The sequence below is a fragment of the Eriocheir sinensis genome, chromosome 34 (assembly GCF_024679095.1).
Source record: "Eriocheir sinensis breed Jianghai 21 chromosome 34, ASM2467909v1, whole genome shotgun sequence".
In the NCBI taxonomy this organism is placed as follows: domain Eukaryota; kingdom Metazoa; phylum Arthropoda; class Malacostraca; order Decapoda; family Varunidae; genus Eriocheir; species Eriocheir sinensis.
The window spans coordinates 15,687,876-15,829,972 of NC_066542.1; the positions used below are offsets into that span (position 1 = coordinate 15,687,876).

General features: G+C 42.3%; 7 protein-coding genes across 22 annotated transcripts in view; 3 read left to right on the forward strand and 4 right to left on the reverse strand.

The window, feature by feature from the left end:
- LOC127007146 (uncharacterized) overlaps window positions 1–47,883 on the forward strand; it is an 89,866-nt gene extending 41,983 nt beyond the window's left edge. For 2 of the 4 annotated variants that reach the window (XM_050877819.1, XM_050877818.1), the window contains exons 2-12: window positions 1–417; window positions 23,560–23,726; window positions 26,710–26,958; window positions 33,211–33,414; window positions 41,398–41,615; window positions 43,649–43,786; window positions 44,440–44,638; window positions 44,864–44,974; window positions 45,233–45,347; window positions 45,842–45,998; window positions 47,032–47,883. The exon at window positions 1–417 is cut by the window's left edge and continues 263 nt beyond it. In XM_050877819.1, the coding sequence (XP_050733776.1) occupies window positions 354–417; window positions 23,560–23,726; window positions 26,710–26,958; window positions 33,211–33,414; window positions 41,398–41,615; window positions 43,649–43,786; window positions 44,440–44,638; window positions 44,864–44,974; window positions 45,233–45,347; window positions 45,842–45,998; window positions 47,032–47,116 (1,707 nt within the window). In that variant the 5' untranslated portion in view covers window positions 1–353 and the 3' untranslated portion in view covers window positions 47,117–47,883. The remainder of the gene's footprint in view (window positions 418–23,559; window positions 23,727–26,709; window positions 26,959–33,210; window positions 33,415–41,397; window positions 41,616–43,648; window positions 43,787–44,439; window positions 44,639–44,863; window positions 44,975–45,232; window positions 45,348–45,841; window positions 45,999–47,031) is intronic. The other 2 variants (XM_050877821.1, XM_050877820.1) reach the window with 2 other exon arrangements.
- Window positions 47,884–54,785: 6,902 nt separating this feature from the next.
- On the forward strand, window positions 54,786–58,511 carry LOC127007151 (methionyl-tRNA formyltransferase, mitochondrial-like). The gene is made up of 5 exons (XM_050877833.1): window positions 54,786–55,254; window positions 56,106–56,300; window positions 57,099–57,221; window positions 57,421–57,599; window positions 57,984–58,511. Exons 1-5 carry the CDS (start codon window positions 55,031–55,033, stop codon window positions 58,505–58,507), a joined length of 1,245 nt encoding a protein of 414 aa, XP_050733790.1. The 5' UTR covers window positions 54,786–55,030; the 3' UTR covers window positions 58,508–58,511.
- A 55-nt stretch (window positions 58,512–58,566) lies between these two features.
- LOC127007149 (leucine-rich repeat-containing protein 47-like) lies at window positions 58,567–65,354 on the reverse strand. The gene is made up of 6 exons (XM_050877829.1): window positions 64,627–65,354; window positions 61,080–61,258; window positions 60,669–60,839; window positions 60,080–60,312; window positions 59,720–59,822; window positions 58,567–59,177 (listed from the first exon to the last, which is right to left on the reverse strand). Exons 1-6 carry the CDS (start codon window positions 65,243–65,245, stop codon window positions 58,914–58,916), a joined length of 1,569 nt encoding a protein of 522 aa, XP_050733786.1. The 5' UTR covers window positions 65,246–65,354; the 3' UTR covers window positions 58,567–58,913.
- A 730-nt stretch (window positions 65,355–66,084) lies between these two features.
- LOC127007148 (tRNA-dihydrouridine(47) synthase [NAD(P)(+)]-like) lies at window positions 66,085–78,535 on the reverse strand. 6 transcript variants are annotated; one of them, XM_050877825.1, is made up of 15 exons: window positions 78,371–78,482; window positions 77,932–78,120; window positions 76,308–76,658; window positions 75,841–75,968; window positions 74,971–75,199; window positions 74,505–74,601; window positions 73,544–74,014; window positions 73,032–73,226; window positions 71,782–71,898; window positions 71,036–71,212; window positions 70,197–70,356; window positions 69,118–69,269; window positions 68,594–68,772; window positions 67,828–67,919; window positions 66,085–67,374 (listed from the first exon to the last, which is right to left on the reverse strand). In XM_050877825.1, the coding sequence occupies exons 3-14, from the start codon at window positions 76,352–76,354 to the stop codon at window positions 67,850–67,852; spliced, it is 2,022 nt and encodes a 673-aa protein (XP_050733782.1). In that variant the 5' UTR covers window positions 76,355–76,658; window positions 77,932–78,120; window positions 78,371–78,482; the 3' UTR covers window positions 66,085–67,374; window positions 67,828–67,849. The 6 variants fall into 6 exon arrangements, with proteins under 6 accessions (XP_050733782.1, XP_050733784.1, XP_050733780.1 ...); XM_050877827.1 differs by having other exon boundaries at window positions 76,308–76,552; window positions 77,932–78,264; window positions 78,371–78,479; XM_050877823.1 differs by having other exon boundaries at window positions 77,932–78,264; window positions 78,371–78,479.
- A 1,245-nt stretch (window positions 78,536–79,780) lies between these two features.
- Window positions 79,781–89,454, reverse strand: LOC127007150 (uncharacterized). 3 transcript variants are annotated; one of them, XM_050877830.1, is made up of 11 exons: window positions 89,321–89,454; window positions 88,679–88,750; window positions 87,832–88,003; window positions 86,005–86,199; window positions 85,488–85,602; window positions 85,020–85,089; window positions 84,585–84,714; window positions 83,299–83,464; window positions 82,264–82,392; window positions 81,660–81,808; window positions 79,781–80,529 (listed from the first exon to the last, which is right to left on the reverse strand). In XM_050877830.1, the coding sequence occupies exons 2-11, from the start codon at window positions 88,740–88,742 to the stop codon at window positions 80,361–80,363; spliced, it is 1,359 nt and encodes a 452-aa protein (XP_050733787.1). In that variant the 5' UTR covers window positions 88,743–88,750; window positions 89,321–89,454; the 3' UTR covers window positions 79,781–80,360. The 3 variants fall into 3 exon arrangements, with proteins under 3 accessions (XP_050733787.1, XP_050733789.1, XP_050733788.1); XM_050877832.1 differs by having other exon boundaries at window positions 83,299–83,425; window positions 89,321–89,453; XM_050877831.1 differs by having other exon boundaries at window positions 89,306–89,414.
- A 1,772-nt stretch (window positions 89,455–91,226) lies between these two features.
- Window positions 91,227–105,171, reverse strand: LOC127007152 (uncharacterized). Its single transcript, XM_050877834.1, has 7 exons — window positions 104,973–105,171; window positions 94,404–94,475; window positions 93,887–94,058; window positions 93,327–93,521; window positions 92,840–92,954; window positions 92,593–92,662; window positions 91,227–92,063 (listed from the first exon to the last, which is right to left on the reverse strand). Exons 1-7 carry the CDS (start codon window positions 105,034–105,036, stop codon window positions 91,936–91,938), a joined length of 816 nt encoding a protein of 271 aa, XP_050733791.1. The 5' UTR covers window positions 105,037–105,171; the 3' UTR covers window positions 91,227–91,935.
- Window positions 105,172–132,038: 26,867 nt separating this feature from the next.
- LOC127007153 (glutamate-gated chloride channel-like) overlaps window positions 132,039–142,097 on the forward strand; it is a 53,391-nt gene continuing 43,332 nt past the window's right edge. For all 6 annotated transcript variants that reach the window (XM_050877837.1, XM_050877838.1, XM_050877840.1 and 3 more), the window contains exons 1-2: window positions 132,039–132,694; window positions 136,241–136,345. In XM_050877837.1, coding sequence (XP_050733794.1) covers window positions 136,242–136,345 — 104 coding nt within the window. In that variant the 5' untranslated portion in view covers window positions 132,039–132,694; window position 136,241. The remainder of the gene's footprint in view (window positions 132,695–136,240; window positions 136,346–142,097) is intronic.

Sequence of the window (142,097 nt, forward strand, 5' to 3'; positions counted from 1 at the left end):
GAGAGAGAGAGAGAGAGAGAGAGAGAGAGAAATGCTGAAAACTCACTGAGCTGAAACGAAAACAAAGACAATTCCAACAACAGCAACAACAAAAAACAAAAACACGCGACAGTAAAAAAAAAAAAAAACACCAGGAAGAAGAAGAAACACGCAAGAGACTGAAAAAAAGGCAAAAAAATAAGGAAACAGACACGAAAAGGAGAAAAAAACGGTGAATGTAAGATAGAGCGAGCGAGAGAGAGAGAGAGAGAGAGAGAGAGAGAGAGAGAGAGAGAGAGAGAGAGAGAGCGGGGTAGTCAGCAGGGATCAGCAGTCAAGCAGGCAAAGTGTGGTGCTGTCGGGGAGCGCTAAGGATGAGTGTGGCCAGAGTGCTGAGTCCCCTCCGTCTCGCTGCGCCCGAGAAAAACGGCCAACCCAGTGAGTATACACCCTATGCTCACTCCTCCCTTGCTCTGGTCCTCTTAGTTTAGCATCTCCGTGGGCTATCCTGTATTAGTTTAGCATTCTCGTGGGCTATCATGTATTAGTTTAGCATTCTCATGGGCTATCCTGTGGTCCTTTAGCATTCTCATGGGCTATCCTGTGTTAGTTTAGCATTCTCGTGGGCTATCCTGTGTTCCTTTAGCATTCTCATGGGCTATCCTGTGTTAGTTTAGCATTCTCGTGGGCTATCCTGTGTTCCTTTAGCATTCTCATGGGCTATCCTGTGTTAGTTTAGCATTCTCGTGGGCTATCCTGTGTTCCTTTAGCATTCTCATGGGCTATCCTGTGTTAGTTTAGCATTCTCATGGGCTATCCTGTGTTCCTTTAGCATTCTCATGGCTAGTTCGTGTTAGTTTAGCATTCTCGTGGGCTATCCTGTGTTCCTTTAGCATTCTCATGGGCTATCCTGTGTTAGTTTAGCATTCTCGTGGGCTATCCTGTGTTAGTTTAGCATTCTCATGGCTAGTTCGTGTTAGTTTAGCATTCTCGTGGGCTGTTTTACGTTTCTTCTGGCTATTTTTTGTTTCATTGGCAATTTATAAATGTTTGGTTGGCATTCTTATTATGGTCCACTTAGTTTAGCATTCCCGTGGGCTATCCTGTGTTAGTTTAGCATTCTCGTGGGCTGTTTTGTGGTGGTTTAGCCTTTTCGTTTACTCCCTTTGTTTGGTTCTCTTAGTTTAGCATTCCCGTGGGCAATCCTGTGTTAGTTTGGCATTCTCGTGGGCTAGATCGTGTACCTTTATCATTTTCGTGGGCTGCTTCGTGTTCCTTTAGCATTTTCGTGGGCTGCTTCGTGTTCCTTTAGCATTTTCGTGGGCTGCTTCGTGTTCCTTTAGCATTTTCGTGGGCTGCTTCGTGTTCCTTGAGCATTTTCGTGGGCTGCTTTGTTTCGTTGGCTATTTTATCTTTGTTTAGCATTCTCGTGGGCAAGTTCGTATAAGTTTAGCATTCTCGTGGGCAAGTTCGTGTTAGTTTAGCATTCTGGTTGGCTGTTTTCTGTCTCCTCGGCTATTTATGTTTGGTTAGCATACTTGTCTGTTGGCTGTTTTGTGATGGTTAAGCCTTTTCGTTGGGTAGTTTAGTTTAGTTTTGCATTCCCGGTCATTCGTTGAGTTTTGGCCAGAATATTCTTGTTTTTTGTTTCTGTTAAATTAATTAGCGTATATTATTTCTCTGCCCGCTCTTGTTTACTTGCTTATTTACTCCTGATTCTGTTTGTTGTTAGCTTTTTTTTTTTACAACAGGGGAGGAAGCAAGAACAGGAACATTTTTTTTACAAGGGAGGCACCAAGAACAGGAACATTTTTTTACAAGGGAGGGACCAAGAACAGGAACATTTTTTTACAAGGGAGGCACCAAGAACAGGAACATTTTTTTTACAAGGGAGGCACCAAGAACAGGAACATTTTTTTTACAAGGGAGGGACCAAGAACAGGAACATTTTTTTTTACAAGGGTTTACCATTTGGGGTTTGCTTTATTTTTTTGTTTGTTTACTACTGCCGCTTGATGAGTTACCGTTTACTTATTTATCTTGCTCTTTTTTATGCATTAGTTCGCTGTTTGCTGATGTTGCTACTTCTACTGTTTACTTATTAATCTTCGCCCAAAACTGATCTCTCTTTTGACCTCTCGTTCTTTCCAGTTTTGATCGGAGCAGTGCCTAGAGGGCTTTTCTGTTGTTGTTGTTGTTATTGTTTTTGCCCATGAGCTTCCTCCCTTGCTGTAAAAAAAGTAATTGCCCTTTTGTTTCTGTTACTGTATACTATCCTACTGTTTATTTCTCTTTGGGGTTAACGTATATACTGTTTGCTGTTAGTCAGGCTCTCTCTTTCTCTCTATTGGTGGAACTATCAATGCTTTTATGTGTTTAAGGTTCCCTCTGTCTGTTTGTATTTGCTGTTAAGTCATTGTTGTTTGTGTTACGTGACGATGCAGTTCACTATTGCATTTTTTTATTTGTGTTATTCTGTGTTATTCGTTCTCTCTTTCGGTGGAAGTATCAATGCTTTTGTGTTTCTGGTTCCCTCTGTTTGCCTGTTTTGTTGGTCAGTCCTTGTTGCTTGTCTGTACGTGACGATGAAGTTTACTATTATATATTTTTTTATTTGTGTTGTTCTGTGTTAGTCGTTCTCTCTTTCGGTGGAATTATCAATGATTTTGTGTTTCTGGTTCCCTCTGTTTGCCTGTTTTGTTGGTCAGTCCTTGTTGCTTGTCTGTACGTGACGATGAAGTTTACTATTATATTTTTTTTTATTTGTGTTATTCTGTGTTAGTCGTTCTCTCTTTCGGTGGAATTATCAATGATTTTATGCTTCTGGCTCCCTCTGTTCGCCTGTTGCTTGTTGGTCAGTCATTGCTTGTCTGTACGTGACGATGAAGTTTACTATTATATTTTTTTTATTTGTGTTATTCTGTGTTAGTCGTTCTCTCTTTCGGTGGAATTATCAATGATTTTATGCTTCTGGTTCCCTTTGTTCGCCTGTTGCTTGTTGGTCAGTCATTGTTGTTTGTCTGTACGTGACGATGCAACTTACTATTCCTTTATTTTTTTCATTGATAACTTTGTTTGGTTCTATGCAGCGTACATGTTTTGGCTCCTGTTTGCTGTTATTACTATCTGTTGGTGTTCCTTCAATGACCAATTACTTTCACTTTCCTTTGTCTATGTGTAGCTCTCAACATGTCTTTATCTATCTATCTATCTATCTATTTATCTATTTATCTATCTATCTACTTATCTACCTACCTGCCTACCTACTTAAAACCTACCAACCTATCTATTTATCTATTTATGTGCATATCTCTCTGTCTATTTAACTATCTATCGGTCTATCTATCTTTCTATCAACCTATCTATCTTTCTATATTTATCTAGCTGCCTATGTATCTACCAATCAATTTACCTATTTATATATGTATGTTATGTATGTATGTATCTATCTACATATGTCTGTAAGTCTATTTATCTATTTATATATCTATTTATCTATCTGTCTACCTATTTCTCTCTCTCTCTCTCTCTCTCTCTCTCTCTCTCTCTCTCTCTCTCTCTCTCTCTCTCTCTCTCTCTCTCTCTCTCCCTATCAATCTATCTATCTATCAGCTGCCTACGTCCGGCAGTTTGTATTGCTTCCCTTCGTGTCTTCTATTTTCCTTATTTTTCGTCAGTCTCTCTTTTTACTTCATTTATTTTTGACAGGACGGATAATCCCCTTAATCCCTGACCCCCAAATATTGTGTTCGATTCTTTCTGTTGCTCTTTTTTATCACTTTGTTCGGCTTCTCTTTCCCTATTTTTTGTTGTTGTTGTTGTTGTTGTTTTCCCCTCTTTGCTCTGCGATAATCCGAATTTTTTTTTTTGGCCACATATATTTGTTTTCTTTCTTTTACATTTGTGATCCTGTAATCTTCCTCTCTTCCTTTCATCTCCGCTTTCCATTGGTTTGTTTGTATTTTCATTTGTTTCGGTTCGGTTCGGTTCGGTTCTCACTGTCTCGTTTTTTTATATATATTTTCCCTTATCGCATTTCCACATTCTCTCTCTCTCTCTCTCTCTCTCTCTCTCTCTCTCTCTCTCTCTCTCTCTCTCTCTCTCTCTCTCTCTCTCTCTCTCTCTCTCTCTCTCTCTCTCTCTCTGTCTGTCTGTCTGTCTGTCTATCTATCTGTCTGTCTCTGTCTCTCTCTCTCTCTCTCTCTCTCTCTCTCTCTCTCTCTCTCTCTCTCTCTCTCTCTCTCTCTCTCTCTCTCTCTCTCTCTCTCTTTATATCCTTACTTTACATAATCTTGAATCATTGGCATCCAGAACGTCACTTATCCCTTTTATTTATTTTATCTTTTACTTTATTATCCCTCGCCTTCGCCAAACGAGGAGGTCGCTGATGTTTTAGTCCTTTTCCGTCTGCTTGTTTGTCTCTTCCTTTGCCTGTTTGTTACCTAAATACCTTAAATAAACGGTCTGACACATACCTACGAAAAACAGATGGGAGTATCCGTTAGTGAATATCTCAAGGCGATCAACTATTCGGAAAACTCAGATATAAAAAGAACTGAATGAAGGCGAATAAATGAAATAAATGAATAAAGATATGGGTAAATGAAAAACAAACTGATCGAATTACTTTTAAAACGAACATATTATTTTTCGCGGTATTTCGTTTCGTGTCAAATTCGTTGTTCACTTGTTTTCCTCGCTTCCTATGTAGCTATGTTCGTTTTCATGGTTGTATTTTGTGTTCCATATTGAATTCGTTATTGTCTTTCGTTTCCATCGATGTATTTCGCTTTCAGTATTACATTTGTTCGTCTGTAGTTTTCCAGTGTGTCGTCGTTTCTCGCTTATTTACTCGATGACAAGAATGACTGACCTATTTCTAACATCGGTAATTTCTTCTGATTTCATCGTTGTATTTTGTTTTCCATATTGCATTCGTTCGTTTTTTTTATTTTATTTCCTAGGTTGTCTTCGTTACTCTCTTATTTACTGGACGACAGGAATGACTAATCTATTTCTAAACATCGGTAATTTCTTCTGTTTTCATCGTTGTATTTTGTTTTCCATTTTGCATACGTTGTCTTTTTTTTCAAACTGTCTTCGTGTATCTCTCTCATTCACTCGATGACAGGAATGACTAACCGATTTCAAACATCCTAAGAATTTTACTAACCTATTTGAAACATCCTAATACTTTTACTAACTTATTTCAAACATTTTAAGACTTTTACTAACCTCTTTCAAACATCCGAAGACTTTACTAACCTATTTCAAACATTTTAAGACTTTTACTAACCCATTTCAGACATCCTAATACTCTTACTAACCTATTTCAAACATTCTAAGACATATACTAACCTATCTCAAGCATCCTAAGACTTTTACTAACCTATTTCAAACATCTGAAGACTTTACTAACTTATTTCAAACATTCTAAGACTTTTACTAACCTATTTCAAACATCTGAAGACTTTACTAACCTATTTCAAACATTCTAAGACTTTTACTAACCTATTTCAAACATCCGAAACCTTTTTCTGACCTATTTCATACATTTTAAGACGTTTACTAACCTATTTCAGACATCCTAAGACATTTACTAACCTATTTCAAACATCCTAAAACTTTTACTAACCTATTTCAAACATCCTAAGACTTTTACTAAACTATTTCAAACATTTTAAGACTTTTACTAACGTATTTCAAACATTCTAAGACTTTTACTAACCTATCTCAAACATTTTAAGAATTTTACTAACCTATTTTAAACATCCTAAGACTTTTACTAACCTATTTCAAACATTCAAAGACTTTTACTAACCTATTTCAAACATTCAAAGACATTTACTAATCTATTTCAGGCATCCTAAGATTTTACTAACCTACTTCAAACATTTTAAGACTTTTATTAACCAATTTCAAACATTTTAAGACTTTTACTTATCCATTTCAAACATCCGAAGACTTCTACTAACCTATTTCAAACATCCGAAGACTTTACTAACCTATTTGAGACATCATAAGACTTTTACTTACCTATTTGAGACATCCTAAGACTTTTCCTAACCCATTTCAAACAACCTAAGACTTTTACTAACCTATTTCAAACATTCTAAGACTTTCCTAACCTTTTACAAACGTCCTGAGCCTTTTATCAACCTATTTCAAACCTAAGACTTTTAACCGTTTACGACATTCAACCTAACCGAGCCTAACCTTAAACTTTTAGCTAACCTCAAACCCTTCACGTCTTAGCTGACCTCAAATTATTAACGTCTTTTACCTAACTAACCCCCTACGCAGCTGACCTCAAAACCTCAAACCAAAGAATAAACCCCTTTTGTCCAAGCACCCTTAAAAAAGAGCCGTTCGTCATTTGTTTCCCAGCCGTTGCCATCCTGTTTCTTCTCCCTATCTGTGTTTGTTTATTCACCCCTTCACGTTCGCTTTTCCCTCCATGCAGGTTTTATAACAGGGCGTAAAGGGGTGGACAGCTTATGAATTAAAAACTAGTATTCAGAGAGGGGGAAACAGCGCACGAGGGGGAAAGTGATTACTGGAAGCCGTGTTGTGTGAGATGAAAGGGAAAGGGAAAGTGAAGAAGAAACTTGGAATCATGTAGCATGGGAGATGATACAGATAGAGGGGAAAAAATGAGACTATGAGGAAAAGGAGAAAAAAGGGAGATGTTTACTGGCGGGCGTGTTGTGAGATGAAAGGGGAAAAAGAGGGAGATGGATACAAAAAAAACTTGGGATCATGAAGAATGGGAGATGATACAGAAAGAGGGGAAAAATTTAGACTATGAGGAAAAGGAGAAAAAAGGGAGATGTTTACTGGCGGGCGTGTTGTGAGATGAAAGGGGAAAAAGAGGGAGATGGATACAAAAAAACTTGGGATCATGAAGAATGAGAGATGATACAGAAAGAGGGGGAAAAAAAATAGACTATGAGGAAAAGGAGAAAAAAGGGAGATGCTTAATGGCGGGCGTGTTGTGAGGAAAAGGGGAAAAGAAGATCAAAATAAGGGGAACAGGGAAAAAAAACTTTGGATTATGAAGAATGGGAAATGATACAGAAAGAGGGGAAAATTGGGATTATGAGAAAAAGAAAAAAAAAGGAAAATGGATGTCCGGATGCTGTGTTATATGAAATGAAAGAGGAAAAAGAGGGAGGTCGGAATAAAGGAAAGTGGGAAAAATGGGATGATGAGGTAAAGGGAAACGAGGGAGATGATGCAGGAAAAGGGAAAAAGAATAGAAATTATGAGGAAAAGAAAAAAAGAAGGATATGGTTACTGGATGCCGTATTGAGTATTGAAAGGGGAAAAGAGAGAGAGAGAGATCGAAATAAGGGTAATTGAAAAAAATAGGATTATGAGAAAAAGGGGAAATAAGGGAGATGATACAGAAAAAAAGGGAAAAATCGAGATTATGAGGAAAAAAAATAGGAACATGGTTACTAACAGGCGTTTTGTGAAAGGAAAGGGGAAAAAAAAGGAGATGGAAATAAGGAATAGAAAAAAAAACTTGCGATTATGTGGAATAAGGGGAAACATGGGAGACGATACAGAAGGAGGGGGAAAAAATTAGAATTATGAGAAATAGGAAAAAAAAGAGGAAAATGGTTACTGGCAGGCGTGTTGTATGAGGAAAAGGGAAAAAGAGGATGATAAAGAAAGAAGGGGGAAAGTTGAGATTATGGTAAAAAGGAAAAAAAAGGAAGATGGGTTTTGGCAGGCGCTTTGTGTGAGGAAGAGGGAAAATGGGAGAGATGATAAAGAAAAGTGGGAAACAAAATTGTGATTATGAGGAAAAGGGGAAAAAAAGAGCAGAGGGAAATGGTAAAGAAGAAAAAGAAAGGGGAAAAAATTGGGTTTATGAAGAAAAAGAAAAAGAGAGACGACAGAGGGGAAAAAAATGGGAATGAGAAGGGAAAAAGAGAAAGAGAAAAAAGAAAGAAATTTGGGCATATGAGGAAGGAGAAAAAAAAGAAAGATGGCAAAGAAATAAAAGAAAAGAAACTTGGGATTATGAGAAATGGGTAAAGATGGTGAAAGAGAGAGTAAAAGAGATGCAAAGGAGATGGAAGAAGAGATGATAAAGACGGTTCAAAGAAAAGGTACATAAATAATATAAACGGGGAAACAATACGAGAGATTATAATTATTAGTTTTATCGCCGATTTCATTAACGCTGTGTGCTAAAGGGAATGGGGTGTTGGGATGAGCCTGTTAATTAAAAGGGATCCGGGAGTGTTTATATTATGGAGGGTTACGTGTGAAAGGGTTTTGATTCCTTATTGAAGCTATGGAGACCTGGGTTAGTTATTACAATGTTAGCATTTTTGTTACCCGATGAAAATCTATACAGAATAATAATAAAAAATTAAAAAAAATCCTACGGCTGAAAGTTCGTACCATTATTCTTACCATTAAACAGAAACTTAATATTTTTCATTCCTGAGAAATAGCAAAATATATAGTGATGAAAGGTGGTGAAGGAAACACGGGCTAGGGAACGAGTGTTTACTCCTGACTAGTTTCGCTTTAGTGGGCTTCTTCAGAGGAATGATTATTATTCTTATTCCTCTGAAGAAGCCCACTAAGGCGAAACTAGTCAGGAGTAAATACTCGTTCCCAAGCTCGTGTTTCCTTCACCACCTTTCATCACTTGTCATAACGTCTACACAAAATATATAGTGTTAACTCATTGCATGCAACTTGCCCCATACGCGGGTCATGTTGTTGCAGACCACGGGATAAGTTGTTACAAATATGAAATGGAAAAGCTTTATTACGAACACCAGTCAGCAATTCAAAGTAGGTAATACAATGAATTATTAAGTAAAGAAACATACTTTCCGATCAAGTGATAACAGGAAAACTTATAAACAGAATAAAACTTGCTCAAGATTAATAATGATCTGTAACAAGTGCTGATCCTTCCTCCTTCACGTTAGCTAACCTCAAACTCTTCACGTCTTAGCTGACCTCAAATCATCAACGTCATTCACCCAACTAACCCCCTCTCTCTCTCTTTTATCCACCACTTGTATCACAGAGTGGTATACACAACAATCATCCCCAATTGTACATTCTTTGCATTCTACACCTTGTAATAACTAGCCCCGACCCGACCTTTTTACTTTCCGACGCAATTTAGGTCATGCAATCAAACTCTTGAAAACAATGTCTACACGTAAATCAAGCATGAAGACAGCAATCTCAAATAATCAAGTGAGGTTAACTGTGTTATGCTTTCTTCAAGGTGCATGAAGATCTACTTAAAAGCGAGAATAATTACTAAAGAGGTCTAAAATCGGTTTTCTTGCCCTAGCTGCAGAGGCTTGTCCGAGGTGGCCTGCAGCTTATGTACTATGTAGCCAATGGTGCCGCATGCGTGCAGCTAGCCTTGGTCTCCCCTATACTTCCCAGAAAGGCTATTACAGTGTCAGTGTTTGATGTGTAACGAAGGAATTGCAAGTAAAAAAATATCGTTGAATGTATATGTATGTATAGTGACCGCAGTGACGACGATGATGAAGCCGAGGAAGAAGAGGATGAGGATAGGGATAAAGAAAAGGAAGAGATTATATAAACATGTCACTACTTACACATAATCCACTTTACGTAACACTTCACTTCAATACCTTAGGCTCAGAGGATGATAAAGAGGAGGGAGGATAATTTATAATGTCATACCCAAGGCAGGATCACTATTACGAAACACTCCTCTTCAATACCTTACGCCCATGAATGGGATTCGAACCCTGGATTGGCAGATCAAAGAGTCGTGAATTTTGTATCGCTGAGCCACCCAGAGCACAGAGCCACCAAGAACATTCCTCTCCTTCCCTTCCCTTCGTTTCCAATACCCTCCGCCAATGGACGAGATTTGAACTCAGGATTAGCAGATCAGAAGTTGCGACCCTTTGTATTGTTGAGCCACCCAGCGGACAGAGCCTCCAAGACCCTTCCTATCTTTCCCTTCCCTCCCCTCTCCTCCCCTCACCTTCCTCCCCTTCCCTCCCCTCCCTCCCTTTCCAATCCCTTACGCAAATGGACGAGTTCCGAACCCAGGATTAGCAGTTCAAAAGTCGTGAGCTTTGTATCGCGCTGAACCACCCAGAGCTCAGAGCCTCCAAGACCGTTCCTCCCCTCCCCATCCCTTCACTTCACTCCCCTTCCTCCCCTCCCTTCCTTTCCAATCCCTTACGCCAATGGACGAGTTTCAAACTTAGGATTAGCAGGTCAGAAGTCATGATCTCTGTATTGTGTAAGACCTTTCCGATCTTTTCCTCCCCTCCCCTCCCTTCCTTTTCAATCTCTTACGCCAATGGACGAGGTTTGAACTTAGGATGAGCAGGTTAGAAGTTGTGACCTTTGTATTATTGAGCCACTCAGCGCCCAGAGCCCCTGAGATCCTTCCTCCCCTTCCCGCCCCTTTCTCCCGTGCCCTCCCATTCCCTTCCCACAGTCTGTCAACAGTTCCCTTGTATTCCCTCTCGACTGTGCCAACTTTTCCAATCATAACTTGCGGCCATTACTCTCATCCGGAACCTCCTGCGCTCACACACACACACACACACACACACACACACACACACACACACACAAACACACACTACACGCACACACGCACCCACACACACCTCCTCTTCCCTTTGAATCGGGGCCTCCGCTCTCATAATATTGCTTTAAAGGGGAGAGAAGAGAAGAGAGGCAACAGGATGGGGCGACCGGCCGGCGTTTGGAAGACAGGGACGAGAAAGCTTGGAAGATCAGGCGACAAAGAGTGTGTGTTGACTCATGACGAGGTTGCCTGCTTCTTTTTTTTTATTTTTTTACAGCAGAGGAGACAGTGCAAGGGCGTAAAACATAGAAAGCAATAATGAAAAAAAAAGAAAGCCCGCTACTTACTGCTACTACTGCCTTAATCTTTTCCTCAGTGATCTGCGGAACACCTTTAAGCACTTTATGTATGTACGCGCGTTCAGTTCAATAGTAAAGCAACATAATAACGGTCAAGGCAATTTTCAAAGCAGTGAATCATTGTCACTCCCTCTGCTTGTTTTTGAAGGAGCACCGCCTGGCAGGCTTTTTCGTGTTTCCTTTGTTTAGTATACCTTTGAGTAGTTTTCTTTACTGTATAAAAACCAACTCATATGGAGTATGCATCTCACGTGTGGGGCGGCTCCACTCACACAGCTCTCCTGGACAGAGTGGAGTCTAAGCTTCTTCGTCTCATCAGCTCTCCTCCTCTTACTGATAGTCTTCTACCTCTTAAATTCCGCCGCCATGTTGCCTCTCTTTCTATCTTCTGTCGATATTTTCACGCTGACTGCTCTTCTGAACTTGCTAACTGCATGCCTGCCCCCCTCGAGCGGCCCCGCTGCACTCGACTGTCCACTCTTGCTCATCCCTATACTGTCCAAACGCCTTATGCAAGAGTTAACCAGCATCTTAACTCTTTCATCCCTTACACTGGTAAACTCTGGAACAGCCTTCCTTCGTCTGTACTTCCTCCTGCCTATGACTTACCTCCTTCAAGAAGAGTGTATCAAGACACATCTCCACCCAAAATTGATCTCTCTTTTGGTTACTCTATACTATCTTCTGTTGTGGGAGCGGCGAGTAGCGGGCTTTTTTTGTACACTCTTTTCGTTGCCCTTGTGCCGACTTTTTTGTTGTAAAAAAAAAAAACTATTTCTGCCGGAAGGACGACTCGGCTTGAGAGAAAATAAAAATCTCCGGCCGATGTCTGTACTGCATCACATCGCATGGCAGACTTAAACTGCTTTGTATATTTCGAGTTACTGCTAATAGTGACCCCCAGGAATTCAGCCCCAACGCAAATTGATGATGATGAACACGATAAACAGAATGAGTTCCAGCACAGGTCTTTGCAGTATTCCGCTAGTGACGAAGAGCCACTTGAAAGCTTGTCCAATGAGTAAAATTCGTTTTCTCCTGGTAAGCCAATCTCTTATCCACGAAGGAGGAGGAGGAGGAGGAGGAGGGGTAAGAGCTGCAGTAGAGTGGGATTTGAAGTGGAGTGAAGTGAATGAAAAGGATGCAGAAGAAAGAAGGAAAAGGAGAGTGACTGAAGAAAAACCGAAACTGGCAAGGAGGACAAGAAGACAGTAAGGAGCGGGAGAAGAAAAAGAAGGATGCTTGGAACTTTTTACTTTTTATTTCCTTTTTATCTTTTACTTTATCTTCAACTTTCTTTACTTCTAAACTATACTTCTTCTTTACGTTCTTTTCCTCTTCTTCCAGCCATCCCTTTGCTCTTCTCCCTTCACCTCTTCACTGCACGAATACGAAGATTAGGAAGAAGCGAAAAGAGGATCAAGAGAAGAAGTAGAGGCAGAGAGATATAGAAAACGAGAAACAAAAGACGGGAGAAGATAAGGAAAGCGAGAGCCAAGAATCCCAAGAAAGATCAGAGGAGTGGGATCGTAATCTCTTTACTTAGGTTCGAAGGGTATAAGTGTTCGTCTCTCGATCTTTCTTAACCCTAGAACGCTAACCATGGGTATGAGGTACCCGGAGCGAATGACGTCAATGCAAATGTGTACGGTTCCCGTGCTCTGAGGGTGCCCACCTCCTCAGTAGCTTCATGTGCCCGCTTGACAGTGTAAGGGAAGGTCACGTCGTCTCGCTCTCTCTGCTCACCTCTGTTGTAGGCTTACGTTTGGGTACGTCATACCCATGGTTAGTGATACAGGATGTTGTCCACATCCCCATGATAGTGAATACGCACATTTTTAGTGATCACCTGTGCAGTGGGTCACAGGACCTGGGAGGCCGTACGAGAAGTTTGGAAAGGCTTTTTTTTTTTATGAATTTTTTTAAATTTTTGAAAATTTTTCCTATTTTTAGTAACATTTTTCAGTACCTGATTTTCATATTAAAAGAATACTTTTTCAGTTCTTCTTATTGTTAAGTCAAGGTAAAAAGCTTGAAGTCCCTTCATGTAATTTTATTTCATTAAAGCTTTACATTTAATATTTTTCCTTTTTTTTTCAAAATCGGGTATGATATACCCATGGTTAGTGGTGGTGTGACTTTTTTTGAAGGTTAGTGTTCTAGGGTTAAGGTGGATTCTCGACTTGATCCGACTTGAACCCTGAAATAGTTTGTCTCTTCCTCCCGCTAAATCGGAGTTGTGAAATGGAGAAGTTATTGACGTTCTGTTGCTTTTTTTTATGACTTGCTGACGTTTCTCTCTCTCTCTCTCTCTCTCTCTCTCTCTCTCTCTCTCTCTCTCTCTCTCTCTCTCTCTCTCTCTCTCTCTCTCTCTCTCTCTCTCTCTCTCTCTCTCTCTCTCTCTCTCTCTCTCTGTCTCTGTCTCTGTCTCTCTCTCTCTCTATCTCTCTCTCTCTCTCTCTCTCTCTCTCTCTCTCTCTCTCTCTCTCTCTCTCTCTGTCTCTGTCTCTGTTCTCTGTCTCTCTCTGTTCTCTATCTATGTTCTCTCTCTCTCTCTCTCTCTCTCTCTCTCTCTCTCTCTCTCTCTCTCTCTCTCTCTCTCTCTCTCTCTCTCTCTCTCTCTCTCTCTCTCTCTCTCTCTCTCTCTCTTTTGTCTCTCTCTCTCTCTCTCTCTCTCTCTCTCTCTCTCTCTCTCTCTCTCTCTCTCTCTCTCTCTCTCTCTCTCTCTCTCTCTCTCTCTCTCTCTCTCTCTCTCTCTCTCTCTCTCTCTCTCTCTCTCTCTCTCTCTCTTCTGTCTGTTATTTATCGTTGTTTATCGCGTATTTATTTTCTTCCTTACATTTTAGAGCCATCAGTTTGTTTGTTTGTTCGTTTTTTTATTCCAGCGTATATTTTACCGAACCTGCTACATGTTTTTTCTTTCCCTTGCAATTAATGTCCATCAATCAGTGTTCTTTTCTTTTAAACATTTATATTTATTTTACGCATCGCTGTTTTTTTGTTTGTTTCTTGCACCTTTTTACGTATAATTGCTTCTAACGATGAGCAATATGTGTTGGAATTAGCTGAGCATTTAGTCTCCCATTCAGTTTTATTTCATTTATTGCTTCCTCTAACACGTAATACCACCAAGGCAGTTTTGTACAGAGCGCTTTCTTCAACACAGCACTATCTCCACCCGAAATTGACCTCTCTTTTGGCCACTCTTTACTTTTAGCGATTAGCGGGGCTTTTTTTCTATACTTTCTTTGTTGTTGTTGCCCTTGAGCTGCTTCCTTTCCTGAATAAAAGAAAATCGTATAATAACATCAGCCGACCGATTGTGTTTGCTTTTTTTTTGTATGTGTGTATTGTTTTCTGGTGTTGATTATCTTCCCTTCAGTATAATAACAACAATAAACAGGCAGCTTTAATATCAATAGCACCATCAGAATGTGCTTATTGTTGCCTGATTATAGACGCTTTGAACTCCATAAAAAAGAAACAAAAGTCGATCGTGTGGGTTGACTGTACTCGTGTTTTTGGCATCTATTATCACTAAGCTTTAATATTAACAGCACCCGGAGAATGTCTATTATTGCCTGTTTATAGACGCTTTGAACTCCATAAAAAAGAAACAAAAGTCGATCGTGTGGGTTGACTGTACTCGTGTTTTTGCCATCTATTATGACTAAGCTTTAATATTAACAGCACCCGCAGAGTGTCTATTATTGCCTGTTTATGGACGCTTTGAACATCATAATAAAGTAACAAAAGCCGATCGTGTGGGTTGTTTGTATCTACTTGCGTGTTTTTGGCGACTGTTTTCCTCATTCTCGTAACAAAAATTTACTAGGCTTTAATATCAACACCAATACTAGAGGCTCTTTATTGCCTGTTTATAGACGCGGTGAACGTAAACAGAAAGTAACAAAAGACGATCGTATATGTGTGTGGCGTTTCTCTCCTCATGTTTCTGGTATTTATATTTCTGGTATTTATATTCTTGATCCCAATAACACACACAAAAAAAAAATCACGGAGCTTTCATGTCAATAGCAAAAGAAAGTAACAAAAGATGATCGTATGTGTGTTGCGTTTCTTTCCTCATGTTTCTGGTATTTATATTTTTTATCCTAGCAACACACACAAAAAATGTCAACAGCAAAAGAAAGTAACAAAAGACGATCGTATGTGTGTTACGTTTTTCTCCTCATGTTTCTGGTATTTATATATTTGATCCTTGGAACACGTATACAGACAACAATCGCGGAGTTTTTGTGTCAACAGCAACATAAAGTAACACAAGCTGATCATGTGTGTGTTGTGTCTTTGGGTCTGTGTTTCTAGTGTTTATATATTCTTGATCTTAGTAACACAAACATAAATATCACGGTCTCTGTTTCTAGCGAGCGAAGGAGCGGCATAGGCATAGTCGTATATATATATATATATATATATATATATATATATATATATATATATATATATATATATATATATATATATATATATATATATATATATTTGACAAGGCTTTCGTAGGAGTTGTGGGCATTTCCAGGGGTAGTTTTAAGACCCTGGTGGACTTTCCTAGGAGTTATGGCATTTCCAGGGATAGTTTTAAGATCCAGATAGACTTTCGTAGGAGTTATGGGCCTTTCCAGGGGTAGTTTTATGACCCTGGTGGACTTTCGTAGGATTATGGGCCTTTCCAGGGGTAGTTTTATGAACCTGGTGGACTTTCGTAGGAGTTATAGGCATTTACAGGGGTAGTTTTATGACCCAGGTGGGCTTTCGTAGGAGTTATGGGCATTTCCAGCGGTAGTTTTATGAACGTGGGCATTCGTAGGAGTTATGGGGATTTCCAGGGGTAGTTTTAAGACCCTGATAGGCTTTCGTAGGAGTTATGGGCCTTTCTGTGGGTAGTTTTATGATCCTGGTGGCTGTTTGACCCCTATTCTGTACCATGAACGTAAAAGAACACTCATGAGTAACCGGGCGATCTCCTGTTTGGCCTTTAGAGATAGCTGATGTAAGAAGCAAGTGTTTGAGAGTACCGACCCAGCTCAATGATTTCCTCCCAAGGGCCTCGTGACCTTATGCAACACACGGCCGTAACGCGCAACACTGTCCTGCAACTGCCGTGTAATTACAACGGGAACACACGGCGTAATTAATCCTCACATACATCCTCCTCCTCCTCCTCCTCCTCCTCCTCCTCCTGCTGGTGTTAGGGCGACTCCGGCTTGATTACAACACTACAACCACGGCTTAGAACAGGTGCAGCTTAATTAATTCTCGTATATCACCTGTCTGGTATGCAAGCCTTCTCACGCTCGCTAATGATGGGGAGTATTAATGTTATTACTATTATAACTATTAACATTATTATTATTATTATTATTATTATTATTATTATTATTATTATTATTATTATTATTATTATTATTATTGTTATTATTATTATTATTATTATTATTATTATTATTATTAGTAGTAGTAGTAGTAGTAGTAGTAGTAGTAGTAGTAGTAGTAGTAGTAGTAGTAGTAGCAGTAGTAGTAAGAAAAGGAGGAGGAAAAGGAGGAGGAAAAGGAGGAGGAAGAGGAGGAGGATGACCAGGAGTAATAAGAGAAGGAGGAAGAGGAGAAGGAGGAGGAGGAGGAGGAAAAGGAGGAGGAGGAGGAGGAGGAGGAGGAGGAGGAGGAGAAGTAGCAGTAGTATACTTATGAGAGCTAATGATACCTACTAATTACCATCAATTAATCTTACCTGATCCATAAGCTCCACTTCTCCCATCTCGAAGCCATCACCCACTTGTAATGTCCTCTTAAGTACCCGCCAGGTGGTTACTGTTTTCCTGAAGGAGAAAGATGAAACAGCTTATCTATCAGAAACTTAACCTAACCTAACCTAACGTATCGTAACCTAACCTGACCTAACCTGACCTAACCTAACCTAACCTAATCTAACGTAACCTAACCTAACCTAACGTAACCTGACCTAACCTAACCTGATCTAACGTAACCTAACCTAACCTAACGTAACCAATGATTCGATACACATGTAGGGAATGGGAACGGGCTGCTGCATAAGGTTAACCAATGACACGACTGGGAGGGTATGAAGGGAGTGCATCCATCATATTAATAACCGAGGTAAAGGGGGAAAAAAAAGGGAAGGGGATTTTCCATCAGTCCATCCAATAACATGATGCAGAAGGAAAGGTTATTGGTGGAGTCTCGTGTGTGGCATCCCTCTCCACCCTTCTCATCTATCAAAATTAACCTCTGAAGTCCACCCTGTGTCCACCCTACCTTATCCACCCATCTCTGCAGGCCACCAAACATCCACTCTTCTCTTCTCTCCATCCACTTCCATCCACCCTCCTCCTCTATCTACCTCTGCACTCCACCCTGCATCCAACCTTCTCTCTTCATCCACCTCTGCACTTCACCCTACATCCACCCTTCTCCTCTCTTCATCCACCACTGCACTTCATCCACCCTCCTCCTCTATCCACCTCTGCACTCTCTCCTTCCCCTCTTTTCATCTCTCTTCATCCACCTCTGCACTTCACCCTACATCCACCCTTCTCCTCTCTTCATCTACCACTGCACTTCATCCACCCTCCTCCTCTATCCACCTCTGCACTCTCTCCTTCCCCTCTCTTCATCCACCTCTATACTCCAGCCTACATCCGCCCTGCTCCTCTATCCACCTCTGCAGCCTCTTCCCCTTAACGAAACTATTCTTTTAATTCTGTAAGCGTGTTTTGTTTTTTCCATATCGCTTTCATTTCGTAATTGTTCCGTATTTATCTTTCCAAGTGCAATATCTAGTTCTGGGTAATATTTTTCGTTGACTGCGCTCGTCAATACTCTACGTTATTTTCTCTCCACCCGAGCTTATATGTTTGATTAATTGCCATAATCGCCTGCGTTCTTTTCTCTCTCTCTCCTCCGGTGCACTTTTTTATGCCTTCCATTCATCCCTTACTGACAGACGCCCACGCCGAGCTAATCTGAGCTCTCTATGTTTGTTTTCATACGATTCGAAGTAAAAATCTCTTTCTTTCTTCATATTTTTTTTCTTTCCTTTGTTCTCTCTCTCTCTCTCTCTCTCTCTCTCTCTCTCTCTCTCTCTCTCTCTCTCTCTCTCTCTCTCTCTCTCTCTCTCTCTCTCTCTCTCTCTCTCTCTCTCTCTCTCTCTCTCTTGCCCTATCTATCTCTATCTCTGTTATTTCTGTCTTGCTGGGTCTCTGTCTCTAGTATACACACACACACACACACACACACACACACACGTACATACACAAAAAAAGGCTTATATTCTTTTTGATGGGATTAGTCTCTCTCTCTCTCTCTCTCTCTCTCTCTCTCTCTCTCTCTCTCTCTCTCTCTCTCTCAGAACACATTTGTGGCGCGGGGGACTAAAATAACGCGAGCCGAGTGTAGGTTGAACTTTTTTTTCTTCTGTTCGTTGGCAGTAAAATTAAGAGCCAAAAATAACCGGCGTGATGCAAGGCTAATGAGTTTTTGCAATCGTCACGCACTTAAAATGAAGAGCAGACAGACGAACACACGTACACACACATAAAAAGGGTGGTGTGACGCAAGTTCTGAGTTGGGGATAGCAAAATATCCTCATCGACTCAAAATGAAGATGAAACACACACACTCACGCACATGCATACTAAAAAAAAAAGACTGTGAATGGACCGTATTGGCTATATAGGCAGCGCCACACGTGGCCACTCAGTGAACTGTCAAAGCAGTACATTCCATAGAACTCAAGTTATGTACTAGAGTGCGTCTGAGGCTGCCTCCAGGATACAATTAAAATAAGGCCTTGGTGCCACCACCGCTCCAAGCAAATGACTACACAAACTTTACTCCTACCAGATTTCCTGACTCTACTATTTGACATGGAAAAAAACTGAATCGGGTAGGAGTGAAGTGTGTGCAATCATCGGTTTGGGGCGAAGGCGGCATCATGGCTGAGACAGCCTCAGACGCACTCTAGTCTATAACTTGAACTCTGGAAAATACAGCTTAGAGTTGATTGGCCACATGTGGCGCTGCCTGTTATAGCCAATACGGTCCATTGTGTGCTCGTTGAATAGAGGAAACTATAAAAAGGTGGTAATTCCCTATTGTGGTGTTATGTGATGGCTAGAGCAACGCATTATGAGCCTTTTTACTTTATTTTCATGTTTAAACCAAAAAGAAACGCAATCCTGAAAGACACGGAGAGTTATGATATTTAGTACACTGAATTCTTGATAACATTGAAGATGCAAGATTAATAAAACACATACTAATAAAAATTTTCTTACATTACCTTAGAATTATGGAAACGGGAGTCGATGAATATAAATCTTTCAAAACATAAAATCAATATCATTCACAGTCACAAATATTTAGTACACTGTGAATTCTTGATAATACTGAAGATGCAAGATTAATAAAACACATATTAATAAAAAATTTCTTACATTACCTTAGAATTATGGAAACGGGAGTCGATGAATATAAATCTTTCACAACATAAAATCAATATAATTCACAGTCACAGATATTTAGTACACTATGAATTCTTGATAATACTGAAGATGCAAGATGAAAATAACTCATACTTATTACATTATTCTTACATCACCGTATAATTAAGGAAACGGGAGTCATTGAATACAAATCTTTCGCATCACAAAATTAAAATCATTCACAATCACAGATATTTAGTACACTGTGAATTCTTGATAATATTGAAGATGCAAGATTAAAATAACTCATACTAATTATATTTTTCTTATATTACCGTAGAATTAAGGGAACGGGGGTCAGTGAATACAAGTCTTTCGCAACACAAAATTAAAATCATTCACAGTCACAGATATTTAGTACACTGTGAATTCTTGATAATATTGAAGATGCAAGATTAAAATAACTCATACTAATTATATTTTTCTTATATTACCGTAGAATTAAGGAAACGGGGGTCAGTGAATACAAGTCTTTCGCAACACAAAATTAAAATCATTCAGTCACAGATATTTAGTACACTGAATTTTTGGTGATACTGAAGATGTGAGATTAAAATAACTCATACTAATTATATTTTTCTTATATTACCGTAGAATTAAGGAAACGGGGTCAGTGAATACAAGTCTTTCGCAACACAAAATTAAAATCATTCACAGTCACAGATATTTAGTACACTGTCAATTCTTGGTGATACTGAAGATGTGAAATTAAAATAACTCATACTAATTATATTTTTCTTATATTACCGTAGAATTAAGGAAACGAGGGTCAGTGAATACAAGTCTTTCGCAACACAAAATTAAAATCATTCAGTCACAGATATTTAGCACACTGTGAATTCTTGATGATATTGAAGATACAAGACTAATATAACTCGTACTCATTAAAATATTCTTACATCGCCGTAGAATTAAAGAAACGGGAGGGAGTTAATAAAACCAAAACAATACATAAGTCAACGTCCGCCCCACCCTCAAAAAACTAGCAGAGTCCAAAGTTGCAAAAAAGAAAGGCAGAAACGACAATAAACTCCACAATCTTGTCCGGGAGAAAGGAAAGACTATTTTATGTTCCCGTCCATTACGTCCACATTGGGGAGTAACGAGACAATTAGGAAACAAAAGAGCAGCGGATGGCCGGCACGGAGTCACTCGCTGGGAAGACGCTATAAGGGAAAACTGAGGAAGGTAAGGGAAACTATTTATCTCCGTGTGCCTGCAGCCGTCGAGTTAAAATTCACATAGATAACAAAAGGCATTGTCGGCGATTATTTTTATGATTTTACTCGATAATTAAGGTGAAATGGTTTACTTGATGATTTCACTTGATATTTTTGCCTAGGTGAAACGTTACTTTAGGAGAAGGGAAAAATATTGAAATTATTACGAGATTGTGAAAGTGAAGGGAGTTTTTTTTTTCTTATTCGAGTTAAAATTCACATAGGTAAGAAAATGCCTTGATGGGGAGAATTTCGGGACATTACTTGAGAATTCAGGTGAAACGTAACCAGCAAAATGGATGCATGTTGAATTTATTACGAGATTCTGATGTGGAAGAAAATTGAAGTAATTATATTATTTTCTTATTCGAGTACACATTCACAAAGGTAAGAAAAGGCCTTGATGATAATTACTCCCGTGCATTACTTGATATTTTTTTTGTGAAACGTAAGTTGAGCAGAATGGAGGCGTGTTGATTTTTTTTACGAGATTATGATGGGGAAGAAAAAGAAGTTATTTTGTTTATGCTCGTTGTCGTATTAATACCTCAAATGAACGCGTAAATATTAATGGTATAACGAAATTCACATCGAAGAAAGGAATATATTACAATTATTTAAATCCTTAACAAAAATTATTGCACGTTGACAAAAACCAAAAAGCCAAGTTACACAATACATTTTATTTGAAACTGATCTATCTATCTGTCTATTAATCTATCTATCTACCTATCTATCTATCTACATACATATAACTAAATTCTTAATCCTTGGCTGCGGATTTCCTAAAGGAAGACATCACCAAGCTACAGGAATGGAACAAAAAGTGTGTGCCACAATTCAATGAAGAAAATATAAAGTCCTGCACCTTGAAAGGGGATATCCGGCACACCAATACGACATGGGAAACACTCCACTATCCACCACAGAGGCAGAGAAAGACCTGGGACTATGTGACCAGGCTACCACTGAGGGGCAAATCCATGACAATCGCAGCGGACGGGTTAAAGCAAATCCCGACCATTACCCAACTAATCAAATGAAGCCTTAGGAGAAACAAAAGACCGAACCAAATTTCAACTCTCAGGAAGCAGAATGTGAATGGCAAAAGGTAAAAAGGGGAATCAAAGACCTTATAAAAAACTAATATATATTCGGGATACAAAGAAAGCCTGCAGAGATAGATCACGACTGTTTTGGGGATCCAGTCAATAAGATGTAAATACGGCGCCGAGTCGAGAGTTGCGAAAGAAATTTGCGATCCATCTCGAGAGCTTCCCAAACTTTCGAATGGAAATGAAGGATAAGGAGGAGAAGAAGCTGGATAATGAGGGGGAAGAATCGCTCTCGCTCTTCACTTCACTTCACTTCACTCCACTTCACTTCTCTTCTCTTCTCTTCTCTTCTCTTCTCTCTCTCTCTCTCTCTCTCTCTCTCTCTCTCTCTCTCTCTCTCTCTCTCTCTCTCTCTCTCTCTCTCTCTCTCTCTCTCTCTCTCTCTCTCTCTCTCTCTTTGTTCCATGGCTATTATTTCAGGGATTATAAATTCGACGTTCTAAGAATAGAACAGAAGCGAAAAATGACAGGAAAGAAAGAAAGAAAAAAAAATGAAAGAGAATGAAAAGAAGAAAAATACAAAGGAGCTGAAATTTGAAACTTACACAATGTTTTATCGCGCTGAAGCAAGTCGGTAAGAGATATTAAACCCAAACCATATTATTCGACGGTAAAAATGCATATACTTGTAGCCTGCTGGTGATGGTGGTGGTGATGATGATAGTGGGGGAAATAGTGACCAAGGTAGTAGAAATAAAAGTAGTAGTAGTAGTAGTAGTAGTAGTAGTTGGGTTAGTGAAATATTAGTGAGTGAAAATGGCAATAACAATAATAATAATAATAATAATAATAATAATAATAATAATAATAATAATAATAATGACATCGTAACAACAAAAATAACGACAACAACAATTAGCATAACAATGTAAGTATATATGATCAAAGAAAGTGAAGAAAAATGCATGACCGTGTGTGTGTGTGTGTGTGAGTGAGCATAATAAGCTCATTACCGACACGAAAAGTCAGCCATACGTGTTCAGGACCTGATGAGCGTGTATTCTTTTGTCTACGTGTGTGTGCGTGGCGTGTAGACGTGTGTGTGTGTGTGTGTGTGTGTGTGTGTGTGTGTGTGTGTGTATCGACGTGTGCACCTAGCTATCATTATTCTTGTCTATTCATTTGTAAACGTACGTGTGTGTATGTGTGTGTGTGTGTGTGTGTGTGTGTGTGTGTGTGTGTGTGTGTGTGTGTGTGTGTGTGAGTTTGCGTGTGGCTCTGTAATGCGGGTGTGTGTACGTGTGTGTGTGTGTGTTGTGCTAGGATAATGGAGACGGACAACGGGAACACAAAGCACAAATAGGAAGAAACAAAATCCCAGGAAGTAAAATAAAAGATACGGCTAACAATATTCCCTTTGATTAAATTCACGACTATAAACCTGCTTGTCTTGACGCCTGTATGTTTGTGACTATCAATCTCTGTATCTGTATATGTATATGTGTGTCTACGTGTCTGTCTGTGTCTGTGTATCTCTTGGCCTCTGACCTAACCCCAAAACAATCTCAAAACTCTTCTATCGTTGAATTAAAACGTCTATAAGCTTCTTGTATTGAGGTTACTATGCCACTTAACTATCAACCTATGTATCTAATATCTATATGTGTGTCTATGTATCTCTATAGCCATAATTTAACCCCAGAACACTTTAAATACTCCTTAAACCTATTTGTATTGATGCCTCGTGTGTCTATCTACCTCTATATCTGTGTACCTGTATGTATCTATGAATCTCTATGCGTGTTTGTATCTGTACGTGTCTATTAACCTCCGTGCGTGTCTCTGTAGGCCCCCGGACCAGCGTGACGGAGGGGTTGGCCACACCATTGCGCTCTGTCCTGACGTGCGTGGGGTGTGGACGTCGCTACGATGATGGCTCGCACCGACCCAAGTTTCTCTCCTGCTTCCACACCGCCTGCCTCTCCTGCTTGCGGAAGGGCTTCAACGGCGGCAAGGTGAGGCAGGGGAAGGGTGCAAGGAGGCATGGGTAAGCAGGGGAGAGCAGGGGATTGAATAGGGAGGCAGGAAAAGGGAGGAAATGTGAGGAACGTAATGGTGAGAAGGTTGAGTGGAGAAGGAGAGAGAGAGAGAGAGAGAGAGAGAGAGAGAGAGAGAGAGAGAGAGAGAGAGAGAGAGAGAGAGAGAGAGAGAGAGAGAGAGAGAGATAGAGAGAGAGAGAGAGAGAGAGAGAGAGAGAGAGAGAGAGAGAGAGAGAGAATTACATAGAAAACATAGAATTACATAGAAAATCAGACCACACAGACCCCAAGGTCCAGACTAGGTGGTCTGTCCTTAAAAATAAGTGATTCTACATTGATCAGATGGCGAGAGAGAGAGAGAGAGAGAGAGAGAGAGAGAGAGAGAGAGAGAGAGAGAGAGAGAGAGAGAGAGAGAGAGAGAGAGAGAGAGAGAGAGAATGACATTTTTGAAAGTGGGCAAAGTTCTAAAAGTTAGGAAGAAAAGTAAGGAAAGAAAGGAAGGAAGAAAGGAGGAGGAGGAGGAGGAGTAGAAGGAGGAGGAAGAGGAGGAGGAGGAAAAAGAAGAAAATTAAGTAAAAAAAAAGGTACAGGATGAGGGAGGAGAGATGAGAGGAGAGAGAGAGAGAGAGAGAGAGAGAGAGAGAGAGAGAGAGAGAGGGGCAGAAAGGCGGTAGCGTGTAGGAGGAGGAGGAGGAGGAGGAGGAGGAGGAGGAGGAGGAAGAGAGAGAGAGAGAGAGAGAGAGAGAGAGTCTTCTTAATGAAAGGTGAACAAAGGTGGGGTGGGAGGAAAGTGCGGAGAGAAAGAGAAGAGAGAGAAGAAGCGAGGGAGAATAGTGGGGAAGAAAATGGAAGAAGACGAAGAAAGAGAGAGGGGAAGAGGGGAGCGTGACGGAGGAGAAATGAAAGAAAATTAGAGGGAGAAAATATTGAGAGAGAGCGAACGAAGGAGAGGTGAGGAGAGAGGGAGGGAGATAAAGAGCAGAATGTGATTAAAAGAGGAAATTGAAAGGCGGCGGCGTAGAAGGAAAGGAGAAAAGAGGAAAAGAGGGAACGCGAAAAGAATTAAAAGTTACCGAGAGAGAGAGAGAGAGAGAGAGAGAGAGAGAGAGAGAGAGAGAGTATATAATTTTACATCCTACATCATTAAAATTCCGACATAACATCGCAATTTCGACATGGTAGTACTGGCTTCATTTATTGTTATTATTATTATTATCATTATCATTTTCTTGTCATTTTCATTCTCAATTCTTCCTTTCATTTATTAATTTCTCTTCCTTGTTCCGCCCTTTATCTTTCTCCTTTTTTTTTACTTTTCCTTCTTCCTTCCTTCCATTCTTGATCCTCTCCGTCGTTTTCTTTCCATATTACCTCCTATATTTCCTCTTTCCTTCCACTCCCAGTCATGTAACTCTCTTCCATCAATTATTTTTCCCGCCTAATAACTTTGTCTCTTCCTCTCTTCCTGTCTCCATTCCTTCCTTCCTCACTCTATTACTTTTCTCTTTCCTTTAATCCTGTCACCGCTCTCGTTTTCCTTTCTCCGCCCCGCTGGTACAATTATATTTCTTCATTTTCTCCTCCTTTCCTTTCATCCTCTCTTTTTCCTTTCCTCCGGTCCTCTGTTTCTTTTATCTACCTTCATTTATTCATTCGTTTCATCCTTTTCTTCTTTCGTTTCTTTGTCTCTCTGTTTGTCTTTCCTTGCTTCATTTTCTCCTTCTTCCTTCCATCTTTCATTTCTTTTATCTTCCTCTGTTCCTTCGTTTTTCTTTTTCCTTCCTTAATTTTCTTCTCCATTCTTTCAGTCTTTTCTTGTTTCCTTTCTCTGTCCCTCTTTTTCTCTTCCCTTCCCTCATTTTCTCCTCTATTCCTTCCATCTTTCCCCTTTCCCTCCCTCCGCCTCTCTTTTTCTCTTCTCTTCCCCCATTTTCTCCTCTATTCTTTCAATCTTTTTTCTCCTTCCTCATATACGTCTGTTTCTCTTTCCTACCTTTATTTTCTCCTCCACTCTTTCCTTTCCTTCTTCTTTACTTCTCTTTCTCCCTTTCTGTTTTTCTTTCCTTCAGTCATTTTCTCTCCTTTCCTTCCATCCTTTCTTTTCCCCTTCCTCCGTCTCCATGTTTATCTTTCATTCCTTCATTTTCTCTTCCTTCCCTCCATCCTTCCTTATTTTCCTTCCTCCGTTCCTGTTTTTCTTTCCTTCTTTCATTTTCTCCTCCATTCTTTCAATCTTTTCTTTTTTTCCTTGTTCATATATGTCTCTGTTTCTATTTCCTACATTCATTTTCACCTCCATTTATTTTCCTCTTCTTCATTTCTCCACCCATCTGTTACTTTCCCTTTCCTTTATTTTCTCCTCCATTCCTTTCCCTCTTCTTCATTTCTCCATCCATCCGTCACTCTCCCTTTCCTTTATTTTCTCCTCCATTATTTTCCCTCTTCTTCATTTCTCCGCCCATCTGTTACTCTCACTTTTCTTTATTTTCTCCCCAATTCTTTCCATTCTCTCTTCCTCCTTTCTCCGCCCCTTTGTCTCTGTTCCCTTTCTTCCTTTTCTCCTGCCCTCCTTTCGTCCGTCATTACTCGCTTTCCATTACAGGTAAAATGTCCCACCTGGCCTTGCGTGACACAGGTGATAGCCCCCGCCCCCCTCTCCCTATCTCTCTCTTTTTCCTTCTCTCTCTCTCTCTCTCTCTCTCTCTCTCTCTCTCTCTCTCTCTCTCTCTCTCTCTCTCTCTACTACCTCATCTTTACTTTACGCGCACACACACACACACACACACACACACACACACACACACACACACACACACACACACACACACACACTATCACAATCACCCTTTCCTTTCCTTTGCTATCACAATCACTCTTTCCTTTACTTTATCACTGTCATCACCACCCTGTCCTTCCCTCTCCTCACCCTCCTTTATCACCCTGCCCTTCTTCCTTACAGGTCCAATGCCCAACGTGCTCTTGCGTGACCGAGGTGAAGGCCCCGGACAGCCTGCCGGACAACACCCAGCTGTGCACCATCCTACTCAACATGTCCTCCCTTAACCTGCACGAGGCCGGGACCTCCACGTCGGCCAGGGACACGTGCCACGCCCACGCTGCTCGTATCAACTTCTGGTGTGACACGTGCCGTATGCCGCTCTGCCGGGACTGTACCGTGCTGGCCCACCGCGAAGTACATGGACACAAGGTACGTGAAGGAGGAATGGGAGAGACAGTAGAAGTGAATGCAAGATACAGAGATGCAGACCAGTATGTATAGCGTGGAATATGCATTGATTGGCCCATAGAATTTCGTCCCTTTCCCTCTCACCCTCTCTTTTATCTACAACATTTTCTGCAGTGCGGGGGATGAACTTTGCGTAACAGTAGCACGATAACGTTGGTAGCCGCAACACCTCAAGCCCGCGCAGATTTTTTTTTTTTTTCATAGCAAGGGAGACAAAAGAAAACAGAACAAGAGGCCAGAAGAGATTCATTTCGGGTGGAGTGATTGAATGAAGTTAGCATGGGAAGGAGAAGGAACAGAAAGAAAACAAATATCGCTGCATAAAAAGAAGTGCAGAGAGTAGACAGAGCAGTTACAGTCAGGCAGATCTTGAGAAACTGACTTTACTTTCTTAACCAGAGCCTTTGTCCATCTTCTTACTGACGTCATGCTCAAGTAGATACACATTTGGACTCAGCACCTACCCCGCGTGAAGCCCCAGTCCTCTCTCTGTATCTTAACTGAGTGTCTTTTTGAACCTCTCTCAAAGTCCATCGCTAACGTTGCTTTCCTTGGTTTCAATCTCGCTGCTCTTCTGAACTTGCCAACTGTTTCTCTTTCACTTTTTTTTCCTCAAATATATCCTGTCCAATGAACGAACGCTTTACGGTGCGACTAGATGAAAGTAACTCTTCATCTTAAAGGCTGAAATGCGAACGAGTCTGCTTCGAACAATGGCCCCGAAAACATCACCCGCGGCACACGAACTTCAAAGGCTGGAGAAGGTTAATTGTATTACCTGATGAAATATTGAGTTTACCTTCCAGTGACAGGTAAATAGACGGGAGGGAAAGTAAACAAGGAAGGAAGGAAGGAAGGAAAAAGGATAAATATATAAACAAGATAGGGCAACAGGTAAGCGAAGCAGGAAGAAATAGTGATAACAGAATGCCTTACCAGCCAACGTTAGTAAACAGACAACAGACGAGTAAACAAAGAAGGAAGGGAAAGGATAAACAGGAGATGACACGGGAAACAAATGAAAAACGGCATCACAAGTAAATAAGAAAGAAAGGAAAAGGAATAAACAATAAAATCTTTCCAGTCGTTGCCACACAAAACAGACAAAAAGACAAACAAGAAAGGAAGGGAAAAGGATAAACAGGAGATGAAAGAGAGAAATAGAATGAATAATGACAACACAAGTAAATTAGGGAGGAAGAAAAAATGACTAAACAAAATGACTTTCCCTTCATCGCCACACAAAACAGAGAATAGACAAAAACACAAGGAAGGAAAGAAAAAGGGAAAAACAGAGAATGACTGAGAAACAAAATGAATAACGGAAGCACAAATAAATACGGGAAAAAGGAAAAGAATAAATATTAAAACCTGTCCACCCGTTGCCACACAAACAGACAATACAAAAATAAACAAACATAAAAGAAAAAAGGATAAATAGGAGATGACTCAGAAAAACAAATGAATACTGGCAGCACAAATAAACACGAAAGAGGAGAAAAGTGATCAATATATTACCTTTCCATTCCTCGTCACACAAACAGACAAGAGATAAATAAAGAAGGAAAAGGATAAACAGGAGATGACAGAGAAATAGATTTTTTTCTTTTTTTCTTTTTCTTCGGCCTGTTGCACTGGTAATCTATCTTGGTTGGGCCTACTGGTCAGTCTCAATCTGTTTGTGGTGCAGGCAAGTGTTTATAGAGTTGCCATCTTGTTTGGCTTATGATGCCTCCCGGAACTCATCTTTGCTTCACTCTAGAGAGGTTCGCTTGAGTCCGGTTTGATAGGTAGTCTTCAGGACAGCATGTGGGTAATTTTAACCCACTCGGCGATGATTGAAAATTGTCAGCGTGTAGCGTCTCCCAGGACACCGCGTTCCGCACACTGACCACTCAGCCAACGCCTCTTAACATAATAACAACACAAGTAAATAAGAGACGAAGAAAATACAACTAAACATAATACCTTTCCCTCCATCGTCACACAAACAGACAATAGACCAATAAACAAGAAAGGAAGGAGAAAGGACAAGCAGGAAATGAGAGAGGAAAACAAATGAATACTGGCAGCACAAGTTAATACGAAAAAAAGGAAAATAAAATAAATATAAGATAAGTATAAGATAAATGTAATATAATACTTCTCCACACATCACCACTCAGAACAGACAAGATACAACTTAACAAAGAAGGGAGGAAAGAAAAAGGATAAACAGGAGATGACAGAAAGAAATAAAAATAACAATGGCAAGACAGGTAAATATGAGAGAGAGGAAGAGTGATGAATACAATGCCTCCCACCCATCGCCATTCAGAACAGACAAAAGACAACAAAGAAGGAAGGAAAGAAAAAAATAAACACGAGGTGACAGAGAAACAAATAAATACAAGCGCACAAATAAATAGGAACGAAAGGAAGAGGGATGAATATAATACCTCTCCACCCATCGTCACACAATACAGAGGGACGGAAGGAAGGAAGAAGGATAAACAGGAGATGACAGAGAGAAACAAATGAATAATGACGAGGCGCACTGAACCGACGGAGATCCCACTTCAGGTAATACGAGCCATTTCCCGCGACGAGACTGCCGGCGCTGCGGAGGTGTCTCGTTTAAATAATATTCCCTCCATAACTACTTCAAACTGAGCCCTCGAGAGATGGATGTGCGGACTCTTCAATAACAAATGCTCGTCCATACGGCTGAGGATAATATATATGAGGTTCCCCGGTAACTCCACGCATAAATAGTTGTACATGGGAGCCCCGCGGTGCGTTTGAGGATGCTGCGTTTAAGAAATATACCCCGATGTCAGTTCTCTTCTATAATAAATCCTCGTTAATATGGCTGCGGATAATGAAGATAAGCTCCCCGGTAACTGCACGCATAAATAGATGTACATGGGAGCCCTGAGGTGTGTTTGAAGATGCTGCGTTACGTTGGTGTTTTAAGAAATATACCCCGATGTCAGTTCTCTTCTGAAACATATGTTCGTCGATGTGTGTGTGTGTGTGTGTGTGTGTGTGTGTGTGTGTGTGTGTGTGTGTGTGTGTGTGTGAGCCCTAGAATGTTTGAGTATGGGAATAAGTCTGATGGGAAAGGCGTTTGTTTTGATTTCACTTCTCCCCATTCTGATTACAGTAATATCGTAACGCAGCGGAGTCTTCAGCAAACAGTCAGCAATTACAGCTTTTTATAACGCTGCAGATTTTCTCTTTCTTAGTTCCCCCGAGAAGGTAAATAATGACGACGAAATTAAATCTTCAAATTACCTGAGTGATTAATATTAATAACGTGTGAGGGAAGGAACGTGAGAGAGAGAGAGAGAGAGAGAGAGAGAGTCGATTGATCTTTGTTTCCTTCATGCATCAGTTCATTCGTCGACCTTTTTATATTCATCTCTCGCTAATAAAACAAAAATGAAGTAAAGAAAAAGTAAGTCGTTATCTGTTATCTGTCTCTCTATTCCTTGATCAGGTGACCTTCCTGCATTTTAATTTCCTCTCTCTCTCTCACACACACACACACACACACACACACACACACACACACACGATTCCACGTAAACACCCTCTCCCTCTCTCTCTCTCTCTCTTTCTCTTTGACCTACATTTCGACTTCTTTATAATTTATTTCCTTTGTCCTTCCCTTTCTTTTATATTTTCCCATCTCCCTTTTCTTTCTCTATGCCTCCCTCGTTCTCTCGTGTTTTCAAGCGGAGTCTCCAGTTCTCGGAAAGGGGGGAAAAACATTAAAACAGATCAAAGGCGTTTTTCAGGTCATTTACTTCTTTTCAATATGAGAACTCGGAGTCCGTGTAATGGAATGATATTGGTATTGACGTTAATGTTGTATAGAGGGTTCATTATTAGTTTTTTTTAACGTACCCTACCCTTCTGTACTCTATGCTATGCTACGCTACACAATACTAACATGCCCTACCCTGCCTTACCTTATCCTGACCTAACCTAACCTAACCTAACCTACCCTACTATACTTTACCCTACCCTAACCTAATCTAACTTAACCTACTCTACCCTACCTTACCTAACCTAACCTAACCGAACCTAACCTAGCCCACCATAATGTGCCTGCCCTACCCTGCCTTACCTTACCCTAACCTAACCTAACCTAACCTACCCTACCCTATCCTAACGTACCTGCCCTATCCTGCCCTACCTTGCCGTACCCAAACCTAACCTTAAAATATTGTGGTATTATTCTTTCCGAGGCCTTTGTGAACATCAGTTTCCATTCCTCATTTCAACATCTTAAGTGATAGAAGATAAAATGTTCTCACGAGTAGATGTTTGTTTTTATCCTCTTCAAATCACTCTCACAAAAGAATGGTAGAAGATGTATTGTGCTGAAGATAGATACATATTCTCCTTCTCTATCTCTAGCTATCTTTTTTTTTTACAGTGGAGGAAGCAGTTCAAGGGCAAAAAAAAAAATAATGAAAAAAAAAGCCCGCTACTCACTGCTCAAACAATCTATCTTTCTTTCTCACTCACAAGAGGGATAGAAGATATATTGTGCTTAGGATGAGATGCTTGTTCTTATTCCTTTCCCCCACTCTTGTTCTCACTCTTTCTCTCTCTGGGTTCTCTTTCAGGATCTTCAAAATATCATAATTCTTTTTCCTAAATTCCCGAAGGATGAAGGAAGGAAGGGCGTTGCTTAGAGGCGTTTACTGATGGGCAAACCACTGGAAAATGTCCCTACCCTCTTCTTCTTCTTCTTCCTCCTCTCTCTACTCCTCCTCCTCTTCCTCCTCCTCCTCCTCTTCACACCGTTTTGAGACCACCTTTCAGATAATTCAAAAGAGAGGGGAGAGCGTCTCGTTGTCAGAGGAACCGCTTTCATTACTCCGCCTGTTAGCACACAAACAAACTTCCGCAGAGAACAATTAAATGTGATGGTGGTGATGAAATAATAATAATGAAGAGGAGGGGGAAGAGGAAAGAGGACGATGGGAGGAGGACGGACTAGAAGGAGGAGGAGAAAGAGGAGGAGGAGGAGGAAAATGATGTTACTGATGAGGATGATTGATGGAGACAGCGATAAGGAAACAATGAAATCTCTCTCTCTCTCTCTTTCCCCCCTCTCTCTCTCTCGCTCCTTCTCCCTTTGTCTCTTTGCACTAACAATTCACATACTACTACTACTACTACTACTACACCTTACATATCCTACCACAGTATACGTTCATTCCCAAATATATGTTTTGAGGGTTTTTTTTTCATCTGCGGCTTGCCATAATAAAGGTAAAAGGATATCACAAGAAACCATAATAAGACCATCCTTTTTCATTCAGTCTCATCTCCACACACACACACACACACACACCTCGTCTTCCACTCACTGGCCACCATGTTTTTACCTTTCCCGCGTCCCTCCCTTGCTCTCTCACGCCTCTTACACCTGTCTCTCCATCTCGCCTTATCTCGTCTTTTATTTCCTCATTCTTCCCAGCCTCTGCGTCTCTTGCCCTCGTCACTCCACCTCGTCTCATCCTGTCTCTTTATTTTCTCGTGTTTTTCCGCCATCTCGCCTCCTGCTCTTGTCTTTCCATCTTGTCTCATATGCTCCGTGCGTTCTTGTTGTTGATGTTGTTCCTTTCCACCTTTTCATCTTTCTTGCTGTTGTTGTTGTTGATTATCTTCTTTTCTCTTGGTCAGGTGTGTGTTTGTGTGTGTGTGTGGGGGGGGGGGGGGGGCGTGTTCGTGTATGTGCCTGTGTGGTTCTAAGGCTCACCTGTCAGATTTTTTTTTCGTCAGGTGCGTGATCTGGAGTTAAGTTCTCTGCATAATGATACGCTACACACTCGTAATGGAATAATAATGCAGTGGTTTCCTAACTCTTGCTGCTGATGCTACACTCACTATACTACTCCTGCTATCACTATTACTACTACTATTAATATTTCGCATCATACTCCTTCTCCTTCTCCTCTTCTTTCTTTTCCTCCTCCTACTATTACTACTACTTTTGCAACTGAGACCCCTACTACTACTACTACTACTACTACTACTTCCCCTACTGCTACACCAAACATTAACTCTTACCTAACCTTCCCCCAAAAAACACCTTTCTTTACCTTTCTGCCTTACCCCAAACTCACAAACACACGTAATCACCCTCCCTCATTTCCACCTTCCCTTCCTCACTCACACACATGCTTCATTCTCCCTCTCTCTCCCTCCCAGGTGCGTGACCATGACCAGGCGGTGGCGGTGCTGCGGGCGGAGGTGCGGTCCTCGGTGGGGGAGGCACGCACGCTGCTGCAGGAGACTCGCCGCCTGCGTCACGACCAGCGCAAGTACCTCCTCCGCCAGTTGGACGCCGCGCGGGCCTACGAGAAGCAGCTCAAGTCGGAACTCAAGTCTTTGGATAATGATAAGAAGGAGGATGTGAGTGTTGGGGGTGATGGTGATAGTTGTTGTTGATGTTGATGCTTTCTGTAGTTGTTTTTGTTGCTATTGCTGTTGTTTTTCTTGTACATGATGGTTGTATTTGTAGATGTATCACTTGTTTTCTTTATTTTCTTCTTATTATCATTATTTTTTTCTTTTTTCTTCTTAATTCTTTTCTTCTTTTTCTTCCTTTTATTTTTGTATTTTTCCTTCTCTTTTTCTCCTATCTACTTCTTCTTATTATTATTCTTTCTCCTTCTTCTTTTTCTAATTCTGCTGCGGCTTTTTTTTCCCTTTTTCTCCCTTTTCAACTTCATTCTCGTTTTCTGTCACTTTCTTCGTTTATACTCAACTCTTACCATCTTATCAGCCATATTACCAAAGTTTCAGTGGTATAAATATGTTGTCCATCACCCTCACTCTTTTCATCCCTACTCTGTCTGTCTGTCTCTGCATATACTTATCTGTCATCTGTCTCCTCTCTCTCTCTCTCTCTCTCTCTCTCTCTCTCTCTCTCTCTCTCTCTCTCTCTCTCTCTCTCTCTCTCTCTCTCTCTCTCTCTCTCTCTCTCTCTCTCTCTCTCTCTCTCTCTCTCTCTCTCTCTCTCTCTCTTCAAAGGTTCAATCTCAGGTGTTTGATTCTTGGAAATGTTTTCTTTCTTGATTAATTTCTTCTCGAGTAATGAAAAAGGGAGGAGGAGGAGGGGAAGGAGGAGGAGGAGGAGGAGGAGGAATATTTAAGAGGATATTCAATCTCGTTTTCCTCTGCCTAGTTTCATTTCTTCATTCTTTTCTTATCTTATTTCTTATATTTTCACTTTCCTTATATTTTGTGAACCTTTCCTCCTTTCTTCTACCTTTTTCCTCCTATCTTTTGCTCTATCTGTTCCTCCTAATATTCCCTTTTCTCTTCTTTTCTATATTCTTTCCTTTCTACCGGTCATTCTATCTATTTTTTCTTTTGCTCTATCTGTTCCTCCTAATATTCCCTTATCTCTTCTTTTCTATATTCTTTCCTTTCTACCGGTCATTCTATCTATTTTTTCTTTTGCTCTATCTGTTCCTCCTAATATTCCTTTTTCTCTTCTTTTCTATATTCTTTCCTTTCTACCAGTCATTCTATCTATTTTTTTTTACAGCAAAGGAGACAGCACAAGGGCACACAAAAAAAGGAAACAACAATAAAAAAAAAAGCCCGCTACTCGTTGCTCCTGCTTTTTCCTGTTATTTAATCTTCCACCTTTCCTCATTCCTAAGCCCTTCTTTAATATAATCTTTCCTCTAATATACTTTTATCTTTTATTTTGGACATGTGATCTCTGTTTACTTTTATTCCTGTTGCTGCTGCTTTTATATACATTTTTTTTACAGCACGGGAGGCAGCTCAAGGGCAATAAAACAACAGCAACAAAAGAGGCCCTCTCGACGCTGCTCCAACAAAAGAAAACAGAAAGAGAGGCAAGAAGAGAAGTCCATTTGGGGTGGAGAGGTGTCTTGATACTCTCCCCTTGAAAAGTTTAAAACGAAGGCACAGTGAGAGAAGGGGAGTTGATGAGACGAAGAGCTTTTGACTCCACTTTGTCTAGCAGGGCTGTGTGTGTGGAGCGCCCCCACACATGAGATACATACTCCATACGAGGGTGGACAAAGCCATTGCTAAATCTTCGACATTCTCCTCTTTCTACTTCATTTCTTTCCCCTTTCCCTCTTTCCTTTCCTTCTTTCCACGGTTGGAGAGATGAAAGGAAAAGTCACAAGGAAAAAAAGACGAGAAAACTGGGAAACGGAAGGAATAGGGAACGGAGACAAAAAAAAGAGGGAGAAAGGAAGGAAAAGGGGAGAATGAGATCATACTGTTGAGGAATAACAGGAAAGTAAGAGGAAAAGCTAGTACAGGTAGATTCTTCCCCACCTGTCCCTCAGTTATTGATCTTAGGAGAGGCTCAGTTCGTCCGAGAGAGAGAGAGAGAGAGAGAGAGAGAGAGAGAGAGAGAGAGAGAGAGAGAGAGAGAGAGAGAGAGAGAGAGAAAGGGGTTAAGAAGATGGAGTGGAAGTATATCCTAAACCTATCAATTTTCCTCTTCCTTTTCCTCTTTCCCTTCCTCCTCCTCCTCATTTTTCTCCTTCTCTTCTTCCCCTTTCTCCTTCATTTCTTCATGTTATCAGCTCCCATTTTGCACTCCCTTCTCCCCCTCCTTATTTTTCCATTCATTCTCCTTCCTATCATCTCTCCCTCTTCTCTCACTGTCATCATTAATACCTATCTCTTTCGTCCATGCACTTCTTTACTTCTATACTTTTTCAATCAGTATCGTCATTCAAGAGAGTTCTGTATCAACCTGTATTCTGCGGCGGTGGTTGTTGTGTTGTCCCAGGCTGTAATGGGTACCCTACTTATTCATCAAGCCCCCTCGAGCAAGCGTGACCGTAATAACAGGCTTCCCACAACTGACCTTCCCTCTGTTTACCCGGGTTTGCTTGCCTCATCCGACTATATATACACACGTGGTCACACAAACACTGCTGCCGCCCTCTGCTGTGTGTGCGTGTCTGTTTATTGTGCTTTCCTTTGTGTTATGCTGCCCTCTAGCGTCCACGTATTACACTACACTACACTGCATTACATTACTCTACATTACATTACATGAGTGGTTCCTAACTTTTTCAAAGCCACGGACCAGTCGAGCAAGTGAAAAAAATCTGCGGATGAGTAGGTATCATAGGCATAGATCCAAGCATACACTAACATTTATTTATATAGTCCAAATACATATTTTATTTTTTTAGCAATTCAAAATTCAATGGGATAATACCATGTAATGTAATGTTTCACATTATACAAAGTAAAGTGAGGGAAAAATACTAACTACAGCACTTAGTACTACAGTAGACATGGAAAAGACCAGCTGTCATGGTGATAGATTCATGTACCTATTGCAAGGTCTATCAATACACCAAAACGTTATATCTCATGTTTTACAAATGAAATTAGAAGTCCATATATAAGCATATTAAATCTTGAGCAAAATAAAAAGTCACTAGTAAAGCAATTTGGCGGACCAGCAAATCATAAACCACGGACCGGCAACGGTCCGCGGACCATAGGTTGGGAACCACTGCACTACCCTATCCTACCCTTCCCTACCCTACCTTACCCGAACCTAACCTAACCTAACCTACCCTACCTTACCCTACCCTAGTAAACTAACCTGACTTAACCTAACCAACCCTTCCCTCCCTTCCCTTCCCCTCCCCTGCACTCCCCTTCCCTCCCTTCCCCTCCCCTGCCATTCTCTCCCTTACACTCTACTACAACACTACACTGAACTGCACTAAACTATACTTCACTACTCTGCACGGCACAACACTAACTTTTAAAAATGTGCTGCTAACTATACGTACACTGATGCTTTCTTGTTGCCTCTAGTGTTGCATATCAATGTCTTCCCTTCCGTTCATCAATATTCATCTCATATTGAATTTTATCAGTGTATTCCGCATTGATCACCCTTTTCCTTCCTTCCCAATGTGGCGGAGAGGAGCACCGAGGCCATGAGCAGCCAACCAGGTGTTCAGTATTATCTCAGCGAAGGCTTTTACTATAGAACTACAGGAGAGTACCGAAACGCCTCTCCTCCCGAAATTGACCTCTCTTTTGGCCATTCTCTAAACTTTTTTTATTATAGGGGCGGAGATTAGCGTTTTTTTTCTCGTTATTTTTTGTTGCCGTTGAGCTGGTTCCTTTACTGTAAAAATAAGAAACAATACTATACCATGACCTCTGATGCTGCAATATTAGTTAACTCCAGCATCCTCCTTCAGTCTCTTTTTTTTTCTATCCCGTATAATTATCTATCTTCTCTCCCTCATTTATTTCTCATTTTCTGCCTCTCCCTACCTTCCTATAATTATCTATCTTCTCTCCCTCATTTATTTCTCATTTTCTTCCTTTCCCTACCTTCCTATAATTATCTATCTTCTCTCCCTCATTTATTTCTCATTTCCTACCTTTCCCTACCTTCGTATAATCATCTATCTTTTCCTCATTTATTTCTCATTCCCTCCCTGTCTTCATTCATCTTCCCTCTTCCCCTGTTCATTATTAATCCCTTAGTCACTCCCTACCTTCGTTTTTATTTCCCTTCTCCCCTCTGTATCATCTATCACTCATTCCCTTCCTTCAATGACCTCTCTTCCTCTTTCCCTCTCACACAAATCAACTAAGCAACCATTTAACATTATTCTGTATCCTTAAACGTCTCGCCACCTTAGTTCCCCTGTTTGAAATGCCTCTCGTTGAAGTTCCTGGGCTTCTCATGGACTGTTTTGTGATGTCAGTGATAAGTTTTACACGACTTCTGCGCCATGGCCGAGAAAATCATCCATGAAAGCCCGGTTAATCTTCTCTGTGGCCTTGGGAAATAGTCTTAATGTGAGCCTGAGACATTTAAAAATATGGACCAGTATCTTCAAGCTTCCCCTCCTTTCATTCTTCATCAAACTGTTTATCCCGTCCTATTACCGCAGTTATCTTTTTCATATTAATATCCATGAACATCCGTCCTTAATTTCCATAGTTTTTAGAAATGTGAGAAATGTTAAATTAGTGGAAATGGATTGAAGATGGATTGAAAGTGGAAAATATAGCTGGTTATCAATAGAGCTATTTGGAGTGAAGGTAAAAAATAAAATGTAGAATATGAGGGTTATGAAGGACCTAGTAAGATGGACTGAAGATAATGACGAGATGAATGAAGACAGGCAGACAGGCAGGCAGGCAAGCAGGAAGGAAGAAAGGAAGGAAAGAAGGAAGGAAATGAAAAAGGAGGGAATGAAGGAAAGAAGGAAGGAAGGAACGATGGAAGCAAACAAGGAAGCACAGAAAACGAAAAAAAGAAGAAGCTGGGGAAACTGTAGTAGGTCGAGAAATAGGAGGAGGAGGAGGAAGGAAGAGCAGAACGCAACGAAGCAGCAGCAGCAGGAACAAGAGGAGGAGGAGGAGGAAGAGGAAGAGTAGGACGAAAAGCAGAAGCAGCAGGAGGCGGGCAGAGTAGAAGGAGGAGGAGGCGGTATAAAAAATAGAAGCGAGGTGTTTGCAGACTCTCACTCCCGAACCCTTTAGGTCCTCATTAGCGAGCAGGACGCCGTGAAGCCCTGATCCATTTGCTTTTCATCCCCCAACCCTTTCGTTCACGCTCCCGGCTATTCATTTATCCAGACTCCCCCTCACTCATTTACGCTTCCGTCTACGTTTATGTTTTACGAAGGGTGGTTTTCGTGGTACACTTTGCCGGTCTGTCCATGCATCAGTCAGTTACTTAAGTTGGTTAGCTAGCCGGTCAGTCAGTCAGTCAAGGTATGTAGTGTAGAGGGAGGGAGGAGAAAGAGAAGGAGGTGGAGAAAGATGATAAATGAAAAGAAAGAATGAATGAAGGAAGGAAGGAAGAATGGGTGGATGGATGAATGGGTGGAAGAAAGAAAGAAAGAAAGAAAGAAAGAAAGAAAGGAAGTCAAGTTAGTCAGTCTTTCAGTCAGTCAGTCCTTCGTATCCTATATTCCTTTAGACCGGTTCGTACCCACTTCCTTCTTAGGGTTACATCGCTCTACTGTTGCTGGATTCCCGTTTAGGTAAAGTTGAGGGCATACGCTAAAGCCGTCCATTCCCTCATTAGCTTTTCCACTTCCCCTTTATCTTCCCTCCCAAGAGTCGCGGGCTGGAAAAGATACAGTCTGTTGGAGTAAACGAGACAGCCCGTGAGAAGAAAAACTCTGTCCTTTCTTTCCTCGTCAATTCATGAAACGACTCTCATTAACCTCTCTCGCCCATTTCTCTTCCTTCTAATAAAAAGTCGTGTGTCGGAAAAAAATAGAAGAGGCAGGTCGTGAAAATAGATGTCTAACTCTGTCCTTTCTTTCCTCGTCAATTCATGAAACGACTCTCATTAACCTCTCTCGCCCATTTCTCTTCCTTCTAATAAAAAGTCGTGTGTCGGAAAAAAATATATAACCCGTTGGACGTAGAAGACGCAGGTCGTGAAAATAGATGTCTAACTCTGAAAGTCGTGTGTCGGAAAAAAAAAATATAACCCGTTGGACGTAGAACAGGCAGGTCGTGAAAATAGATGTCTAACTCTGTCCTTTCCTCGTCAACTCATGCAAAGACCCTTATGTTGGTATTCTAAGACGCTTTCACTTCTCACATCAGCTATTTTTAAAGGTCAAAAAAGGGATCAATAGGGTTCTAATAAGTATTTCTTTAGATTCATGCTACAGAAGAAGGGTCAACCTACCACCGGAGACATTAAACTACCGCTGGAAATGCCCAAAACTCATAGGAAAGCCTTGTCAAATATGTGAACTTGGGCGACGAAATGTTTTAAAATCCGACCCTTATTATCTCAGTAACCTATAACTTTGCCATTTCTCTTCCCTCTTAGAATCGTGGGTTGCAAAAAAAGGAGTCACCAGTTGAAATTAAACGAGACAGCCAGTGAAAAAAAATGTCCCAAGCTCAGTTCTTTTCTCTTCACCTTATTAGGAGTCCCCCCCCCCCCCCCATTATCTCATTAACCTCTCTCTCCCATTTCTCTTCGCTCCTTAAAGTCGTGAGTTGGGGAAAAAAAATCACCTATTGGATGTGGAAGAGGCAGCCCATGAAAAACAGGTCGAGCTCAGTTCTTTCCTAAACAACTCATTAAGACACCCATTACCTTATTAGCTTCTCGCTCTACCTTTCCTCTTTCTCTCAAAGATGAAAAAAAAACACCTGTTGAACGTAGAAGAGGCAGCCGTGTAAAAAAGGTCTCATTAGGAGCCACCCATTACCTTATTAGCTTCTCGCTCTACCTTTCCTCTTTCTCTCAAAGTTGAAAAAAAAAACCACTTGTTGGACGTAGAGGAGACAGCCCGTGAAAAACATGGCGAGTTCTGTTCTTACCTCAACAATTCATTAAGAGACATCCATTACCTTATTAACTTCTCGCTCTACCTTTCTTCTTTCTCTCAAAGATGAAAAAACCCCACCTGTTGAACGTAGAAGAGGCAGCCGTGTAAAAAAGGTCTCATTAGGAGCCACCCATTACCTTATTAACTTCTCTCTCTCTACCTTTTCTCTTTCCTCTTAAAGATGAAAAAACCCACCTGTTGGACGTAGAAGAGGCAGCCGTGAAAACATGTCGAGTTCTGTTCTTACCTCAATAATTCAGTACCCCATCATTGAGCCACCCATTACCTTATTAATTTCTCTCTCTCTACCTTTTCTCTTCCCTCTCAAAGATGAAAAAAAAACACCTGTTGGACGTAGAAGAGACAGGCCGTGAAAAATATGTCGAGTTCTGTTCTTTTCCTCAACAACTCACTAACAGCCACCCATTACCTTATTGTCTTTTCGCTCAACCTTTTCTCTTTCCTCTCGAAATTGAAAAAAAACACTTGTTGGACGTAGAAGCAGCTCTTAAAAAAACATCAAAGTTCTGCTCTCTCATCAACTCATTACTAATCTCTCACTCATTAACTCATCTTCCTCATCAACTCAACCCAATACCTCATAAGCGTCTCCCCTCCCCATTGTTCTTTTCTCTCAGAGCCGTGAGTTGGGGAAAAAAATCATATGTTTGGCGTAAAAAAGACAGCCCGTGAAAAAGTGCCCAAGTTCCGCCCTTCCCTCAAATCATTACTCATCTCTCCCTCATCAACTCCTAGGGACATATTTTTAAACATTTCTGCGCCCAAGAACACGTAATTTACTAGTCTTTCGTGGGAGTTTAGGGCATTTCCAGGGGTACTTTTATGACCCTGGTGGTAGTCTGAGCCTTCTTCTGTACCGTGAACCTAAAAGAACACTAATTAGAACTTGATTAACCTCCTTTTTGGCCTCCGGAAGTAGTTGGAGTGAGGGGCGGGAGCATCTGACAATACCAACCTTACTCATCAACTCAGCCCCTCCTTAACGCCTCCCTTTCCCATTTCTCTTTCCCCTCAGAGTCGTGGGTTGGACCGCATCGAGACGGACTCCGCCCAAGAGACATCGCTGGTGGGCCTTCACGAAATGTCGCAGCGGGCAGGGTCGGTGGTGACTCGTTTAGCGCATGAGCTCGCCACCGCCAAAGCTGTCCTCGCCGACTCGTTCCTGTCCCTGGGCAAGCTGCATCGCTCCCAGGACGACCTTGACACCATCGATATGAAGTCTTCGGCCAGCGGGTAGGGTGCTGGGAGGAAGGGTGGCTCGGGAATATGCTCTTTCATCGACTTCTTTTATTTACTCGACTTCTTGCTACTTGGGTTTTGGGGTCGATATCTGGGGTCTTATTTATTTTCCAGCTTCTTTTTCGTCTTCAAATATTTCTCCTCTTTTGGTATTATTCTTGTTCTTCATTTTATTATTTCCTCTTTCTTCTTTTTTTCCTTTTGTCTATTTTTCCTTCGTCTCCCCTTTTGCATTCTCTACTACCATCGCCTCCTCTTCCTCCTCCTCCTCCTCCTCCTCTCTCAAACTCCACAGTCACCTCCTCCTCCTTCTTCTTCTCCTCCTGCTCTTACTCCTCCTCCTCCAATTATTATTCTTTGCTTTCTTTTCCATGTTTAGTCTTTTAGCTGCAATTTTGATAGTCTCATATTTTTGACCTTTTTGCTCTCCATATATTTCTTCCTTTTCATTGTCGTGTTATTTGGGTTGCAATTCCAAGCTTTCACGGCCTGAATTTATTTTATTTTCTGTCAGTAGTTTTACCTCATCGACTTACTGATATTTTTTTCTTACTCTTTTTTTTTCAATTCGTTGATCTTGGACTTCACTTCCTGTCTTTCGCTTTATTTTCTCTTTCTTTCTTCATCTTTTTGGGGGTATATTTTATTTTCTTCGTATTATTCTTATTCTCCATTTTATTATTTACTTTTTTTTCTTCTTTTATTCCTTTATTAGTCTCTTCCTCCTTCTCCCCTTTCGCATTCTCTACTACCATCGTCTCCTCTTTCACCTCCTTCTCCTCCTCTCTCAAACTCCCCAATCACCTCCTCCTCCTCCTTCTCCTCCTCCTCTTCTCTCACCACCAAACCACCACCTCCTCCATCACGCTGTGTCCACATTCTGCATCTCCACCACCATCCTCCTCCTCCTCCTCCTCCTCCTCCTCCTCCATCATCTCACGCCATTTTCTTTTCCATTTCCCAATATTTACCTCACCTCCAGCACATCTCATTAGCCCCTTCACGCCTCCCCGCGACTGGCTCATTACCCCCCATCCCCCCATCCTCCTCCCTCAAATAACCTTCTTCTTCTTTCTCCTCTTGGTTTGTCTCCTCTTCCTCCTTCTTCTTCCTCCTGGTTATTCTCCTCATGATTCCTAGTTTTTATGTTCCTCTTCCTCCCTCTACTTGTTTTCTTTTTTTTTTCTTTTCTCCTCATCGTCTTCATCTTATTCCTCTTTGTCCTGGTTATTCTTATGTTCTTCCTTCTCCTCCTCCTCCTCCTCCTCCTGCTGCTCGTTCTCATCTTCCTCATGTTTGTTCCTGTCCTCTTCCTCCTCCTCGTCATCATGTCATAACCCTCCTCCTCCTCTTCCTCTTTCTGATCATTTTGGTGTATCCTCCTCCTTCTCCTCCTCTTCCTCCTCTTCTCCATTTCCTCTTTCTTCTCTCCATCCTCACTTGCCTCATCTCTCTCTCTCTCTCTCTCTCTCTCTCTCTCTCTCTCTCTCTCTCTCTCTCTCTCTCTCTCTCTCTCTCTCTCTCTCTCTCTCTCTCTCTCTCTCTCTCTCTCAGCGTCTCCCCGGTAAATTATTTTTTTCCAGGATGTTGTTGACACATGTTTTGAGAAGCGCGACTGATTTGCCTCAGAGACACACACATAAGAGAATAAATACAAATCCTGATGATGGAGGCGCTGGAGAGGCGTGTGGAGGACGTCTGTCTGTGTGTGCGTGTGTGTGTGTGTGTGTGTGTGTGTGTGTGTGTGTGTGTGTGTGTGTGTGTGTGTGTGTAAAAGCGTTCGTGCATGTATTATTTTTTTTAGTATGGAAAAGCCTTTAGTGTCTATGCTGATGCTTATATGTATGTATGTACGAATGTATGTATATATGTATGTATGTATATATGTATGTATTGGCATGTGTGGGGTTCTGAGACTGTGTGTGTGTGTTTGCGTGTGTGTGTGTGTGTGTGTGTGTGTGTGTGTGTGTGTACTGCGGGCGGGCGCGGCGGAGGGCGTGGGTAACCTGCTGGTGTTGGTGGTGCAGCAGCGGCGGCGGCTCGTGTGAGGGCTCGCCGGCGCGGGGCAGCGTGGAGGCGGCTGTGGCTGTGGCGGCGGCGGCGGCGGCGAGGATTGCCGCGGAGGCCGAGGCGGGGCCGAGTGGAAGGAGCACGCCGGAGACACGGTAGGTGGCGCCCCTCACGCCCTTCGCCCTGTACGCCCGCCGGAGCACCCTACCACCCCGTGTGTCGCCCCCTGGGTAGTCCACGCCTGCTCGGGTAGCTGTACGCCCACCCGGGTAGTGTCACGCCTGCCGCCTCCACCACCACCACCATCACCATGCCACCTGGAAGCCCTGTACGGGTCGTTCCCACGCACGACCCCACCAGTAGTCGTTGTGTAGCCTCGCCGCTCACCGCCACCACCACCACCACCACGCTGCTCACGTGCCTTGTGCGAGTGTGTGGCCGTGTGTCCATCCCCGTAAGAGTGTGCGAGTGTATCCCTCACGCTGCCGCCGCCACTCAGTGTTGCTCGTAGGTTGAGCCCTTCACTCCCCACCCTCACCCCGCTGTGTGCGCCGCGCCTCACGCCTGTTGGCATCACTGTAGCCTTTTTGTGTGTGTCGGTGTGGGTGGGCCCTGGGGCTGTTGGGCGTGATGGCGCCCTCTGTTGGGCGGGAAGTAGCGCTCTCTTGTGAAATGCTCTTGTAACAGTTGTAGTGCTAGGTTCCACTAGGTTCGGGCGCTCTCCTCTGACAGGGTCGCAGTGCTCTTCTCTAGCAGGATTCCCGGCAGGGTGCAGCCGAGTAGGTAATGTTCCCCTCGCCGTACACAGGTCGCCGAGCAGCCCCGCGCGAGCCTGCGTGGATCGCCGCAGCCAGAGTCTTGCCGGTCACTACAACAGCCGACGGCTGGCACACAACGGCCGGGCGGGCAAGTTGGCGCTGCGGCCTGCCCTCAGCCTGGAGTCTGCGGCACCAACCATCCAGCCGCTTCCCCGCGTCTACCTCGACCTCAGCATCGAGGGCATACAGGTGAGTGTGGCGCCGGGCACACACCTGAGGCACGCGCTAAACCGTGCATGTACTGAGTGTGCCGGCGGCAGCTTGGCTGGCACCTCGTAATCTTACGCCTCCTACACCGAACAGGTTCATGTTGTTTATCAACTGTCCTGACTCCTTTGCCTCTCAGAGCCTAACTTCATCAACGCGAGCTCCTAACATGTCACCAACGCTTAACTCTCCCTCGGTTCCTTGCAGCAAACAGCGCGGCTGGTAATTGAGCTGCGACCCGACATGGCACCGCGGCTGTGCGAGAACTTCACGCTGCTGTGCACAGGCGCGCGGGGCTTCGGGTACCGCGGCAGCCAGGTGAGGAGATTACCCTGCTGACAAGCTCGCCCTTCCTTTCTTATTATACCCTTGCTTTATTTTTCGCGGATTGGGTTTGCACTAACTGTTCGTCCTGGATAATGGCTGATGGGGATGAATTCTAACACTAGCTAATGTATAAGCCTCTCCTCTGATTGCCTTACTAGTGATTTCTTTCCCTGACACGAATACTGATTTAATGGTGCCTACGAAATGGGGAACGCACCCTAACGTACCTTTCCCCCTATAATTTTGCAGGTGTTCCGCTGCCTGCCTGGCTGGTGGCTGCAGGGCGGCGACTTCCAGACCAACGACGGCGAGGGGGGCCGCGCCGCGCTGGGCGACGACGAGCTCATCAGCGCTGAGACCACGGGTGAGGGCCGATTCCTCTCTCCCTCTCCTACCCTCCCTCGAATCTCACATGTTTATTTTCCCTTCCCACTCTCTTTCTTTCTATATCTTCCTCTCCTTTTCTTCTTTCCATATTTTCCTTTCCCCATTCAGCTTCTTTTCCTCTTTCCTTCTGTCTCCTTTCTATATTTTCCTAATAGGATTCTTTTCCTCTTTCCTTGTTTCTTCTTCCCATATCTTCCTCTCCTTCATTTTTTCTTCTTTTCTTTTCCCTCTATATCTCCCTGAGTCTCCCGTCCTTCGTCCCTATACCTAGTACTTTTCCTTCATGCCTCCTTCCCTTCCTACCTACCTAATGTTTCTTCCTTATGTCTTCCTCCTACCCCATCAAAATTAATTAATGCTTCTCCTTCGTGCCTCCCTCCCTCCCTATTTACCCCAAGGCCCCTCCTACTGGCCTTGACCTACTTAATGCATCTCCCTCATCCCTTCCGTCCTTCCTTCCTCCGTCCCCAGATCTCGAGCCGCGTCCCGGGGCTGTGGAGATGCTGTGTATGTCCACCAACGAGCAGGGGCGCCTCATGGTCGGCTCGCAGTTCTTCATCCACGTCAAGAAGTACAGCTACACACACGTCTTCGCCTACGTCATTGATGGCCTCGACCTCGTGGATAAGTGAGTGTGACCTGATATTCCGGTTATTTTGACCTGTGACCTTTGCACCTCTCTTGGCCTGTATTTACTTCACCAATCACTCGCCTTGACTTGATCGAGTGGTTTTAACCCGGTAGCTGCGGGGATCAAGTTTCTTAAAGGCCCTTCCCTCTTAGCAAGAAAAATGAGAAAAAATCATCACTCACGCAAACCATTTCATAATGTATATCAACGCATTTGTGATCAGTTTATGCATCATCTATTTTTTGGGGTTTATATCATGGCAAAAATTTGGCCCGTCACTGGTACGCTGTAAAGCCACAAATTTGACCCGTCGCTGCTACCGGGTTAACATGACATCCCTTTTGCCTGACCTGTGAACTCTTAGCTTGACCTGATCTCCGTAACTCCCTAGTCCTGACCTGAAAAGACTAAAACACACACACTCGTCTTGGGCCTTGACCTTGTTGATAGGTGAGTGACCTAATATGACGGTTTTAACATATCCACTGTGTTTGACCTGTGAACGCTTAGCTTGACCTGACCTCTGTAACTCTTTTGACCTAAAATGATGAAGCCACATACTCATCTTGACCTCGTGGATAAGTGAGTGACCTGTTCTGACCTAACGTCCATATTACTTGACCTGTGATATCTTAGCTTGACATGGCCTCCCTCTTGTTTCTTTTAAGGGAAGGAACTAGCAGGCTTTTTTATATGCTTAGTTTATGGTCTGTCTGCTTTTAACAGTAGGAATAAAAACTGAAGCATTGTCTATCATCTCTGCAGTAAAAACACACAAAAAAACTATCCGACCATTTTACATTATGAAGGAAAATGTCTTATCTCCTTTGCCACAAGAAAGAAAACGGCCTGGTACCTTCACTGCACGGATAAAAAAAGTCTTTCTCCTTTACCGCAAGAATAAAAACGACCTGGTACCTTCACTGCACGGATAAAAATAGTCTTTCTCCTCTACCGCAAGAATAAAAACGACCTATCCCCTTTATCGTAGAACCACAGATAAAAACGCCTCTTCTTCTCTCCCCCTCAGGATGACCCAGCTCGGGGACTCCACACACGTCTATCGGCCCTCCAAGACCATCACAATAGCCGACAGTGGTCTGCTAGCGGCCTAGGGAAGGGAGGGGCCACGCACACCGCCCCCGCCCTACTACCAGTGTTCTCCTCCCCGGCCCCCACAATAACTATGCCCAAGGAAACAGACCGCCCCCCCCTCCCCTCCCCTCCCCTCCCCTACTTTCCCCAGTTCCCAATCCTCCTTTCCTTAGTCATGAATATCTAAGTAGTTAGTTTCCATCTCTCTCTCACTATCCAATTCCCTCCTCCTCCTCCTCCTCCTCTTGTACCTAAGGAAAGTCCCCTCCCTTTTCCCCCTTTCCCTTCCTGTACATTCCTTACCGACCGTTACCTAATATTAAACTAGCCTACCTTTCCTTACCCTCCCTTCCCTTTCCTTACATCCACCAATACGTGAGGAAATTAGTCTTCCTCTTAGTTTCCTTCTTTTCCCTCTATTCCATTCCTCTCCCATCCCTTTCTCTTTCTCCTTCTCCTTTCCCTTCCCTTCCCTTCCTTGCCCATCAGTGCCCAAGGAAGCAACCCTCTTTCTCCTTCTCCTTTCCTTCCATCCCCCCTCCCTCCCTTCCTTCTCCAAATTTCCCTCTTATTTCTGTTTTTTTTTCCTTCCTTGCCCACTAATGCCACCCTTTCTTTCCTTACCCTTTCCTCCCTTACCCACCTACCCTCTTTCTCCTCCTCCCTTCCTTCCATCCCCACTCCCTTCCTTCTCCTAATCTCCCTTTCATTTCTGTTTTCTTTCCTTCCTTGCCCACTAATGCCACCCTTTCTTTCCTTACCCTTTCCTTCCTTACCCACCTACACTCTTTCCTCCCCCTCCCTTCCTTCCATCCCCCCTCCCTTCCTTCTCCTAATCTCCCTTTCATTTCTGTTTTCTTTCCTTCCTTGCCCACTAATGCCACCCTTTCTTTCCTTACCCACAAATACCTCCCTCTCCTCCCTACATTATTTTCAAAGCTCCCTTCCTTACCCAAAATATGTTGAAATTTTGTTGTTGTTTGTTTATATCTCATTTCGTTCCTCATTTTCCCTTCAAAAACGAATTCAGGTTATTTATTTTTTTATCTTCATTCAGTTGAAAATTAAAAAAAAGGTAACATTATGGTATATGAAAACCACGCATGTATGATTTCTCTTCCTCCTTCCTCGTAAAAGTCTCTCTCTCTCTCTCTCTCTCTCTCTCTCTCTCTCTCTCTCTCTCTCTCTCTCTCTCTCTCTCTCTCTGCATCTTCTCTTATTTTTTTCTTTTTTTTTGTCTTTTGTCTTCTATAAATATTCCTCCTCCTCTTCTTACTTTAGTTTCCTCACTCAAAGGAAGCGAAAAATAAATACAAAATCCACTTATTTCGCTCGCTGATTCTTCCATCTATTTTTCCATCTCGTCAAATGTCCCTCTTTTATTTCCCATTTTCCTTTCCTCTTTCAGTCCCAAAACATGTCCTCCTTTGGCTCTCTTTTTCTTTCATCTCGTCGAATTTCCCTTTTTTTTTACGTGTTTTTCCTATCCCTTTCTTCTTTTTTAGTCCATTTCTATTCGTATACGCCGCCTCCCTTCCGCCTTCCATTCACTCCGTTTCCTTCTCATTTTTCATTTCGTTTTTATTTCCTCTTATTCCTCGTTCTTTACTTTTGTTCGTCCTCAGTTCCGTTTCCTGTCCATTCATTCCCTTCCTTCCTGTACCTTTCCTTTCGTCCTTTGCTTCCTCTTCCTCCTCCTCCTCCTCCTCCTCCTCCTCCTCCTTCCTTCTCCCGATTCTGGTTCTTTTTCTGTATCGCCACCACCATCACCTCCTCCTCCTCCTCCTCCTCCTCTTTAGACCCATAATACTGAGGCAGAATTTTACTTTTATTTTCTTTCGTGGAGTTGTTCTTCTAATTTTGTTTTATCCTTTTCTTCTTTCTTCCTTCCTCCCTTCCCTCATAATGTTCTTTGATTATTTTATTTATTTCTCCTCTTTCTGTTCTTCCTCTTTAACTTTCTCCCCGTCTTTCATTCTCTCTTTCTTTGTCTGTAATTTTTTTTGCTTCCTTTTTTCCATCTTTCTATCTTCATTCATCCCTTCATATTCCTTCCTTTCTTCCTTTCAGTTTTCTTATTTTTCTCCTCTTCAATTTGTCTCTCTATCTATCTATCTACTCTTCCTCCCTTTCTCTATCAACACTATCAACAGTTTTCCTCCCTCTCTCTTCTCTCTCTCCTCTTTCTCTCTCTCTATCTCTCTATTTCTCTCTCTCTCTCTCTCTCTCTCTCTCTCTCTCTCTCTCTCTCTCTCTCTCTCTCTCTCTCTCTCTCTCTCTCTCTCTCTCTCTCTCTCTCTCTCTCTCTCTCTCTTTTGCTCCTTTCTTTCTTTCCCTCCTCCCTTAACATCCACCTCCTCTTTTTTTCTTCGCCTTTCCTTTGCTCTTTCGTACTCATTATCTCATTTCTTCAACCTTCTTCTTCTCCTCCTCCTCCTCCTCCTCTTCCTCTCCTTCTCCCTCAGTCCTTGCTTTGTTTTCCTTTTCAAGATCACGACTTTTACTTCCATATCAATTCTCTTAATGGTTCGTTGATAGCTGGTGCCTTTTCCTTTTTCTTCTCTTTCTCTTCCTCCTTCTATCATTTCTTCGTCCCTTGATTCCTTTGTTTTGTGGTTCTTTTCTGTTCTTCCTTTTTTGGCCATATGAAGGGATAAACAAAACCAAATGATAAACAAGAGTTTCCTTAATCAAATTTCTCCTCTTTTTCTCCATTTATCACCTCCATTTTCTGTTATATTTTCACTTATTTTCCTTCTCATTACTTCTTGTTCTTTATTTTTTTTCTGTCTGCAATCTTTATCCCTTCTATGTCCATTTCTTCTTTTTGTCTTCCTTCTCTCCCAGTCCTTCTCTTTTCCCTTTCTCCTTAAATACTGTTTCTTGTTTTCTATCCTCCTCCCATTCGCTTCTCCCGTCTATTTTTTTTTCCTATCCTCCTTCTACCCATTTTGCTTTACCTTTCACCCCTTTCCTTGCCACCCCCTTTCTTGTCTTCCTTCTCTTTCTCCTTCCTTCCTTTCCCTTCTCCCTTGACACCCATCATTTAAATCCCTCTTCTTTTTTCCTCTTTCGTTTACATTATCTCACTTTTTATACCCTCCTCCTCTCCTCCTCCTCTCTTCCTCCTCCTCCTCTCCATTACTGTTTGTGTCTAGCTACTAAACGCCCCCTAGAGGGAAGAATTAATACATTAAGACGTACTTTTGAACCCGGGATCCCCTTCGAACTCCCCCCCTCCCCCCACTCCCCTTTGTATTTGCAACCCAACCCCCAACCTCCCAACCTGGCGTCACCCCCCCCCCCCTTTCCATCCCCTCCCTGACCTCCTGTTTTGTGTACCTGGTCTCTCTTCTCGTCCTCCTCTTCGTCCTTCTCCTCCTTTTTCGCTTCAGTCATAACAGTGTTTGTTAAGAATGTCATAGCAACGCGCTCCTTGCTTATTCGCTCGTCCTCCTCCTCCTCCTCCTCCTCCTCCTTTTCCCTCTCCATTCACTCGTTCAGACGCTTCTCGTAGTTAATCGTTCGCATCGTTTCCTCTGGCCCTTTCCTTGCTTATTCGCTCGTCTTCCTCCTCCTCCTCCTTTTCCCTCTCCATTCGCTCGTTCAGACGCTTCTCGTAGTTAATCGTTCGCATCGTTCCCTTTGGCCTCTTTCCTTTGCTCCCTTTAATTCCCTTCCTCCTCCTCCGCCTCCTCCTCCAATGACCCATCAGCGCATACTCTTTAAAAGGTACAAATGGGGACCGCTACAGTACTGCCGCCATAACAACGCCTCCTCCTCCTCCTTCTCCCCTTCCTCGTCCCCCTTCTTGTCCTCCCTCTCCTCCCTTCCCTTCCTCTCCTTTCATACACTTCCACGTAAACAGCAGGCTTCTCCTTGGTTTCCCCTTCCTGTTTATTTGTCTGCCCGTCCGTCTGTCTATCTGTCTGTGCTCATGTTTCCAGTGTAGGTTGGTTGCGTCTGTCTGTCCTTTTGCTGTCTATTTTCGTCTGTCTATGTCTGTTTCGCATCCGGTCTCCGTCATCTTCGCAATTCGTGTGTCCTTGTGTCTGTCGCCTGCCTGCCTGCCGTCCCCGCCTTGTCCTCCACCTCCCCCCCAAGCCACCGTGCCCTTGCTGCCTCCGTTGCTCTCCCATCCCTTCGTCCCTCCGTCCCATCGTAGCTCCGCCATCGAGAATAAAGGCAGTGAGGGGGTCAAGTTTGTCTCTGGTAGGGGTAGGAAACCGGCCATATAGAGAGGACCGGCAGGAGTAAATAGATATGTGCAGGAAAGTAGGGAAGTCACGGCCCTAATTATGTACTCCTGCCGAAGCGTGGGGTTGGGTTTCATTGGAGGGGATCTGATCTCCTCATTTTGTATTCTGATCCTGTTCCCTAGCCCCCTTGATCCTCTTTGTGACTCACTGCTTTTCGTGGACAATCTCGTGCTCTCAATAGAGTTTAAGTCAGTGGAATAGAAGAGTATTAGTCAGTCTTGAGCAATATTTACACTAGGAGGATATCGAGGAAGAATCTACTCCTCATGTACAGTGTTTTTTCTCCAGTGGTCAAAAGTCCTTCTATAAACTCGCTGATCCCTTTTGTAAACCGGGACTCTTCTTGTACTTATACGACTTATTTGGAATGATGACGTATTTTGCAACCCCTTTACCCCAAACCTGAATATAGATGCAAATAAAAAGAATACACATTTTGAACAAGGGAATAAATATCAAGTAAACATTGATAATAAGAGGACGGGCTGGGCTGAAACCTTTGGCGTAAAACCATTTCAAATAAAAGTACAACAATCAAACCACTCAGACGGAGGCAAATGGGAACCGCAAGGCTTATAAAATGGACATACTATAGGAGTCACATGGAACGATCTTGCTGGTGGACAACGAACGGATCAAAAGACTTAACACACTGGACACAACACAAGGAACCCACGCTCATTCCTCTCCCTCTCGCTGCCTGGAATCACTCGTTATACTGCCATCGCTTCCCTCTCCTTTCTTTCCCTCCTCCACCTCTAGTCAGGTCCCGGCGCCGTTCCATCCCTCCCTTTCTCCCTCCCTCCCAGTAGAACAATCATGGATCCCAGGGTGTTCGGGGCTCAGTAGTCGGGCCTCGCTAGCGCTCATCACGCCGAGTTGTTCCATATGCAAGTTGTAGGTTGTGTTGTACATATTATACAGTGTTGTTGTACGGGGGAACGACGCAGCACCTCCCGCCGAGACGCTCTTCAACCTCTATGTCTGAAGCGGTCCTCTTACTCCTCCTCCTTCTCCTCCTCGTTCTCGTCCTTGTTTTTCTCTTCTTTTTCAATTTCTTTCTCTCCTCCTCTTCATTATTTTCCTGTCTCTTCCTCGTCTCCTTTTTCTTCTTCTTTGTCTTCGTTTTCTTTTTCTCCACCTCCTTCTCCTCCTGCTTTTTCGTTTTCTTCCTCCTCTCCTTTTTCTTTTTCGTCTTATTTTTCCACCTCCTCCTCCTCCTCCTCGACGCAATAGGGAGGAGTCAGGTATCACAGAAAGTTGGTAACAGTTTGTCAAGATTATTAAGAATCGAATTACTGCAGAAGTGAGGAGGAAGTTTTGCTACTACTACTACTACTACTACTACTACTACTACTACTACTACTACTATTACAACTACTATTACTTTAACTATTTCGCCTTTTTCTCTCTCCCTCTCACTTTCTTCCAATTCTCATATATTTTCGCTTGATTTCCTTTTCTCCACCCGTCACCACCACCTCGTCATCATCGTCCTCATTCCTTTCCTCGTCTGTTGTTAGAGGAAACGAGTGATGATGATGATGATGATGACGGGGAGGAAGAGGAGGAGGAGGAGGAGTGGAGGTGATGTTGGTGGTGTTTCATTTATTTTCCTATCGTCTCTCTTTCAAGTTTCATCCTGTCGTTTTATGAGGTGCAGCGCTCTCTCTCTCTCTCTCTCTCTCTCTCTCTCTCTCTCTCTCTCTCTCTCTCTCTCTCTCTCTCTCTCTAATCAAAAGTTCATGTCTAGTTGCCACTTCGAGTCGCTCCGAGGTTGAAGTTAAGTAAATTGTAGTGTCTTCGGACGGACAGTGTTTTGTTCTCTCTTAAAACGGAGTAAAACAACTCGTATCTCCATCACTGGTTTGGTATTCCTTCTACACACACACACACACACACACACACACACACGAGAATAATAAAACCTGATTCCCCCACGTACATTTTTTCATAAAGTATCACACGCGTTTTAATCCCTACGACGTATTCTTAAGTATCGGTGATCTGAACGAGAGAGAGAGAGAGAGAGAGAGAGAGAGAGAGAGAATATATATCGTGCCAAAAGTATGTTTCTGAAAATTCCTACGCATTTTTATCCTACACACACACACACACACACACACACACACACACACACACACACAATAAAATACATATATACACACAGAAAAAAAAGAATAAACCGTAAATGCATGAGAGAAACAGCAAAAAAGAATGCGTAAACGGAAACAATAGGTATTTAACACTCACCCCCTCATACTTGTCGCCTCCTCGGTCACACACACGCGGCCGACACCTTCCGTTCTCAGCTTCAGACTTCGTAACTCTCCAACACTCTTCTTGTTGTCACTCTTTTGCCACCCCTTCCTTGGACCTCTTACTGGTGATGAGTTTGTAGCAGCTGTCCACCGTCAACTGAGTAACAAAAAGGGTGTTCCTGGTAGAAGAGAAAATAAAAGAATGTAGCTATTGGTAAGTTTGAGCGTCAAGAGGAATAAAATAACCTGTTAGATAGATAGATAGATAGAGAGAGAGAGAGAGAGAGAGAGAGTAGGTAGATAATGAAGGGCGCTATTTGGAAGCCCTAGATCTGCTGTGTTTCGGAGGTGAGTTGATAAAGATTATAGTATGCCAAACATCAGAGGTCATATGACACGATGATGAGGTAAGTATATTGGCGAGGCAAAGGAAATGGCAAGACGATGTACGTAAAGACACAATAACAGGTAGAAGCTATAATGAAAAACTTAGATGGAAAGGAAATCTATACACTCAACAACCCCATTGAAAAGTTACCCACTGAAAAAAGTTACCCATTGAAAAGTTACCCACTGAAAAAAGTTACCCATAGAAAAGTTACGACGCGCACTTCCTAAGTCAAGTAAAGCAATAAGAGACTATTGTCCAGATCCAAATCCAGATCCAGATGAAGGTCAACGCTGGCGGTGATGCTCCGTGGACTTGAAAATGTCATGTAGCTAATCAGTGTCGCCAATATCGCTACTCCACATATAGCGACTCCACCAGCAGATCCTTGTCCACCTCAGCAAAGAAGCCTGTTACATTTATTATAATAATTCAAATAAGTCGCATTCCAGTGGGCACCCTCACACACTAATAACATCATGTAGGCCCTTATCATAAATAAGATCGCCGAATTGACGGTCGGGAATATCGCCTTTGCAACGGCACTCGCAGTGACGTAACTAAGAGTGCGTAGTGAAGTATATAAGTGTAAAGAAGTACCAAGGAGGATCTAAGAAATGATACAAAACGGAACAGTTCAAAAGAAGAAAAAGGTCTTGGTGGTCGGTCTTGGTCTTGGTCGCGGGTGCCAAGACCGAGATATAAACACGGCAAATGATAGAATTATAGAAGCCATGAAGAGTTTTCTGGAAAAGATGTGGTGTGCAAGAAATAGGGAATTGGAAGATTTGTAATGGATACTGCTTGTGTTGTTTTATTTTTACAGGGTGTGCCGATACGAAGGCCTGACTCTCCAACGGCTCACCTGTACAGCAAGAGCAAGAGCAAGAGCGAATGTAAACAAACAAAATCCCGGCTTCAAGGCGTCCACCTCCCATACCATCTTGCAAATGTATTGTGTCAGACTTCAATCCACTGTATAAGGGCCTGGATGTATCGGAGCAGCCCAACAGAAGCGGTGCCAGGATGAGATGGTCATTACTTCAGGCGGTCTCCAAGCGGCAGTGTGCCTCGCGTTGGAAGACGTCCTGTTACCTACACAGCCCTAAGAAATATTACTCGGAAAAGAGGTTACCAGAGGATTCTGCCGATTACCATAAGAGATCTCCGCCATGGAATATCATGTTCTTTGGCACTGATGACTTCTCTCTCAGGAGTCTGAAGGCACTGCACACCGCGCAACGGACAGGGTGGGTGACCCCGTCAAGCAAGGCTAACCAAGAGGTTGTTTTGAATATAGCAAGTGGCTTTGGTAAAGACTTTGAATGCATAAAGGTAAGGTAAGGTTAGGGGTATACGCTGTAGCAGTGCGCGGCCTTGGTGCTCATCTCCACAACATTAGCCCTTGAGCCTGTGGTGGGAGGGAGCCCATTCCTCCAGGACACAAGGCCAGTGTGACATCCGGGTTACCACAGTTTACCTTCCCCAGGTTTCCCCAGGTACCCATTCATCAACCAGCCCAAGAGGGAGGATGAACAGCTGGGTGAGCTGCACGCCGACTGCCCAGACCGGGATTCGAACCCGGGTCCACGGAATAGAAGCCAGGCACGCTGACCACTAGACCACGGAGTTTGAACCTTATTTACTTTGGAAACTACTGGGTAGCTTTACGTTAAGCCAATTTTTGGTAAATTTCCAGAATCACACCTATCTCATCGGTTCATGAAATTTTTCATATACAAGTCTTGATGTATTTTCAATAGTTAATTCTTCCTGTTGCAAACCACTAGTTTCCTGAATCCCCCTCTTTACCATAACTAGTGATATGTAATAGAAAAAGAAAGCATATTGATATGAAACTATAATTTGCCATGAAATAAGATTTTGTCCTCAATAGACTTATTCTCATTAATGGCAGATTACTGGGTGAAGCTGGTCACTACCTAACATGTACGCTGCCAGGCTGTGGCATTTACCATTGTCTTTCTTTACATTCACACTCGAGATTTTGACGACACCTTATGGATAGCTTTGAAATTGGTTATGTATGAAATCTAAGCTGATATAACTGTCTGCGCACTAATTCACATTAACATTGCAGGGACTTGATAAGAAGACTGGATGTTGTTTCAGTGTTGCTGAAGAAGTCCACTCCAGCAGTGAGGCGATATTGTCAAAAAGAGGGACTGGAGGTGATTGACTGGCCTGTGGTTGTGCCCCAAGGAGTGTATGACATTGGCATTGTGGTGTCTTTTGGACACCTAATCCCAGCATCAGTCATCAGTGCCTTCCCTATGTAAGTTTCAATATGGCAAAATCCTTACAAGTTGTAAACCAAAGAGCTTGGCTTGATATATATATATATATATATATATATATATATATATATATATATATATATATATATATAGATATATATGTGTGTGTGTGTGTGTAAGGTATAAACCCTTCATATTTGCAGTTTTGATTATCCATGGCAGTCAGGGATGAGCCAAAGCCTAGTATATTTATAAACTAAGATGCAGTCCACAGGAAAAAAAATATAATTCAACATATTTTGGTTTCATTGGTTACTACTGAATTAACCAAACAATACTGTACACAATTGTACAATATTTTCATTTAGCTATGCCTTACTTTTTTATATAATAGTCAAGTTGCTAACAGTGTTGGTTGTAAAGTAAGGCTATAAAGTTTAGGGTAGGCGTTGGCTGAGTGGATAGTGTGCGGGCCCCACAGTCACCGAGTTCTGGATGGTGCGGGTTCGAATCTGCCCGCTACCACCTGGGATTATTCATTCACCACCGAGTGGCCTAAGACTACCCACATGCTGTCCTGAAGAAGAAACCGTCCAAGTGAATCAAGAATGAGTTCCAGGGGGCAGCATGAGCCAAGATAACTGGCACCACTATAAAAATTGCTTGCGCCATGATGGGCTGGGGCCGACCACCAGGGCTCTGAAGAAAGCCTACCGGTGCCATAGTCTAACACGAAAAAAAAGAAAGCGTTAATTTTTTATATAAATACCTCAAAATCTATTATATCTTTGTATGGTGAGGCTTATTGTCTTGTAACCATACCGTTTCCCTTACAGGGGGATCATAAATCTGCATGGCTCCCTGCTGCCCCGGTGGAGAGGAGCAGCGCCAGTGATCCACACCCTGCTGAACAATGACCACCTCACGGGTATTACCATCATGAGGATTGCACCTCGTAGGTCAGCAGGCATGGTGGTATTTCTATAAAATCATAAATATATTTTCTCAAACCATCATCATAATCAACCTTATTTTCTGCACAAGTGATGAAGTGTGACATTTGAATATGGTCATAGCGCAGTCCCCAGTAGTTCTATTGTGTATTTACTCTTAAGGTTCTATATTTTGTGGGGCTGAAGCAATGTTTGCTGTCATCAGGTTTGATGTGGGCCATGTGGTGAGCAAGGTGGAGGTACAAGTGAAGTGGAACACAAAGTCTAAAGAACTTACAGCACATCTGGCAGAAGTTGGAGCTCAGGAGTTAGTCTCTCTCCTCCCTAATCTCCCAGAGCACCTCAACAAAGCTTACCCTCAATCCTCAGAAGGTGTTACTAAAGGTAAGGACAACGAATCCTCCACTTAGAGGCAACCCTGTTTTGTTTCCCTCTTTGCTCACAGTAATTTCTTCTTATATAGACTGAAGACACCACTTATAATGGACCATTGTGGCATGACAGGTGACCACTGATTTATACATGATTGGTGCAGCTAACATGTCTGGACCAATAAACCAATGTTGTATTTAGTGATGAGGTTAGTTCTGGTGCAGTTAAGGGGAGTTAAAACAGATACTGTTGGCATGGTAAATAATACCTTTCCATATAGAGCCCATACCCACAAAGTTCCTCCTCATTTATTCATTTCTTTATGAATATGATAATACACTTTCCCATTCAATCTTGCCATCACAGTAAAATTTCTGAAATTGTGGTTTTCTCCAGCTCCAAAGGTTGACGAGAGAGCGTCAAGGGCCCAGTGGAGTGAGTGGTCCTGCAGCGATGTTCAGGCCCGTTTTCGTGCACTGGACGACTACATGCCATTGTGGACGCTGTGGCAAGAGAAGCCTGCCAAACTAAGGAGTATGGTGATGCAGCAGGAATGGTCCATGAAGACTAAAGATACAGAGACAGATCTGCCAGCTGAAAGTGATGGAAGTGAGAAGAAAAATGGCACTCAAAAATTGGTCACTGATGATAAAAAAGTGAAAAATGGCAGTGCGGATGCAAACAGTCCTAGAAACTATGGTTGTGATTCACTTGATAATCAGAGCCAAAAAATGGATGAGACAGAGGTACCAGGAAGAGTAGTGTACGACAGAAAACAAAGAGTAATTAGGGTTCACTGCAGGGATGGCTGGGTTGCCTTCCAACGTGTGATCCTCAAAGGGCACAGACCAATGACTGCTCAGGACTTTTATAATGGCTTCATTACTAAAGTCCCTAAAGATTCTCACATGTTTACATGATCACAAGCTGCTGTATTGTATTACACTCTTGTAAATATACTGATGTCATGGAGACAAAATTTAATCACATCATTTATTGTAAAGTATATATTCACATAAAAGCTTATATTTTTAATATCCTCAGTGTAGGTGAACATTGTATCATAGTGCTGGAGATATGACCAGTATTTTTTTCTATACATATAATAAGTTATGATTATGCAAGTGCATATTCAGTTACTGGCACCTGGAGAAGCTAACGGCAATGAGCTGGGATTCAGAACAGTTTATTTTGCTGATGAGATATGCAATGAAAACATACAAAAAGTTATGAAAAATTAAAAAATAATTAATTAAAAAATTATTGTACATTCTTTAGTCCTTAGCAACAGAAATGCTTAACCTTATCACTACTTAGGCTACTTCATTACTTCACTGGCCTCACCACCTTCACCCTCTCCTGCTGGAAGGCCAAGTCAATGTGAGATGGGTAAAGGACCCTCAAGCTACCATCGTCCTCCACTACTCTCACCTGCTGTACACTCACTGCTGCCTCCCCTCCCTCAGTGGTCCTTGAGGACAGGCCATTCTGAAGGATAGCCAGGAGGAGGGCATCTGCCACTTCCTTGGCTTTGCTCAAGGAGGTGCTGCTGGTCACCTCTAACAAGACACTGGTGGTGCTCTGGGTTATCTGAGGGATGTCATGGAATCATCATCAATCTTAGAACACTATATGGTTAATATTTCTGATCCCTTCATTACAGAAAGGGCACAAACTCAATTAAAACGAGTACAGTAATATGAAAAATTATTTGTGAGTAGAAAAATTTACTTTACAAGGAAAAAAGATTTCATTACTTGCATGATTTGCATTCTCTAGATAGGGGATAGGATGCATGAGCTGAGTTAAGCAAATGAAGAATTCTAACTAAGGTAATATTATCAAGGAGTTAATATTTAAAAGAGTAGGATAGTACTCATAGCAATGGGTTTAAGTCAGATAAATTCAGGTTTACTTAAAAACAAATTAATGTGTGAGTGAAATAGATTTGGTAATAACAATAAACTTTCAAGAGGAAGTTGGATGGGGAATATAAATGGTGATGAATTTACAAGAGCTCTCATGAATAGGCCATATAGCCTTTTTAAATCTTGTTTGTCAACTTGTTCTTTTGTGGAAAAAAAACGATAATACAAATGTTTTAGAATTTAGATGATGAAAAGTTTGCTAACCTTTGTGCTGTCTGAGTTTGTGATGGGAGGAAGGGAGATGACTGTCCCCTCTGCATCCTTCAAACATGGCCACTGTTCCCAAGACTCTACCAAGTGCAGGAATCTGTACAACAATATGAAAGAAATTGTAACATTACACCATTCTCAATGAGAGATATACCTATGAGCAGATACACAGTAAATGATATACATTTGTTGGGTCCCTAACTTTTCCTGTCTTTCCTCGAACATTAAAACCAACAGGCTAGAGAATATCTTGGTTGCTGCTTTGTTTCTCTGATTTTTTTATCATCAACTCCCAATTTTTTATTATTGAAGACTAGACTAATTATAATAAAATTTTAAAACACCACAACCTACCTGTGCAGTCCAGCAACATTTCTCTTTTGTTGCTTCCTCTGGATCTCTGCTTCACGCTGCAAAGAGTTGTACAAGTCCCATGCCGACACCTTTTTGCCTCGGCCTAAAGGATGAACATGCATCTGCTTTGGAGCATGGGTAGTATAGAGGAGTGGTGTCTTGATCTTGGCCAAGTCATGAGTGGCTATTGTGGCTACCATCCGCTTTTCACATATCCCGTCATGGAGTTTGGTCTGAAAGAATTGAAATTATAGTGTAAATTGAACTGCATTTCACACTACAGTGTTCAGTATCTTATGCTTTAATAATAAGTGGTACAGGAAATTTAGCTAATGCTGTAACTTGACCAGCTTTTTGAAAAGTGAAAATTTCCAAAACTAGTAAAATGAGGTAATATGTAAGTAATAATGCATGACTGCTATGTTAAGCATAAAAGTTGAGGACCATGAGTATAAAAAATAATCTAGAATGATTAATTTTTGATTAATTGATAAACAGGGGTAAACCCTATAAATGATATTAAACTACAATTGTTCAGCTTAAATGAGAAACTGAATCCATATGCATATTATATATTTCTGAGCCTCACCTGAAGGGTGATGAACCGCTTGAACAGGTCACCACTGAAGTTCAGATCATGGATGAGACAACACACCAAGTAAGGTCGGATTTCCTTCACCCCTGGTGCCACCACGACCTCTGGAACCCCTTCACCCTCCCCCACCCCCATAACCTGAAACTCCTTGCAAAGGACATCCACCTGCAGGAGGGCAAAAATATTTTTTTAACACCTATTTCTCAGTTTTTTCATTTGACTGACTTGTTTCAATGCTTCACAGAGTGGCTTATTGTTATGTGGCATATCTGATGATAAAAGTACCTGAGTTGAATTATGAAGTGTCCTAAATCAAAGTTCTCTTGCATAAAATATCTTAGATGTGTTTTTAACCAGCATTCTACTGCATACCCTATTTTTTTATACTAATGATAAAAAGATTACCTCATCATCGTCCTTTGATTTCTTTTTCCCTTTGCCCTTCTTGCCCTTGCCATCCTGGCCAGAAGACCTTGCGCAATGCTGGCGGATGTAGTCCAGCACCTGGCGAGGCAGACAGCGGTCAGCCTCCACCAGTTTCTTGAATCTTCGGTCACTCAGGGGGTTGCCCTTAAGATTCAGTTCTGAGGACAACCATATTGAAATTCATTATAGATGGTAAAACTAATTAGAACAGACTTGCAGTTAAAGGTGACTCACAGATTTTGCAGACAAATCGGTTTTTCTTATGAAATTTTGATGTGCCTCAAGAATCCATTAATCGTTTCTGTCACAAATACCTTTTATCATTAATGGTTAAAAGAAACAAAATACAAGCCGACCCTCACTTGTGTGCCGCTGTATAAAACAGACAGGTACCATCATCTTGAAAACTCATATAAATTAATCTTACTTGACCTAATCCAAATTAACCTAATCTGGGCAATAACCTATACACACCTAGAGAGTCATTTATCACCCATAAATACTACCTGAGCCCAACACCCACTCCTGACCTAGAGGATCACCAGTGTGGCGGCTGATGAGTACTACCACATACGACATGTCATCACTTTATTACTGTCATTTTCTTTAGTTTAAATTTGCAACAGGTAACATACACACCAGCCATTACAGGATGCTGTCAAGTAAAAATAGTAGGGTTAAAATATTCAAATTTTGTTTGTGACTCACGAAATACCTGAAAAAGATGTCTCCAGAGTAGATTCATTGACAAATGAGTAGTTTAGCTCCCCCACCTCAAAATACCATATACACCTTCATATTATAGTTAAAGGGCAGAAATATATCCACTTTAACTGATTGAGGTGTACATATTTAGAAACTAACCAAGCAAATCTAACATAACCATGGCAGTGTCACTGATGCATGGGAGGAAGTCAGGGTGGTGCCATAAGTCTGGGGTGGAAGAGTTAAGTTCGCTTAGGTTAGGTTAGTTTCTAACCATGTTAATCTTCATATTATGGTTAAAGGGCATGTATTTTCACCTTCAAACCATGGTATGAAGATGTATATGGTATTTTGAAGAAGTGGAACTAAACTACACATTTACCATGAAATGACACCTGAAAAAGATATGTCTCCCGAGTAGATCAATTTCTTATGTGTATGAAGAGAAGCAATTGCCACCATGACAAAATGATGCCAATCATTCCCTTTACATAAACTTTACTACCCTCCCAATCTTCTAAATATCCATTCATACCTACTCATTATTTATCAAGAGGTGGTGGCAGAGTGGTCAGCGCGCGTGTGTGTTGAGCCCATGGACCTAGGTTTGAGTCCCACCAAAATACGCTGATTTTTCAAGCCATCGCTAAGTGGCAGAATAGTACCCATAGGCTATACTGCCCAGATCTTCAATCAACACTAACTTCTGCAACTTCATTTAAACGGAGCACTGAGGGGCAGCAAGGGCCAAGCAAGTCATACGTCACAGCAGCCACTATAAATTAAATTTGCCTGTGCCAATAACAGGTCAGGGCCGTCAAGAAGAAAGCCTACCGGCATTAAGGTGAGCTGGGGAAGAACCGTACACGTGGACGTAACATACAGAGGCTCCCATGGCCACTTTTATAGGTTTAGAATGGTCTTCCTTTTATCATGTATTAGCGAAAATGGGTGCACACAGCTGAGCAGTAGCAGAATTGGTGGGGGATGCTTGGCTAAATTTTGAGTTTTTTATTTTTTTATTTTAACTTTCGATGTAATATTTCACCATTTTTCTCTGGTGTCCATGAATACACCAAGGGTATGCTGATGAGGCACAGAGTACTGGGATATGTCTAGATGTGATGAAATAGTGATGAAAGCGAACTCCAATGTTACAGGATGACACGAGTGCTTGTTTAAATGTAAAATCGTATGGATGATCCATACTGTGGGATTTTAAAAGTACGGAATGTCCACACTATAGAGATGGTGCCACTATAAACACTGCCTGCGCCATGACGGGCTGGGGTCGACTAACATCCAGGCCCCTCAAGCAAGCTCACTGTATCTTTGTATGTGTTAATGATAGTGTTACACAAGATGCAGCCATATAATCCATGACAGTGACACCTACGCAAGTAGCAATTTCACTTATTTACTCATAATCCTTTAGGGTGTTTTACTGTATATTTCATGTGTTTTGTAACAGAACAAAACTATCGGTAGCTACACTTAACTAGGGGGGGGTGTATCCCATAAACATCCTCTGACTATTTTCTGAGATATCATTTGAATAATTAGAACCATACAAAATTTATCTTATATGAAGGGCGCCCCAGTAAATTACCGGTATGTAGCCAGAATAATTGATTGTGGTGAAAAGTCAGCTAGTTTCTTCAAAGTCTCATGCCTTAGGAGATCAATGAAAATTGGTAAGGGGGGCACCTTTATCTTCCAAGAAATAGAGAACATAGGTGACATAAACCTGACCAAGTGATAGGGGTCTTGCTGCCCCCTATGCCAGCACCAACTCCGAGGCTTAAGCGCTTCAGAAATTTTGCAAATTCACAAACAGCATACTATATATCCCTTTCAGAATGGATAATGCTCTTTTAGTTTAATTTGGCACTACAAGTTAACCCAGTCCATCCGTGACGCAGACGTCAGCATCACAGTGTGGAAAGGGTCAAGAAGAAATAGAAGAGGATTACTCATCTTCTAAACCTCTCAATCCCTCTTAATCCTCTTCCATTTCTACTTAAGAGGTTTAGAAGAGGACTAACCATTTCCATACGGTGACGCCGTCGGACGCCGCCGGAGTGAAGGGGTTGAACGAATTCCATGTTTAGTTACCACAACTTTACGTTTTTGCATTACTAAATAACTGTTAAGCTAGGCTTCCCTCCTGGAAGGGTACAGGAGCAATCCAGTGACATAGTAAAATATGTAAGATAAAGAAATCCTTAATGTTATGGCAATTATTTGTGAAAAAAAAATTCTGCCACTTATAACAGTAAATCAAATTTCATTATTTTCCTTTTACTTTGAAATTCATTATGTTACCTTATACATGGTCATTATTAATGGAAACTGTCTTATAATCATATTTAGGGTCCAGATAATGAAATATGTTGCTGCTAACAAAATTTGCCTTCATTTAAATTTTATATGATATTTTACTTTTTGATAACTATTACCGTACAAATAATCCACACCTGTGGAAAATCCGTCTATTTTGAAAAATGTTTAGGTCAATGTTTCCCTTGTAAAAAGTTCCCAGTTATGCATTATACACATTGTAGTCAAAATGTTATACTTTGTAACGCATAAAAGTTTTCCAGTTTTGACTCAATTTTTTTTTTAATTGTACGGATCATCCCCAAATCACCCTACAGGTCACATGTAAAAAATCTATATAAACTGACCTTTGAGTTTTGCATAATCATAAACTCCAAAACCCTCTTTAATTATATACTCTTTTATTACCTTATTACCATCTTTCACTACCCTCGTCCATTTTCCTGTCATTACCTTCTCTCATATCCAATAAAACACTAACCTTTAAGCTTTACACAATCACAGAGTTCCCCGGGCACCGTCTTGATGTTATTGTGCGCCACGTCCAGCAGCTTGATCACAGGTAACACAGCCACAGCATCCGGCACCTCACACACCTGGTTGTTGGCTAACCTAACCTCGGCCAGGTGAGCAAGATCAGGGTGGCAGATGTCCGGGAACTCAGACAGCTCATTATCGCTGACCTCAAGCACGGAAAGATTGACGCACCCCTTTAAGCTTGGCAGGGAGGTCAAGTTATTCCCTGTGATGTTTAACGTGGTGAGGGAGGTCAAGTTACCGATGTTTACAGGCAGGCTTGTCAGGTGGTTAATTGATACGTCCAGGAATTTTAACTTTTCCAAGCTGCTCACGCCGTCAGGAAGGCTTGTGAGCTTGTTCTTCTGCAGGATCAGGTTGGTGAGATTACTGAGGCGCGCCACGTCCTCGGAAAGGGATGACAGCGGGGAGTTTGTGACGCGAAGGAGGTTGAGAAGTGACAGATCGTAAACAGCCTCTTCTAACTTCCCCTCAGCGGCCTCTATGAGTTTATTCACGTCCTGTCCGGTGAGTATTAATTCGTAGCGCCTCTCCTCCAGCGCCTGCTTCACCTCGGGCCACATCCTGACGCGTGTTGAGCCTCTAAGGACCAAAAAGGAGAAGTAATTTTCAGGACTGTAACAGCTGACCGCCTCCCTCCACGTGTGACCGCGATCCTGATCTTGATGCCACAGATGACTTGGGGACGTTGGAGTTGCTCACATATTCCTTTATAACGGCAGCTCCTGTGACAAGAAACAAAAGCATACAAAAGAGACAATAGCTTGTAACGTATATGGGACAAGATACTGTTCCCTACATCTTGTATACGTCACATTCCTTTCAAGAACTCTTTCACTTTACCCTCTTTCTTATTGATTTCTGGGAGATTTGAATAATACGTCGAATATCTAGCTACAGAATTATATGACAAAAGAAGAGCAGTTGATCAAGTAGGAAACGAAATATCAGCGCGCCTCCTATCCACTTATTTTCTGTCTTCCTAAATTATAAGGCTGGATCGAGTAAAAAGTTCATGAGTTCTCTTTTGCGCCGCCGCCCCGCAGTGCTGCCAACGCCGCATTTTAAAATCCGCTAGGTGAAAAAAAAAACGCTAAAATTGTTCACATCTTCACATTTCACGTAAATGGAAGGGGATTTACGGGTGAAACGTTGTGCTCTTGAGATGATATGGACGTGATGAGAATGAATGAGGATGAGCTGGTGTAATGTGTCTGCAAGAAAGAATGAGGGAAGAACACCATTAAAATTAACCAACAGAGTGAATAAGTCTTTACGTTCTTATGTTCTTAAGTATGAGGGTAGTAGTTTGAGTAGTGGATGAGATTGTTGTCAGGAAAATTATTGAAGGAGATGGAATGTGGGAGATATATAATTATTTAACCTAAGAATCAAACTATACTTCATTTCACTTCTATATCATTTAATCTGTATTTGCAACTTCCACACATTCTTAACATATGGGAGACTCTACACACAAGAGAGTCTCATGAGTGATCTTAGTTATCATTTACTCAATGGACTTTCAAGGAGATCCATGGTAACAAACCTTTTGAAGGCATAAAATACATGAAGAAACCCACTACTGCTGAGCTGCATTTTAATTCTTTGTCTTACACTACTACTGCTACTACTACTACTACTACTACTATTACTACTGCTACCACTAATACTAATACTTCTACTACTGCTACCATTATGACTACTACTACTACTACTATAGTCAAACCATTTCAAATAGTCCGTTTGAGTGTTCGATTCTGCGGGTCCTTTCCTCCCTTCCTTTCATATGTTACCTATATGCAACATATGAGAGAGAAAAATAGGTGTTGGGACTGTGTAGCAGAGCATAGGAGAGGAAAGGACCCGGAGAATCAAATGCCCAGACAGACTATTTGAAATGGTTTGACTATACTACTATTACAACAACTACAACAATTATTATTACTATTACTGGTCAGCAATAAAATGGTATGATAAAAATAAGACACCAAGTCACATAAGTGGTTTAAGACATGCCTGGGTTATTTCAACTTGTCTTGGTATGGCTTATGGCATAATAAAAATAATAACAATAATCAAAGATGTTGAAACATTTGACATTTCTTCTTTTCTACACAAGAATATACTGCATGATTGCCATTTTCCATTCACTCAAGCTACAAAATTCTGTAAATGTCCCCCACACTGGTAGTAGCAAAGATCTACTGGTAACACAGAGCCCCTGGTAAGGAGAAACATGTGGCAGGAATATAAAAAAAATCATACAACTGTGAGAATTAATACAGTTTCACATAGGCACACTTTCTGCTGTCCTTGGATATAGTCTTCCTCTTTTCCTCTCCATGTTTTACTCCTCCTTCTCTCTCCTCTTCACCAACCACCAATCAGGAACCACAATAGCAGGTCATCCATTATTAAAGCTTAAAATGTCAACAAACAGACGCGGTGGAGGAGGGTCGAGGCAGTATGGGCAACTTTAGATGGTTGTGGCTAATTGTGTTGGGTCGGAACAAAGGAAAAGGCACAGTGACTAAAGAGTGATCCGCAGATATCCGTAGAGGTAGAGAATGTGCTCATGTGACACTACCTTTATTTTCTCTCTCACACTCACTCCCCCCCCCCCCCACCCCCCCACCCCCGCTCCCACTTGGTCAGTAGATGGTTGACACATTTCTTTCGCTCCCTGATTCTGGAAGGAGACAATTCATCATTAATACCCTGCTCAGGGCATGCATATATTAACTAGTTTATGGAAGGGAGATAACTGTCGTTCAACCACTCCACAATCCTCATCCTTTGCTGTTATATCCAAGGTAACACTCATGTACTCTTTTTTCATATACATTTACATACACATCACCATATACAGCTCTTTTCATATCATCTACACACACCCCATACACCTCTTACATATATGTGGTCATTTCCACTGCAAGTACTTGTGAGCATTTTTCGAACATTTGAACGAATTTTATCAAGTAAATCTATAAATGAGATTATTTAGTGATGAAACAATTGTATAAAGATTTTTTTTATTCATGTTGATGTTGATGACAATGATATAACACAAGGAAAATCAATATAAAAGAAGAATTTTATATGAAAGTCAACTGGCTAAATATACAAGTTCTGAGTGCCTTACCTGCATATAGTTTTGTACCTTTTCAGTAAGCATTTGCCTTGTGCTTGGGAAGGAATGCAAAGTCTGCTGGCACTGGTCCAAGGAGCATCTCACTGCCAATGGTGGAAAGAGCAACATGAATATCGGTATACAAACTCAAAAGTATCAAGACACCTCTCCACCTGAAATTGACCTCTATTTTGACCTCTCTTTACTTTTAGCTTTTTTAGGAGCAGCATTTAGCAGGCATTTTTTTCTACACTTTTTTTTTCATGCCCTTGAGCTGCTTCCTTTCCCATAAAAAAAAAGGTTCCACAGCTGCTCCACTCTCCTACATCACCCTAAAGCACTCCCCACTAAACATAATCAAGCCCTATCAAAACAAAACTTATCAAGACTGAATCAAACAAAACTGAATCATGACAACTCTCCCTAAATAAACCCAAGCAAACCCAGCCCACTCTAATCAGTTTGTCCCACATTACCATCACCTACGACCTGACTGAGGACTGGTTAAGCTCTGGCCTGTAGGAACCAAGTAGTTACACCATTGTAAATAACAGAATAAATTGATAATAGGAGATACTTGTCTACTTGGCCCTCAGAGGAGAACCACAATAAAAGCGACCCTAATATTGGACTCTAATTGGAGGAAGTAAAAGTATCACAACGAACACAAAACAGGCTAATCTAAATTAAGCTCAAACCATAAAAGGAACCATAACTTACTATATTGTATCTAAGCATAGGCTAGACCATCCATTACAAGTCAGTCATCACAGCTCACCTTATTTTGATCCAGTCATTTACGCTGCGAGAGGCCATCAAAGTCTCGAGGTCATCACGTCCCCTGAAGGCGGGCGGCTGCTGGTTGATGCGCTGGGTGCTCTCCAGGAGGCCCACTGGGATGTAGCGGTGGAGGAAGGACAGCCACTCCAGCAGGAACCTTCGAGTCTTCTCTACACCCTACAGACAAACAGGAGTGAGGAAATGAAAGGTGGGGATGTTATGATATCTGTGTTTTTGTTTTAACTGCAATATGTGAGGTGTTGAATGTGACAATGGACAAAGCACCAAGTCTGGATGAAGAAAATAGCTTGGAAGTTTTCAAAAATTTCAGCAAACCAATAAAAATATTTACTTTATTCAAGCTATTCAACCTCTAAATTTTGGGAGGGATAAAAATTAATTATAAAAGTTTCATACAGCAAATGAAACATTTTTACATAGTGCTACTATGTCCTCCATCTCTTCAATTTTTTTGCAACTTAGCTTAAATGAAGGTGAGAGCAAATACATAAAAACACACACCTCTTCATCACTGCCCCAGTGCTCCATGCCATAGTTGGTGAAGTCCCTGAGCATGTCCAGCCTCTCGGAGGATCGAATGTCCCAGTGCTGCTGTTCCTTGATCTCTTTGAAGATCCACGGCTTGATGAGGGCACCCCTTGCTATCATCACACCTGAAACATGGAAACATGGAAATGCAGTCAACAGAAAGCCTACTGGCTCATTACGAGGTTGCCCGCTTTGGTGATTTAATCTGCTCGATAGCCACTTGGGGCCTGGGGGGCAGATGAAAGTACCTCGACATTGAGGAGCAGATGAAAAGCACCTCGATATTGAGGAGCAGATGAAAGCACCTCGACATTGAGGAGCAGATGAAAAGCACCTCGATATTGAGGAGCAGATGAAAGCACCTCAATATTCAGTTCACTCCTGACGCAGCGAAGTGATGGTCAGTTCTATATTTGAAGGAGCTGATGGTATTCGCATTTACTACTTCTGAAGGAAGATTGTTCCAGTGACGGATGACTCGGTTTGAAAAGAAACTCCTTCCGATGTCTGTGTTACATCGACTAGACTGAATGGGTAAACCATTATTTCTAGTTCTTAGGATGGTTTGCAGTTCAAAGAATTTGGAGTAATCGACGTTATTGAATTTTTTCAGATACTTGAAGACTTGAATCATATCCCCTCGCAGGTGTCTTTTCTCCAATGTAAAGAGATTGAGTCGCTTGAGTCGTTCCTCGTACGGTATAAGTATGGTCAGTTAGATATAGAAACATACTTGACTTTGTGATGAAACAGCTTAATTATACCCCTTACTACCTTCACACCTAAAAGACAATAGCAGTATTGGTAACGTCAGAGTCAGAAATAGAAACTTGTGCTAAACTATGTGCAAAAACAGAGCTAAACTTGTCCCTTTAGCCTCTGTACATGTAGTGGAAAGGGAAGGTAAATACATACATCAAATTGTGCAAAGGTGATTTTCTACAGATGGAGAGCTTGTGGTTGGCAATGTGCAGCACAGAATGTCCATAAATGTTATTACAGACACTCACATGTACACACACACACACACACACACACACACACATACACACCTGACACTGATGTATTCTCGAGACATGCATTGTAGTCCTCATAGGAGAGTATATCCCCGTTACCAAACACCGGCAAGGGCTGGGCAGCTTTGGCACACTCGCTCACATAGTCCCAGTCTGCCAGCTTGAGGTATCGCTGTTCCCTCGACCGCCCGTGGACCTGTGGAGGACAATTATACTAATGCCATGACAGAATTACCTTTCTTACAATCCTCAGACACAGATGATAGAAAACCCCCTAGCCTGTCTAACTACAGCTATCTTATGGTAAAAAGACCACAATGCTTGACACCATGCTATAATAAACAACACAGAATCACCACATCTTTACACCATACAATAACAAAGCATATTCCACTGCAGTGCCCTATTACAGGACTTGCATGATACTACTCAGCCACACACTACTGAGATGTCTCAATGCTTTACAATGAACAATGCTACTGTAATGCACCAATGCTTCACCCTGAACAATGTTACCATGCCACACTCCCATTCATCTTAATCTGGTGGTTCAGAGCTCTATAAAGAGATTTGGAAGTGTTACTGGGAATGTTTAAGTAACTGAGAGCTTGTAATGGAAAAGTACAGTAATGCCAGTCCTAAGGTACCTCTGCAAAACAAACCTGCACCCCAGCACACTCACACTCACCATGGGCATATTCAGCACCAGGCTACCAGTGAAGGTGAAATCCGTGGCAATCACAGCGAACGGGTTAACAGTACAAACCTGCACTCCAACACACAAACACCGTCTACCATACCACCCTTCTATACACCCTAAACTGGCACCACTTCGCTAAACAAACATGCCCCCCAACACGCTTGCAAACACTCACCGTCACCATCGACACGTCCCACAGTTTGGCACGCTGGATCAGGTTGTGGGCCACCTTGGTGTCGTGGTACACAGCCGTGCGCATCTTGAGTGTCAGTGGACGATTCAGCACATGCGTCATGCCCCGCACCATCTGCTCCAGACACCCGTGCCGCCGCATCAAGGCACTGCCCCCGCCCTGAGGAGTCAAAGAAGGTGTGAAGGCCAAAGGTTGTGGCTTAGTGGAGTGAGGTCAAGAATTGTGAATGTAGATATGTAGAATGATCACATCTCTATATCCATCTGTACGTACCTGCCACCATCTATTTATTGGCATCTATTTGTATGTATGTATCTGTATTGGTATGTACGTACCTGAATATCCATCTCTAGAATTAGATCTGTACTGTGTTCACATAACCTGTAAATATATCCATGTCTACTGCTGAAGATAGAAAGAGAGACAGAAGATAGGACAGACTGACAGATATGAGATAGATAACAGATAGGAAAGAAAAGATAAATCAGAGATAGATAGATAAGACAGGATAGGAAGATAGATAGATAGGAAGATAAGGCAGATAGAAGACTGATAGATAGATAGGGGATAGGATAGGATGATAAGACAGATAGGATATAGGATAAGCATAAAGAAGCACTATTATTGCCAGCTTCTTTGCTTCCTCTTTTTACGTGCCCTTGAGCTGCCTCTTTTTCCTGTAAACAAATAAACAAATATATGAATAATAAAAGCAAAAAAATACCAACCTGCTTGTAAATGAAGTCAATCGGACAGCCCATGTTGATGTCCAAGAAGTCAAACTCAGCATTCTCCTCCAGCATCTGCGCACACTTGCTCATGGTCTCGGCATTGCTCCCACACAACTGTAGGGGGAGGGAGAGTGGTTGATTGGGTGGGCAGAGGAAGAATTGTGTAGAGTGAGGGGGAGTAGTTGGTGTGTAGAATAGAGGAAGAACTGTGTAGGGTGAAAGGTGAATCTGTAGGGGGAGAGAGAGTGGTTGTTTGGGTGGTCAGGGGAGGAACTGTGTGGCATGAGGGGTTGTGTGGTTAGTAGAACAGAGGAAGAACTGTATAGGGTGAAGGGTGTAGGGTGAGGGGGTCGTTGTTTGGTTGAGCAGAGGAATAATTGTGCTGGGTGAAGGGTGAAGTTGTAGGGGGAGAGAGAGTGGTTGTTTGGTTGGGCAGCAAAGGAGGAATTATGCAGGGCGAGAGGGAGTCACTGGTTTGTAGGATAGAGGAGGAACTGTGTTGATTTTTCTCTCTAAACCTTAATATACAAAAAAAAAACGTAATTCATTGTTATATATTTCTATGACAAACTGAAGATTTACTGATGTGTGGTTTTACTAACTGAAGAAGTTTTGCCCTCCAACCCCATAAGGGAAGATAAAGATGTTGAACAATATGAAAAGAGAGAAGACCAACTTTTTCTTCTCTACTGGTACCAAGAACTAAATTGGGTCTTTCAGAGGGTTATATTATGGAAATAGTCATATAAAACATCAGAGACCAAGAAGCAGGGATTCTGATCAAAGGCTACAGGCTCAAGGAAAAACATTGAAGTCAAAATTGAAAGGCATAGCAACCCTTTCAAGACAATAATACTGAGACCCGAAATTGACCTCTCTTTCGGCCACTCCTCTGCACTCTTTTTAGGAGCAGTAAGTAGCGGGCTTTTTTTTTTCATTATTGTTCTCTCTTTTTATGCCCTTGAACTGTCTCCTTTGCTGTAAAAAAAAAAAAATAAATAAATAAATAAAAATAAATAAATCTCCATCTGAAAATGATCCTCTCTTTTTGGGCTCCCGTTCCATTTTCTTTACAGGAGCAGAGCAATGTAGGCTTTTTTGTTTCTTTGCTTCTGTTATTGCCCTTGAGTTTCTTCCTTTACTTCATTTACTGTAAAAGAAAAATGTAACTAAACTGTATCTTACTTCCACATATTCTTAACCCTTCTAGCCATTTATTCCAAGGAGTCACCTGTTATATCCCTCACCTGTATGCCAAAGCAGTCCTCGGAGGAGTGCCTCTTGACTAATGCCCACTCGCTTGGGAACCCCTGCAGGAGGTTGGCGGCCAGGGCCATCTCCCCGCACGTTATATCAGCCCCAAACTGCTTGCAGATACGGCGGTAAGGCAGATTACCCAGCGTGGTGAGTGGTGCCAGATATGTCTTTCCTCTCCAGTCAATCTGTGGGTGGCAAGAATTGGAGGGATGTGAATGTCCGATATAACATCATGACTATGGTCCAGACTTCTAATTCATAACAGCACCAATATAGTTGAATAACCACTAACAAAGTTCTTTTATGGTATTCGGACAAACTTTGTACGTATGAAACAGTGGCAAAAAGAGCAAAAGGATGATATATTATTTTTCTTATGTATTTGATAGACCTCCGAAAGCAGAAATAAACTTGAAAAAAGGAATCCTCTGACTTACAAAAAACCTGGAACTAGTTATTTTTGTAAGCTTTGATCTGAATACAAAAAAAAATTCACCCTTACCGTTTTCTTCCTTCTTTCACCTTCAGTTGGCTTGACCAGATCTTCCTCGGACACTGGCCCAAGGCACTGTCCCTCGGAGGCTGATTTTCCCCCTTCTCCACCAGCCACACTCTCTGGGTCACACTTTTCTCCATTTTCTGCAAGTGCTGGGGTGGGCTGTGGACTGGACTGGGAAGCTGAGGTCTTGGCATTTGACTGCTCCTGAGATACACTGTCGTTGCTAGAGGGAATATCGGCATCTGTGGTCTGTCTGGCAGCTGCGGTGATATCAGCGGTTGCATCCTCAGAAACAGTGACCTTGGCCTCATCCCTATCAGTAGTATTTGTGGCGTCAGTGGTGGCAGGAGCAGCAGGGGTCTTCTCAGCATTCTTAGCCTTCTCTGCATTTTTGGCAATAACACTCTGGGCCTTGCGGTTGGCTTCCTTGGCCTTGGTGAAATCATACTGCCGCTTCCTCAAGAGATGTTGAACCTGCCAGGGTGAGAGGAAGAAAAGATGTAAGGTAAATGGGAAGGAAGGAAGGAAGGGAAGGAGGAAGAAAGAAAGAAAGAAAGGAAGGAAGGAAGGAAGAAATGAAGAAACGAAGGAAGGAAGGAAGGGAAGAAGGAAGGAAGGAAGGAAAAGAAGAGGATATGAAAGCAGGAAAGGAGGAAGGAAGAAAGAATGGGAATAAATTAAGGAAAGAGAGACAGAAAGAGGGGGGAGAGAAGAAGGAGGTGTGGGTAGTAGGTAGAAGGAGTATGAGAAATAATGAAGCAGAAAAAGGGAAGATTTAAAAACACACATGCTCGATTCTTCTATTAGTGGACATTGGTCTTTTGAAAAACTTGCAGTAGTAATTCAGGAGAGGAAACAGATCTTCTCTAACTATAAGACCTGAGTGCAAATTCATCCATCCTCTCATATATGCCTTGACTATACATACTTGCACACTTAGCATAAAAAAGCCAACCCTACCCACCTCTTTCTTAAGGGAATTGACAACAGCTGGGCCAGTCGAACCCTCAGGCCGCTGCTCCACCTTGTTCCTCTCCCCCTCGATGTGGTCACCTCCGAACCTGCGTGAAAGGTGAGGAGAGATTGTCAAAGGTGAGAGTTGATTTGCCTTCATTATATGCTCTTACACTCCCAACTGCCAATACAAGAGGGTTCAGAGCTATACAGAGATCTGGAAGTGTTAAGAGCTTGTAATAGGAATGTGAAGCAATACCAATCTGTGTATGGCTGTATTTAAATAGGGATTTCAATACACCTTCATTTTATACCAGTTAAACAGGAACACACACATGCTCACCCACACACAAGAGAAATATGCAAAAAAATCAAAAGGCAATTAACAAGAAAGTAAAGAAAACAGAAAAAAATTAAAGCAAAATACACATAAAACAAACACACATGCACACATACACACAGAAACACACACTCACCGACACACCAGGCCATAGTGACACCTCCCATATGTGCGGAAATTATGGCACTCCGGCCCGAGGTCTGACGGCTTGGCGCTGAGGTAGGCCGAGATGTCATGCATGAAGTCGCACTTGGGGAAGGAGCAGGTGGAAGGCGCCTCATCTCCCTTCTCAAGGCACCAGAGGGACCGGCACAACTTGGCACTCCTTGGGGCCTTGATTAGCTTGGGCCGATGCTTGTTGGTGCCTAGGAATGGGTGGGAGATTGACTGATGAAGGAGAGTGATGGATGTATAGGTGGAGGCAACAAGTTTTTTTTTTTTTTTTTTACAGCAAGGGAGGCAGCGCAAAAAACAAAAAAACAAAAACTGTAACAAAAAGTCCACTAGACACTACTCTGACAAAAGAAGAGGAACAAGAGGCCACAAGAGAGGTCAACTTTGGGTGGAGTCTTGATACTCTCATCCTGGAAGAGCTCAAGTAATAGGCAGTGAAGTGAAGGCTTAATACTTTTTTTTTTTTTTTTTTACGTCTACGCATATAGCGCTGGTAGGCTTGCTTGAGAGGCCTGGATGGTGTTCGGCCCCAGCCCGTCATGGCGCAGGCAAGTGTTTATAGTGGTGCCATCTTCTCTTGAGAAAACCATATTTTGTCCTCTTTTTTTATTATTATTCTTACTTTGCTGTCACTGTCTTATTTTTCACATCCATGTCTGCTCATGAGGGGACTCTGTTTGGGTCTGATCTTAATTTTCTATTTTCCTTTGATGCCCTTTCATTGACCTCAACAATAATGTAAATAATAAATACCAATGATTTCCTCTCTCCCTCTGTCTTCTAAACATGAAAACCATCTCCCCTCACTCTTTCACATATTGTCTAAGCTTACCTGTGAGTTTCTGTTTCTTGCGTGGAGGTCCTGAAGTTTTATCAGGATCCTCCACGGCGGCAGCATCTTTACCATTCTCTGTCTTTGCTTCTGTTTTGGCCACATGGGATTCAATGGGGAGTATGTATCTGGAGGAGAAAGGAAGAGACTGTGAGGGAGGTACACACAAGACAAATGTTTCCTCTTGATCTGAGGGTTTGGACAAGTTTGATATGTCAATTTTTTGCTGCAACAATTATTGTATGGTCTTTCGATCATTTTCAAACTTATGACTGCTATAAATATGTACGGTATACTAGGTTACAAAGCAAATAACTGTATGGTTTCTTAACTAAATAAGAAAAAGAGGAGCAAGTACTGCTATAAAGTTTGCAAACGTCATATTTTTATGTATTGTCTGTATGAATCAATGTTTCATATTTCATGTATACGGTACATATTCTATTTTTTTTTTCCACAATACTTACTCTGCCTTGATGTGGGCCACAACATCTTTGATATCTATGTTGCTCATGCTGTGCAGCTTCTTGATGTTGTCTGTCAATCACTCTTTGTCACTTCTTCCTGGTCCTGATTCTCTTCAGCACACTCTTCACTTTTGCATTCAACATATGCCAGCACAATATTGTCCCATAACAAATGACATCAAACTGTGAGCCACGTCAAGGATCTTTATGCTTTATGTAAAGTAATGGCTAGTAATGGTTTGTTCCTGTGAATAACAAACAATTTACAAACAATGTTTGTTTCAATGTTAGCCAATTAATTTAAATTGCAATAATTTTTTTTAGATGATATGTAGTTTTCCTTTGTATTGTCTGAAAAGTAATGTAGTTCACATATATGAGAATTTTATTCTATAACCCTGTAATGTATTCACTGGACTCATATTAATGGCACTGCATAAGACTTGAGGACAAGAAAACATCAGTACATCCAAACACTTGTCACCACTAGTTCATGCAATGGAAAATAGGGTAACATATTCAAAATGTTTTACTAAGTAATAATACCATATGACATGACTTTTCTCAATAATATCTGGTGGGAATAATTAGTTACAAAATTAGTCAAACCTTAATACTATTAATTCACAAAAACTGCAAAGTCAGATCTGTTATAAGCACATGAAATTTTGCCAAAAAATATTAAGAAAAGTTTCACGAAACATATTTATTGATGACAGTTTTCTAAACTGACATTTTTTTATGTTTACTTAGTGCTGTCTAGAGGTGCATCCCTCAAGTCATGGTGACCCACTGCTGCTTCTGGTCCAATCATAATCACTTTTAGGTGAAAACAAATTACGGTATATGTTCAGAGAGTTGCCTATCTCACTGCGGTACTTCTCACCCTAACCATGGGTTAGATCTCATTATTCCATGCATTTTGAACCCCATATATATGCATCGCAAATTGATAGAAACGCTGCTACCGATTTTTTTTTGCGGGCCGCGGTGTTGTGGGCCCAGGGCGTTGGAGGGATAGCATACGACTCTCAATAATTTGCCCCACACTCGCCTGGTAAGGTTAGATTAATTCTACGGTGTTCTACCCACTACTGTTGTATTTCTCTAGTTTTGCGAAATAATTACGGCTACCACTTTTTATGCGCGCCATATTTGACTGCTCTGGCAACAGGCACAGCGGTGGTGCAGCCGGTGTTGCGAGAAATACCTCCTCGAAGAAATATGTCGCATATACATGTAGGGGGGTCTAGGGGGGGCGCAACCCCCTCTGGATAGAAGGGGGGTCGAGGGGGGCAAAGCCCCCCCGTTAGCTGTTAGGTCGTAAAGTTTGGTTGGGATAGTTTAAATATATTAATATATTCCCCCACCCTAACCCCTCTGCATGCTATTTTGCGGCTGTGGCGGCAGATGATGAAATTGCAATAAGTCACTTTTTAGTAGTTTCCGAAAAAAAAACTATCTCCAAATGAAAAAGCACAATATTTAGGCCTGAAATAAATAGCCAGTGTATCAAATTTTGAGATGGGCAACTCTCTGACCATTTACCCAAATTATCTCTATGAGAAAAATCTTAAAAATTTATAAATCTTAAAAATTTATACTGAGTAGACGTTCCACTTACACTGTGTCCAGGGATAATGCATTCTTTACCCAACACAAGCTCAAAGGCCAATGAGTCGGAAATGAGTATCAAGGCCATGCGCAGCTGTAGCTTATGCCCCCAACCTTTTTTTTTATGTCATTTATGTGTAGTCTAGAGGCTCCGCCTCACAGTCGCGGTGGTCCGCCACTGCTGCCCATCCTGGCCATTCTGATACAAGAGCAGACACAACACTTTGTCACGACCCTCCACTGGTGGATGGACAGAGTAACAGGCATGGTCACCTCCCGCTCCAGGCCACTCAGCTCATGCATCACTTCCCTGAGTGCTCCCCTGAGGGCGAGAATGCCAACGCTGGAGGCAGGGAAGAAAATCTCGTTACTCATGTCCTGTAATTCTGGGACGACATTCAAGCCCTGAACTTACGATGACTCTTGCTTTCTTAGGGAATACCACAAACCTCTGGTCTAAGTGTAGTCCACAAGCCGTGTGTTCCCTGCAGCCTGGCAGGAGTGGAGGTGGATGCCGCTACAAGCTCTCCCCGGCGTCTGTTTGTTTACAAACAAAAACACGTGGGAACGCACGCAACGCATGACGCCTGTAATGCGCACCGACCAGGATGTACTTATAGTTACCAAAGAGATTATAATAATGGTCTCCTTGATAATAACCCACCTCATTGATAATTTCGGTCGCTTGACTTCAGGAGCTGCTGCTGTTTCCTACATTCTGTCTAAAATATAAGGGACAACTAACTACCGGTCCGTCTTGTTTATTAGCCAATCAAACTTAAGTTATATTAATATTATGGCGAGTATTATGAGTGTCCGTACCATCCCACCTCCCTGGCCGAACCATCACCACGGGTGGGGATGGTTCGGACGATTCAGAAACTTGTCTTTCACCACCTACATCTGAAAACTGGAAATAGCTACGAGTGTCATATTAGCAGCCTAAAGAGCCAAATGATGGAGGAACATTTGGAGATCAACAAAATTACACAACTTCTTAAACTTCTTTTTCTAAAAATATTTTTCTAAAAAGTGGCCGAATCATCACCGGTCTCCCCTACCGTTAATTACCGTTCACCGTTGATGAGGTTTCAGGCCCTGCTCCACCGCTGGTGCAGCGCTCTGCATATCATAATCTCTGGTTTCATCTTTCCAACACTCTTGGTACTAATTTTCTCAACAGACTCCAATTTTTGAGCAGCCTCAGCCCTTGTGTCCTCATTATCAAAGTTCATGACAATATTACCTTCATTTGTGAATCTTGAATCAGTTATTTGAATGCCATTCAATGCCTGGGAGACTTCATCCTTCATATCTGTTGCCTTCTTTTCCTGGGTAGAAGCTTTCACAACTAAGAGATTCTTCTATACTTTCCTGTCTCTCTTCGCCACCTCACAACAAAGTGCTTGGTCAGCTCAAAGGGCGTCAGAAACTGACCCCAGGCCCTCCTGCACTCTCTCAGCCCTTGATTCAACTCTTCTACCACAGATATTTCTTTAGATAATTCTTGCTTGAATTCATCCAATTTCTCCACAATTTTGGTAGCCAGAGACGCTTTATGGAGGTATGGGGTGCAAATCCAATTAATTTTAGGTATATTCTCTTGCTTAATTCCAGACAAATGAGCACACTTCACATGACACCATTTAAGGCACAAACAGCATCCAATCCACTTCTCGCCTGTGAAATCCTCCCAAACGTAATACAAATCCCTCACGCCCTTGGCCCTAACAGCCATGTCGACAAAGCACTTTCCGCCTGGAGCAAGACGCAACACATCCGATCACGGCCGCGACTACACACTCACTCATGACTACTACTACTACATCGGTATGACATGGAAAAGAATGGGAAAGGAAGCTGAAAGGCATATTTATTGTACATAAGGAATAGTCATGCATGCTACCTAATAATCATAGCCCAAACATAATGGCCTGTGACAAAACCTTTTACCAGAATCATGCAGGAGAAAGCATCAAATGGCCTGTGACAAAGCCTCTCACCAGCATCATGCAGGAGTAAGCATCACTACACCAAGGCAAAATTGCAAAGAACCATGAAGGATTAAGTGCTTTAAACATCATTGAATATCATATGGTTTCCTGCAAAAATGTTGCGTAATTGTGGTGAAAGTAAACTATCAAATCAAGAGTGAAAAATAGTGGACAAAAATGGTTTCCTAATGCATGCTGAGGCCAGCTACGAAAGAAACCCAACTTCTGGAACGGATATGGAATGAGTCTTTTCATGCCTACAAGCAATAACGAAAGAGACACCATGAGGATGAAACAGGTCTCCTTTTCATGCCGGAGATAACATATTTCATTACTCAAGTAGATAATGGAAGTAGTCTGGAACATTTTTCATGCAATCTGAACAGTAAAAAAGAATTAATGTCTTCTGTATTGTTTTACTTCGAAATAGAAATAGAAATAGATACTAGAAAGCCGGCCATGGTGTCTCCCCAAGGATATCTTGCAGGAGGTTTTTTATTTCATTCTCCAGCAGGTTGGAAATGTCATCCCTGAGGAGGTTCGCCACTGCCTCCGTGAGCGGCTCGAGTAGGAACCCAAGGACACCCAGACCGTCTATGTCGAGGTTGATTCTCCTGTTGGCAATGATCGGTAATGAAGTTGTCAGTTGCTGCATCTCCCTTTTTTATACTTCCTTTCTGCTTTTCAAATAACACTTTATGATTCGTGCAAGAATGTAAGCAAGAATGTAAAGCACTCAGACCCCCTTTTGCTGGGCTGATTCTCCTGTTTGTTGATCGTTAGGAAAGGTTCATCATAATAGTAAATGCGGGGGAGGAGAAGGAGAATAGTATTGAGGAAAGGATAAAGAAAGAAAAAAGGGAAGCTACAGCATAAATTTGGAATGTCATAAAAAAACAGCAGCAAAATGGGAAGAAAAAGAGAAAGCGAAGTAAAAACAACATGGGTAAGGATGGCAATGGCTCTCCTTCCCACCCATAGTCGGTACAAACGAAGTGTTCCTCTGGCGCCAAGGCGGTTGTCCGTTAATCACACATGCTCTCGTGCAACATGTTTCTATATTATTTGCCTAACATCAACTTTTATACATGACAGCAAGCTACGACATCAGCAAAGTCTCTGGATTTCTTTGGCCACATTTGGCACTGGCAGACTGATCAACAGGTTTTCAGCAAGATTTCCTTAAGATTGTCACCGACTTTCCAGTGCTTACGCGACAGACTGAGTGTTACTAGCCGTGCATTATCAGGGCAGTGACGCGGTAAACTCTACGGTCACGGCCAGCCACATTAACATTACTCAAGCGTACCTATGATGTATAATGTGAACACTCCATATTTCCTTCAAGAACATATTTGTTTTCACCACTGTATTAGTCATGTGTTAGTATGACGAGGAATGAGGACGATACACATCCTTGTTATTATAATGAGCTTCTTTTTTCCTCGCAGCTGCTCATTCTTCTCTGCTTCCTTACTGTATATCTGACTCTGCCTTTATCCCCAAGTTTTTGATTAGAAACAATGAGCAAAAATGAAAAAAAAACGTGAGAAAGAAAGAATGAGAGATCTTGAGTAAATAATTTGGAACCATTTAGCACGAGAGCATTATATTATGATCGACAGACAAACATTACCAAAGTGCCAGAGGAACACTTCATACAAATACACTATAAATCTGAACCATAGCATCTGTCTGTTAGGTCGGAACATCTATGTGAATCTATGTAAATCGACACACTCACCCGAAGTCAGTGATGACGAACTGATCAATGTCGGTGATGAGGCCGTATATGTCTTGCCGAGCCACCATATACACGCTGATGACCTCCACGGTGCCGCCTATCGTGGCCAGCGAAGTGGAGCCCGAGGTGACATTGGCTCGGTAGTAGATCTGGGGGAAGGGGAAGGGGGAGAGAGAGAGAGAGAGAGAGAGAGAGAGAGAGAGAGAGAGAGAGAGAGAGAGCGCAGAATAAAAGCATTAACACAAAGAAACTCATGCAAATATTCACACCACAAGAAATAAATTACAGTAATCCATTTCTCATTAACTCAACCCTCACATGAATTACATTATCACTAAAATATTCATCTAACACAACTAAGGGCTTGAACAGATCACCGATACCCAATCTACATAACCTATCGAATTCAATAAAGATTAACTAAGCGGGTCACGACACAGTTAATACTCACGACTTTTCTATTATTATTGGTTCAGTGTATATTTTCAAGTCTACTTATACTCGAATTTTTGGTTTGGTTAAACTTAAAGGGTGGAGGGGGCACAAACACAATGAACCGGCTAATGAAAAAGAGTGAACACAGTGGCCAAGTTAAGACTCATACCTGCAGGTTATCGACGGCCAGGTTAGCGTAGAGGAACACCCAGCTGGCCACCTTGTCTAGTGTGCAGGTGCCACTACGATACATGGTTGAGAGGCCACCCAGCTGTCCCTCATATAGGTCCGCAATGCCCTTGAAAAATAGAACAATGGTCAGAACTCACTTGAAATTCATAAGCTTTTTGTTACTTCATAATCTATCGTCGTGCTGCCGTGATGTATATTATCTATTAGAGTCATCCATCAACTGACCTATATAGCCCAGTATGTGTATGTGGAATATAGATAAATGATGTATAGAGATAATAACCAGAGAGAAAGTAGAGAGAAACCAGAACGGAAATGAAATAAAAATGTGTATTGAGGAAATAGCTGACAATGGGTAATGATCACTGCTTTAAAGACTGCAGAGGCTTGCGAGTGATGGTTTATTAGGTTTATTAGGTGGGATTAATAATAACAAACTTGAAGTGGTTCTTGGGAAATTTCTACCTACGGCTTAGAATTTAAAGTCTCTGAATGTGAGGAAGTATGTAAATGGTCACTATTCTATCAAAAGAGACCTAAGAGTGAAGACTTGTTGGGTAGAATAAATTATAAAACACTGAAAATGGTTCTCGAAAAAAAAAACGATCTATGGGTAAGGATCAAAGTCTCTGGTTAGGAGAAAATGTGTAGAGAGGAATGAGACAAAGGGAGAGGAACAAGAAATTCATATCATCACAAAATTTCTTCCTTGACAAATCTTTATCTTTCTTTTTCTTCATTTTTCTTCTTCTCCCCCTCCTCCCCTCTTCTAAATGTTCTACTTATACTGCTGCTGCTGCTACTACTACTACTACTACTACTACTACTACTGCTACTACTACTACTACGACTACTACTACTGCTACTACTACTACTACTACTACTACGACTACTACTATTACTACTGCTACTACTACTACTACTACGACTACTACAGTAACTACTACTTCTACTACTATGCTACTTCTACCATTGCTACTTGTACTACTACCACAACTACATCAAGACCCACCAGACCAAGATCCAGGGAGGCGTCGGGCAGCGGTGCAGGGTCCAGGCCGGCCGCCACAACAGCGTCACTCATGAGGTTCATTACTAAGTCGACGAACTCATTGGCGTTGCCGAGGTCCCGCGTGTTTCTGGGGGAAGGGGGGCTTGGGGACAATAGGAGCTGGAAACTATATAAAGATGATGTAATTCTATGTTTTTGTGTTGAATTTCACTTTATATATAGTTTGCAGTTATGAACAAAATTATCTCTTGTAAATTATTGCATGCAGGTTATTAATTCACAAATGTAGTAAAAATTATCCAGTACAGGGTGCGTGGAGCCTCAGGAGGGGTGATGGAGTGGCTACAAGGATAAAGTACTGTCCCGTGTTAGCAAATCAAATACATCTCACTCAGTCATGATGTATTGATGTTGTGTGTACCGTAATATAATCCATACTGTTTTCTTGAGTGGGTTTTAAGTCATAAATTGATTCAGTCTTCCTTTAACTTAAAACTAAGGGTTATGATATGCGTGTGCACTGGAACACATTTAGTGTGGCTGTGTATGCAATAAAAGACTAGACAACTTGGTTACGATTAAAAATCAGGATCTGACGGAATCCTTTATTAATTGTCTAATACAGACAGTGGTGAATACGGTGAAGGGAAGATACCCAACTCTAACAGTTCGTGAAATAAGTGTTTTAGTTGATTTGGAGGTAAAATGCTAACATTAGGTAGAATATGTATGCATGTTCCCTTTTATTAAGAAATTAATATCTTATAGGAATTCTTAAGTAAGCTTATTAATTCATAACTAGTATGTAGAGAAAATTTGGAAAACGACAGTGTTAAATTTTGTAAAAAAAAAAAGTAGATAAACAGAAGGGACTGAGGAATGAGAAGGAAGAGAATAGTAGGAGAGGTACAGCAGCAGTAATAGTAGAAAAAGTAGAAGTGGGAGTGGAAGCAGCAGTGGTGGCAGCCACAGTAGATGTAGAATATCTAAAGGGAAATGAGGAAGAGGAGGAGAAGAAGAAAAAAAAGAAAGAGAAGACAAATTGTTAAGGAAGAAATTATGCAATGATATGAATTTCGTGTTCCTTTTCCACTGAGTCCTCCATCTCTTTCTTCTTCACTTCCTTTATATCTTCACCTCCTTCTTCCTTTACCAGCACCTGTACCACCCATTTTCCCTCCTCCTCCTCCTCCTCCTCCTCCTCCTCCTCCTCCTCCTCCTCCTCCTCCTCCTCCTCCTCCTTCTCCTCCTCCTCCTCCTCCTGCTCCTCCTCCTATTTCACTCACGGCGCCTCGCTAGGAGGAGAAATGATATCCGAAATGTTGATGTCCTTGAGGATTTCGTTGATGGCGGTCTCCAGTGCATGGGCGAGGGCAGGCTGGAGTACGCCCCACACTGCGTCGAAAATAGCTGGGGCTGGAGAGGAGAAAGATAAAAGGAAAAAGACATGAGAGGAGTAGAAGAGGTTTGTGGATTGTGGAGCATAGCGGTGGAACGGTGGAGGGGTGGAGTAGAGTAAGGACGTGGAATGAAGTCAGGTAACAGTCGCTCCCATTACTATTACTACTACTACTACTACTACTACTACTACTACTACTACGTCTTTTACTACTTTTATCAGGGGCAAGCAGTGTACCATTAGTCAAGTAAATACACCACAACCGCAATGCATGAATCCAAAGTGTTACGGTTACACAGGGAGACTTAACCTAATGACTCACCAATGTCATCAGTCACTGAGTTGATAAGGTCTGCCATGTCGCCGCAGCCAAGGATGCATTCCAATTCAAGCTGAAAGGTTTAACGAGTGACGTAAAATAGTGTGCATCAGTTTCTCTCAGTTTTCTTTCACATTTTTGTTTTAATTTGGTGATAGCAGTCTTTCCTAGGAGAGTCTAGACGCTACCTGTTTGCATTTACCTAACATTTGTATTTGTAGATAATTGAATACAGCTCATCATGTCCTGTATTTCATCATATTATACCATTTCATTGTGAATGGGAATCGAACTGCAAACAATGAGATGGGAAGCCAGTACCTATACATTCAGCCAGTATGGAGACGAAGTGAGGGAATTGAGGCTGAGATAGTTTGGACACGCGTAAAGGAGATATGAGATGAGAGGTAAAAAGTCAGTTTAAGATATGAAGGCATTGAAGTAACACTGGAATTCACTTAAACATCTTACGTTAAGGCTTTGGAAGAAGATGTCAAAGGTGAGGTCCTTGATGGAGGCGTGGTCTGTCAGGACGTTATAGGAGATCTTGGCGCCCCCACTGAAGCCTGTGGTGTACGTGTCCAAGCTGAGAACATCAAGAACAGTAGTGTATGTGCGTACATCTTCATGCATAATGATATCAAGAATTGAAGTGTAGGTTAACCCAATGATGGTCCTCTTTTTGGAATAGTAATTTTTTTCTTGTTCTTTCCTAAGTACATAATTCCAAAAGAAGAGAGGGCAGTAAAAAAAGTCAGGGTATAGAGATGTTAATTATGCAAAACGTATCAACGCATCCCAAATTTACCGACAGATCGGCTAAATGGATCCAAAGCTCTCTACCGGAAGGCTACTGGGTGGCGATTACGAGTCCAGCACGCTATCAGGCCGTGACTTACTCTCATGAAGTTAGTCAGACAAAATATCCACCACTCAAGTCAATATATTAGATCACATAACATCATTCCTCCCTCTTTTTCTTTCTCACCTAAAGTCTCCGTCGCCGAAGACCGGGAAGAGGGAGGCAATGAGGCCATCCACGGCGTACTTGCCCTCCATGCGGAAGTTGTCGAGGCGGAACTCAAAGGCGAACTTCTGCGTTATGCCGAGGGACACGTTGACCGAACAGATGATGTACTGGGCGAGGTTCTTCACTAAGGTCTGGTCCACATAGCCGTCCATCCTGCAGAAGGGAGAAGAGATAGATGAAATACTGCGTTCTTTTCTATCCTTTATTAGATTCCTTTTCTATAGGAACATCATCGTCTTTTCTATTAATCCTTAGTCTGTCTCCTTACCACAGACACACAAGAAGAGAACAAAGGCAAGACAGACAAACTAAGATTTTTTTTATAGGATCAGCATATTGCTTTCTCTTTCAACTTTTATTTGCATTTTTTTTTACATATGAACATTACATTACGTTCCTTTTAATCCTTTAGCCTCTCCTGAACTATACACTTTGATCTTTTTTTATAGGAACAGCTTACTGCATTCTCTTGTAACTTATATTATTATGTTTTTTTTTTTTTGGTAAATGTTTGATGCCAGGTAATCAGCCCAGCTGTATTAAAGTGTAAAGTATTCTAACATTAGGGAGGAGCAAGTCAAGACGGAAAATATGCGTGTCAATCATGTTCCGCCCCCCCCCCCCCTTTTTTTTCCTCCCCTCCAAACCGTTGAGAGCGACCGTGGGAAGTGTTCTGTTTTCGTTGCCCTTTAACTTAGTCTTCATAAGTAAATCAAGTTTACGTAAAAATACTACATTTTTGTCACCAGAGTACTTATAGATATAGTTGATACCCCTCCCTTTCCGCAGTCTTTATTACATGCTTAATTGTCTTAAGTATACATCCGCTCTCCCAGCCACGCGTTCAGACGTTCCTTCTGGCCGTTATGTCCCGCCCTTCATACGGTGAGGATTGCTGTGCTCTCGTTCCCTTCTCCCCTCTCAAATATTACATGTAATTCTGACCCCTCCCTTTCTTGCTTATAACTAAGTGTTATACCTCCATATCATGTGTACTGTGAATTAATAAGAGTCGCTCCCTGCCCTTCATAGGGTCAGTTTTGACTTGCTTTTGGCGTCCGCCTTGTCTCGTGTCTACCCACACACTCACTCCCCAAGCTCTCCCTCTCCCTCCCGATTTTGCTTTCAGCATAGTCAGATCGCCAGTGTTCCTGCAAGCATCCCCTCGGACCTCTTGGGTATTTTTTGTGTCTAATTTTTATTAGGAATTAGGTCAAGGCATTCATATCATGTAATTTTCCCACGACAGTTTTCTCAGATTTTTTGTAAGTTTTTCCAAATGAAATTCCCTTTAGTTGTTCTTATTATCAGCTTTACTTTAAATATTCCTCCCTTTAGTTTACCTACGCAGTAACTGGTCGGAAGGCGCATTGGAAATAGTTGCTCACGTCCTCCCATTTTAATCATTCCGCGCTATCAAGACTTTCTTAGTACCCGCTGTGTGGCTGAGTCTTAAGTTCGAGTTTAGTTTGAATTAGTTTCTTCTCCCCCATCGAGCTGTTGATTTAATCAGAAGATCTTTAGGGTGGTGGCAGCACTACCATTTCAGATAACACTCAGTTACACAGCCGTCTAGTTCTTTCTGTATATTTTTTTCATTGTTCATCCGTCACATCGGTCTACACGTTAAAAAAGGCAAAAAAAAAGGCAAAAAAAAAAAGAAAAAAAAAAAAAGCTCCGGTACGCCCCCAGGCATGACCTAGGAACATCACATTACGTTGTGTCTTAATCCTTTAATCTCTCTCCTTAATCACACACACTAAGAATAAAGTTAAAACAGCTCACCTGAGCTGTGGGACGTCGATGTGGAATTCGATTAGCGGGATGGGGCCGAAAGGATCCAGGGGAGGGATGCCAAGCTCTGGCACGCCCTCGCTCATGATGGGGCGAGCTGCCTCCAGGCCATCCACAATGATGTCAGCCAGAGGTCCATCGCCAGGGGGGTCGAAGCAGCCCTCTGGTGGGGAAAGTGACAAATATTTTGTCTGATGGTCCCCAGATCTTAAAGTTTCACCAAACAGGCCACTACAGCACATATATATACTCTACTCCTGCATACTATGGTCCTTTAAGATGTTACAGAGAGGTGTCGTGTGAAACGGAGTCTGATAAAGTGAGGAAGATCATGAGAAATCGTTGAAATTTTAGGGTGGTTGAGCTACGAACTGACAGATATATAGTTTTTTCTCTCAAACTTTCTGTAAAAACTCCACTCTGGACGATTCTGGGTATATTTCTCCTACTCATCCCCACTCTGACTCCTTTATGCCTGTTATTAAGATGTTTTCTATGCCCTTTCTGGCCTCATCTCTCAGAAGGATTATGGACCTGATGGAGTGCCTCCTATTGTCCTTAAAAACTGTGCCTCCGTTCTGACACCCTGTCTGGTCAAACTCTTTCGTCCCTGCCTATCAACATCTACCTTTCCTTCCTGCTGGAAAAACGCCTTCATGCAGCCTGTGCCTAAGAAGGGTGTATATAGCTGTAAAGAGATATAGGGATGGAACACCACCACACATCCCATTCAAGAAAAACAACAACACTAGACCCTTTAGTTGACTAGAGTCCTTCCCTACCTTTCCTATTTCTTTCACCTTTACTCTTATTCTTTCTCCCTGCCACCAGTACTCACCAAGCACTTGTGGAGACCCGGTGCCCAGCAGAGCAACAAAGAACAGAGCCACTAGTCCCTTCATGGCTGTACCTGAAACCGATAAAATGGTTTCGATAGGCAATGGTCATAATGGAAGAGGGAGATGAAAGAAGGAAAGGGGAGACGAGGACATAGAAAATGAGGCAATAGAGGAGAGTGAGGAGAGAAGGAAGGGAAAGGAAGGTGAAAAAAGACAAGTGAGAGGCTTGTAATTTCCTATTATCTTCATTCACAACGACGACCAATCTCGTGAGTTACTTTTGCTTAACCTTTCCTCTACCCATAATGACGTTTCTACACAACGCTACAATACTAAAATGCTGTAAATATCTGGGTAGGATGATGACCATGCTTACTCAGTCAACGCCAGAGATCTAAACTAACTGACATCACCAAACCCAAACCTCGCTAACTTCCTCCTACAACGCACGTAAAGCAAGGATGCGTAAGGACAAAGGGAAAGAAATCGACCTGCCTGGACTACAAAAGAATAGGTGGGATACACAAAGCAGCTCCTGAAGGGTTGCTCACCAAACTCCCTTCACGTCCATAAATGCATCTAGTCTCCGTTTAAAGGTTTCAGTTTTGTTTGCCTCAACTGCATACCTTCCTCTACGTTACCTCGAATGAACAAAAGGCCGCGTGTGTGCTGACTGACTGACTGACTTCTCTTCCCCTAGATGTTCCACCGGAGTCTACCCAGGTAATGAGGTGCACCTGGCTTATTAATTTGTCCTTAGCCTTTCTGGCCCTCGTGGGAGCTGACAGGTGCACGGGGAATACCTAAAAATCGTGTGGGAAAAGACAGGTGTGGTTTCCATCTGTTTGTTTGGCTGTCTTTCTCATTTTATGTAGTAATGGGAGTAGTGGTAGTAGTAGTAGTGGTAGTAGTAGTAGTAGTAGTGTTGTTGGTGGTGATAGTATAACAGTAGTTGTAGTAGTGGTAGTAGTATTAGTATTTGTAGTAGTAACAGTAGTAGTAGTAGTAGTGTGGTTGGATGCCACAGTCATTAGCGAACAGAGTTGGGGTTAATGACCTCCAAGCTATGGAGCCCTCCATGATTATGTGTCGGGAAAATAAACATGGGTGGAGGTATCATTGTAATAGTATAGTAGTAGTAGTAGTAGTAGTAATAGTAGTAGCAGTAGTAGTAGTAGTAGTAGTAGTAGTAGTAGCAGTAGTAGTAGCATAGAGAGCACACGAAAACACTATCAATATAACCAGTAGTTGTCCATCAAATTCATGAAAACAAATTATCGTATGCATGTTTGTGTTATTGTAAGCCCGCTATCTTATCTCTTGCATCAGGTTGCGTTCTCTCCCTGGGAATATGATTTTTTGCTATGGCGCTGAAGGTTATGTTCAAGGAAGAGATAAAAATACATGGCTGCATAGATGAACATACAACACAGACCTAATTTTTTTAACAGCAATGGAAAATGAAGGGCAGCAAAAACATAACACACAAAAGTCCGATATAAAACAACAAGTCACTAGAACACAAAGAAACAATACAACAACAATAGTAAAACAAAACAAAATAAAAATCGCTGGTCCAGACTAGTCCCTAAAAATCTATCTCCATACTTCGTCAATTCCTATCGCCATTTTTTTTTCGCATTAGAGAAGGCCGTCAAACACAATTAAGATGAATAAAAGCCCGCAAAATTTCTGCTGCCCCAAAGAAAAAGACAAAAAAAAGACAAGTCCAAAAGAGTCTTAGACGGCTCCAGAGGTGTCTTGATGCTTCCTCCTGGAGAGAGTTCACGTCACAGACAGGTGGAGATACAGCCAGAGGAAGAAGTTCAAGTTCACTCCATATCAGCTCGCCCAATTTCTTCGCTCCATCTGATCCAAAGCCTGTCCTGACCTACCCTAATACACTTCAAGACACCTTCCCACCCGAAGCTGACATCTCTTTTTGCAACTCCCTTTCTTTGCTTATGCAGGAGAAGTGTTCTTTCTTTGTCTCTTCGTTTCTTTTTTTTTTTTTTGGAATGGAATTGGAACTTTACATATAGTTTCCAGTTAAGGAACAAAATTATATCATGTAAATTAATGCATACAGATTATTAATTTACAAGTGTAGTACAAGACTAACCTCTGCAGGGTGCGTGGAGCCTTGGGAGAGGTGAAGGAATGGCTACGGGGATAAACTACTGTACCTGTTAGCAGATAAATTGCATCTTATTCTCTCATGATATATTTCTTTTGGGAGTACTTTAGATTGTTACATAGCCTAAAGTACAACGAAAGTGTGTGTGTGTGTGTGTGTGTGTGTGTGTGTGTGTGTGTGTGTGTGTGTGTGTGTGTGTGTGTGTGTGTGTGTGTGTGTGTGTGTGTGTGTGTGTGTGTGTGTGTGTGTGTGTGTGTGTGTGTGTGTTTGAAAAGTCATAAATTTATTCAGCTTTCCTCTAATCTTAGAATTAAAGGTTATTATATGTATGTACGCTGGAATACATTTAGTTTTGGAGTGTATGGAATCAAAAAGCTAGACAACTCAGATAAAAGATTAAAAAGACATGATCTGATGGATTCCTTTATTCATTGTCTAATACAGAGGGGGGATAGCAAACAGCCTAGGTGATTTGGAAGGTAAAATGCGTGTATTCATGTTTTATTTTCATAAAGAAATTGATTTGGTATATGTGAAAAAAATGAAATGCATGGTGTTGAATTTAAAAAATAAATAAAATAAAGAACAGAAAAGGAGGAGGAAAGGAAGGGGTGATAGATGTAGTAGTTGTAGTAGGAGTAGCACAGTAGTAGTAGTAGTAGTAGTAGTAGTAGTAGTAGTAGTAGTAGTAAAAGTAGCAGTGATAGAAGTGGCATAGTAGGAGAAACAGAAGTAGTAACGGTAGTAGTAGCAGTAGTAGTAGTAGTAGTAGTAGTAGTAGTAGTAGTAGTAGTAGTAGTAGTAGTAGTAGTAGTAGTAGTAGTAGTAGTAGTAAAAGTAGCAGTGATAGAAGTAGCATAGTAGGAGAAACAGATGTAGTACCGGTGGTAGTAGCAGTAGTGGTGGTGGTGGCAGCAGCAGCTTAAGTAGTACATTTAAAAAGAAAGAGTGGGACGGAGAGAAGAAAAAAGGAGAAAAAGAAAGAAGAATTGTCAAGGAAGAAGTTGTATGAGATATTTCATGTTCCTTCTCCTCTGCCTCCATCTCTTCTTTCTCTTCGTTCTGTCTTCACCCCTCCACCTGTACCACCCCCTTTCCCTTCTCTTCCTCCTGTGCCATTCATTTTCCCCCTCCAGTAATGATATCCGAAATGTTGATGTCCTTGAGGATTTCGTTGATGGCGGTCTCCAGTGCATGGGCGAGGGCGGGCTGGAGTACGCCCCACACTGCGTCGAAAATAGCTGGGGCTGGAGAGGAGAAAGATAAAAGGATAAAGACATGGGAGGAGTAGATGAGGTTTATGGATTGTGGAGCATACCGGCGGGACGGTGGAGGGGTGGAGAAGAGCAAGGACGTGGAATGAAGTCAGGTAACAATCACTACTACTACTACTACTACTACTGCTACTACTGCTACTACTACAACTACAAGGCCTGTGAAGCATCCGATACCAGAACCCTAGAACTGAGAAAAACTCGGGCCCGCAACCCATCAAACTCCTTTCTGCTTTCCAAATCCTGAAGTAACTTATTTCTAAAGACACACTCAGACACATCCTCTCAGCTCCCAGGCTCCTGTTGGCCCCCGAAGTTTGTTGGGTGTAAGGAACCATGTAATCCCTTTCCCTTACATGCTTCTACTATTACTACTACTACTACTACTACTACTACTGTCAGGGGCAACCAGAATATCATTAGTCACATAAATTCACCAACACCACAATGCATGAATCTAAAGTGAATCAGTTAAACGAGAAAAGCCAAGCTAATAACTCACCAATGTCACTAGCCACGGAGTTGATAAGGTCTGACATTTCGCCACAGCCCAGGATACACTCCAGTTCAAGCTGAAGAAATTAAAGAGTGAAGTAAATAATGTGCCTCGATATTCTTATTCTTTTCACATTCTTTTTTTTTATCTGAAATTCTTATCTTGCAATCCTAAGGGCGCCTCAGCGTAAGCAGAAAAAAGTTTTTGAAATGAAGGGATTTAATCAGTACTAAAAGGAACTTGAACAGGTTACCTCAAGGGTTTTGAAGGAGATATCAAAAGTAAGGTCCTTGATGGAGGCGTGGTCTGTCAGGACGTTATAGGAGACCTTGGCACCCCCGCTGAAGCCTGCGGCGTACGTGTCCAACCTGAGAACATCAAGAACAGGAGTGTATGTGCGTACATCTTCATGCACGAAGATATCAAAAAAGATTTGAAATATCTACCAGGCATATAATGATCCTCTTCTTGGCCTAGTAAAAGTATTCACTCCTAAGTACATTTGTTCTGAAAAAAAAGAGGGGGGTGAAAAAGCCAGGATGTTAATTATGCAAAGGGTATCGAGGGATCCCCGATTTTCCCATAGATCGGCTAACTGGGTTCAAAGCTCACTACGGGAAGCTTACTGGGTGGATCAAATGGTAAGTTACATTCATACAGTTAGTCAGAGAATCGCTACACCAGTTAGTCAATATATTAGGTCACATAACTTCTATTTCCTCACTCTAAATCCTTCTCACCTGTAGTCTCCGCTGCCAAAGACCGGGAAGAGGGAGGAAACGAGACCATCCACGTCGTACTCCCCCTCTATGTGGAAGTTATCAAGGCGGAACTCAAAGGCGAACTTCTGCGTGATGCCGACGGAAATGTTGACCGAGCAGATGATGTACTGGGCGAGGTTCTTCACCAAGGTATTGTTCACAAAGCCGTCCATCCTGCAGTTGAGGGAAGAGATAGACGAAAGGTTTTCCACTTGACCATTAGTACCATTATACTATAGGCTCAAGGGCTAATGCGCCGGAGATGAACACTGAGGCCACGCGCAGCTAAAACGTACGTATGCCCACAACTTGCCTATTACTCCTACCAAAGGCAACTGACCTTTATAGTAACATTATACAGCAAGTCTCTTTAACATGCTATAAGAGGAACATCACATTGGTTTATTTTTTAGCCTATATTAGCTTGGCTTTTGTATAGGAACATAGTATTGCGTTCTTTTTTAATATTTATAAGCATATTTAATTATAGAAACAGCAACTTGCATTCTTCTTCGTAAGCAAAACGTAACACAGCCCACCTGAGTTTTGGGAGGTCGATGTGGAAGTTAATCAGCGGGATGGGGCCGAAAGGATCCAGGGGAGGGATGCCAAGCCCGGGCATGCCCTCGCTCATGATGGGCCGAGCTGCCTCCAGGCCATCCACAATGAGATTAGCCAGAGGTCCATCGCCAGGGGGGTCGAAGCAGCCCTCTGGTGAGGAAAAGGTGAAGTAAAGACCCTCATGCCGTGTCTGAAAGTCCTCAGATCTTTCAGCTTCACTAAACAGCACATACAATACTCTGCTCTTTTGTATTCTCTGGTCCTTTAAAGAGATTACGTGGAGGTGCGTTGCGGAGGAAAAGGTGATGAGGTTTTAAGAATGTGTTTACGATGAGAAATAGTGGAGGGAAGTTAAGGGATTATGAGATACGGACAGACAGATAGATAAGTAGGCAGATAAAACAACAGGTAGATGCGTAGATAATTAGAGTGGAAGGTGATATGGTTCGGAAGACATGACTATGTTGAGGAAAGACGGATCCTCACTCTACTCACCAAGCACTTCTGAAGACCCGGTGCCCAGCAGGGCAACAAAGAACAGAGCCACTAGTCCCTTCATGGCTGTACCTGAAAGCAATAAAATGGTTTTTATAAGCAATGGTCATGTTGGATGAGAGAGATCAAAGAAGGAAAGGGGAGAGGAGGAGAAAGATGAGGTAATAAAGGAGAGAATAAAGAAGGGAGAGGAAGAGAAGAGAGAGAAGAAAGAAGAAAGAAAAATGGAAACTTAGAAATGCAGGCAGCAGAAAGCCTATTGGCTCATTACGAGGTTGCCCGCTCTGGAGATTTAATCTGCTCGACAGCCACTAGGTGCCCGCAGAGCAGATGAAAACACTTCGGTATTCAGTTTACTCATGACGCAACGAAATGACAGTCGATTTGATTTTTAATGGAGTTGATGGAATTCGCAATTACCACTTTTGAGGAAAGATTGTTCCAGTAGCGGATGACTCTGTTAGAAAAGAAACGCCCGCCAGTGTCTGTGCTGTATCGACTCGATTAAATGGTTACATTTTATTTCTAGTTACTGAGTTGTTTTGCAGTTCAAAGAACTTTGAGTGATCGATGTTATTGATATTTTACAGGTACTTGAGGACTTGAATCATATCCCCTCGCAGGCGTCTTTTCTTCAGTGTAAAGAGGTTGAGTCGCTTGAGTCGTTCCTCATACGGTTGGACCCTTAAGGTTGTAATAATTTTCTGGCGCATCGTTGAACCCTTTCCAGTAATTCAATGTCCTTCCTGTAAGTAGAGGACCAGAACTGTACTGCATACTCGAGATGCGGTCTTACCACGGAAGTATACAAGGATACCATTACGTCTGGTGTTTGTTATACATTCGAAGTTCCTCGCTATGAACCCGAGCATAATGTTGGCTTAGCCACTCAACGCTAACAATCTCTATTCTAAACCAGTTATCAACAACAAACCAAAGACTCGCTATCTCCTACAATGCACGTGAAACAAGATGCCCAAGAACAAGGGGAACGAGAAACTTTTCGGGCTGCTTCTACTTCACCTTGAATGAACCAAAGGCTGCGTGTGTGCTGACTGACTGACTGCCTTCTCTTCCCCTAGCTGTCCCGCCGGAGGCAATGCTGGCAGTGAGCTACAACAGGTTTATTAATTTATCCTAAGCACTTCTGACCCTCGTGGGAGCTAACAGGTGTAGAGGAATACGTAAAACTCGCGCGAGAGAAGACAGGTGTGGTTTATGCCTGCCTGCGTGTCTGTCTGTTTGTTTATTTCTCTCCTAGTAGCAGTAGTAGTACAGTTGTTGTAGCTGTAGTGGCAGTGGTAATAGTAGTAGTAGTAGTGGTGGTAGTAGTATAGGTTATACACGCATACCCTACAAATATCACCAGCAGCAGTCCAAATTTATGAAAACAAATAATCGTCAATACGTTTGTGTTGTTGTAGGCCTTGCTATCTTATCTCCTGCACAGCGTTGCGTCCTCTGCCTGGGGAACTTTGCTATATTGCTAAAGGTTATGTTCAAGGAAGCGATAGAGATACATAGCTACATAGATGATCAGTTCCTTTTTTACAAGTGGAAGCAGCTCAAGGGAAACAAAACACGAAAAAAAAGTTAGAAAATGAAAAAAAGCTGGTTAGAAAAAAAAAAGACGTTTTATTTGGAGTACAGGAAGCAGCTCAAGGGCAAAAGAAATAAAAAAAAAAATTCGCTAATCACTGCCCCTATTAAAAAAGAAAGTGAATTAATGAAAAAGGCACTGCTGGGTGATGATGAAGAGACAGCAGGAGTAAGTGTGTAGTAAGTGGGTAATAAATGGTGGGAAGTAAGTGGATAGTAAGTAGGTAGTAAATGGTAGTAAGTGGTAGAAAGTGGGTAGGAAGTGGGAAGTAAGTGGGTAGTAAATGGGTAGTAAGTGGGTAGTAAGTGGTAGTAAGTGGTAGTAAGTGAGTAGTAAGTGGCAGAAAGTGGTATTAAGTGGGTAGGAAGTGGGAAGTAAATTAGTAGTAAGTGGTAGAAAGTGGGAGAAGGTGATAGTAAGTGGTAGTAAGTGGTAGTCAGTGGATAGTAAGTGGTAGTAAGTGGTAGGAAGTAAGTGGGTAGTAAGTTAGTAATAGTAAGTGGTAGCAAGTGGTAGTAAGTGGTAGTTAGTAGGACGTAAGTGGGTAGTAAGTGGATAGTAAGTGGTAGCAAGTGGTAGTAAGTGGGTAGTAAGTGGTAGTAAGCCGGTAGTAAGTGGTAGCAAGTGGTAGTAAGTCGGTAGTAAGTGGTAGCAAGTGGTAGTAAGTGGGTAGTAATTGGTAGAAAGTGGTAGTAAGTAGTAGTAAGTGGGTAGTAAGTGGTAGCAAGTGGTATCAAGTGGTAGTAAGTGGGTAGTAAGTGGTAGTAAGTGGGTAGTAATTGGTAGTAAGTGGTAGTAAGTGGGTAGTAAGTGGGTAGTAAGTGGGTAATAAGTGGTAGTAAGTGGGTAGTAATTGGTAGAAAGTGGTAGTAAGTAGTAGTAAGTGGGTAGTAAGTGGTAGCAAGTGGTAGTAAGTGGGTAGGAAGTGGGAAGTAAGTGGGTAGGAAGTGGGAAGTGGGTAGTAAGTGGGTAGTAAGTAATAGTGAGTGGTAGTAAGTGGGTAGTAAGTGGTATAGTCTGTTCACTTAAGTCCGACCCAAGCTGACAACATAAACCTAAGCGTGTTTGCAAGCTGAGTGTTGATTGGCTACTGCTTTTGCTTCCAAGTTTTCTTTAACCTCTGTTTGTGTTTATCTGATGCAGCACTTTTTTGCTAATCTGCACTGTGCTTACGAACACGCTTAGGTTTATGTTGTCAGCTTGGGTCAGACGTATTGATGTGCTTCTTTCTCTCTTTCCTAGACATTTCAATATCTTAATTCTCTAATCCTTTTCATTCTTTCCTACCCTTTACCCTCTGCTGGCTTGGCCTCTTCTTCTAAAGTGTTTTAAGGGGCTTTACGATATACAATTATTACATTACCTCCTATTAGTTAAAAAAAGGGTACTGAATCCTGGACCTGGTGTGGTACTGTCAGGTGCGCCTATTGAGGGAAGAGAAAGGACAGTAGGAGTGTTTGTATATGGAGTAGGTTCGTTCAGTGATCTGTCCGGCCTTGTCATATCGCTCCCCACGAACTTTTCATGTTCTCTTTGTCCTTTCAACAGCCTTATCATAGTCTGTCTGTTTCTCTTCCCATGCAACATTTTCTTTTTTTTTCCTGGGAACGCCAACAACGAAAACATCCTCTCTCTCTCTCTCTCTCTCTCTCTCTCTCTCTCTCTCTCTTAATTTAATCACATGTTTAGTACATTAGTACAGCAATATTTTTTTCCTAAGCTGAAGTTCCCCCGACCGGTGGGGAGTTATTCAAAAGCCTCTGCCGAGATTACATTTGTTTTCTAACAATAATTTACGTGTTTAGAATTATTTACAAGCGTTTGCATTTACGCTTTTGCGGTGGGTGTAGGTGTAGCCACCTGTGGGACGCAACCTTCATCTGCTTACTGGATAGTTGTGTCACGTCCACATCAACATTCAGCAGTGAGGTTGTTTCACAACACCACCGCTGCGATGGAGAAGGCACTTTGGTGGGTGATGGAGGGCCCTTGGGGGGGGGAGGGGAAGAGAGAGAGAGAGAGAGAGAGAGAGAGAGAGAGAGAGAGAGAGAGAGAGAGAGAGAGAGAGAGAGAGAGAGAGAGAGAGAGAGAGACATTGTTGTTTGAGTTACTGCGTAGAAGAAACACCGAAACAGAGAATTATTGTTTTGGTGTTTCTTCTATATATATATATATATATATATATATATATATATATATATATATATATATATATATATATATATATATTTATATATCATTTAGTGGGGGTGATTGAGGAGTAAAGTGACCGGTAGAAGTGCAAGGGTGAACACACACACACACACACACACACACACACACACACACACACACACACATCCTTGAAAAAAAACATATAAAAAAACTATCGAAAAAATCACTCAAGGTTCTCACTTCTATCTCCCTCCATGGAAAAATTATAATGAAAACGAAAACCGTATATCTATTTTCTGGGTGGTAAAAAAAATGTATACGAGATTCTGTTATCAAAAAGAGATCTATATTCCATTTCCAATAGTCACCGCTGCTTAATGTTCTACCTTGCCCAAACCTGCCTTACCTTACCCTACAGCTCCCTTGCTCTGTCCCGCCTCGCTGAAACCCACTTTGACCTACCTCAACTATACCAAATTAATGATATGTCAGAAGGGATGTCGAAGGAGACAACCCTTTTCCCGGGCCTCAAAGACTGTACTTATCCTCCTCGATCACCTACATGCAAAGAACATTCAAATCCAACTCCATTCTTTCTGGCTTTGGAATGACAAACTTTAGGGTGGTGACGCTAAATCAATCATTAACTTTTTTTTTTTTACAGTAGAGGAAGCAGTTCAAGGGCAAAAAAACAACAACAAAAAACCCCAGAAAACAATAATGAAAAAAAAGCCCGCTACTCACTGCTCCTACGAAGTGTCAAGAGGAGTGGCCGAAAGATAGGTCAGTTTCGGGAGGAGAGGTGTCCTGATACCCTATTGTTATTGAAAGGAGTATAATAAAACATTTTGTATCGCAATGTACCGTACGAAACACGAGATAAAGATATGATAAGACGAAAGATGGGAGCCACTGAGATGTTTTAATGAATTACCTTTTTTATAGTAAAGGAGGCAGCTCAAGGGGCGAAATAAGGATTAGATTAAAAAAGGCCGGCTATAGCGCTGCTCCTGCAAGTAGATGATAGAGTTGCAGAGATGGACAAAATCGGATGGAGTAGTGTCTGATTAAAAAAAGGAATGTGAATGATTGATTGTGGCGTTCCATCAAGGCGCAGCAACTACATAAAAAAAAATGGCATATCTAAAATTTCCCTTGAGATAGACAGCCTTTCAGAAGAGCAGACAAGCCTATATTTTGTCTTGGGAGTGGGCAGGCAGGTGTCTGGGGGTGCAAGCCAAGTTTAAGAGGGTGAATGTCCCTCCAAATAAGCCCCTCCCCTTGCCCCTGTGATGTCGTGAGTTGAAGAGACATAAGAGTTTGCCCTGAGGAGATAAGTTTTCTCTCTTATCGGGAACTTTACAACAAAATGAAAGTTTATAATTATGTCTGCAGCGGGGGAGAGAGAGAGAGAGAGAGAGAGAGAGAGAGAGAGAATGAAATGGTAACTCTTACTTAGCTTTCACAACTCATGGAATACACAGACATAAAACGTGTCGAAAAAATACCAATAAAATGAAAATTACTTATATTCTCTCTCTCTCTCTCTCTCTCTCTCTCTCTCAGGCCCGTCAGAATGGCCCTCGGCACTTCCCCTCCCTCTCCTCTCCTCCCCTCCCCTCCCCTTCCCTCCCTACTTCAGTTCATCATTTAATTCATCTCCCACCCTCCCTTCACCCTCCTCCTCCTCCTCCTCCCCCCCATCTTCTCCTCTCCTCCTGCCCCTCTGCTCCTCCTCCTCCCCTTTCCCTCCCCACCCATCACGCCACCTCCCCCTCCTCCCTTCTCTCCCCCTCCTCCCCAGTGTGTCGGATTCATTTATGCAATATCCAAAGCACAGATTCTTCTTCCCTTCCTTTACTCTCATTTTCTCTTCCCTTTTCCTTTTCTTTCTTCCCCTTCCTCACTTCCCCTCTCTCTCTTTCTCCTTTCTCCTCCTTCCCTTCCCTTCCCTTCCCTTCCCCTCTTTCTAACCCCATTTTCTTTCCCCTCTCTACGTCCTTCTCTTTATCTATTTTCTTCCTTGTCCCTTCCTCTCCCTTCTTTTTCTCTCTTCTACTCCCATCCCTTTCCCATTACCCCTCCCTTTTCTCCTCCTTCTATCTTCATTTTTTTATCTTATTATTTTCTCTTCTTAATATTTTCCTTACCTCCACTTCCTTTACTTTCTCGCTACTCCCTCCTTCTTTTTCCTACATATGTCTTCCTTTTTCCTCCATTTCTTTTCCTCTCCTTCCCTTCTCCCCCACACACACACACACTTTTTTTTTCTGAAAGCAGGAAACGCTGAAATTTTGCGAACAAGACAATAGAAGAAGATGGAAAAGGAGGAGGAGGAGGAAGAGGAGGAGGAGAATAAATGAATAAATAATGATAACAAGGGACACATGTTTTAAGTGCAAGGCCATTTGATGCACTAACAAGGCCATTTAAAAAGGAGGAGGAGGAGGAGGAGATGCAGGAGGAGGAGGAGGAGGTAAAAAAAGTGGGCATATGAAAAGAAAAGAAAGAAAACAGGGGACAGATAGATTTATTGCAAGGAATTTTCATGCACTAACAAGGGCATCTGAAAGAGAGGAGAGGAGGAGGAGGAGGAGGAGGAGGAGGAGGAGGAGGAACGATAACAGGGAAGATATGGGATTACTGGGAGGGCCTTCCATGCACTAACAATGGTATTTGACGGGAGAGGAGGAGGAAGAGGAGGAGGAGGAGGAGGAGGAGGAGGAGGAAGGATAACAGGGAAGATATGGGATTATTGGGAGGGCTTTTTATGCACTAACAATGGTATTTGACAGGATGGTAGAAGTAGGAGGAGGAGGAGGACAGGAAGAGGAGGAAGAGGAACAGGGGAGGGAGCACTGGGATGGGTAGTGAGGCAGTGGTGGTGGTGGTGGTGGTGGTAGTTGTGAGGTGAGGGCAGCACCAGTGGAGTAGTTGTGTCCGGGCCTGGTGTATGTGTGTGTAAGTGTGCTGCGGGCGTGTGTGCACAGTTGGCGCGCGCGTGAAGGCGTGTGCGTGTATGTGCGTGTGAGAGACGAGGTATTAACGCATCCTTTGCTTGCCTTTCGTCTCCCAAGATCTCGATTAGTTTCTGCGACGTCCTTTCCAAAGAAATCAGGGGAAGGGGGGAAGAGCTTGTGCTATGTGAGAATCCAACAGCCTCCTCCTCCTCCTCCTCCTCCTCCTCCTCCTCCTCCTTTTCCTTCCCATTCCCTTCCCCCTTTCCCCCATCCTCCCCCTCCTTGTTCCCATCCTTAATCCTCCAGCATCTTCGTCTCCATCTCTCTCAAGTCTCACGAACAAGGACAGCTAGAGTAAGAGAGAGAGAGAGAGAGTGAGAAAGAGTGAGAGAGTTCCCTTCACCGCCCCCTTCGTTGTCAGACTCACCCCTCCACCCACCCACCTACCTACCTACCGGCACCTCTTGCCTGCCCCCTCCCGTCCTCCTCGTCCTCCTTCCCACGACCTTGAGATTGAAGAACTGCGTGTGAGAAAGGAGGGTGGAGCAAAAAAAAAAAAAAAGAGAAAACAAGAGAAAACAAAACAAAAGAAGGGCGATACTTTTGGATACGAAGGGAACGCAACTGGTGAACGAAGACCAATACCACACCACCACTGCCACCACTATCACCACCACCCCCAACACCCCTAACCAAAAAGCAACACCACCAAAACTAAGCCAACCACCGAGAAAACAGAAAAGTTATCACCACAACCACCAACACCACCACCACCACCAAGCCCATCACCTCCATTACATCGCCATGCGGAGTCTCGTTATTTTCTTCGTCCTCCTCCTCGCCTCGCTTCTCCCCAGGTGAGTTAAAGGAGCAGGTGTGACGGTGGACTTAGTAGGTAAGGTATGGCAGGAAGGTAAGGTAAGCTACTCTCATGTAAGACCAAGACTGGATAGGTGAGGATAATACAGAGGATAATACAGAGAACTGAGCCTACAAGGTGTGAGGCCCAGCCGGGATATCATATTAAGTGTGTGTGTGTGTGTGTGTGTGTGTGTGTGTGTGTGTGTATGTGTGTGTGTGTGTAGGAGGCCATTCGTGAGCTGGGGCCTCAAACGGGTGGGAACGGAAGAGGAAGGGAGGGGATGGGAAGGGAGGGTGGGGAGGGGAGATAAGGGAAGGGATGGGAAGGTAGAAGAGAGAAGCTAGAAGGGGCAAGGAAAGAAAGAAAAAAGAGCGTAGAAGAGAGATGAATAGGAAAAGGGGACGAGAGAAGAGAGGAGAGGAGATGGAGAGGAAAAGAAAGAGAAGAGAGGCGAACAGAGACGATAAAAGAAGGGAAGGAGAGGAAAGGAGAGGAAAGGAAAAGAGAGGAAAGGAAAAAGAGGGGTTAGGGAAGGGAAGAAAAGAAAAGGGAAAGGAAGGAGAGGAAAAGGTTGAGAAGGGAAGGAAAGGAGAGAGTCAACCGAACAATATATAACATTGAATTATCACTCTTGTCTCTTTCCTCTTACTTTCACTTCGGCCTTGACCAAAAGAAAGAAGGGAGAGAGAAGAAAAGACTTACGTAGGGATATGAAAGACAGAAAAGGTGAGAGGAAATAGGAGAAAGGGAACAGTAAAAGAAGTTGATATACGGGAAATATTTAACTAAAATCCTAGAGCCTACTCTTTCCGACACCCTCAGCCCCGTTGTTGGGCCTCCTTGAAAGAATTGGGCAACTCTCTACCAGCCGTCTGGGTGGTTGTGCGGCATGCACCGCCTTCCTCCTTTGGGGTGTATCCCCAACGAAATACTCCCCAAAAAAGCCTAGAGCCTATTCCAACCCTTTGATCCCTCTCGCCTCCTCCTCCTCCTCCTCCTCCTCCTCGTCCTCCTCATTCTCTCCCAATGACTCCCTGACCTTCCTCGCCTCTCCTCTCCCCCGCCACTTACTTACTCATTCACTCTCACTCACTCACTCATGCACTTACCCACTCACTCGCTCACTCGCTCCTTCCTCGTTACCCGACTGAACTGGTTTTATTTATCGACAAAATCAAGAACAGGATGATGAAGAAAAGCTTGATAAAGATGAATATTAGAAAATAAAAAGAGATGATGATTGGAAATATGGTGAAGATGATGATGGTGTGTGTGTGTGTGTGTGTGTGTGTGTGTGAGTGTATATATATATATATATATATATATATATATATATATATATATATAGAGAGAGAGAGAGAGAGAGAGAGAGAGAGAGAGAGAGAGAGAGAGGAAGGGCGGTGTATGGGGGAGGTAAGTAGGTTAAAAAAAAATACAAACAATTGAATGAATACATCCCACCGTCACCACCACCACCACCACCACCACCACCGTCACCACCACCACCACCACCACCACTTCCATCATCACTACCACCCTCCCCTACCACCGTCATCCTAATCACCATCATCACCACTACTTACTTACTCAACCAGTACCAAGATCATCACCATCATCACTACCAACGTCACCTCCACACAACAAGACCCCAAATAATTTCTTCAAAACAAACACAAAACAAGCAAATGGAACCCGAATTTCATAATGACCTCTCTCACCCCTCGTGTGTGTGTGTGTGTGTGTGTGTGTGTGTGTGTGTGTGTGTGTGTGTGTGTGTGCGTGTGTGAGTGTGTGTGTGTGTGCATATACAGGTGGCTGATGCGCATAAGGACCTGATAGAGAGGGGCATGGCGGTCATCATGCACACACACACACACACACACACACACACACACACACACACACGAGGCAAGCAATGGGGACAGTGTTTGGCGGGCTTATTTTTCGATACTCTCAGAATGGCTCAGTTATTAAAAGAAAATACTCAGTAATAAATAACACTGATTCGTCACATTTAAAACTAATATATTTCTTTCAGTGTTCCTCCTTCATTTTCCTTCTTCTTCAGTATTCTCATTTTTTCATTATTGTTCCATTGTTTCAAATGCGTTATTTATACCCTCACTTTTTCGCTGCTCCTCCTCCTCCTCCTCCATCTCTTCTTTATTTCCCTCTGTTTTCTCTTTAGAGCTATTGTTTATCTTTTTCAGTCCCTTGAGTGCTGAATGGAGAGAAAGGAATAGTAGTGTGTGTGTGTGTGTGTGTGTGTGTGTGTGTGTGTGTGTGTGTGTGTGTGTGTTGTCACTACCATGTTCCCCCCCTCATTTTTTTTTAAAGGGAACAGTATAAAAATGGGAAATTATGTACGTGAAAATGTATGTAGAATGGAAAGAGAGAGAAGAGGATGGAGGAACGAAAGAAAAAAAGGGGGAGGGAAGAAGTTGAGGAGTGCATGGCCAAGGAAGGAAGGAAGAAGAGGAGGCGAGAGCAGGAGGAGGGAGTTTCCTTACTGTGTATACCCGAAGAAGAGGGGCGAGGGAGGGTAGAAGGGAGGGGTGAGCGGGGGAAGATGCGAGGGGTGAGGAGGGAAGAAGGGAGGCATGGAGGGAGGGAAGAAGGGAGGAATGGAGGGAGGGAAGAGGGGAGGGTTGGGGGGAGGTAGGATGGGAAGAGGTGCTGGAGGGAGGAAGGGAAGGGTATTGGGAGGAAGAAGGGGTGGTGGTGGAGGGAGGGAGCACAAAACCACAGGAGCCTAGGAGTCTGCAGGCAGCCAGTCATGAATACAAGCAGACCGAGTTGATTTATTTGGAATTTACATCATCAAGAATTCTATCAACTTTGAATCAACTATATTTAAACAGTCACGTGGATGTTGCAGTAATCTAATATTTGTGGTCTAGTTCTTGACTCCGTTCCATCAGAAATGGTAAAAATTGAATTCGGCGCCCTTAGCCTTACCCATACCAGACGTACCAGCGGCGTGCATGACATACCAAAAAACTGCCAGCCGCCCTTGGCACTCGGGGCCCCGGAGCGGGGCACCAGCTGCGCCCCCATCTCTCAGGTCCGGGGCCTGCCGCGGCGTGGATGTCCTCGAGGGCAGGAGGGAGGGAGTGAATGCCGCGCCGTGCGTGATAGACTGCGGGAGGAGGTGCACCGTGCATGCTCCATCGAGGGATGCACCGTGCATTCCAGGTAAGGGCGCAGCGCAAGGGAAGCAGGGAGGGGAGGGCAGCGAGGAGGGGTGGGGTGGGGTGTGGGCGGGGCGGTGGGGCGGCGGGTTGTGGGCGGCGTGGCCCGGCCCGGCCTGGCCGTGGTGCCGTCATGCTAACAGGCCTCTATTGGCGCCTTCCGCCCGCCCGCCGCTCAGCCTAATCACTTTTTCTCATTCCCACACGCACAAATTAATGCTCTTGATCGACTTCCTCCTGTTGCCCCCCCTTTGCTCCTGTCCCAGCAGCAAGGCTCTCTGTTATGCGGCCACTACGCTCCCTGCCATGTGTGGCCAAGAATTCATATTTAGTATTCCATTTGTTCTTCTCAGAAAACTTTTTTTTTAGTTTTATCACACACGATCCGCTTCCTTTCACTATCTCATCTTGTATGCGTTAAGCGTTTCTTTCAACCTCGCCAAGAATTTGTTTTTTCATCAAACGCAAACGTTTACTCTTTCAACAGGACTCTTAGTTTTCTCTCTATTCTTTTATATGTCATCTACTTCCTTTTTCGTCTTCCTCTCTCTCCACATCTGCTTAAATTTCAGGCTTACATACGTATCCCATTAGATTATTTCCTGGCAATTCAATCACAAATGTTATCACGATTTGCTCAAGTCAACTCTCTCAAATTACAAACATTTGCGAAGAAACACTGGCGCGAGTACTATTAAACAGTCCCTTTTCTCTTTGGCCATATGTAAAGGAACCACGAAAAAAGAGAGATGGCAACACTGGTCACCGTCATGGGGTTTTGCTGCATGACGCATAACCACCACCACCACCACCACCACCACCACTTTTTTCTACAACCCATTTTCATCTATCCGCATATCCATCACGACATACTTCCGGCCTCCCACCGTACTAAAAGCAACGATACACCCGCCATCTAGTGAGAAAAGTCGCGACCTAAACAATACTCTACCAAAGCCCTCTAGGAGACCTTGCCACAACATTGTAATCGTATGTTTGTTGCTATGTAAAGTGTGTTATTATGTGTTTATTATTATGTTCTTGATCTGACCTCATGACTCACGCTGTCTACCTTGTGTGTTTGTGTGTGTGCGGGGGAGGGGGGGGGGGGGGACTGTGTGTGCGGGTGGGGGGGGGGGGGGACTGTGTGTGTGTTTGTGGGTGTGTTTGGTGACGTGACGGGCCGCCCTGTAGTGTTTGTTCGTTTGTTCGTCACTAGAGGATGTCATTTATACATATGCGGCCCTCCCCTTTCCCTTACCTCCCCCTCCCCCCTTACCCCCACGACGCAACGGCAACACAAGCAACAACAACAACAACAAACAAACATATGAATAATGATAATACCTTGAATAATTATCTGCACCGTTACTTGAATTTCATTGAATCTGTTGTCGCTTTGTGATTGAAGTTTTGATTTTATTTCCTTCATAAACAGAACACCTAAACAATCATTATTATTTTTTTAAAGAGTCTATATAAATCAGTCTCGCTTCCGCGGTTGGCACATTTTATACAATATATTTATTTTCTCACAAAAGATGATCTAGATATAGCTTTTTCTATCTCTTTCTTTTTCCTCAGACACAACATGAAGTGTAATATGTTATCGAACTTACTTTTTGTTTTATATCTTCACCATCCGTCTTAATCCCTTAACCCTTCTCAAACAAGCAGATCGAAGCCATGTCTCTATATTATCTTTTTCCTCAATATAAGACACTGACGCAGCCTCTCATTGCGACAGAGAGCTTATTCCCGAACTGTTAGCCGTGTTCAGTACCCAGCCCGGTTTCGACTGGGTCAGATTAGCTAAATTCTTCGTAAGTACTTTTTGCCGAGAAATACACTGAGAATAAATGGAAACGCACTACATTAGATATACGACCCGTGCGTCACCCACGGCTCAGCGGCTCTTGGAGGTGCCCATCACTCAGACACTTCAGAAATATGCCGCCGGGGAGGGTGAACCAGTGAAGGCCCAGTTAGTGCGTCGCCCCAGCCATGAACGGTTCTGAGAAGTGGCGAGGAATGAAAAAGGGTTCAAGGGCTTGGTCGTGGCTGGGCTCTGCGGTAGGCAATCACATGACTCATATCAACGTTATCTTTTATTTTATTTGGTGACACATTTGTTTGTTTCTTTACTATAAACTGATAGCTAGCGTTCGCGTGTTCTCAGTTGCCTTTTAGTCTTGAGATAACGACTGACTTTTACAACTGGCACTAACAATAACATTTTCCATTGTTTTTATTTCTACTAACACTGCCATTTTTATTTCTGTCAGCATCACAATCACAGCCACTATATATTTTACGTCATATCTAAAAATAATTTGCTTGTTTTAGTATTTCTTCATTCACATCTTAATCTTCCTTCTTCGTTTTCTTTATTTATAGTATTCTAATTTTGTTCTTAAGTGTTTTATTGTCCAAGTATCTCTCGCGTTTTCAAATGCATTATTTGTACTCATTTTCTGGCTCTTCCTCTTCCTCCTTATTCTTCGTTGGTTTTCAGATGTGTCGTGAAAAGCACTTTAACTTGTCACACAAATTATTATGTTAGACTACTACTACTACTACTACTACTACTACTACTATTGTCACTACTACTACTACTACTACTACTACTACTGCAACCGCTACTTTTACCACTTTCATTACTATTACCACTCTTGTCGTTTCAGCACGCGCGGCCTGTCGTGTCTGCCGTGTAGGGAGGTTACCTGTGAGCTGCCCGCCGCCGTTACGCGATGTCCCTGGGGCCTCGTACTGGATATGTGCGGCTGTTGCTACGTCTGCGGCAAGGCACGTGCCCTACTAACCCTACAACCCTTTCAATGCCCCTTTGTACCCTATGCTCATATGGTTCTCTTCCCATGTTTTTTGTGCCTCTTTCTATTTCTCTCATGGCTTCTCTCTCCCCGCCTGAGCTTAAGCAGTATCGCACTTTTGTGGCTGGTGTCCCACTGTCCTGCTTCCCTCCTTCTTTGATGCGTCCAGCTGTCCTGTCCTGCCTCTCCCACTGACCTCTCTCTCTCTCTCTCTCTCTCTCTCTCTCTCTCTCTCTCTCTCTCTCTCTCTCTCTCTCTCTCTCTCTCTCTCTCTCTCTCTCTCTCTCTCTCTCTCTCTCTCTCTCTCTCTCTCCGCATGTGTCAGTGCTTCCTGTCCCCATTGTTTGCCTCAGCTGCTAACCCCTTCATGTGTCCTCTTTTTATTGACATGCTCTCTCTCTCTCTCTCTCTCTCTCTCTCTCTCTCTCTCTCTCTCTCTCTCTCTCTCTCTCTCTCTCTCTCTCTCTCTCTCTCTCTCATTACTTAGTTTTTCGAGTATTCATCATTCAATTTATAGCTTTTTTGTCTTGGTCTTTTTTCCCCTATTTATCTCTCCTTCCTTACTTTAAGAACACACTCTCAAACTCCATTATTTCCTTCCGATTCCGTCCTCTGTACTCTTATACCTTCCTATACTTAGTCTCCACGCCTGTACCTTCCCATTACTTACACTCTATTCCTAGATTTTCTATTCTCTTTCTCCTTATTCTCTCCACACTCCCATTCACGACGCTGACCATCCCTTCTCATAGTCAGCTTTCTATTTCCTAAACTCTTATACCATTAACCTCCTTTCCTACGCCCTGAAACTCGCCTTTCTTTCCTCATTATTCCTTCCCACGTCCCATCACCACGGACCTCCTTTCCTCTTGGTCAGCTTTCCTTCCCATTTCCAACACACCTTACAACCTCCCCTTCATTGCATCCCTCCATTCTTACGGCCTGAAACTCTCCTTCCCTCTCCCTTTATTCCTTTCCTACACCCCTTGACGGTCCGCTCCCATCCTCACACAATCTAATTTCTTTTCTAGGGCCCAGGCGAGACGTGTGGAGGGCAGTGGGCGTGGCATGGGCGCTGTGGCCACTCTCTAGACTGCCTGAAGCCGCACGAGGTACCGGGAGGCGACAGGGACCGACAGAGAGAGGCGGGAGGGGGTGGTAACGCCCTGGCGCTGCTCAACATGGAGGAGCCCGCGAGATGCCACCGAAGAAGGGATTCGGTGGCTGACAGCATAAGCACCTTCTTCGCGTGGTTCTCTTCGCTCTTCAGGAATGACGCGAGGGATGACTAAAGAAGAAAAAGAGAGTTGTTTGAGTGTGTGTGTGTGTGTGTGTGTGTGTGTGTGTGTGTGTGTGTGTGTGTGTGTGTGTGTGTGTGTGTGTGTGTGATTGGCTAATTGTCTGTCCGTTTGTATGTGCGTAGGCATGTCTGCTACTGGTGTGAGAGATGACTAATGAAAAAGAGACGTTCGTGCGTGTGTGTGTTTGTCTACCTGTCTGTTTACGTTTGTTTAATCGTGTGATAGCTGTTGCGTTACTTTTCCGAATTTCCTGTTTCTGTTCACATCTGTCTCTCCGTCTGTTTATCTGTCTGTCTGCCTGCCTCTGTAAGCCACGTGTGAAGCAGACAGACGTGTTGCACAATCGGACACATAACCAAATTGTACCTTGTGTGTGTGTGTGTGTGTGTGTGTGTGTGTGTGTGTGTGTGTAAGAGAAAAAGTTAATGGGATACAGGAAAGCTCTCTGCAATAATCTACACCAACTGATCATAAATAAAATAAAAAATAGGAACAGGAATCGATGCCATTAGGAAGAGAGAGATTGTTCGGCGCAAAAGATACACAAACGTTACTCTTATACTTTTGTCAATACTGTATAACCTTGTATAGACAGTACGTAACTCTATTGTAAACTCGTATTGTATTAATGTAACGAAGTCTTGTGTGTCCTAGTAACGATTTATATGATTTTATTTCAACTGTTTTAATTGTTTTCATTGTTTTGTTGTTTATTGATTATTTTTGGTATTGTTGTTGGTATCGTGACTAATTATTGCTGATATTATTGTCATATTCATTATTATTATTATTATTATTATTATTATTATTATTATTATTATTATTATTATTATTATTATTATTAGTGTAGTTTAGGAGCATCATCCCAGTATTAGTAATCAAGTACCTGTACCATACCTGCGTTGGGAGTGACCTTGAATTATACTACTACTATTACTGCTGCTACTACTACTACTATTACTACTGCTACTACTACAACTACTGCTACTATTACTACTACTACTGCTACTACTACTACTACTACTACTACTACTACTACTACTACTGCTGCTACTACTACTATTACTACTTGTTTAGCTATCAAAATTACCAATATATATCGCCTTCTCAAAAGTTTAGGGGCGAGCAATTTTTCTAACATGATACGAATTAATTGAATGCTTCTCTCTGTCTCTCTCCCTAACTCTTTATTTATATCTACTCTCTCTCTCTCTCTCTCTCTCTCTCTCTCTCTCTCTCTCTCTCTCTCTCTCTCTCTCTCTCTCTCTCTGAAGCACACCGCGTCGCTCTCAACAATGCTGTATTACTCTTCATCATCACTGTATTATATTGTCTTATTATCAATATTCACCTACAATAAAGATGTTATATATAAGAATTAGCATTACATTATGAGGGAGAAACCACGTTATGATTTATTACCCCGCGTAGCCAATGTGACGGAGATGAACACCGAGGCCACGCGCAGCTATAGCGTGTGCCCCCAACTGTACCACCTAACGTTAGCTTTGCTACAGTTACTGAGGCCACCTTGCCCTTACCTCTTCATTATCTTCGCCATCTTTCTCTTTATTCATTGGACTGTTTATTCATTGTCCTGTTCTTTTTATGGATTTTCCTTTCCCTGTTCCTCTTTATTTATTGTCCTGTTATTTTTATTCATTGTCCTGTTCTTCACTATCATCGTCTTTCTCTTCATCCATTGTCCTGTTCCTGTTTCTCTTTATTCATTGTCCTGTTCTTCATCATCATTATCTTTCTCTTTTTTTCATTGTCCTGTTCTCTTTATTCATTGTCCTGTTCTCTTTATTCATTGTCCTGTTCTCTTTATTAATTGTCCTGTTCTCTTTATTCATTGTCCTGTTTCTGTTTCTCTTCATCAATTTTCCTACTCTTCATTATCATCATCTATCTCTTTCTTCACTGTCCTGTTCTCTTTATTCATTGTCCTGTTCTCTTTATTCACTGTCCTGTTCTCTTTATTCATTGTCCTGTTCTCTTTATTCATTGTCCTGTTCTCTTTATTCATTGTCCTGTTCTTTTTATTTATTGTCCTGTTCTCTTTATTCATTGTCCTGTTCTCTTTATTCACTGTCCTGTTCTCTTTATTCATTGTCCTGTTCTCTTCATTCATTGTCCTGTTCTCTTTATTCATTGTCCTGTTCTCTTTATTCATTGTCCTGTTTCTGTTTCTCTTCATCAATTCTCCTGCTCTTCATTATCATCATCTATCTCTTTCTTCACTGTCCTGCTGTACTGACTTTCATTTCGTTTAGATTAGTGTTTTATATTGAGAGAAAACGGAGCAGTCATCGACACAGAAGAGAGTGACTATGGTAAACGATACAACGCAAACTAATGTACTGCCATGACACACATCTCATACTTTACTACAAACATATTGAAACATACACGACAAAATACGCAGTAAGCTGTTTATTCACCAACTCCTCGCCTTAGAACAGCATACGACACACTCTCACATAGAAAATGACAAAGACCGGACATACGAAGATCATCACTCCGTACTCCAAAGTAAATAAAAGATACACACACACGCACACAATATGGTCATTATAGGAACGAGCAGAGACAACAAGCAGAGAAAAAGACGAACAGGCGGGACAACGAACAAACATAACCGTCACTCGACAAGGACGAAAAAGACAATTTCTTATACAAACACACAGTGACACACACACACACACAAACAAAACAACGGGCTGCTGCGGTAGTGAGGCAGGGATAGTTAGACTCCACAAGCCAGGAAGGAGGCAACCACATAACCGCTCAGTCAGTTAGCCAGCCACCCAGTCAGTCACCCAACCAGCCAGTCAGTCAGCCAGCCAGTCAAGTCAGCCAGTCAGTCAACGTACATGCCAGCCACATAACCTAATAACCAGCTAACCACTCAGCCTGTCAGTCTATCAACAAGACAATCATCAACCACAACAGGTATTATGCGTGGGTCTCACTCTCCCAAGTCTACTACAATTACTACCTACAATACTATACAGCAATCACCTTCCTGTTCGTCCATTTCTTCGATCCCCGTCTTGCTCCTCCATACTCTCGACTACTGATCGACTACGGATCGATCTCGGTGATGACGAAGGCGGGAAGCGGACGCCACTGGCAGTGACCGGTACCATTTTTAATCGATTTTTGTTTGAAACACTTATAGCCGGGCAGACACGTTCCGCTCTTGTGCCCACATGTCTCCCCGGGGCCCTGGTGGAAGAGGAGACGATGGTGATTAGGAGGAGCGAAAGAGGAAAGGTAAAATATATTGATTAGAAGAAGGAGGACGAGAAGGAGACGATGAGGAGGAGAGACGACGAAAACAGAGGATTAGAAGGAGGAGGAGGAGGAGGAGGAAGGGAAAAGGAGGAAGTGGAACATAGTGAAGAAGACTGATATCTGGTGAAGAAGGTTAAGATGAAGAATGTGTAGATAATCGGGAGAATACATAATGAAGAAGCGAAAGGAAAATATTAATAGGAGGAGGAGGAGGAGGAGGAGGAGCGCATCAATGAGGATCGGAATGGGGGAGATGATAAACAGAAGGGAGAAAGAAGAGAATGATAAGGAAGAGGTGAAAGAGAACGAATGCATTACTGAATTATATTGTTTGGTAAATCCCCATCCTTCCTCTCAAATCCTGTCATGAAACAATTAGTAAATACGATAAAAATAAAAGGTAGTTTCAGTTTAATTAATCAGACAGTATGTAGACACGATGTTAACTAATATGGTCATGATTTTTATTTACCTATGAATGCCTAAATATCTTCATAAACAACAAAGGGAGGAACAGGAGGTGGGGAAATAAGGAAAAGATTATACGATTAAGGGTTGAAACATGAATTCTTAAATATTGAGCTGAAGAACAAAGAGAGGAGGAGGAGGAGGAAGAAGGAGGAGGAGGAAGAGGAAAAAGAGGAAATTTTAATCGTCTTGTTTTCCATTCCTAATTAATAAACTCTCTCTCTCTCTCTCTCTCTCTCTCTCTCTCTCACACACACACACACACACACACACACACAGAGATAAGGAGTTATGCAAGAACACACTATAATCACTATTCACAATACAAAACAGCATCACAAGGCGGTAAGACTTATTAATAAACTTTCATACCATATTAAGACAGACAACAATAGCCGTATACGTAAGAACGAACCTTTGTAATAAATGATCGACAAGGACACAGACACACACACACACACACACACGCGCACACGTGGCCCCGTTGCACATAACTTTCTCCTCTTGTTCATCCTTATTCTATCCAAATCCCTTATGCAAGAGCTAAGCATGCAATCGTCTTCATACTTTGGCCCCTTCCGCTGGTAAACTCTGGAACAGTCTTGCTTCGTCTTAACTTCCTCCTGTCTGCGACTTGAACTCCTTGAGAACTAGAGTATCAAGACACCTCTCCTCCCGAAACTGACCTCTCCTCTGGCCTCATGTTCTGCTTCCTTTTGTTGGAGCAGAGCCTTTTTTTTTTATTGCTTTTTTGTTTTTTTGCCCTTGAGCTGCCTCCCTTGCTGTAACACACACACACACACACACACACACACACACACACACACACACACACACACACACACAAGGAAAAGTTGGATAATTATAGATACGGAGACGGGACCACACGAGCGTAAGCCCAGGCCCTGTAAAATTACAACTAGGTAAATACAACTAGGTAAATACACACACACACACACACACACACACACACACACACACACACACACACACACACACACACACACAGGTAGATAGGTAGATAGATAGATAGATAGATAGATAGATAGATAGATAGATAGATATAGATAGATATAGATAGATAGATACATAGATAGATAGACTGAAAGATGGATGGAAAAGAAGACATTCACGATCCCATAAGTCACAAAAACAACCACAGAAGATATCATGATAACAAAACCACTGCATACTAAAACCCTCTCAAGTCATTCACACACCCACCTTGGCGCACTCATCACAGCAGAAGCAGTGGTCTCGAACTCTCCCATAAGCACAGTCGTCGACAGAAGGCCGCGGCGGGCACGTCACTTCCTCGCAAGGGACACAATCGTTGGTTACTGTTCCTGCTATCACTCCCCCGTACACGCTGGAACAAGGACGACGATGATAAGGATGAAGAGAAGGAAAGTTACCATGTCCAAGCCCCAAGGATAATATGGGAGGGAGGGGTTATATAGGGAGGGAAAGTTAATAATATGGGGAGGAATGTAGTTATGGAAGGAGGAGGAAGAGGAGGGGGAGGATATGGTTATGGGAGGAATATGAAGGGGATAATATGTTACGGTATGATAACATGATGATAATGATGCATAATAATCTAACTCTTATATAATGAAGAGAATAATGAGGGGAGGAATGTAGTTATGTAAGGAGGGGGAGGAGGAAGAGGATATGGTTATGGGAGGAATATGGAGAGGATGATATGTTACGGTATGATAACATGATGATAATGATGCATAATAATCTAACTCCTATATAATGAAGAGAATAATGAGGGGAGGAATGTAGTTATGTAAGGAGGGGGAAGAGGAAGAGGATATGGTTATGGGAGGGATATGAAGAGGATGATATGTTACGGTATAAAAACATGATGATACTGATACATAAACCCCTACATCAACACCATACCATCACTATTAACCCATTAAACCAATGCAATACAGTTTTCTTATACCATCATCACCATCACCACCATAAGAGGAGGGTATCAGGACACCTCTCCTCCCGAAATTAACCTCTGATTTTGGACACTCCTTTAACCTCTGTTCGGGAGCAGTGAGTAGCGGGCCTTTTTTTCTTTTCTTTTCTTTGCGCCCTTGAGCTGTCTCCTTAGCTGTAAAAAAAAAAAAAAAAAAAAATCACCACTATTCCATCTATCACCTAATGCATACTAAGCACAACAGCTTCAAATCACTATCACTGCATGATCACCACCACGCCACCTAGAAACATATCACTATACGTGTGAGGAGGAAAAGTGTTCAGCCAGGACAGTGCCACCAGCTAGCCAGCCCCTGTGTGTGTGTGTGTGTGTGTGTGTAGAGCCACACCTCTGTTCTTTTAATCTAAGCCATTTTAATACTGAGGTTCAAGAGAATATTTCCAATGAAGGATTAAAAGAAATCACAGTACACAGTCCCTATCTCTCTTTGGGGAGGAAAGTTGAAAAGTTTCGTTTAGTCGGCGCAACATCTGTGGTCATATGCCGGAGAGAAACAGGAAGGGGAAGGAATTATAAGAGAAGGGAACGGATCCCAGGAGACGGAACACAACCCCCGATTAATACCTGGTACCCATTCATTGCTGAGTGGACAGGGGCGTAGGGTATCGGAAAAGCCGCCCATTTTTTTCCACTCCGCCCGGGAATCGAACCCGGGCTCTCTCGGTTGTGAGTCGAGTGTGCTAACCACTAAACCACGAAGCCCCCCTCTTTGGGCAGGAAGTGGTAGGATGTGAAGCCAAGTGTTGTGATCAGGCTGGAGCTTGTGATGATGACTGTTTTATCGAGGCGGATTATTTATTTTTCTGCGATACAATGGGTGCTGAAATCTTATCAGTCTTGGCAAGTACCTATTTGAATGGGTTGAAGGGTTGCATTACATTGAAATTCTGTATTCTTAAAAGCTTTCATTAACGAGGGATATTTGGTGTAACGTGAGAAAGGAAGTCTTAAAGTCTCCTTAGTGTAGTGTTCCGTGACCAATTTTTTTCACCACTCTGTGCAACTCAATGATTCTGCTCTACAATTTATCCCAATAGTGAGAGATACAATAGTCTCGTGTGTTTCTTTGTCATCGTCAGGCATCTTAGCAGTTTGTGGAGAGTCTGATGATGTGGGTGACATGAACAAGTGGGGCGTAACACATTGTTTTGTTATGAAAATTGTAAACAGCCTCTGCCTTTTCACCACCACCTCCTTACCTCACTACCGCCACCGCCACCGCCACCAGCATCGCCGCCACCACGGAGAAGCAGGAGAGCCGCATCGCTGCCTGCTTGACTGGTTTGCAGGGACGCACTGATCCTCTCTCACCTTGGGGTCTCTTATTTAAGACAAATCCCACCTCCCAGGCCCTCCTCCCATCCTCCCAAGCCTCCTCCTCTTCTTCCTCTTCTTCTTCCTTGCCTCTTCCGCTGGCCGTCAACTGTCTTCATTCTCTCCGTTTTTTTTTTTTTCCAGTTCTCACTATTTCCTATTTCCACTCCTTCACCCCCTTCCGGTCTTTCTTCTTATTCTTGTTTGTTCCTTTGATGCATTATTTTTATCTAATCTCCTTCTATTTTCATAACTTTCTCCTGTCCGTCTAACTTACCTTGACCGTCTGTTCTAATTTGATCCTTTCTATCATCCTTTATCTATGTTCATGTGTCCATTTTTCTTTCTTTCCATGCTTGCTTTTCGTTCTTTACATAAATTCTGACTCTCTTCCTTCTTATCTTCTTGTTTTCCCCATGTCTAATCCTTCCTCCCGCCTATTCCTTTTCTCTCATTCTCCTTCATCTATCCATCCTTCATTCCTTACTTAATCCCTCCCTTTTATTTTCTTCCGATCCTTAAAGTAATACACATCTGCTTGTTCCTGTAAACCATTTTTTGCTTTCTCCCTCTATTTTTATTACTTTATCCTCTTCCCAGTTCACTAGTTCTCAATACTCCTACCATCTTGCCCTCCTTCATTCCACCCTCCCTCCTTTACAAATTCCTTAACCCACTCCATCACCTCCTTCAAACAAAGACAAACTCACACATGCACAGTGACTTGACAACAACCAGCGTAATAAGCATGACACGAAAACAACATGGGAAGCTAGGCCCTGAGGCACTCCTTGCTGTGAAGTTCCCAAGGTGGCGGATTCTGGGAAAACATTGATCGGGGCTTTCCATCGACTTGTTCCTTGCTGGGGGATGTGGGGGTGACGGTGGGGGTGAAAGGGGTGTGTTTAATCAGACGTCCTGGAGGTGGTAATGGTTGGGCTGAGCGTGAGATTTAGAAGAGGTGGTGGTAGTGGTGGGGGGATGAGAGGAGGTATGGGAGGGGAGGATGTGAGTTGGTGGGGATGATAGAGGAGAGAGAGAGAGAGAGAGAGAGAGAGAGAGAGAGAGAGAGAGAGAGAGAGAGAGAGAGAGAGAGAGAGAGAGAGAGAGAGAGAGAGAGAGAGAGAGAGAGAGAGAGAGAGAGAGAGAGAGAGAGAGAGAGAGAGAGAGAGAGAGAGAGAGAGAGAGAGATAAACTTATAAGGGAGGGGGGGAGGGAGGGAGAGAAGAGGAAATAACAGGTTCTCCCTTCTTCTTCTCACGTACGCTCAGTTACGTAAACAATGCTTGACGACAGCACACATACACACACACACACACACACGCCTTGTCCTACTAATTCCATTCCTCCCATTCCTTTACCTCTGCTCTTCTCTTCTCTTCTCTTCTCTTCTCTTCTCTTCTCTTCTATGTCCTCAATTTTTTATTCCCCATTCTTTCTCTTCTCTGTTATTATGTTCTTCGTTCTCTCTTTTTTTCTTTTACCTCTTCTTCGTTTTCCTGCTTTTTATTCGTGTGTGTGTGTGTGTGTGTGTGTGTGTGTGTGTGTGTGTGTGTGTGTGTGTGTGTGTGTGTGTGTGTGTGTGTGTGTGTGTTGTGTGTGTGTGTGTGTGTGTGTGTGTGTGTGTGTGTGAAGAAAGAGGATTTCTCCGGATGACGTCCAATGAATGAATGGAAAGATGATGAGGTATTCTGAAACTCAAAATTCTGTGGCAATCGCCGACTGACATCACCTGTGCCTCGTGTGTGTGTGTGTGTGTGTGTGTGTGTGTGTGTGTGTGTGTGTGTGTGTGTGTGTGTGTGTGTGTGTGTGTGTGTGTGTGTGTGTGTGTGTGTGTGTGTGTGTGTGTGTGTGTGTGTGTGTGTGTGTTTTGTACATACTAAAAAGAAAAGAAAAGGAGAAGAGAGAATTAGGAATGAGGAGAGAGGATGAATAATTTTCGAGTCTCCGGGTGATGGGAAAAGGGAAGAAAAAGAGGGCAAAAGAGAAAGAAAGAAGTATGTGTAAGGTCAGGAATGGAGTGAATACAAGAGTTTTGTATTCGAATACGAATACTTCAAATTCCAGCGAATTCTAATACAGCGAATTCTAATTCTAATACACTGAAATGTTTTTAATTCGAATACAAATACGAATGCTTATTGAAAGTATTCATGAATACATTTATGAATACTTTTCATTGAAAGATACCTTCTTGACGTAATTGGGTACAGCACTGTTCTTCGTTTATGCAACAGATAAATGAGCTCATGAACATGTACTATACACGACCGTTACACGTCCGCCCAGGAGGCTGGAGTTCTAAGGAACAACGGCTGTTATTTCTGATGATATATTCTGAAGTATTCGTCAGATTATTCGCAGAATACAAATACTTTTCCTTTGTATATAAAAACGAATGAGAATACCTTGATCTGTCAATAATTATTCTATTACGATCACGACTACACCTAAATACGATATTCGAATGTATTCGTATATGAATACCGAATACGAATACTTCATCCCTGGGCAAGGTAGAGAAAGATAAATAATAGAGAAATGGAGGAGGAGAATAAAGAAGAAAGAGAAAAGGGGGAATGAAAAAATGGGAGGAGAAAAAGCCGTGAAAGAAGACTGAAATACTAGTGAAAGAGATAAATAAGAAATGAAAGAGAATATAGCAAAGGAGAAGGTAGCAATGAACAATGACGCATGAGATGTTGGAATGGAGGAAGTAAAAGAAGGCAAACAGAGAAAATGGATTAAAGAGTCAAAGAGGAGAATGAAGAATGAAGGAAAGAATATGGAGAAAGATATCAAGGAAAGAAAGGAGGGCGAGAGGGCATGCATGCGTCAGTGGAGAATGTTAATATTCATGGGAAATAATTTGATACAGATGAAATGCAAACTGAAGATGGTGGGGGAGAGGTCACCTGACAGACAATTCACCCCCCCCCCCCCCACACACACACACGCACACAGTTAGGTCAATATGTAGAAAGAAAGTTCAGCGACCAGAACAGGCTTACAGGTTCAACACAGGATGATTAGTGAAAATTCTGATACCGGGAACACACCTTGAGTTTCTCCCCTTCTTTCTTACTTTCTTTTTACTTTTTTCTATTTTCTTTTTCTTCCTATTATATTGGCTTAATATCAATTGTCGGCAAGATGCTTTAGTTAATTATAGTCATGAGCATTCGGGACCATCTGGAGAAGCATGGGTTCACGAAGGGTAGGTCATGCCTCACCAACCTGTTGTCCTCCTACATGCACTAGAGTAATAGAAGCGGTAGATAGATATGAAAACTATGACATACTAAATTTAGATTTCAGTAAAGCGTTCGACAAAGTCCCTCACGACCGGCTATTACTAAAATTGCAAGCTCACGGCGTACATCCTCCTTCAACACTAAACATCCTCGGTCTATCCTGAACTCAAAATCTCAACTGGAAACTTCACATCTCCTCTATCGCTAAATCAGCTCCCTCGAGGTTGGGCGTTCTGTATCGTCTCCGCCAGTTCTTCTTCCCTGCGCAGTTGCTATCCATATACAGGGGCCTTGTCCGCCCTCGTATGGAGTATGCATCTCACGTGTGGGGGGGCTCCACTCACACAGCTCTTCTGGACAGAGTGGAGTCTAAGGCTCTTCGTCTCATCAGCTCTCCTCCTCCTACTGATAGTTTTCTACCTCTTAAATTCCGTCGCGATGTCGCCTCTCTTTCTATCTTCTATAGCTATTTCCACGCTGACTGCTCTTCTGAACTTGCTAACTGCATGCCTCCCCCCTTCCCGCGGCCCCGCTGCACACGACTTTCTACTCATGCTCATCCCTATACTGTCCAAACCCCTTATGCAAGAGTTAACCAGCATCTTCACTCTTTCATCCCTCACGCTGGTAAACTCTGGAACAATCTTTCTTCATCTGTATTTCCTCCTGCCTACGACTTGAACTCTTTCAAGAGAAGGGTATCAGGACACCCCTCCTCCCGAAATTGACCGCTCTTTCGGCCATCTCTTTTGATTTTTTTTTTTTTGTAGGAGCAGCGAGTAGCGGGCTTTTTTTTATTATTGTTTCCTTTTTTTGTGCCCTAGAGCTGTCCCCTTTGTTGTAAAAAAAAAAAAAAAAAAAAACATGGGAAAGTCTTGAACTGGATCAGGGCGTGGCTGAGAGGTAGGAGGCAAAGAGTACAAATCAATGGTGAAGCATCTGACTGTGTTCTGAATTTATCCAGTTTAAACCCATTAACTACGTGTCCAAGCCGGTTCTGTTGTTGTTGTTGTTAAAGTTTTATTCTCTCCAAATAGGGGGGTGCATGGGCCATTGCCAGTGGCGGCCCGTAGCAGAGCGCCGGCAGACCGGCTCTATCGACTGACGTCAGCTGAGTCGACCAAGTCGGTCTGTCAACGAGGACAGGCGTGTCTCTATCCGGTTCTCTTATCACCAGAACCTTATTAATACCACCATTATGGATGGAGCGTTTTAATAAGGGGGATATTGATAGGGGTTTGGTTGTAAAAAAGCCAGGTAGGACACGCAGCAATGAGTTTAAGCTAGATAAATTGAGATTCAACAAAGGCAAAGGCAAAAATTAGTGTACCAATATAGCCGTGGGTGAATGGAGCAGGCTTGGTAGTCATGTCGTGAGTGCCAGCACCATAAATACATTCAAGAAGAGATTGGATAAATTCATGGATAGTAATTAGGGGGGCGTTAAACTTACAGGAGCTGCCTTGTACAGGCCAACCGGCCTTTTGCAGACTCCTTACGTCCTTATGTTATGTTTTTATGTCATTAATTAATCATTTCTTTCTCTTTTTTTCTCTCTTCCTTTTCGTATTTTCATTAGTTCCTATTCTTTTCACTTTGTTTTTAAAGGTAAATTTGTCAGCAGTATTCCAGCAATTATACATCAGTCGCTTCCAGACTGTTATCTTTTGTCCTAGCTAATAATAAACCTTCTCCAGGATACGTCAGAGTTAACAAGAGGTGCCATGTAAGATATAATTGGGGAACCATTACTTTATTCATGTAAGGCAAGGTATTCCTTTTATCACTTGACTCCCATTTTTCTTCTATCGTCTATCTACCTTTCTTTTATCTATCTTTTATCTACCTGACGATGCTCTACAAGGTGTCAAGAGCAAGGACTTAATCCGTTCTGATAAAAAAGAAAAGCCTCCCACTGTGAAACGTTTACACTGGTTAGCCTTACAAAGAACGTTTTCTACTTGTAACGTTTGTTGTGAATGGTAGACCGAGCTGAAGAGGGAGGGAGATGAATGGAAGGAATGGTGACAACAGAACAGCGTATACCAATGTGTTATTCTTGAAAGGGGAAAAAAAATGTGAGGGAAAGGAAAGAGAGGAAGGACTCGGAGGACAAGGATTAGGAGGATATGGAGGAGGAGGAAAAGGAGGAGTAGGAGGAGGAGGAGGAGGAAGAGGAGGAGTGGGAGGAGGAGGAGAAAAAACTACTGTTACTGCTATTACTTCTTCTACTACTACTACTACTACTACTACTACTACTACAGATTAGTTCCCAACAGGTGTCTTGAAACTTGTCACCTAAGAGCTTAAAGAGGAGAGAGGATGATATTCCTTTTGCTCAACACGCGAAAAGAAAATGGAACATACGGAGCAGATATGTATAGTTGAGACAGGCATAAATGAAAGCCTTAAATGGGGGTTAGCTGTAAATGTATTAATGGGAAGGGAGTTTAAAAAATGCTTACTAATAAAACTTGAAACAATACTTGGTGAAACAAACAAAAAGACAGGCAGGCAGATAGACAGACGGACAGATAAAGCACCCAATACTAACTAATCTGAGAGAAATGACGACGAAGGAGTCTGCCATCCTCGCACCAGCACAAAACAAAACAATTATATGACAGGTTAATAGTAGGACGATAAAAGACATGTGAAAAGGAGAAAGGGGAGAAAGACAGACGGACAGGAGGAAAAAGAGAAAGACAAAAGTAAAGGAGGAAGGAGAGAAAAACAAAAGAATAAGAGGAAGGAGAGAAAACAAAAGGATAAAAGGAAGGAAAAAAGGACAAGAGGATAGGAAGAAGAAGAGAAAAGGAAGAGAATAAGAGGAAGGAGAGAACGACAAAAGGATAGGAAGAAGGAGAGAAAAGAAAGAGAATAAGAGGAAGGAGAGAAGGACAAGAGAATAGGAGGGAGGAAAGACAAGAAGACAAGAGGGTAGAAGGAGAGAGAGAGAAGGATGAAAGAATAGGAGGAAGGGGAAAGACAGACGAATTTGAGAAGGAAAAGTAAGACACCATAAAGAATACGAGACTTCACTCATTGTACCAGAGGAAAAATTGAACACAAGAAGGGATAGCGAGAAATGTCGAAGCGATGTAGTACCTCTTCGCCAACTGACACTGACGGCGACACAGACGAGGGTGAGCGCGAACCAGGCAGCCAAGTGGAAAATCAAGCTATAGAGGGAGAACAAAGCACCAATACAAGGCTCGGGAAACATAAGGTGGAGGTATTTCGTACGTGTGTGTGTGTGTGTGTGTGATGCCGCCGTCGCTACAAACACTTTTTACACGAGCGTGGACACAATTAAGTGAAATGAGAGAAGGGAGGGCGGAATGACTGGAGGATGGATTTAACGTTAGAGAAAGGATATAAAGAGGATAGGGGAAGAAGAGAGGAAATAGGGAGAGGAGAAGGGATGTAAAGAGGACGGATGAAGAAGAAAAGGGAATAAGGAGAGTGGGACGGAAAGGAAAGATAAAAGGGTGGAGGAGAATGCGAGAAGCGAGAGAAATCGAGAGATGTAGAAAAGAAGGAAGGAAAGAAGTAAGAAAGGTAGAAAGGAAAGGATAAAACAATGACAGATAAGAGACATAGTTTTTGATTGATAGATACATATAAAAACATTGAACCATAATCACGTAATAGGAATAATGACCCGTCCTGAACTTGTCGCATTCCATATCGTTTCAACATCTCAAGCATTCGTATATCTTATTTCCCTCTTCCTCTCCCCATCTCTCTCGCTCTCTCCTTACCGTTGCTAGCTGCTCGCGGCCAGGCACAAGAAGAGTAAGGACATGACCTGACCTTGATGGATTAAACGATTCCCTTCAACAGTCTTAAGGAAGTATTCATGTTTCCTCTCCTCTCTCCCTCCCTCTCTCTCTCTCTCCCTCTTCCTCTCTCTCTCCCTCTCTCAAGTTGCCAAGGTTCCCGCGTAGCCAGATCCAGGAAGAGTTTAAAGGGAAAAAACGAAATTCTCGACTCTGTGACAAAACATCAAAGGCGTCAACACTGCCATACGCCACACGAGAGAGAGAGAGAGAGAGAGAGAGAGAGAGAGAGAGATTCCAAAACATCAATAAAGAGAAGCATGCATATCGAATACCCTCTCGTAAGGATTCACCGTCCAACGAGTGAATCTCTTGTTTTGATATACCGTATGATTAAGAGGAAAAAGGAGGGAGGGTGATTACTTAGTGTGTGTGTGTGTGTGTGTGTGTGTGTGTGTGTGTGTGTGTGTGTGTGTGTGTGTGTGTGTGTGTGTGTGTGTGTGTGTGTTTGAGGGTGAATGCTTTTACAAATTACTTACTGCTATGTGTTATTTGCTTCATTGTAAGATTGTAAGATTAATTAAAAAAAGCCGTTATGGGTGAGATATGTGAGTCTTTGGCTACGTGAACTCGACTGAAAAAGAGTAAGGAAGAAGAGGAGGAAGGGAGGAAGGAAGATACTTAAGTGTTAGTGTGTGATTGTGTCCGTGTCTTCTGCATATCTAGGACAGAGCAACTGGCAGGATACTGTGCGTCTTCCTTCCCTAAATTCTTGACCTCGACTGATTAAGTAGCAGCATTATGCACACACACAATACGATATGTAAATTGATGTTTTGCACAGAGAAACACACACACACACACACACACACACACACACACACACACACACACACAAGGGAAATGTCGAGCTGTATTCGGCGGAACACAATGCGAGGAGAGACAATACGAACAAGGGCAGGAAATAAAGAGGTCGTCGACGACAAGCATTATTATTATTGTGGATTTTCCTAGAAACTGATTTTCCGCTACAAGTCACAGCACTCGGCGATGTATTATGTGTACAACCTTATGAAGAATTAATGGACTGAATGATTTACGAAAGGAAATAACATACAAACACACACACAAAAAAAAAAAAAATAAAAGAGAACAGATCATTAATGTTTTGTTGGGATAAATGAAGCTAAGAGAATTTTTTTTTTATAAACAGTGTATTAATGAACTGACATGAAGAAGCAAGAGGAAAACGAAATAGAAAGAGTTTGACTTGAAAAATGAGAATAACAAATAGAAAGGGATAATGTAAAATAAAAATAGATAATAAAAAAAAATGTATGTAAACGCTGAAAAATGAATCACAGGAAATGAAAACCAAGACTAGAAAATAAAGCAAAATTAAAAAGAGGAAGATAAAATAGACTAAAACAAATGTGAGATTCAAGACAATATTAAAATTTGAAACATATAAAATTAACTGATAAGGAGAAGTGGAAGCAAATAAGAGGCGTGAGCAAGTTTGTTGTGTGTAAAGGGTCTTGTCATCCAGGCAGGCGTCCTATTGTTCTCTAAGGCAAGGTAGAAGAGCACCTGAGGGGTAATTAGAGCAAGGTGATCGTGTCTAAGTAGTTCTCTCTCTCTCTCTCTCTCTCTCTCTCTCTCTCTCTCTCTCTCTCTCTCTCTCTCTCTCTCTCTCTCTCTCTCCTATTCCTCTTTACTCCTTTACAGTGTATACTCCTTTTTCTTCATTAACTCTTTATTTTAGTTACTTTTCCTTTCTCTCTTTTCTCTGTATCTTCTTTCAACTTCTTTTTTTTATCATCTGTTTTGATCTATCTTCTCTACCTCCTATTCCTCCTCCTAGTCCCTCCTCCTCTTCTTCTACCTCCGCCTCCCCTTATTCCATTAACCTGTACTCTCTTTTTCTTCCTCCTCCTTCTCCACTTTCATCCACCTACTCCACAGACTCCTCCTTCTCCACTTTCATCCACCTACTCCACAGACTCCTCCTTCTCCACTTTCATCCACCTACTCCACAGACTCCTCCTTCTCCTCCTTCTCCTCCGTCATCTCCTCCGGCTCTTCCCTTTTATATCCCGCTCCTCCTCCACCCTGTCCCTCTACTTCACTTCTTCCTCCTCCTCCTCTTCCTCCTCCTCCTCCTCCTCCTTCTCCTCCTTCCTTTCCTAAAACTTCTCAAGAGACTCCTGCGGCCACACGTCCTTCAGAAGTGTGTGTGTGTGTGTGTGTGTGTGTGTGTGTGTGTGTGTGTGTGTGTGTGTGTGTGTGCGCGCTTTGATCTTTAAACCGCCTGCAAGACGTCCAAACGGACAGAAAACAGACAGAATGACACACACACACACACACACACACACACACACACACACACACACACACACACACACACACACACTTCGGTAGCTCCGGTAGCTCAATTGGCTAGAGCGCCGCGCTGCAAGGCTTCACGGCTTAACAGGCGGCGATTCGAGCACCACTCAGGCCGGATTCTTTCCGTTGACTAGGAGTGGTTACTGTCCCCCCTTGAGCAAGAGGGATTGGGTGTGTGGTGTGTGAGGTCCTGGCAGTACCCAGAGATTGACAATAATGAGCACTTGCTCACGTCGTGAGGGTACCTGCTGGCGAGAGCGAGTCCAACTCGTGATCAGGCCGTGGTGAATTACACACACACACACACACACACACACACACACACACACACACACACACACACACACTTGATGCTGTCACCCAAACGTACATGACAGGGAGGAGGAAGGGAGAGAGGGAAGGGAGGGAGGGAGAGATGAAAGGAGGGAGAGAGAAGAGGAAGGGAGAGAGGAGGAAATAAAGAAAAAAAAGAAAATTCGACGTAGTCCAATTCAGCTTTTCTCTCTCTCTCTCTCTCTCTCTCTCTCTCTCTCTCTCTCTCTCTCTCTCTCTCTCTCTCTCTCTCTCTCTCTCTCTCTCTGTTTCTAATCTGTCCCCTTGACATTTCCTTCTCTTCCGACTTCTCTCATTTTTCCTGTATTTTTTACTTTACAATTCTATCCAATCGCATTCTTTCCTTCCCTTATTTTCCTTCCTTTCTTCCTTCCTTCCTTCCGTCCTTCCTTATTTTCTTCCTTACTTTCTTCCTTCTTTTCAATTCTTATCTAACTCCCTTCTATTCCTTCATTCGTCCTCTTTTTTCTCTTTTCTCAATCCTTTTTACCTCTTCATTTCCTTCACTTCCTACATTTTTTACGCGATCTTTTTCTCTCCCTTTTTTGTCTGTTTTTTTCCCTTTATATCATCTTCGTCTCTCTCTCTCTCTCTCTCTCTCTCTCTCTCTCTCTCTCTCTCTCTCTCTCTCTCTCTCTCTCTTTATATATTTCTGGCTGTCTATCTATCTATCTATCTATCTCATTTCCTTATGCTATTATTCTTAACCTTTTGCTGTTTCCTTCCTTCTTATGCAACCATTCTTCCTTCTTTCCTTCCGACCTTTCTTCCCCCTTCATTGGTTTTCCTTCCTCCTCTTATCCTTTCGTTTATTCCATTTTCCTTCCTCCATCTTAAGCTCTTTCTCCTCTTTGATCTATTTCCTGTCAGTCTTTTTTTCTTCTCCTACATACAGCTTCTTTCCTTCATAATATAAAATTTTTCATATTTTCCTCTGCCTTTCTTTGTTTCTAATCTTTATTTTTCACATTTATCTTCTTATTCTCTTCCTCCTTTCTCTCCTTCTTCACCTTGTACTCCCGTCTTGTTATTTTTCTTCCATTCGTTTCTGTTATTTTTCCCTTATCTCTCTCCATTTTCTCTTTCTTTCCCTTTATCTCTCTCCCTTTTTCTCTCTTCTATTCCTTTCCTTCCCCTGCTTGTGACATAATCTAGTCTCTCTCTCTCTCTCTCTCTCTCTCTCTCTCTCTCTCTCTCTCTCTCTCTCTCTCTCTCTCTCTCTCTCTCTCTCTCTCTCTCTCATTCTTCCTTTTCCTCTCCTTTACATGTATTCTCGTTCATTTACTTCCTCTATTGTTCTTTTCTTTCTCTCCCACACGAATTCATCCTTTTTCCCCTCCTCCTCCTCCTCCTCCTCCTCCTCTTCCTTTCTCTCCCCACCCTCCTGTCTCTTATTTCTCTTTGTCCTTATACTCCCACATGCTCCTCCTCCTCCTCCTCCTCCTCCTCCTCCTCACCTTCGTCTTCCTTCCCCGTTCCTCCCTTCACTCCAGACTTTCTTTCCTCCAATCTTTTTTTCTGTCCTCTGCATCCACTTTATATCTTTCCTTCACTTTCTCTCTCCCTCACTCTCTCCTCTCTCTCCTTCCCTTTTAACCTCATGCCCAGCCTTCTCTCCTCCTTCCACTTTTCCATCTTCCTTCACGTCCTTCCTTTTCCCTCCTCCTCCTCCTCCTCCTCCTCCTCCTCCTCTTCGGCGTCCTCTTTCCTCTGCTTCACTTCCCTCAAACTCTATTCAAGTGGCCAGATCCGGGAAACTACTTTGGCTTAACACAACTACTCGAGATTGAGATGGAGACACGAAGACTTGGCACCACTACTACTACTACTACTACTACTACTACTACTACTACTACTTCTGCTACTACAACTACTACTGCTACTGATGCTGCTGCTAATGCTTATGCTACTAGTCATATCTACGGAGAGTATAACAAAGAAATTCCTGGTCTATTGAATCCAACAGAAAATATCTTTACTAATGTTATGAGTTTTTCTACCTAGGGTCCAAGTCTGTCTGTCTGTCTGTCTGTCTGTGTATCTGTTTGCCTGTATCTGTCTGGCTGTCTCTTGTTTCCCCTCTAAATCATTCCTTGTCACTCTTCAACACCCACACCCACACCCACATCAACACCTACAACCCCATTCTCCGACACCCACACACACACAAACACACACATGCACAAACACATCTGTAAAGAAAATAAATCTGTCCTCTGGTCGCTATTCAGAAAACTTGTTGCTGAAGCAGAATGAAAAAAACAAGATAGAAGATTCAGCATTGGACATTGTTTTGAGCGTTGTTCTAAAATTTCTTGCTACAGGACAGTTAAAAAAAAATTAAGAAAGGAAGGAATAGCGAAAGATGATACACTCGACACGGCATACACACACAAAAAAAAAGACAACCAAAATAATTACAACACTACTACTAAAGAGAAAATAACGAAAAAGATTTATCGGTGGCCGTACAAATGCTTCTGGGATATTGAGACGCAGTGCTGATAAGATAAAACGCAACTTTGGACATTTACGAAAGACAGCAAAATAATATAACCCAAAAAATCATACACATTATAAAAACGAACCAACAGGGAACAAGGAAATCGAGACTCAACGCTGATAAGACATAGCACAGTTTAAACATTTACCGGATGAAAGAAAAAACAACAACAACAACTCATACATCCCAAAAAACGAAGCAACTGGAAACCGAACCGAACCACAACTAAAAAGAAAACTCAACATAACTCAAAATTACCCGGATGCATGGCTTTCAGAACCCTTTAAAGCCACACCTGTCAGGCACACACGAGCGAAGGATCATACCCACGCAATGGAATGGACCTGAAAAAATGGAAACGAGACAAAAAAAAAAAAACAAAAAAAAAAACAGGCCTGAAGCATTACGCGGATGAATGCCATGGATCGTCTGAATTTTTATATCTCTGGGGCTATGGATCCTATAAGCCGCATGCCGCCATTCCCTGGAAATAAAAGGGAGCATTGTGGGATAGTCCGTGTGTGTGCGTGGGGGGAAGGGGGAAGGTGCGGTGAAGGAGGGAAGGATAGGGATGGGGATGAGTGTGTGTGAGTAGGGGGAAGGGGGAAAGTGGGGGGGAAGGGGGATTGTGGGGGGGAGAGCGGTATGTGTGTAGGGTGGGTGGGAGTGAGGTGGTTACGTGTGTGTGTGTGTGTGTGTGTGTGTGTGTGTGTGTGTGTTGATTAGACCACGGCGGCTAAACAAATATAATCACAAACACAGGCACCCACAGAAAACACTATTATTATTATTATTATTATTATTATTATTATTATTATTATTATTATTATTATTATTATTATTATGATTATTATTTTTATTATCATTATTTTTACAAACTTTCTGGTTCCTAATCCAGACCAAGCTTCTCTGTCCTCGGGCAATCCTCCTCCTCCTCCTCCTCCTCCTCCTCCTCCTCCTCCTCCTCCTCCCATTCTTTCTCTTTTTTTCGTTTTCTTTGTCCCTCAAATGGAAGCCCTGAGAGAGAGAGAGAGAGAGAGAGAGAGAGAGAGAGAGAGAGAGAGAGAGAGAGAGAGAGAGAGAGAGAGAGAGAGAGAGAGAGAGAGAGAGAGAGAGAGAGCGCCTATAGGACACACTTCAGCACTCTCTCTCAACGTTTCTTACTCTTCTTCCGTCCCTTTGATCCGGGTTCTCAGAGTTCATCAGGAAGGGGGTTCTCTCTCTCTCTCTCTCTCTCTCTCTCTCTCTCTCTCTCTGTTTATTTTTATATTCTTTCACCCTTTCCAATCAATAATTTGGAGGCGAGTCAATATTTCTCTTCTTTTATATATTTCTCTTTTTCCATCAATAGATTTGGAAGCCTCTCTTTTTTGGTCGATTTTCTTCTTCATTCACTTTGCTTTTCCTTTTTTTTTCTGCTTCACTTTCATCGTTTTTATTCTTCGTCTCCGTATTCTATTTATTGATCTTGCTGTTGTTGGTTATCATTATTATTATATATATTTCCTTAAGAGGTCATAATCGGCCTTGGGATTAGTGAAAGTAAAATGTTGTTGATAATGGTGATTAAAAAAAAATAATAAAAATAATGATAGTGAAATAAAAATGACGTTGATACTAAACACACACACACACACACACACACACACACACACACACACACACACACACACACACACACACACACACACACACACACACACACACACTCTGACACATGTTCCGGTCCTCTCTTGCAGCTTTGAATGGAAAGATAAAAAAGAGGAATGAAGAGAGAGAGAGAGAGAGAGAGAGAGAGAGAGTGGGGTCACGAGTGTAATGAGTTTATTCCTCTCTCTCTCTCTCTCTCTCTCTCTCTCTCTCTCTCTCTCTCTCTCTCTCTCTCTCTCTCTCTCTCTCTCTCTCTTTTTCTCGTATCGGCCATCAACGATAAATCAATCACTTATGTTACTTGAAGATGGATTACTCCTTGCAAGTGGAGGAGGAGGAGGAGGAGGAGGAGGAGGAGGAGGAGGAGGAGGAGGAGGAGGAGGAAGTATGAGTAAGTGGAGGAAGAAGGTGTTATCAGTGAGCGTAAGAGAAAGAAGAGTTAGCGAAATAAAAGAATAAGAAAAAGGAAAAGATATGGATGAGGTAGATTAAGAAAAGAAAGGAATGTTAAAGGGAATCAAGGAGAGAGAAAGAAAATGGAAGGAAAACGAAGGGATAGCAGAGGAAAAAGAAGAAAAAAATGTGCTGGAGAAGGATAAGCACTAAACAAACTGAATAAATGAGAGAGAACATAAGAACATAAGTCTGCAAAAGGCCGGTACGCGTATACAAGACATCTCCTGTGAACCCAACCCCACCTAACATCGCTATCCATGAATTAATCCAACCTCTTCCTGAATGTGTTTATCGTATTGGCACTCACTACATATCAGACAAGCCTCCTCCACTCATCTAGCATCCTGCAGGTTAACAAATTTTGCCTATGTCCTTGTAGAATCTGAAAGGATCCAGTTTAAACTCATTACTACATGTTCTACCCGGTTCTCTTACCTTCACAAACATATTAATATCATTCTTATTTCTCATTAAAGCCCTTCATCCATTTATAAACCTCGATCGTCTCCTCGCACCCTTCACCTCTCAAGGGAATGCAAGTTTAAAGTTTAGAGAGAGAGAGAGAGAGAACGCGTACGTGACGAGAAAGCCACTGCGATGTTGTTCGAGAATGACGTCAAACGGAAAACGGAATGAAAAGGAATAACATTTAAATGAAGGAAAAAATAATAATAAAGATTTAAAAAAGTGCATCACCTAATTGGACTGATGATGATAATGATGTGATAACTAATAAAAACAACAACAAAGACGATAATAATGATAATGAAAATAATGATAATAGTAGAAGTAATATAAATAAGTAAAAATGAGCTAAAAGAAGAGAGAGAGAGAGAGAGAGAGAGAAACAGGAACAGGAAGATAGAGGAGGAAGTGAGGAGGATAAATAGAGGGATGAGGAGGAGAGGGAAGGGGAGGAGTTAAAAAAAGAAGAGGAAGAAGAACGGGGAGGGGGGGGAGGGAAGATGATGAGGAGTGAAGAGGGGGCAAGAGAGAAGGGAGACATTAAACCACCTCAACAACACTCCACCTCTCTCTCTCTCTCTCTCTCTCTCTCTCTCTCTCTCTCTCTCTCTCATCACGAACGCTGGTCTATAATAACAAACAATATGCTCGGTCCAGGGCGCCCCTTAGAGAGAGAGAGAGAGAGAGAGAGAGAGAGAGAGAGAACCAGTATCCTCCCTCCAATACCCCCATCAGTGCCTGCCTGCTCTCTCTCTCTCTCTCTCTCTCTCTCTCTCTCTCTCCCGTCTATCTATCCTGCCGGAGGTCGGTGCCGCGGCAGTAGTGGCTGGGCAGCGGGAGAGAAAGGGTGCAGCTTCTCGCTCTCGCCTCCCTGTTGGACTCTCATTTGACTCTCCCTGCGCGGTGCGTTGCGTTCGGCCGGTTCGGTGACGTGCGAGAATAAGAGATAAAAGGAACACAACCCCAGCAATGCCCGCTACTGTTGACTCTTCCTCCTCCTCCTCCTTCTTTCCCTTCCATTCTACTTCCTCATCCTTTTCTATTTCGTTTATTTCCAGCATTTTCTCCACATCCTTCTCCGTTTCCCACTCCTCCCCCCTGTCTCCATTCACAACCTTTCCCTCCACTTTTACCTCCTCATCTTTTTCCCCCTCCTCCTTTTTATCCTCCTTGAACAGTCGCTCATTTGACCTCCCGTAATTGAGTGAGCGGAGGGAGGAAGGAAGTAAAGAAGAAAAGGAGGAAGGAGGAAAAAAACCCAAATACAAAGAGGCAAAGGAGGAGGAGGAAGAGAAGGTGCAAGAAGAAAAATAGGAAAAGAGAGTGAAGAAAGGGAAGAATAAACGAGAGAAAGAGGAAATACAAAAACGACTGATAAGTTAGAAAAAGAAAAGGAAAAGAAAAATGGTTTAGAAAACTATGAAGACTTCCACACACTCAGTTTTGTCTTCGTTGAGTTAATTAAGACTAGAAGGTGAGTGAGTGTAGCGGCGGCGGCGGCGGCGACGGTGGTAGTGGTTGTGATAGTGGTGTGTGTGTGTGTGTGTGTGTGTGTGTGTGTGTGTGTGTGTGTTTGGAAGTGAATCTAGAAAAAAAATGACAGCTGACCAATTAACTCGGCACTCACACACACACACACACACACACACACACACACACACACACACACACACGTTAATTCATCTTGTTTGTTAAATTACCATTGAAACCATTGTATTATATGAAAATGGACACGCTAATAATAATAATAATAATAATAATAATAATAATAATAATAATAATAATAATAATAATAATAATAATAACACAAAAAGGAAGAAAAATAATCCACCAGTGAAGAATTGAATATGGAGTATGGAAGGAATACATACAAACATACATACATACACGCACTTAAATATTCACAATCTTAACCAAACAAAAGTGTCATTAAGAACAAGACATTTTTTTTGCTCCTGTAATGTAATCTTAACTCTTTCAATCCTTACTTCTCACCCTCACAGTCTTCTCTCAATATTTCTTGTTTTCACCTTCTTTCCCGCTTTTTTTCACGCATAGTTTCTTTTTCTTCTTTTCTCTTTTCTCCTCGTAATATCGCCTTTCTTCATATTTTGCATCTCTTCCTTCTTTTCTACCTTTTCTATTTGTCTTTCTAAATCTATTATCTTCCACTTTTCCTCCTCCTCCTCCTCTTCCATCAACTACTATCTAATATTCGTCTCCCGCTTCTTCTCCTCTTCTCTCTCTTCCATGTACATTATTCTTCCTTCTCTTCTCTTTCCCTCCTCCTCTTTCCCTTCTCTTCATCCTCGGCCTCCTCTCCTCCTTCCTACATTTTTCGCCTTTGTTTCAATATTTCTTCACACCCTTTCTTTGTTTTCCAAGAGTGTTCGTTTTCCTTCTTCTGTTCCTCCTCCTCCTCCTTTCCTTCTCCTCCTCCTTATCATCTCTTTTCTTCCCTCTCTTCATCTTCTGTTTTCTCCTGCCTTCCTTTACATAAGAAGATAATATATACGGCGTTATAAATGGAAGAAACTCTGAAACCAATCGCACAAAACAAACCCAATCATTTATCATCTCAGAAAAAAAATATAAGAACCACGCAAACTAATGACGTTATCAGTCAAGTCCAGTCGAAACGAACGCTTGTGTCAGCCAGTCAGCCAGTCGGTGAGCCAGTCAAATGAGCACATGAGTCAGCGAATCAAATGAACACTTGTGACAGTCAATCAAATGGGAGCCAATCAGAACCATACAAGATCTGTCATTATCTTCTAAGTAGCCTGAGAGAGAGAGAGAGAGAGAGAGAGAGAGAGAGAGAGAGAGAGAGAGAGAGAGAGAGAGAGAGAGAGAGAGAGAGAGAGACAGTCGCCACCCTAACGGAGAAAAATAACATAATCACTTAATGAATTGTGGAAGGAAGCCAAGCGTGAGACTGATAGATAGAGGGAGGGAGGGAAGGAAGGATGGAGGGAGGGAGGGATGGAGGGAGAGGAAGAGAGAAAGGAGGAGGAAGGAATAGCAGAGGGAGAGGACGGAAGAAGGAAGAAAATAGTGAAAAATGAGAAAAGCACACTGAGAATGAGGGAGGGAGAGAGGGAGAAAGGAAGGGAGAGAGGAAGAAAGGGAGGGAGAGAGGAAGAAAGAGGAAGGGATGGAGAGAAGGAGGAAAGGAAGAATACAAAAATGATGAAAAGAACAAGAAAATAGTGTAAAAAATGATGAGAGAGAGAGAGAGAGAGAGAGAGAGAGAGAGAGAGAGAGAGAGAGAGAGAGAGAGAGAGAGAGAGAGAGAGAGAGAGAGAGAGAGAGAGAGAGAGAGAGAAATCCACTTCCAAGAAAAAAAAATGCATAAAAACTCAAAATAAGAAAGAATGTGAAGGAAAGGAGGTGAGAAAAATATGAAGGGCGATAAAAAGAAGGAAGGAACGGGAAAATGGAAGGAAGGAAGGAAGGAAGGAAGAGAGGAGGAAAAAAAAAGACGGAAGGAAGGAAGGAAAAAGGGGATGAAGGAAGGAAGTACGGAAAGAAGAGAGGGAGGAATGAAGGAAGGAAAGAGGGAATATGGGAAGGAAGAAAGGAAGAACAGAAGAAATTAGAAATATGGTAGACATAAATAAAAAGGCGCAAAAGAGTGTGGAGAAGGCGGAGGAGGAAGAGAAGAAAAGAAGAAGAGAAGGAGGAAGTGGAAGAAGAGAAAGAGGTGTATGTAGTGTGTAAATGTGGCGGAGGGGGGAGAAAAAGTGAAAGAAGTAAAAATTAAAAGAAGAAAAAACGAAAAAAAACGAGGGAAGGAAGGAAAAAGTGAAAAGAAAACTGAAGTAATGGAGAAATTCTAAATAAAAATGTTCTAAAATGACTTAAAAAGAACGAAAAAAAAGAAATAACGAAGAAAAAGAAGGAGAGGAGAAAATGATCCTGGTGACGATTATGATGATGAGGTGAAGAAGGGATAGAAGAGGAGGAGGAGGAAAACATAGGAATACATAGGAAGAACAGATACCAGAAGGCCTATCGGTCTATGGCGAGGGTGTCTGTTTACTACCGTTACTACTAGTAATCTACGTGTGGTAGGACAGGACAGAATAGATGAAGGCTCCTCCCCACCCACCTCTCCCTCCGACAACGTCCCGGCAGGAAATAGAGGAGGAGGAAGGAGGAGGAAGGCGAAGAGGAGGAGGAGAAGGAGGAGAAAAACGAGGAGAATATGGATGAGGGTAATAATAAGGATAAAAAGGGTGTTTATTTGGATTACGTGTATAATTAGGATTAGGATCAAGAGGTGGAAGATATGAAAGAGAGAGGGAAAAAGGGAAAAAAATGGAATGAAGTAATAAAGAGCAAGACGGGAGGAACAAAGAGGGAAAACAGAGGAAGAAAAAGAGAATACAAATGTGCTAATCCTCAATGAGTGTCTGCTAATGTCTTTCTTTGTCACCTGATAAGTCTCTCAAGCTTTATTATTTTTATTATTACTACTGCTATTATTACTATTAGTGTGCGTGAGTTTGTGCGTGTGCGTGTGTGTGTGTGTGTGTGTGTGTGTGTGTGGACGGGCAGGTGAAGGATAAAGGTGACCAAGTGTGCAACCGTTAATGACTTTTCACCTGCGCGCCGTGACAGGTGGGTGGCGGGCTAATTGGCCTAAGAACCTAACCGGACAGGTGACGAGAGAGAGAGAGAGAGAGAGAGAGAGAGAGAGAGAGAGAGAGAGAGAGAGAGAGAGAGAGAGAGAGAGAGAGAGAGAGAGAGAGAGAGAGAGAGAGAGAGAGTTATGAAAAAAACCGTATCGCTGCAAAATACCAGTCTTCAGTCGTAACTATTAACTCAAAAGCTCAAACTTGAACAACTCAATTATGCGAAACGAAAAAAAAAAAGATTAAAAAGAATAGCACGAAACGGTACCAAAAGAGAAGAAAAATACATAAAAAAACGCAATTACAAACTCTCTCCTCGCTTAACATAATATCATATCTGTATTTTTTCCTTCCAATTTTCATCTTTTTCTCTCCCTTCCCAGAATGAGCGAGACAGCTGCAGGCGCGGGTGGGGGCGTGGCGGCGTCTGGCGTGGGCCGACTGTCTGCCCTGCTGTCTCTACTGCTGATGATGCTGATGCTTATGTGGTGAGTAGAGTAGCGAGTGTGTTCGTCTGTCTGTTTTTTTCTTGGTTCTGGCTGTGTTTTGTAATGTCTGAGTCTTGGTTTGGGATTTTCTGTTTGTTTGGGCCTATGTCGCTGTCTGTTCGTTTTTTTAATGTGTGTTTCTGTGTGTGTGTGTGTGTGTGTGTGTGTGTGTGTGTGTGCGCGCGCGCGTGTGCTTTTCTCTCTCTCTCTCTCTCTCTCTCTCTCTCTCTCTCTCTGTCAGGAGCGGCAATTGCCTTAAAAAGGGCCGTTTCTAATTCACTCTTAAAATTAAAAAAGTTTTCCCTTCCCCAATTAGGCCTATCAACCCATTCTAATTTCCTTCGCCAAACCCCCATTTACTCTTTTAATTTCCTCAGTTTTTTCTCTTTTTCCTTACGGTTGACCTTCTGAGGGCCAACTATGCCAACTATTTACAATTCCCGAAAGTTTAAATAAAGAAGAGGATAAAAGTCATTTCCAGCAAATTGATAGTCGTCGGATAACTTTCAATGTGCCCATGCATCGGTTTTCTATTTTCTTTCGCTTTAACTTGAATGGCAAACGGTTTAGACATTCTTTATTGTATCACTCTTCGCAAACTTTCTTTCCTTTAATTTTTCTTGATTTTTCGTCCTTTTTCGTGAGTTTCTCTCTCTCTCTCTCTCTCTCTCTCTCTCTCTCTCTCTCTCTCTCTCTCTCTCTCTCTCTGCCTGTCTATCTGTCTTTCTGACTGCCTATGATTGCTTTTTTTTATTTTCTGTTTTATTCTTTGAATGTCTGTCTGTCTGTCTGTCTGTCATTTTCTGTGCCTATCTTTCTGTCCGTATACCTGCCTGTCGGCCTGTCTATCTATCCTCTTTCATAACAGCTCCAACAAACTTACGCACACACACACACACACACACACACACACACACACACACACACACACACACACACAAACACACACTTGATCAAAGAAAAAGCAGCAACGAAAAGGTTTAAGCCTTGATCAATGTTTGCGTGAAGCAGCGGGTCGATCAGACAAATGGGACGGCCCGACAGAGAGGAACGAAAACCAAACTGTTAAAAGCCGGAGCCAAAACGGAAATTAGATTAGGAAATGTGCGGCGAGGAAGATAAAAGACGAGGGGGGAAAAAAGAGAAGGAAAAGTTGAGGGCAGTGTTTCAAAGGTCTCGCTGTCATAACCACGAGACCAAAAGTTGTGTTCGAATTGGTGTTTTCCAAGTGGCGAGGAACAAGAGAGAGAGAGAGAGAGAGAGAGAGAGAGAGAGGAGCTGCGTTGCGTTGTATAGGACAATAAATATACAGCCCCTTCAGGAGAGTACAGTAACGATAAACACGTTAAAAAAATCAGATTAAGAACACGAGACCATAAGTTCGAATAGTGTTTTCAGAGAGGCGAGTAAGGAGAGAGAGAGAGGAGCTGCAATGCATTTTGAAGGGTAAGGAATATACAGCGCCTTCAGGAGAGTTCAGTAACGATAAATACGATAAAAACAACTAAAAGAACACGAGACCAAAGTTCGAATTGTATTTTTAGAGAGGCGAGTAAGGAGAGAGGAGCTGAGGATAACGAAGTAAGTGGTTGCGTTGTATCTGAAGCACGAGTAATATAAGACCTTCCGTCTCTAAACACACGAAACACGATATTATAGAACAGAGAAAACACAAGAGCATGAGTCGTGCTCGAACTGGGGTGTTTTCAAAGGCAAGTAAGGAGAGAGCGAGGAATTGAGGGTATAGAAGTAAGTGGTTGCGTTGTGTTAGAAAGACAGGGAACGTAAGAACTTTCGTCACTAAACAAACGATAAACACGACAACAGAACAGAGAAAACACAAGAGTCGTGCTCGAACTGGGGTGTTTTCAGTAAGTAAGGAGAGAGCGAGGAATTGAGGGTATAGAAGTAAGTGGTTGCGTTGTGTTAGAAGGACGAGGAACGTAAGAACTTTCGTCACTAAACAAACGATAAACACGACAACAGAACTGAGAAAACACAAGAGGATAAGTCGTGCTCGAACTGGGGTGTTTTCAGTAAGTAAGGAGAGAGCGAGGAATTGAGGGTATAGAAGTGGTTGCGTTGTGTTAGAAGGACGACGAACGTAAGAACTTCCGTCTCTAAACACACGAAGCTCGATAGTATAGAACAGAGAAAACACAAGAGGATAAGTCGTGCTCGAACTGGGGTGTTTTCAGAGGTAAGAAATGAGAGAGCGAGGAATTGAGGGTACAGAAGTAAGTGGTTGCGTTGTGTTAGAAGGACGACGAACGTAAGAATTTTCGTCACTAAACACGCGATAGACACAACATAGAACAGAGAGAACACAAGAGGATAAGTTGTGCTCAAACTGGGGTGTTTTCAGAGGCGAGTAAGGAGAGAGCGAGGAGCTGAGGGTAAAGAAATAAGTGGATGTTGCTCTGTGGTTTAAGGACAAGGACTGTACCGCATGTTGAAGGTCCTGCGTCACGGTTCACATACAATAAACACTTACGGTAAAAATAACAATACTTAGGAACGCTTAACCTCTGATCTTGCTCTAGTTTCTGAAAAGGGACAAGGGGAAATTGATATCTGCAATGTCTCAATAAACGCAATATCTTCATTTCACAGCTCGACACAATCTTCCAAACTTCTATCCCCTATTCTTTGATAATATTCAAGTGTCCCCTCCGACATTTTTATCATATTTTTCCTTAATTGCTTTTTCGCGCGTATAAGAAAATAATAAGATGACTAAATATTTAATCGTCAGTATAGGCAAAAGAATGCGAACACCTCTGAACACTTTACTCAACCACGAAAGACTAACAAGAAAACCACCTCAAAATCGGAAGCAAATGCAACCCAACTATCACCTCGAAAGAAAAATTTGGACAGCATATGGCTTCTTGTTCCCTCCTTTTTTTCAACAAACTCTCTTTCTCCTCTTCCAACGTTGCCAGATTGTCGTACTCATTCTCATATTCACCGACTTTCGACCCCCAAAACAGTCTCCTCGACCCCAATAACTGACTTTTTATATAGTTATCGTAAAAATGGTTAATAATTGGGGCTTCTTGGCAATAGTTAGGCGTCAGAAGCCGGTAAATACGAGGCTCTGAGTACGATAACGTGGCATGCATGTCCTCTTCTTACAGTCAAGGAAAAAAGCTAGACATTGAGGCCACAGTTTACGGGTTTCTCTTTGTCCACTTCCTCCCAAAAGTTTTTAGTTTGCCTCTTAACGTCAAAGACAAGAACAAGACCAATACAAACAGTCGTGCACGTAAAGAGAGAAAGCAAAAGTTAGTTCGCTCCAGGTGTTACGTTACTTCTGGTAATGGGTGTCTTGGCCTGCCAGGGAGGGCTCGAGAGGAGAAACCCAATACTACTTCTCTTTATAGCCGCAGCAGTAGTAGTAGCAGTAGTAGCAGTAGTAGTAGTAGTAGTAGTAGTAGTAGTAGTAGTAGCGGGCTTTTTTTTCACATTTGTTACCTTTTTTTGTGCCCTTGAAGTGACTCCTCTGCTGTAAAAAAAAAAAAAAGTAGTAGTAGTAGTAGTAGTAGTAGTAGCAGCAGTAGTAGTAGTAGTAGTAGTAGTAGTAGGAAAAATAATCCGAATGGTCTCAACTAAAACGTTTCCCTTAAGACTCGAACCACCACGCCGTCATCCATCCATTGCCTCAGTTTGCCAAAATCAGGCCCGGGTTATATTTAGATCCCGCTCCGCTATATTGGTCTCGGCGCCCCACAAAGGACCTGACGCAATTGGAAGCCCCTCAGCGTACGGCCCCAAAGTCCATCCCTTCCGCTATCACTAGACCAAGAGGGTTTTATTAGAAGTAACCCATAATGCCCTTTGAAATATAAGCGTCGTGGCCTTCTAAAAGATAATCCGATGCCTTTACAGTGCTTCAAAGTACCGGCTGGTTAAAACACTGATAGGATTTAGGTATATTGACGTAAGCCGAGTCGTTTTCATCCGGTCTCCGCGGACGAGAGCTCAAAAGGATAAAAAAAAAAAAATGGTGATGCAAATTCTTTCCAAAAGCGATTTCGTGAAGCCGGAAAACATGACGGATCGTGCTGTGTAGAAATAACTTTGGGTTAGTTTTTTTAATCTTTTTTTTTATCTAGAGTTGCAATTATAATTATCAAACATTGTATTTATCGTGTTCTTTGTATTCGGACTCGCCCTATTTTCTTCAGACGCTCTCGGTTAAATATGCAAATATTTCCCAAGTCCACAAAGGAAATTCGGGTTCTCATAATTGCTTTTTACGTTCACGGTGCAGGACCCTTGTCAAACCATAACTGGGCTCATTAAACTACCCATGATAATACACACAAGATCCCTTATGAAAGCCTTAGCAAATATGGGTGTGTAAGCCCCGAAAGGTTGGAGAATATGGGCCGTGGTCTGGGCCGGGCCGCCTCCACGCCCATCCGGTACCCCTGCCTGGAAACACACTCATGTTCTGCCTTCAGAGCACAAGCGTTTCTTCACACGTTGCCGCCCTGAGTCACTCAATCTTATATTAACAGTCTTTTTTTTGTAACAGACCATTTTTTTGCCCTTGAGCTTCCTCCATTACTGTAAAAAAAGAGCATTTAGTATTTTTTTCGTTCCCCAAAAAGTTGATCAATCTGAAATATTTACCAAAGGATATTCTTTTTCTTGATTTGGTGAATATATGACAATCACTTTCCGAGATATTTTGGTAACGGACAGAGAGGCAGACAAACAAATAAACACAGACGGACAGAGACGAAAACATTATCGCCCTTCTTCTCAGCGTGTAGGGTGATGGAAATATTAATAGGGGGAGGTGCTCTCTCTCTCTCTCTCTCTCTCTCTCTCTCTCTCTCTCTCTCTCTCTCTCTCTCTCTCTCTCTCTCTCTCCGGAGCCGTCCCTTTCTCCCTCTCCAGCCTAAAGCCATACGATCCTTCCTCTCCATCTATCTAGGTCTCCTTCTGCTGCTCCTCTTTCTCCTCCTCTTCCCCCTCTTCCTCTTACTCCACTTCTTTTCCTCGTGTCCCCTCCTCCACACCCTCTTTCCCACTCTTCTCCCTCCTCATCTTCCCTCCTTCTCTTCCTCTTTCACATGTTCCTCCTCCTCCTCCTTCTCCTCCTCCTCCTCCTCCTCCTCCTCGGTTACCCCACTTTCCTCATTTTCAAGAAACTCCAGCTCCGTGAGTTTATGTTCTTGTACTGGATATACTCGACTACTACTACTACTGCTGCTACTACAACTACTACTACTACTACGTACTTCTACCATCCTAACTCAATAGCACTCTCTTATCCTCTTCTCATCCAACGCCGACTCAAGACTCCACTTCCCCGCCCATCTAGCTAAGCCTAACCATTGTCTAGGCTAACCATGGCCTATGCATTCAGCTTAATCACCGATACCTTAATATGGAAAAGTTTACCACGTGAGCTTAATTAGGGGAGAAATGTTTGCCGTAGAGTAGTTCTCATACCGATTATATTACTACTACTACTACTACTACTACTACTACTACTACTACTACTACTACTACTTTTTTTTTACAGCAGAGGAGTCAGCTCAAGGGCATAAAAAAATGAAACAAATGTGAAAAAAAAGCCCGTTACTCACTGCTCCTTAAAAGAGTTAGAGGAGTGGCCGAAAGATAGGTCAATTTCGGGAGGAGAGGTGTCCTGATACCCTCCGTGGCCACTACTACTACTACTACTACTACTACTACTACTATCGTGTTTCTTTCAGTACCTAAGAGCAAGGTT

Coding starts and splice junctions, on each gene's coding strand:
- LOC127007151 (XM_050877833.1), top strand. CDS start 55,031: ATGAGATGGTCATTACTTCAGGCGGTCTCCAAGCGGCAGTGTGCCTCG. Junction 56,301..57,098: donor GTCATCAGTGCCTTCCCTAT/GTAAGTTTCAAT, acceptor TTTCCCTTACAG/GGGGATCATAAATCTGCATG. Junction 57,222..57,420: donor ATGAGGATTGCACCTCGTAG/GTCAGCAGGCAT, acceptor TGCTGTCATCAG/GTTTGATGTGGGCCATGTGG.
- LOC127007149 (XM_050877829.1), bottom strand. CDS start 65,245: ATGTGGCCCGAGGTGAAGCAGGCGCTGGAGGAGAGGCGCTACGAATTA. Junction 61,259..64,626: donor TGATTGTGTAAAGCTTAAAG/GTTAGTGTTTTA, acceptor GGTTGTCCTCAG/AACTGAATCTTAAGGGCAAC. Junction 60,840..61,079: donor AATCAAAGGACGATGATGAG/GTAATCTTTTTA, acceptor GCCCTCCTGCAG/GTGGATGTCCTTTGCAAGGA.
- LOC127007148 (XM_050877828.1), bottom strand. CDS start 76,354: ATGAGCAACATAGATATCAAAGATGTTGTGGCCCACATCAAGGCAGA. Junction 73,227..73,543: donor GTGAAAGAAGGAAGAAAACG/GTAAGGGTGAAT, acceptor TGCCACCCACAG/ATTGACTGGAGAGGAAAGAC. Junction 69,270..70,196: donor CGAGAATACATCAGTGTCAG/GTGTGTATGTGT, acceptor TCCATGTTTCAG/GTGTGATGATAGCAAGGGGT.
- LOC127007150 (XM_050877830.1), bottom strand. CDS start 88,742: ATGAAGGGACTAGTGGCTCTGTTCTTTGTTGCTCTGCTGGGCACCGGG. Junction 82,393..83,298: donor CCTCCCTGGATCTTGGTCTG/GTGGGTCTTGAT, acceptor CTATTTTTCAAG/GGCATTGCGGACCTATATGA. Junction 80,530..81,659: donor TTCGTCATCACTGACTTCGG/GTGAGTGTGTCG, acceptor CATTGCCAACAG/GAGAATCAACCTCGACATAG.
- LOC127007152 (XM_050877834.1), bottom strand. CDS start 105,036: ATGGGGGCGCAGCTGGTGCCCCGCTCCGGGGCCCCGAGTGCCAAGGGC. Junction 94,059..94,403: donor CGGGTCTTCAGAAGTGCTTG/GTGAGTAGAGTG, acceptor TTTCCTCACCAG/AGGGCTGCTTCGACCCCCCT. Junction 92,064..92,592: donor CTCCGTGGCTAGTGACATTG/GTGAGTTATTAG, acceptor TCTCCTCTCCAG/CCCCAGCTATTTTCGACGCA.